We start from the raw sequence: 144,179 nt of genomic DNA on the forward strand, positions 1-144,179 counted from the left end.
CCAACCACTCTGGGAATACTCTTTGGATTGGAGAGAAGGAGTTGCCTAGTGCACTTTGGGGTCTATTATTTTTCGACTTTTTTGAATGTATCCATACTCGAACTGTATGAATTATCCGTTTCAGCAAAAAAAAATTATTACAATTTTTTTATTTGTTTATAGTTGGCATTTTTGTTTTATTCTTATATGTTTATAATAGATTTTTTTTTTCTTATTTCATTGAAGATTTTAAATTTTTTATTTATTTACTACTACCATCGTAATTATTAGATGAAATTTCTTTATTTGGATAAAAAAAGAAAGTTTAATTTTATTTCCTTATTTGTATATAGCCAGAAGTGTTTAGGGAATTCAGAAAAAATGGAATGGTATTTTTGGGATCAGAAAATGACAGATGAAATTTGGGATGAACATTCCTAGATTTCAGAACTTATTTATTTATTTTTTAACTAGAGTATATATATAAATTGAGATTAACAAACTAATGCTTGAGATTACCAAGAGGCTGATAACAATACAAACAAGATCTCCATTGAGATAAAAATCTTTTTTCATTTTTTTAGTTTTTGAAATCTTGATTGGCATTCCTCTCCACTTGGCGAGAATCAGAGTCTCATGGTATCTTCATCATTTTTTAAAAAATTAAAAAAAATATATCTCTTCACTTTGTAGAAATCAAACTGGAGCATAGCTTAGCACGTCGGAGGTTTGTGCAATTTATGGATCTTATTAAGCATGCGTGCTTACCTAGATCCGCAGCATAATCATGCTGCCAAGGCAATATTGAATTCACCATCCTAACTAACCAGACTCAATTTAGCGAAAGGAAGAAATTTTATTGCTTAATTGAGAGAAAATCCTATAACTCTATCCTATCTTTTTATATTAACAATGTAATTTCATGAAATATATTTCATGTGTCAAGTGCAGAGGGACAAGTTACACCAAGTAGTTTAGAAGCACATCAAGGAAGATAGAGCTGAAGATGACCATATCTGAGGAAGTGCAATGTCGCATGTTGCATTAAAAAGAAAATCATAATCTGTTTGGAAGGTTAGAGGTGATATAAGAAAGATGGTTGAGTTGAGAGAGGCCAAGAAAAGAGGGGGGGGGAAATGTCTAAGTTGGGACCCATCACAACTCCAAAATAGTGAAGATCACAATGAGACAAATACTTTACAAAAATATACAATCAGGTGGAGAGACAAAATAATTGACAACCTCTCTAATTGCTTGACTTATATTGGTATTCATTTGTATCTAGCGCCACATGTTAATTTGGATGATACAAATAAGAAGCTATCATCAGTCCATAACTTAAGGTAGGCAGGCCCTTGGAAAAATCAGCCTACAGTTTTTGTTTAGTTGCGAGCTCTTGCAGCTATTTTCGAGGGGCCGGACTTTATTTCACCACATCCTTTCACGAATATTTGTAAATTTTGTTTGCATATATTGATGGCATATATTTTTCAATTACGGTACGTCTAGTTCGTGATCAAAATTGAAATCAAATGAAAATCGAAATAGCTATATTTTCTGACACGTTTGGTCATTTTTGGATTTTGGGGATTGAGACATTTCTATTTTCTGAAATCAGCATGGATATGAGATTCTCCCACTCCTCCCTAACTAAACGGCCGAAATAGGAACCACTCATTTCCATTTCTATTCCAGAGCCTAAATCCCCAACCAAACTTGCCCTTAATTAAACATTATTCATATTTCATAGCCTTCCATAATTATATAAACCGCATAATAGGAGATTAGAAATTGCTGGATCTTGAAGACCAATTGAATTAGTTTTCCAATTCATTCTGATTAAACTAAAGAAAATGTTACTTAGATCAAGTAAAGGGATCTATCTGTTGAATTTTTTATGCTGCCATTGTATGTTAAGAGCTATGCTTTCATAATCACATGTGCTAAGGAAAAGGCACCTATATCACATTTCTTGATCTAAGCAAGCTCTTTTATATCATCTGATTTTATTCTAATACATTATTCCTCTCTAATATTTTTATAAAATAAAAATATAGTAATTTCTAGACAATATATTTCTAACACTAACTCCTTTGGGCGGAATTAGGGTTACATCCCGATGCACATAGTTCCACAAATGAAAATATTACAGTAAAGTATTATTTATTTTAAATTTTTTAAATTTATCTAAAAGTCTCAATTGAATATGATTGCACCAACCATCAATGAAGACTAAGATCCATCCATTTAGGTTAGATATCAGTGTCCCACAAACTCCGGTGGGAGTAGTTGCCCTCCAAATCACACCTAGTCCTTTCATCCATGAGATAGTATAGTTTTGTGCTTACAACGTTAAATCATGGGGAACTACGAATAGATTTTATTATCACAGAAATAAAGCAATAAAGAATTTAAGATATACAGCAGCAAAGATGGTGGTGCAGGTGATTTGGGAGACAGGCCATGAGGCTCCCCTGTTTCACTTTTATATAACTTTATACTGATGGCTCACGGGCAACCTAAACTGAGCCCATATGAGATGGAGTAGAAGAATTAGGTGGCCGTGTGTCACATCTTGTGAACTTTTGCCTTGTCCAAAGCTGATGAGGTTAAAAGACCCATCTACTCATCTTCTTGTTAGGTCAAAAGACACTCACATTGGTCATGTAACAATGCACCATTCTTTTATTTCTCAGCCTTAGGTTAAAATATGAACTAAATTATTTGTATTGACATACCTAAATACAACATTAGAGGAAGGATCGACGGTTTTTTCGCATTTTAATGATAATGATGTTTGAATGCATTTTCATCCTATGCGTAAAATATCTTGATGTCGGTTAAAGTATTTAGAATAGATGATTTTTATTATCCTCGAAAGTTTTGGGACCATGGTACCCTGCTATTTGGGCAGGCTTGGACCAAAGGTCTAAGGCCCCGCTGGTAGGGCGAGGCTTGGAAAATAGATCTGTTTAATAAACAGGACATAATCAGGATTGGATATAAAAGCCCGATTCGGCCTCATTTTTTTAATTTTTCTTTTATTGTTTGTTTTTATTTGATGTATTTGTTGGCTTAATTGACAGTTGTTTTTGATACATGAATTTAATCGGATGATAGACATGTTGTAGCTTGTTAGTAATATTTAATTATTTATAATTAGAATTTTAAAATGTTTTCAATATTTTTAGTATTTTAAAAACATTAAAAAAAAAGGATTATGAAGCTCTAGGTCTGGTCTGAAAGCCGAAAGCCCAAGTAAAGGTGGGTTTGGGTTTGCAAGGTAGGCCCAAAGGTCGGGCCAAGTCAATATAATTTATATAGGTCTGACTTGACCCGACCTTTGGGCCAGTGCAACATAGAATAGGTGCATTGTCCGTTAACTCTTTCCCATATGGAAGATACGTAAAACTAACTTGACATTTATATAAAGTTAGTAATTAGTAACTTTTGAAATTTATCTTAAATTCTATTAGGAAAAAACTAAACGAAATATATGGTTAAAGCTTCAGTTGTTAGTTGTGTAGATTCTATCTTTGTCGAGCCAACTAAGGTGCCAGTCAAATTGATGGACCATTTCAACTAGTAAATTTGATTGATAATCACGATTCAATGCATTTGGCATTACTTGGATGTTTCCAATTTCCAAATGATGGAATTTAACCAAAGTCATAGATTGTGGTGGAGAGTAATAACATTGCTAACTTGGATCCGTTCTAATACTATTTGTAACAATCCAGGACTATACCTAACCAGAAAATATTATTTGGACTCCTTGGTCCTATATTAAGTACCTAGAATCTACTTATAGCATTGCCAATGTAGAACTAAATACCCGTCCATTTAGTCCCACATTAACTAGGATAGATTTTGAGAATTTATATTGAGCAGGCTTCCTATTTCGCTATATTTTTTCTAGTGCCCATCTTAAAGAAGAAATCTGAAAATCAGAATCTCCTCTTATAAACAGAGTCGTTAGTTCCATGATTAAAACAAAAAGAAAAATAAATCATGAATAACATTCTCTTTCTTTCTCGTCAAACCTCTCCATCTGTTCGTTTTTTCGTCAAGCCATTTTTCTTATCCATGAAATTTTTCTTCTCCTTTCCGAGTCTCAATCTTCTCCAAATCTTTTTTTCTTTTTCAAAATCTTTACTTCTAAGAGTTCATGAAATTTAAAAAATAGTATATGTATAATTTTTTATGTTAGGCAAAGCTTATAAATTATGTATTGTGTACTAGTACTGGTCAACACCATATTCTGAAAATTATATACCGATTTATGTAGAGGTGTGTACTAGCTTACAAGATGACTAATTTACTTGATATATCATCTCGCTATGTAGTGTATAATAGTATAAAGTATGTTCTGAAAACTGTATTGATTTATCTAGAGGTATGGATTAGATCACTACTAGTGTGTATCAAAAAAACTTGTAATATGTATCAGGAAGTCGACGGGTGTATATTAATTGACAATATAATGTGTATTGGTGAATATTATATTTTGAAAATTGTGCATCAATTTGCCTGGAGATGTGTTTTGGGTCACTAGATAACTAATTTGCTAAGTATATATCACCTAAATATGTATTGTGTATTAGTGAACAACATATTCTGAAAATTATATATCAATTTATCTAGAAATATATATAGGCTTGCTATATGACTAATTTGTTTGGTGTGTATTATCTGACCACATAGTGCGTACCGACAAAAAGTATATTCCAGAATCAGAAAAGAAAAAAATACCAAGTGCAATTTCTTTTTTATTTTATTTTTTAATTATATGATTGATGACTCAATTAATAGGAGTTTTCGATTTTTGTTTTTTTTTTAAATTAACATTAAGAGAAATATGCAAAAATAGGAAGCTTACTCCATATTCTATTCTCTCGTGCGGGTATTCGCTCAACCAGTACCCACCACATGGCATTACCCTATTGGTCGATCTGCCACGTGGCTTTACCCTATTGGTAGATCTGCCACAAGTTTTTGACGGGCCCAAGGGTTCTTGTGACGTGGAGGCGCGTGCGGTATGCCACGTCGCCATGGGCTCGGCCACGTGAGATGGGGGGTATGATCATCACTTGACGGGGAGCGGCTTTTGGAATGGGCAAGGAATGCTCCAGGATTCCGACCCGTTTAAACCCGAACCAGCTTGAAACGAACCGGACCGCTTTTGCCAAACCCAGATCCATCAGACGGCAGAAGTATCACCAGGGATTTAAAGCGAGCGAGTCCCATTTTACCGTTAGGAGGAGAAAATTTAAAAAAGCGATGGAACCGTTGTGGAGCCTCCACCCAGGGGGAGAAAGAAACTAGCCGTTACCACGCCACGCTTCCCATTTATTTCCATCCTTTGTTTCTTTCCCTTCAGATCCCTCTCTATTCTCTTTCCTTTCTCTTCTCTTTCCCCAGTATCTCTATTTCTTTCTCATCTGCTATCGATACCGAGGAAACGACGACGCCGTCTAATCTTCTCTCGTTCAGATAAGAAAGGAAGAGCAGGATGGCTTCAAGAACCGCCTCGAAGGACATCATCACTCTCCGGGGCTCCGCAGCCATCGTCAGCGAGTTCTTTGGTACTTCCGTCGCCCATGCCCCCCTTTTCTTCTTCTCCATTTCCTTTCATATCTTGCAATTTATCTCTCATTTCTTGGAACTTTTACTGATTTATGCTTGTTCTTGGGTCTTTATCCCCAGGTTATGCAGCAAATAGGTAAGAAACTGAAATACCGAAAGAAAGTTTTGATCTTTTTTGCTTTTCTTGGATTGGTTTCCATGGGTTTTCTTTTATATTGGACCTTGAAGACACTTTTCTTGACCTGGGAGAGAGATTTAATGCAGCATTCTTTACAATCGAGGTGTCTACCCAGAGGAAAGTTTCACCAAGGTGAAGAAATATGGCCTGTCGATGCTATTGACTCAGGATGAAAGTGTGAAATCGTTTATTGGTAGCCTAACTTCCCAATTATCAGGTAGGTTCTTTCCTCTTCTTCTTTTTTTTTTAAAAAAAAGATTCGATGTTCTCTCTTCTTTAGACTATGAGATTTGCCTTCTTTTGTTTCTTCTTTTGGGGTATTCAATCTGATATTGATGAATTTTTTCTTTTTAATTGAGAAGAATGGTTGGAAGCTGGGAAACTACAGAGGATTGTACTTGTAATCATGAGTATGGCCACCTCGGAGGTTCTTGAGAGATGGAATTTCAACATAGAGACTGATGCCGAGGTTGTTGAAAAGGGGTAATTTTTTTCCTCTCCATATGAAGCCTATGTTCCTTTTGAGCAAAATAAAGAGCACAAAATGGAGTTCTCTTTCTCTCTCTCTCTCTCTGTCCAAAATTTTTATGCCTAATACTCCACAAATAGTTCGAATTGTATAGGAACAATGATCAATTTTAGCACGAATTATTTGTAGGGGAACCCTACCTTCTCTGATCCATTCGACACGTGAAATTTCTATCTTTTATAAATTTACATCCTACTGATTATTTGGCTTGCAATGATCTATTTCAGGGTGAGCAGGGAAAAGAGTGACAAAGAAATAATGAGGGAGATTCAAGCGATCATGCGTCAGATTGCCTCCTGCATTACTTATTTGCCGTGTCTCGATGAACCCTGTAATTATTATTTCTTATTTTTACCTTACATGCTTTTTGGACATTGTATATCTCTTTTGAGATTTATATTTTAATTAAATGCAATCAGATTTAGTCAAAAATTATAATTTGTTAACTTCTTACCTTTTCTATGTCTAAGTATGCATTTTGATCCTGGTTAGTCCTGATTGTGCCCTTCATTTAGGTGTATTTGATGTGTTAGCCTACACCGATAAAGATGTCGCCATCCCGTTCGCTTGGATTGAGAGTGATGCCAAGCTGATCCAGAATCCCCAAATGGTGAAGTTGCATTCTTTTGATACCAAGGTAGGATTTTTACTTGCCTCTGAAATTTTAAAGATGGTCTTTGTGCTAGATGTGATCTGATTGTGTGATCATTACTTTTAATTAATTTCTTTGGTTAATGCAGATACATAAAGTGGATACATTGGTTTCGTACAAGAACGATGACTGGGACGAGAAGTAGAAGCTTTGTTTTAGATGTTGCTGTGTGAATCGTTCATTCACATTGAGGCATAGGATTGTTGCATACGTTTTCCGTTGTTGAAGGCGTAGCATTTTGTGCTGAAATGTGAAGATGGTGTCTTGTTAAATTTAAACTTAAATGTCATGGACTGAAATTACATAGCTAGGTTAATGATTGAAAAAAAAACTTCATTACTCAGATATATGAATACTCCGAACATATACTGCATTTGATGAACTTTTAAAAAGATCAATACAAAATGATTGTTAGATCCAAACTAGTTTGCCAAGGTGGATCCAAACCTCCATTAACACTCAAAATAACAGTTCTGACTTATTTGAGTGTCGCAGAAGGAAAAGAATGGCGTTTCGTCACATATCCTGCTCTTACTGATCAATAATTTGGAGGTTATCATGGATTCTTAGTTAACTAATTATATATATCAATGAGAAGCATTTCAGCTCCTGGGTTTAGATCAGGCACGGACCGACCGTAAGTGCCTCGATCATAATTTTGGTGAATTTGTTAAGTTGATGCAGGGATATATGGCATATTAGGAAGACAACATGATCAAGATTGCGAACTAGTTGTATCTCATGATTCTTGAATTTCATGACCCATAAGAATGTTCAAGATTGTGAACTAGTTGTGTGTATCTGCATAGCTCATTATACAATGGTTATCTGCCACCACCTGATAGCTGAGCCAACCGTTGTTGGTTGCTCATTCTTTATTCAAGGCAAGAAAAGTAGGATCATGTAATACATTGGGTGCATCAGTCTCTTTCAGGTCTTCTACATTCATAAAATCTATTCCCATTTCTTCTTCAGGAGTCCAGATACCCCTCACCCAAACAATTGATTCTCTTTCAGGTCTTCTACATTCATAAAATCTATTCCCATTTCTTCTTCTTGATCTAAAGCAGCAAAGGCAGATCCATTTTGATCATCCAAACCACCAGGATGGGGTGATATCGAACCGAGGTGATACCAAACTGAAGCAATGTGGAACAAGAACGGTTCTAATTTTGGTTCGGGGCGAGCCCGGAACTTGTCTGAATTGAGCAAAACCGCCCAGTTCCTCATGATTCAGACCCATCTCAGACCTGTCATTGGTTAAAACAAGGAAAAAGGTGAACTTGCTTCTCATTGACCTGACCTGACTGGTACAGCACCTTGGACAGATAAAGGACATGGCAAGATATATTAAGCAGCTGCATGAGTGAAAAGGTCAACTTAACCTTTTAACTGACAAAATGGAGAAGTGTAATTACCAACTGCACACCCACTAAAACAGCAGCTGTCCAGACATGTTTGAAACCTTTTCAGCGAAAATCATTTCGTGTAGATTTATCAACAAGGTTAATAACAGAGTCCAGCTACATCATCTCAGATGTGGAAATGGTTCATCGGACATCAAACTGCAACAGAAATTTTCTAGTCTACATTTTTAATCCGATGGTGTACAAGAATGGATAATGATGGTGTTGCTTCACTAGGAACTTGAAGGATGTTTGATTTAAAACTCCTACTTAGATATTCTCAGTAAGTTAGTGCAACCCCATAATGGTCACACAGCATGAACATTTTGTCGATCCCTGAAGTATATAGTTGTCTGGTGCTTTGAGTCGTCATATTTTTGGCGCTCCCTCATAGACCAAGTAGTCTGATACCCAGATACACAGCTTCAGAGCTATTCTCCATAATCCAGTGCACAACCCCATACTGGCCAAACAGCATGAACATTTTGTGAATCGCTGAAGTATATAGTTTAGTCCTTCGAGTTCATAATATATTTTTGGTGCTTCCTAATCACCCAGTAGTCTGATACCCTGATACACAGCTCCAGGATGAAGGTCATCCATGGTATCAAGGACTCTAAAGCCACTTAACTCTCTTAGGCCAGTCCAGCCATTGCGATTAAGGAAATCACGGAAATCCTCTTGAGTGTAGATTGTCTTTTCCTCAGTTCGAACTGGTATGCGGTCGGTCTCATCATATATGCAAATTTTTATTGTTATCCCTGAATCAATCAGAAAAAACAGGATATAAACATCAGAAAACTACCAATTTATGTTGAAACAAGATAAATTGTCGTTCCAAAAATTTGAATATGAAGAAATTAATCGGAGAAACAGTAATTTTTCAAAAGACCATGTAAAAAACATAGATGTAAAAAACATAGAAGAGTTTACAAAGTCATCCAGACAAAATGCTCCGTATTGAAACTTTCACATGCAATCATCCCCATAATTTGGACAAATGTACCTTTGCCATTGCATTAAATAGCCAAAAGCAAGTTTGAGAACGTGCAGCTGACTGACAGCTCTGCATTAATAAGATGCAAGCATCTCCAGGTGATCATGACTGCAGGATACATGAGTAAAGATACTGCCCAAAAATAACCATTTTGACACTATTGTACTGACATGAATTTGAATAGATGAGGGCGCATTGCCATTTCTCAATTGACCTTGCAGAGATAAATGCATTGCATTTGTGGCATTTAATGCATTGGTAAGAAAACCAGGGTGCCCCTACACATTCATAATACCACTGCAGCTAACACCTTTGATTGTATAGAATTATAAATGCAAGCATACGTGCATGCATGCACATGCCCATGAACACAAACGCGCCCGCCCACACGTGTGTATGTTTTGCTTGTTCCACGCAGCTGGTTACTTAAAACAGAAGTAGAAACAAATTGGTAAGCAGCAATAATACCCTCATGTCATCTGTTGAACAGGTGGAACTATGAGTATGTTCGTCGAACTAGATGATTTGAGTTCAAACCCTCTGCCATGCAACTTTCATCATCTTGCCCTTCCATTCATGTCCCCTCCAAATCTGCCCACATCTATTTATTACCTGAGTGTGGAAGTCCTTAACATCTTCATCGTAATCCTTGGAAGTCTGCCCCTCAGTCCTCCCCCACCACCTTTATCAACCATGATACTCAGCCATCTAATCACTTCACTGATCACTTCACCACTTTCTTCCACTGTAAGCAATCAAATTTAGGTACAAGGGACAAAGGCATGAAGTAAGCGATGAGAATAAATAAAAGCTAGCAGTAGATGGAAATAGCTAAGAGGAAGTCAATCACAAGCTCAGCACTAACCCAAGAATAGTGTGGCTGAGAGAAGGTGGGAATAGAGTAGATGAATTGAGTACTGGTCAGTGATTAACAAGAGATTAAGTGATAAGGTTAATACAGCTTGTCACTCGTACAGTTTAAGTAGGGTACACAATGAATATGGAGTGAAGATGATTAGCAGTTACATCAACAAAGGGAGGACGGAGGGAAGGGACTAGTAGCAGGTGCAAGATTTAAAGTGGGTTCTCAATCAAATTTCTATATTTCATGCTAATCATTGTAGATGTAGATGAACTCGAATAAAAAACTGACAGATCTGATTATGTTTGTAAAAAGAGCTGCCCTAGATTATTTCTAGCAGCAGGAATTGAGTGTGCATCTCATTAGTTCAAGCCACATGATGTGCCATTCACATTGAGAATCCATCCATACAATTGATCATGATCTATAACAGATAAGATACTCTGAAATCAAAAATCCAATGATTTGTAGATTTCTTACATATATCTGGAAGCCACAAAGCTATAAAAGGAACTTCTTAAAGGGCTAGATATGACTATTTGCTTCCATTTTTACTTTAGGAGATCAAGATCAAAGATATTGAATTCTTGGATTACAGGATCAACAATGCAATTTAAAAAACAAATTCTAAGTTGTCGCCATCAATGTTATGACCATGCTATTATTCAACAAGATACCTCCAAAACAAATGCTTATCGTCTTTTTAGGCATTAAATGTTCAGATCATGATCAACATTTTAGATTCTCCATATGGATGACCTACCTGCTAAATTGCATTGATAAGGTTTGGGCTTTGGTGTAGGGTAATAAATGGAGAGGAGTACTATGGGAGGAGAATGAGGAAGGACCAAGGAGAGAGGACATCTAGAGAAGTGGAAGGAAATGAAGGAAATTCAGTGCTGGGTAAGTAAATATCTTGTGATATTAATGTAACTCTCACAATATCATGTGCAAACACTCCTAAAAGCTTTTAAGCCCAAAAAGCATAATTAACTCAGGTACGCCCTCTAGCCAACATGCACGATGGGATGTCCAAATCGATGATCCACACCATTCATCATGATCTATAATAGCTCAAATACCTAGAAAGGCATAAATGAGCTGAGATTGAGTAAGCAGATCATGCTTAAGCTCAGCTTGCAATCCAAGCTTCAGCTCGGTGCAGGTCAAGCCAAAATCGAGTTGAACAGCTTATTTAAGTGATTTGTGAGAACCTAAGGCCCGCTTAGGCTTTACATGTACATACATACATACATACATACACATGCTTTGAGCTAATTCCACCATTATATGTCACACTAACAGCTTAAATACATTCTTCTTTATATATTATTTGTTAAATAAAATAGATAGTAAATTATATATTTTGTTTTTTTATTCATAGAATTTTGACCTTGATTAATCAAACACAACAAATGTAAGTATCAAGCTCAAATCCTTTACTATTTGAGTGAACTTCTACTAAGCCGATCTCGAGCCAACAAAATATGCTTACAAATTGCTTGCTTGTGTTACCAACTTAAATGTCTAGAAAATAAAATTCAGACTTTCTGAGGTGTATTACTCATTTTTCAAGTGATATTTAAATGAACAATTTTGTAGTAATACAACAAATGACTCCTTTTGATAAAAGTTTAGGACTGCCCAAGCTATTGAATATCATGGACGAACTTCATGACCTGCCATGCACTCAGGTCCATGTCATGACAAATAACTGTGTTTTTGGAACATTAGAGATTCCGTGTATATATGCATGCACACACATACGGGCACATATCACGAGCATATAGGCTTGTGCAAAGCTTCTCAGAACAAAAAATATACATAAAAACTTATCGATATAAAATAAAAAATAGGGGAATATATGAAAGCAATTTAAATATCATGATCTTGAAAATAATGAAGAGAATATATGGAGTGATTAGTTTCAGAAAATAATAAGTATCCATAGTTTTCCATGTTTGACAAAATGACTATTCTTTTCTCAAGGAAATGGTGTCCTTTATGTTAATGTATTTAAATAATATATATTATTTACTACTTATGGGAGTACCAAAAATGACTGCAGTCATATACTTCAATAAGGTAGGTGCCTTTTTTCTTATAAAACTTACCAACTTTAGCAAGGAGAGGAAGAGATGGTATGACCTGCTATCTGATAATATAATGCACCTGCTTGTGTGCATGTTCGTAGAAAATATTAATATATGTAATGTAATTATATCCATAAATAATAATTTCTAGTTTGACCTACATGTCATAGGTGTGACTAAAAGGAGATGATCTCTTTTATTTATTTAAACTTTATTAGAAGAAAATGCATTTACTTGTGTTGCATGGACACTCACATTCAGCTTGACGATTTTGTCGGATATGTATTGGAATCAAGAACACCTCATAACTAATAAACTTATCAAATTCACTGATTTCAGCTTTAATGATGGTTAGAGCAGGGGGTTTTCCAACAATGAATTTGACCCACCATAATGATGCTAGAGGTAAACTTTTGTTCTTTAAGAGATTGACCACGAATGAAGAAATGAAAATAACTTTGTGAAATGTTAGTTTTTTCATACCCTTGACTGCAGGAAATTTTGGATAAGAAATATATATACTAATGATCTTAAAAAATAATATCTTCTAAAGCTTTCTTTTATATGATATCTTAAAAATAAACATATAATTTATTTACTTTCCTACATGTACCTGTATCTTCTTTTCTTTTTCTTCTGGCTAAGTCAAATGCCTATCTATGTGCCAGAATCCGATTTTCATGTCAGTATCCTTAGAATGCTGCTTTGTTTTTATTTTTTCCAAAAACCAGTTTGCTTATTTTCCTAGTCCATATGATAAATTTACATTATTATTCAGTGCAGATTTCAACATAACCCTTTACTTTCCAATCCCATGACTGTCAAGGGGTCAGGGTACACTCTTCTACAAATTTTCTCCTCAGTATTTGTTTCAGTGTCTAAATGCACTCACTTTTTTGATATCTTTTTTCTCTCTCTTAAAGCCTGCCTAAAATTGATATTCATGTGGCCTGCATTTGATCAACAATAACAATAAACCCTCATTTAGTAATGACCAACAATAGAGAAATCTAATAGGTTTGGGTACATAATTTCCACCATGGACAAACTAATCAAAACATTATATGCATTTGCATGTTTCAAGCGTTAGTAATATAACAATTAGAATTCAAAGCCTGTAAAGGCCATTTCAGGAGGTTTTGTAGATTGGCATGGTTTAGATATCAAGACCTGATTTTTCTTTTTCTTTTTTGGTGGATCAATAATGCTCCATGTTCACCTAGCTAGTTCACCCATCATGATAAATCTTGAAGTTGGTTGCAAAAGTTTCCCATAGAAACTATTTCCCATCAGTACGTAATTCATGCAATTTTCACCCTATGAAAAAGTGAAACAAGGAGAAGACTATTAACTATTAAGGAACTTAATAAGAAATAATATAAAGGAAATGCTGAGATTTGCCATGAAGTTTTTCCTCATACAAAATGGTAGAGGCGTGAGCAAAGTTGTAAAGTTGGGCTTATTGGGGTTGGGGGCGAGGGCATATGAAGGTAGAAAACAAAAACTAATAAAAAGGTCATGATTGACCTAATAAGATTTTTATCAACCTTCCTTTCTCCTCATCCACTTCCTCCAGCCAATGTAGCAATATATGTTGAACAACATATTCCATTCAAGGGACTAGAAAACAACCGAGACTCCTAAATTTCTTATGCTTATTATTTAAGTTTAATTTTTTTTGTTTCATGGGCATCACAATGCCAAACCCTAAAATTCATGCTCACTTTATGCGTCCTCTTCTGCCCTTCTTATTATCAAGGACCACATAATTATTTTTTTTAAAAAAAAATTCCATAAATCTTTCCCGATACCTCCTATTCTCTTATGCATGGTTGTACCATTTCAGTTAGTCTCCATAAAATCCTAAAATTTCTCCTACAAAGTTATTGATAAACCTATAATTAGAAGTATTAGATTTATAATTCATGTAAAATTGTGGGTTCTACTCTCATCTTGGAAAATCTTCCCATAGGCCATGTTGGCATGCATCAATGATGCATCTCAAAGTGATTTTACACCCTATCTGCCCAATGCTAATCATATAACGAAATAATATTATATGCCTCTTATACCCAATATTGCAAATTAAATGCTGAAAAGATAATAGTGCCATCTACAAACACCCTTGAACTATTCTGAAAGCAATATTCAAATATTTGTAGGGAGATAAAAAATGAATTTTCTGAAACACATAGAAAAATATGTTTAACTGTTAAATTTGGATAACCATTACACAAAATCTTAAAGGAATTTATAGCAGACCGTCAAAAAAGATGTAAACATTTTATCATTACCATCGTCAAGATGAAGAGTATAGGTTCCCAGCGGCATGTCCCTATCAAGGCTGCGAACCACCTCATCTTCATCCTCCAGCCAAAATGCCCTTTTAGTCCTTATTCCAAATGCTGATTTGATTGCATCCTTTATTGCCTCTGTGCTGCCATCAATACCTATCTTTCTAGTGTAGTCTCCCCACTTGATTGAAATAACCCTTCCACCATATGAGGTACGATTATCACCACCTACCAAAAAAAAGTAGTCAAAACCAATGGAAGGAAAGCATTACTTTTGCAAAACTGCCAGTACATCTACCTGTGCTATTTTATTAAGTTATATCAAGATAGGCAGAAGATATTGTATCAACAACAGATAGTGATATCCACTTTGGAATATCACTTTTGGCATAAAGCTTAAACATCTCCTGAAACTTGCATCTGGTCTTAGAAGATTCATTTTCCCAGAAACCAAGAAAATTTTCATGCTTCTGAGGCACATAAGAACCAATAAACAACACAATGCAATAATTTATCTAGACTGCAACTAAAGGTGCGCTACCATTAGCAGGGGTGTCTCTCCAACTCCAAGGGGGAACACCATTAGTTGCCACTTCATCAGCTGCTGTTATGGCAAGAGGATTTCTCTCATGATCCAAACGCCTGTCCACATTGAGTGTTGACCTACCATTCCCTGATATTCACAAAAATAGTTCTCTTAACAGATTCAGAAGGTTAAATATGGATTTGTATGGTTGAACATATTTATTTCCCAGCAAGAGCAATATACAAAGTTCACAAGTTTACCCATGTAAAACTTATGAAGCAAAGATCATAAGAAACTATGGCCTTCATATTCATGAGATGAACAGGCCAAAGGCATATCAAATGCATATGAGGCAAAAATGCATATTTTATGCGTGCAAATGAGAACCATAAATGACCAGAAATATTATTAAAGAGCCAGTACTAAAAAATAGATTGACTTAATCAAGGTTCCAACCACTTATTGTACAATAGTTTCAGGGTTTATTGTTATGTAACTCTTCTTAACACAATTTTCTTGAAATGCAACCCCAATACATCTAACATATAACTAGATCTACATAAAAATTTTGTATCTACCTTCACACAACTATACATGGCAGTGCCATGTTTCAGGACAAAATTATATCTAATCTCTTGGAGCTCATTTTGACTCTGCCATTTATTCGGATAATATACCACCTCTTCTCAAAGAAAAGCATAGTCTATGTATATATGTAACCCCATCACATCTAACATATAGCTAGATCTTCATAAAACATTGGGGTGGCAATGCTTAACCCGTTTAACTTAATTCAACCTGTTGTAGTTAGGTTACTTGTTGAATAAAATGGTCAGGTTCGAATCTGGATTTATAACATGTTTAATAAGCAAGTTGGGTTAGGGTTGACAGATTTTAACCTATCCTACATCTTGCCCGACGCATACATGGTCCAGCCCAATCCATTTGCCACCCATATATGTATGTATGCATGTATATGCATATGTATATGTATATACATATACATATATACATATATAGACATATATACATGTATGTACGTATACATGCATGTACGTATGTAAGGGGTGGCAATGCTCAACCCATTTAATCAAAATTCCTAGGTCAAACAACTTGATTATCAAGGGGTGATCAAAAGTTTAGGATCGTAGAAAAGATCCAGACTCACAAAATTATGAGATATTAAATATAGTTTAAGTTTGCTAACTAAAACAAGAATGGTTAGGCAGATAGTGATTGATTAACTCTCCATGCGAAAATGCCTTGAACACTCGATAAAAGCTAGGCAAATCGATATTTTAAATGGGTAACTAAGAGGATAATTAGAAAAAGCCATAAGTTTTGTTGATATATGAAAGGAAGATTATCATTTGTGTAGTGATGAGTGCAAAATATAATCAAAGTATGCGTTAGAACACATTTGTGGGTGTAAAAGGTCCTTATTAAGTCCAATCATATACATAACTAGTAGTTTCATAACCTAGTAAACAAAACTAAAAATATAGAACAATTATCACAAGTTAGAAAATACGTATTATTTTATATTTGATATTTATCATTAGTAATTTAACAAATAAGTTAATAGGATTAAAACACACACACGCATGCACACATACACACTCTCAATTCTTGAGTTCTATTTCTTCTCACATTTGCTCTATAGCACTTTTAAAATCTGATTATTGTGCTCGTGCCCATGCAATCATATGCAAGAATGGTAGTGCAATATGGCACAAGTAAGAATGCAACGGAGGTAGAGGTGGCATCACATCCACAAATACAACATATAATCAAAGTATGCGTTAGAGCATATTTATGGGTGTAAATGTGTCAACATCATATAGGTCTTTATTAAGTCCAATCGTATACATAACTAGTAGTTTCATAACCTATTAAACAAGACGAAAAACACAGAAAAATAGTCACAAGTTAGGAAATATGTATTATTTTATATTTGATATTTATCATCAGTAATTTAACAAATAAATTAATAGCATTAAAACATACACGCACGCACGCACATACACACTCTCAATTTTTGACTTCTATTTCTTCTCACATTTGCTCTATAGCACTTTTAAAATCTGATTACTGTGCTTGTGCCCATGCAATCATATGCAAAAATGGTAGCGCAATATGGTACAAGTAAGAATGCGGCCGAGGTGGAACCGTGGAAGTGGCATCACATCCACTAATAGTGGTACAAGCGAGAATGCAGCAGAGGTACAGGTGGCATCACATCCATATGACCATATTCAATGCTGAATTTAAGTATCTAGTTAGGGCTAGAATCAAGCAAGGTCAATCAGACTACCCTCTTGCTCGAGCCTGGCCTGAAAAATTGTTGGGGGCTTCTAGTCAAGCCTAAGTCTGCAAAATCTCTATAAGCTTTGACCCAAGCCTGATTTTGACTTGAACATGAGCCCTGCCCTAAGTCCAAACAGGGCCCAACCTCAATCAAGCCAACTAGCTCAAAAATGTTGGGTCCAAATCAAACCCGCCTCCTTTTTTCCATCTGCTGCCACCCTCTCTGTATCTCTCTCTCAGCCAACGAAGGTAGGCTAGAGCCCTTCGATGGTCAGCGGAGGAGAAGAATAGAAAGGTGGTGCCCCCCTGGTGGGACAAATTGACGAAGGCGGAGTAGAAGGGTAGGCGGAGTAATAGAAAGGGAGGTGGAGGAGCAAAAAAGGAGAGAGAAAAGGAGGGAGAGAAGGGGCGGTGGAAGAGAGAAAAGGAGAGTTGGTGGCCCCGCCAGTGGGAGAGTTCGAAGGAGTAGAAGGGAAGTAATAGATGGAGGGGTGGAGTAGGGGATCCGGAGTAGTAGAAAGGGAGAGCACGAGTGGATAAAAGGAAATTAGGGTTCTGTTTTAGGATATTCAATCCCATCCATCCATTTCAAATAGATGATCAAGATCTAAACATATCAAATAAAGTAAAATATAATTTTATAAATTAATTAAATATTATTTAGGCTTCATGCTAGGCTTGGACCAGGCCAAGGACCTATCCAACCAGCCTCAAATTGTTTCGAGCTTTAACTCTTAGTCTCGAGCTCGGGCCAAATCTACAAATGTCTGCACCCACAAGCCAAATCCATGTCGGTCCAACCCGACGTGCCTCTGGCTCGAACGACATTTCCATCCATATATCTAGTCCACTAAAGTATCCCAATTATATCCAATTAAAATAAAATCCAGTTATAGATCACATGAAAAAGAACAGTCGATGTAATATTCTATGAAACGGTTCCGACCCCTTAGGGTTCACAACTTGATTGGATGTGGCCCAACCGACCGGAATCGGCTAGAATTGGCCAGAACCGGACAATTCCGTCCGGTTCGAACCGGTACTGAACTGTACCGGTCACTGACCGATACATGTCTTGGTACCGGTTCGACGAACCTCGATTTGTATAGAATTGTTTCATATTCAAAGTGATTGAGATTTAGCCAAGTGGCAAATATCTAGCAATCGCAAAAAACCTAGAAGTTCTGCAATAAATTTTAAAGTACTTCTCCACTATACAGATATACAATAACTTTACTGGGCAACCTAAGACCTCCTTTGTAATTGTAACATCCTCTCATATCCAAATGATTTTTATAGCACAGTAAACAATCTTAATTTTTTTGGGGATTGCATAGACTCTTGCTCCTCTTCCAACTGAGAAATCCCCCTCTAGGTATCAATCTCCTTCCATCCAGTCGCATGAACACCTTTATTGTGTGCATGCCTTCTTGCATGATGGAGTCTCTTGTGTTAACCCTGTTCTTTCAAATTCAGGTCTCTACATACTGACCATTTATTGCATGCACTTAGACCAAGGTTCAATGTCTCCTGCTCTTCAACCATCCAAAGCATAACCAAATAGCAATTATTGTTGCGTATTATTCTCACTTGCCTTCAACCCAACCAGTCATAAAATTGTCAACCTTTAGGTCAATAATAAAGCCTTAAATTTCCCCTTAACTAATCTTCTGACATTAGGAACCATACATGGCATGTCTTCGTTCATAATGCATGGCATTCCAAATAAAAGAAACATGATAAGCTTGGCCTCCCAGGAGAAATCAATAAAAAGGATAACCTTATATTCATCTATGAAACCATAATCGCCAAGTTCCTCTTCTATGATTTGACATGCACATGGACTACTTCTTTAATGCCCTCAACCTACTAGACCGTAAGCTAACTACCTTCATCTTGTTCTAATCCAAAGAACAAGGCCAAACATTTTGACCTTCATCAACACAATTGTTTGTCACTCATGCATCCAACCATGTCTCAAAACATGTCCTGATAGAGTGCATCCTAAGTTCTTGTAAGAGCCTTTATGATCTTAATCTCACCAAAACTATTAAAGCTCCTAGCACTATGCCATACTTATTATACTCCTTTTCATTTTTATTTTCTTGAGAGCACTTGTAGCCTTACAATACATGTATCGATTGAAAAGATGTGGTCTTCTGTGAGACCTTGATCTTAAAAGTCCTTGCCTTAGTCATATCCGTTGCCCTTTTTGTGATGACTCCTAGTACAAATATTGCCCTCAACCTTGCATGCATTTCCATGTCTAGTTCCAGAAGTAGGAGCAAGTGCGGCATCAGATGCGGGTGCGCGTGTTGGGAAGCAAATACTTTAGAAAACATTTTTAGAAAGGAAGCGCTTAGGAAGCGGGTGCTGCATCAAAATTTGGAAGATTCTAAAGCAGGTGTATTACCTTGGGTAGAAGATTCCGAAACTTAAATTCAATCTCATGTCTAAAGTTCAACTTTGAGTCCTACAACAACTTAAGTTGTTGCATCTTTTGAACCAGTATTTGAATCCCCCGCAACTGAAGCACTTGTTCCACTTACTGTCAGAGCCCAAGCAAGAAGAAGATGAGCTTGACCACCATTGACATCCACCTGATGATAAGCATGAGAGGATGAACGTATCAACATATTTTTCAACAAGAACTTGTCCAGCTTCAAGACTCCTAAATAGAATTTCCTTATTCTGAGGAAGGTGTTGCATCTCCAACTCTTTCTTGAGCTCTAACCATGTAGTTGAGCCAAGAACCCTATTTATGTTGTCAGTTTCTTCACCTCTTCAGAAGGTATGATGTAATTCATGAATACATGTTTGTAGTCTACTTAGATCCCCTTTGAGGTGGGTAAGATGGTTATTATTGACCTGCCAATATATTAAAATAAACTTTGGTATTACTGAATTTTAAGCTCATCATAACATCTCAACTACAAAGTTTGATCCTTTTTCCTCATCAGTGCCAAAAACCCTAGCATCATAACACATGATATAGCCCACTATTATAGCCTAATCTTAGTCTTAAGTCATCATAGCTTGCAGAAGAGTACCAAACTTAGATTTAGTTCAAACCAATGTGAAAGTTGAGGAGCATGAAGCAAACTCATCACAAGCAAATATCTAGTTCAAAGCATTGTGAATAGACCATTTCAAGACAATGGCAGTTCTCCACTAGGCCCTTCAACTCATCAAGTTGCAACTTTTCTGCAGTAACAACTCCAGTTGCCCTAAGCAATAGCGTTGTCAAGTAGCTCACTTTGAGATATTATTGCTCCATAGCTCCTTAGACTTGGCCATCCTCACCACATTGTAAGGTTCTCAAAAGAACAGACTACGTGCAAGTAGCTCATGTTTGGCTCGAAATTGAGCTAGATATTGATTCATTCAAATAGTAAATGAGTTGAGCATGAATTGAAATCTTTTAGTTCAAAAGATAAATAAATTGAACACAAACAAGGCTTGCTTCAATTGTGGACAGCTCGATATAGGTCAAAACATAAATACATAAATATTACTTTTAGTTTTAATTAATAAGAATTAATTGATATGCTATAGTTAAAATTAAGTATTACAAATATTTATGTAGAATCAAGATATGCCTAAGCCATTAGATCTTAAGTCTAACAATTGCATTTTTGAGTTGAAGGTGAAGCATTGTAGCCATTAGATCATAGATTTGATGATTTAGGATCATTGGATAAATGGGCTGAAATAAAAGAGGTCAAGCCCAACATCTCTTCAGCCTCTCACTCTTTCAAACACCATCCCATCCCTCTATTTCCTGTCTCCAATTCTCTATCTCCTTCTGCCTCCTTCTTTCTCTTTCTCTCTTCCTCTTTGAGTTGTCTCTTAAAGGCTCAACGGCATTATCCTTGGAACTCCCATTTTGCTCGATGCCATCCCTTGAGTTCTCATGGCTTCCATGGCTCTCTTCAAGCAACTACAACATCAACTAACTCCCTCTCCCTCCTCTCCCCCTCCCCTTTGGCTCCCAATTTGGATCTCTCCATCCATCTCCTACTCTTCCTCCAATCAAACCCATTCCAATTATCAAGTTGAATCGAGCTCTATTTAGCCGGCTCAACATGAAACAAGCCAAGCATGATCTGTGTATTCCCAACTGAACTCAAACTTGAGCCAAGCTCAAGCTGACCATTTACAGTATCAAACCGAGCTTGAGTTGGCTCATTTACACCCTACATAGTATGCCTATTACTCTTCCAACTTGGTTCCATGATAACCATTGCTCCTCTAATCTGTCCTCTCCTATTTTCTAACTTAGGTTTAATAATGGTTATAGAAAAATAGTTACTTCAACATACAAGACTATGCAAGAATTCTAGTTTTATGCCCCTACTAGTAATTAGCACTAGAGCACATGCCATATGCTAACCATTAAAGCACAGTATTTAGACTTTGGATTCACTCTCATTATAAGGCACTAAGAGACAAGCAAGTATGACATAGGTGAGTATGCTCAAGTTTTTACAAACATTATGTAACTTGCCTCCAACTTCATCCCAACTGAAGGAAATATCCTACTTTATGGGCATGTTACTCAGCATAGAGCAGCTAGAATGTGCTAATTGGCATAAATTGGATAGCCGACAGTCCCTTTACTATATTCAACACCTTACCAATCTATGATTTATTCGAAAAGTACACGAACTGTTTTAAAGACTAGGTTTTCCCAATCATACCACCAATTACTAGTACCAACATACTACAGTAATATTCATCTGAAGATTTTCACTGATATTACTACGACAGGAAAAAAACATTGGCTCCTTTTTCAAGTTTTGGGGGGAAAACATGTCTTATTTTATCTCAATTATACCTATAGTTGAGAATTTTTTTTTCAGTAATATGTTACTTCTAGTTTCCCCTTCTATATTTTCATGATATCTTCCAAAGTTTTGTTTAAATTACAATCGGTTGCCATCTAGAGCCTCTCAAAAATCTCAACCATATGATTACGAGCTACATAAGTAATCTGTTGTGTGCAATGACATGTGGCCGAGAAAGCAGAAATTAAACCAACCCTGAAGAATAACATTCACAAAAGTACTGTGAAAACTAAACTACACAAAAGGAAAACAATCAAAAATTGATTATGTATATGCAAAACCAACTAATTAACCATGTAAAGAGGGAATTATCATGAATTCTAAAGTTACAGTCGAATACCTTCCACAGACCCATATGAAATGTTAGCATCATCGAGACCTACAAAAACAGAAGAAATAAATAAATAATTAAATAATCAAATAAATAATCAAGCAGTCACAAGAAGTAACTGCCAGTACATAGAGGGTGTGGTTGATTGGATGTAGTCATGCAGCTAACTTGATTAAATGCAAACGATGAAACAACAAACATGCAGCCTATTACAATTTATTAACATCTCAAAAGAGGTGAAAGACAGGAACAAAAAACAGTAACATTACCATCTAATTTTGCTGGAGCAAAGATCAATCATTTTGTGCAACACCATAGTCTAAAGACAACAAATTGGTAAGCTTAATCTGAAAATAGAACCCAAATGCTCATAGTGGCAACAATTCACAGGTCAAGAAATATCCTATAGACTTCAATTTTTTTTGATAAATTTGTTAGGAAAATGATATAGTCATAAACCCATGAGTTCTGTTAGCTTACTTTTCACATTGAATCTTATGTCATGCTCCATTCAGCAAAATTTAGAGTCCACATATTCATATATCAACACTTCAAGTTTAGACAATTCATCGAATACTTTATGAGGAAGAGCTCTCTCCACCGTTCACTTCTAATGCTTGGCAACAAAACCCAAAAGCCTAGGTCAATGATCCACTGTACAGAAATAAACAAAGAGCACTCTCCCAAAAAATGATCAAGCAAAGGCCTTATCCTATGGTCTATAGTCACCCTACACTTCACTCCTGCTCTAATGTTTTAGAACACTCTCAGAAAGGGTAATTGTATTAGAGCGGGAGATCCATGAATTTTCCAAGCAAGAAAGAGCATTCCAATAATGCAAATTTATGATATAGTAGTATTGTGGATGAAGGTACCTAAAGTTAAATCAAATTACTGCTCATCAAGCAAATTAGATAAGCTGGTGCTAGAAGCAGCGCAGAATGATGTAGCATGGGTTTTGATATCACTTTGATGATTTCTATGTCATAGTACATCAAAATCTATGAGGAAAAATACGGAAGGTCCATGGAAAAGAAAATAGATACAACCCACAGAGGCCAAAAACTCATCACCACTGAAAAGAATTCATATTTGTTGAAGGAATACAATTATTATTTTTATTTTCCAAAAAAATTATGGAGTTAAACTTATTTGAGTTACAACTCTCTGTAGGCAGTTACAGTGTAAGACTTGAGTAATTAGAATTCTATTTTGAATCAAAACGCAGGTAGGAAAACCTAGGCATATAATAAGTAAAATTTGGGGTCTCCAGGCTGTCCAAAAGATTTTAGTCTCAGAAGTATTCGCATACATGTTTCAAGGGAGATATTATATGGAGTCATGAAAAAGCAAGGTACATGCACGAAACTGGCTTTGGTGTCTTAGGGAATACACTGCCAGCATACTACAGACATGGTGATAGATACACTAAAATGTCCAGATTTTGCTAAAGAAAGTATTTTGTAACATAAACATCCCATGAAAGAGTAAACAGTTTGTGAAACATGCATGCGATCCACAATTGTTTGCAAAGTCAGGAAATGGATTCAAGCAGAATCACCCTCATATCCTACTCTCAAGCCCATGCATTAATTCCTGGGCAAGGGAGGACCATGTCTCCAAATGGCCAAAATGACAATCAATGCAAAATGTCAAAAGACCTCTTTTCATCCGTCGATCAATCAACAAAAACTTTCCATCAAATCAGAATCCAAATTTAATAACTCGAAAGAGGATCAAATGAATAATACCTTTATCGGAAAACTGCAGGTAAGAATCAACCTTGGAGGCCGGGGGGCTCTTATAAGCTGCGTTCTTGCTCCTCTCCTTGAGCATCTCATCAAGCTCCTTATAGTACGACATCTTCGCGGCCCCGCTCCCCTTCGCTTGGTGCTTCGCCTTCTTGAATTCCTTCAGCAGGTTTCGCCACTTGTCCGTGCACATGGTCGGCGACCGGTCGAATCCCTTGTCCCTCATCTTCGCCGAGATCTGCTCCCACAAGTGCTTGTTCGACTTGGAGGTATTGAACAGCGCATCCATCTCCCGCCGGAGGCTTATAAGGCTCCGCGTCTCCTCCTGGACCCAGGTCTCAGCCCGCTTCTTGGGCGCCTTCACCTCGTGGTCCTCCCCGCTGCTGTCGGCCAAAATCATCTGCTGCTGCGGCTGCTGCTGAGGCGGCGGCAGGCCGCCATTGCCAGCGACCTGGATCATCATGCCGCGGCCGTCTTCTTTGTAGTAATCAACCGATCGAGGCTTGTCAGACAAGTACATGCTCTTCCTTCTTCCCTGCTCCTCCTCGTCGCCGTCGTCCTCTCGACTCCGGAAGCAAGGGAGGACGGACTGGGAGAGGTATTGGTCTAGAGTGAGTAGAGACATCGGACCAAGATGAGAAATTTGGTATCAAAATGGACTTCCAGAAAACCAAAACCCATGTCTCAGATCACTCCAGAACAAGGGCTAGTAGATACCGACAGAATCTTAGGAAAGGGAAGAAAAAGAGATCAAGACAAAAGGAAAATTTGGGTTTCAGGGACAGGGGACAAGGAATTTCTAGTTGGGTTTTAGATGGGGTTTAGACAAGGGGAGAAGGGGAAGAGAGACCATTTCTTGGGATTAAGGATGGGTTTCAAGATCGAAGGAGGGAGAGAGAGTGAGGAGGGATTGGGGAGGGTTTTGGGGTTGGAAAGGTGCGACCTTTTCTCTCCCTTAGGAGTGGGAGATTGGCGTGGGAGAGGGAAAGGGAGGAAGCGTAGGAAGTTTGCGGAGAGTTTGGGCCTTGAGAAGTGTACTTTGTGTCCGGCTCTTACGAAAAGAGGTCGGCCGCAATCTCTCTCTCTCTCTCTCACTCACTCTCAAGAGGGAGTAGAAAGATTTTACGGCAAGGCCTCATAATTTTGTAGAAAGATTGCTTTCCCAATACTACTTGATGGTATAATATATGGTATATGCTAAATATACCATATTAGTACCGATAGATATCGGTACCAGTATGTTAGTATCGGTACGCTTGACGTACTGCTTACTATGCCATACTGATACTCGGTACGCCTATCTAGTGCGGCACCGATATAGAGTCCGGTACCGGTACGACGAATCTTGGTATAATGAATAATTGACCATTGGATTCACCTCATAACTTTGAGATGCTATGGCAAGAGAAGAAGAAGACTGAAAGATGCATTTCTCTGAGGAAGTAGAAAGTTTCTAATGTATCACTACATCAGAGCGGACCCAATTCGTAACCTATGTGAACTAGGAGATACTGCAGCACGGATTCATTAGAGCTGACTATAGGCCAATCCTGGTGCTTGTGATTAGATTTGAACTCTTAGTCTGACGAAGGCGTCAAGACTTAAATTAAGTCTCATATCGGTTATTTGCTGGATAGATTTTAGGTACTTATACATGATTAAGAAATCCAAATAATCCCTTCCGGATAGCCATTTTGGATGAGGTCCTCGGTTGTTATACTTTGGATGTACATTAGTTTCTAAGCCTAAGCAACCTCAACATAAATGGGGAATGGCTTATGTAAAGAAACTGTTTTAACTTTAATACCACTTCCATCACATTGCCCAACTCGTCCTCAATATTGAAGACAAGTATTGCCTTGGACGGGATCTGATGCGGGATTTGCACCCCGACACCAGCCCGCACACCGGCCGAGCAGGGAAAGCATCCGCGTCCCTTCCAGAGGTATTGTCCGCTTTGGGGATCGGGTGAACCGGCCCAGCGGCTGCCGCCCCCCCGCACGGTTTTGTCCCCATCAGGGCCCGCTCCAGGGATCGGGTGAACCGGCCCAGCGGCTGCCGCCCCCCCTCACGGTTTTGCCCCACAAAAGGGCCCTCTGGAGGAAAGGTTTGCACCTCCTCATTATAAGGCACAGACCTTTCCGTTGATTAGCCGATGTGGGACTAAACTGGGAACCCCATCCCATAACACAGCCCCCCTAGCGAGAAGGTCTGTGCGTGGCCGGGTCCCTTCCTCTAGCGCCATCTGATGCGGGATTTGCACCCCGACACCAGCCCGCACACCGGCCGAGCAGGGAAAGCATCCGCGTCCCTTCCAGAGGTATTTTCCGCTTTGGGGATCGGGTGAACCGGCCCAGCGGCTGCTGCCCCCCCCGCACGGTTTTGTCCCCATCAGGGCCCGCTCCAGGGATCGGGTGAACCGGCCCAGCGGCTGCTGCCCCCCCGCACGGTTTTGTCCCCATCAGGGCCCGCTCCAGGGATCGGGTGAACCGGCCCAGCGGCTGCCGCCCCCCTTCACGGTTTTGCCCCACAAAAGGGCCCTCTGGAGGAAAGGTTTGCACCTCCTCATTATAAGGCACAGACCTTTCCGCTGATTAGCCGATGTGGGACTAAACTGGGAACCCCATCCCACAACAGGATCTATTTTGTAAATCCTTACAAAATATTGAGTAACAAGCTATAAGCATTAAGAAGATCAGCAACTTTGAGATTTGTTGGAGTGTCAATGTTGATCATAGTTGGACTATTAAAAGTTCATGGATCATTTCAAATATCAATCTTTGTACCATCATGAATCATCCATGAAAATTTGAGAGGACAATTGAAGGAAACTTGTAGAGCTCCCTTCAGATTCTTGAAGATCTACTGTCAGCAATGGGATAACAAGCATATAGGACCAATAGACAATTAGCATGAACTAGAGAACTCAATAAGTTGTTCGATTCTAAACAATTTTAGCAGCCAATTTGGTCAATAGAGCATAATGCCGGGCACTGAGAGAAGGGACTCCGAAACCACGATTACTTAACGAAATGAATCCAACAACAGAGTACTCCTTAGCCAAAATAATTTCTCATTGAATGTTCAATTTCAGCCACAATCAACTTTGGAATCACCATATCTGCCATCAAATAGATTGAAATAGAAGCTATCAATAAGGACCAATTTCTCCATCATAGAAAGCCATCTCCGATCGATCATTCTGGAGGGCGACTTGGCCACAGCCGTCGGATGGATTCGAAGGGGGTCGAGGGATGAGAGCACAGACCATCCCCTGATCCGAGACATAGAGTTGATGATGAGAGATGGGGGGGCCTTTCAGGCCAAGCATGTATTCAGATAAGCCAACGGGGCAGCTGACTAGGTGGCTGCCTACATGGCCCACCACTCAGGGTTTACCCTTTGGTCTGGGGAGGGGGAGTTGCCATTGGCACTCCGCGAGTTGTTGTATTTTGACTTTATTGGGTGTATTCGTACACGTCTTGTATGAAGCACCCGTTTTAAGCAAAAAAAAAAAAAATGAAGCCATCTCCATTTCTATCCTTTTGGTCTATCCATCACCTTTTGACTTAATGGACTGAAGTCGGAAGTTGGTAGCTTTTTATCAGTCAATGGAGCAATAGATACTTCTAAGGAGTATCACATTCAGAAATGCAAAGGATTGCGATTCTTGGGCTGAACGTAGCAATAGATTTAGGTCCTGTTTGGGGGAGCTTTTGGAGGGCCACAAAGCACTTTTTGGCCCTCCAAAGTACTTTTAGATAAAAAATAGTGTTTGGTAAAATTTTCGGAAAACTGTTTTAGCTTTTGCGGGAAGCTGAAAGCAGCTTTTGGGGAGAAGCTCCAAGTTGGAGCTTTCCGAAAATGTTGTTTTCAGCTTTGTCAGGTAGCTGTTTTTTGGACCAAAATACCTCCATTTAAATCTCACTTTTTTTCCCCAAAACCCTCATCCCGCCTCTTCCTCTCTCACCCATCCTCTCCCTCTCCCTCTCCCTCTCCCTCTATTCCTTCTTCCTCTTCTTTTTTTTTTTCTTTTTTTTTTTTGATTTGGGAGTTTGTGGCTACCCACGGTGGCAGGCTGGCAGCCATCATGCCGGCCGCCACCCATGGTCGGCGACCCCTTTATATTTCAATGAAAAAAATAATAAATAAATAAATAAATAAAATAAAATAAATAAAAAAGAAAATAATAAGTGAGTGGCAAATAATTTGATCTAAATAAATAAAAAAATATATTAGTAATTATTTAACCAATTTTATCACCTAGCTAGAAAATTTGTTAGATAGATAAATGGTCATTAGAAGGATGAAAAATTAATTTACACTAATAATTATAATATTATATATATTTATTATTGTATTATACTATAAATATTATATTATATTATATTATATCATAATACATTGATATGTTATGTTAAATAATTTAATATTATATTAAATTATTATTCTATAATACATGATATTATAGTACAATATTATAATAATATTATAGTACAATATTATAATAATATTATATTACATTACATTAATATTATACTATATCATATATTTATATATTAATATATATTATATTTTATTATACTCTGTTCTATAATACTGGTAATGTCCTTTATGGTCATTTTGTCACACAAAAGTATTTTATCAGTTTATTTACCAAACACTTGTTAAAGTGCCACTTTAGAAATGTAGTTATCAAACAGCAAACAACTTTTTATAAATGCTATGTTTCAGACAGCTCTACTTCCAAAAACTCTACTACTAACAGTTTTCCCAAATAGGGCCTTATTAAGATTCACTCTTTGGCTTGAGGGTGACAATATTTGCTCTACAATACTCCTTAGTTTGCAAGCATTGCTCATAATAGACTTTGCAACCAAGATACAGTCACCTGCAAATAATATATGTATACAATGTATCCAAGGTTGTAAAAAAGTAAAGAGGTGATATGAAAATACAAGAAAATTGAAGTCCATGCTCAGGTATTGGGATAGAGTCACAACCTTTGAGTGTTTGTATAAACTTGTAGAGATAGTATGTGCATTGCATATGTTGAATACTAGATAAACTTATATATTGAATACTAGCCAATCTTTTATATGTATATAAAGCAAGGGATGGGGAAACCATCCAGTCTCATTAAGATAGGAAAGAAATAAAACAAGAAAAATGACAAAAACAAATAGAATACAAAAATAGGGACGAGAGAAGGAAAAATGAATTAAAAAAGAGAAGATAGAGAAGAGGTTAGTTCTCTTTTTCTTTTTCTTTTTCTTTTTTTTTTTTTTTTGGGGGGGGGGGGGAGTAGGGGAGATAGTATATGCACATGTGTAATATATAGCTGCAAATGAGTTGGGTTGACCCGTGACCCGACCCAATTTAAAGGACCCGCAGGGCCAGATCAGGTTCTAAAATTGGACCCGTTCAATTTTTTGAGTCAAGACTGGGTTTACTAAATTTTTACCTGACCTGACCTGACCCGTTTGATTTTTGAAACAATTTTGGATTTTCTACCCTGTGACCCAACCCAACCAAACTAGAACTTGGTACACCGTTAGGGCCTATAGCGGTCCTTAAGGATCTCTAACTTTATTTCTCTAATCTCTTCTTGTGTTTGAGAATGAGAGGAATGGAAAAGACCGTCTTTTGTATACTATCGAATGGCATAAATTTTACATTAAGACTTATGTTGGCATATTAAATGAGAACACCCATTCCCTTAAGAAAGAAGTTCAGACTAATGAAAGGCAAAATAGAGTATAATTTTTCTACGTGGAAGAAGATGGATACATGATGAGTCCTTTGTAACTATTGAACTTTGTCATGTGTCATTATCAAAACTATATTCCTCATCTTGGCCCATACATGCTTTTCTAGTAGTATATTTAGAAAAAATAATAGTAGATGCATTATAAAGAATTTAGGAGATATCACTATTGAATAAAGATGATTAGCATAGATGTAATACTTTTCTACTAAAAAAAATTTGCATATATGAACAAAAAGTTTTTCTTGTAGTTAACAAGGTGGAGTCTATCATTATTAGGTTAGTTTGTAATGGCATCAATCCTTGATGCTCATGCACTTTTACTTGTATGGTTCTACATAACATAGTTTTCACTCGTTACAAAAGAAACCAAGTACAGAGATCTAACCCGGATCTGACTTGGATCTGACCCGAACCCGACCCAAATCCAATCCAGATCTGAATTTTTTGGATTGAGACCGAGTTATACATGAACCCGACCCAACCAGAATGATCCGTTAGGTCCGAAATTTTAGCCATGGATCCAATTTGTACAGATTCGACCTTCTTTTGGGTTGGGTCGAGTCTAACATGAGGACCCGAGTAAGAAACATGGTTGGGTCGAGGTCACTCGTAACCCGGTCCAACTTAACCTATTTGCACCCCTAATTAATAGTAATGTTCTCCGTAAGAATCCTAGAGTTAAAGATTCCTTGTTGAAATACAATTGTTCTTTTCAATTTTGATTTTCCAGCATAATATAGTGGTAAACAATTCCCATACTATTTTAATTTTCTAATTTTTCTAGGAAATCTTAGAGAGGGTGCCATATTAGCAATTCATATTTACCGAGCCTTAAAATAACATAATCTCAAATTTATTATGACCAGAAGCAAATTGAGAGCAGGCATTAAGCGGTTTAATCTACAAGTTGACAAGGAGGTAAGATGATGGTCTTAGCTACTTAAGTCTGCTCAATTTATCAATTATGAGGATACTATTGTCGACAACAAACCACAAAAGATTCTTGCTTTGGCATAAAGCAAGCTCATCAATTGAGAAAAGTATACAAGACTTGATGTTGAAGAGAACTATTTCATTTCCATTATGATACCCATTATGTTCATGTAATTCAATGGGAGAAAGCCAAAAGCAGCAAGTTGTTGATCTCTTTAGTGAGGTCCGAATAGGGTTGGCAATTTATGCCCCGGCTCATAACTAACCTGGTTCAAGTGGATTCACATTTCGCACAAATAGGTCCAAGTTATAAATAAGTCACTCTAACCTAACCTATTTAGTATTTTGGGGTGGGGGGGATCAAGTCATAACCCAACTAGTTTAAGATCCGTTTAACTTGTTTAAGACCCGTTTAATCTATTTAAGATTTGTTTAATTCGTTTGACCCATTTAATCTAATTCAACCTATTTATTTACATGTTATGTGGGAGTTAGTTATCTGTTTAATATATAGGTGAAGTTCATATTTGTATTTTTGATCAATTAATAAATAGGTCAATTTTAGATTGATAGATATTTGACTCAACATGTATTTGACTGCACTCACTCGATTGTCACACCTAGATCCAAAAAAGAACTATTCCATTTAAGAATTGAAGCTACAAAACATTTATCATCTTCGCAAATATTGAATAAGTTATAAAAAAAAATTTTATAAGTCAAAGAATGGATCCACTACTCTTCCCCCAATTGAACAATTTATGAGCAACTTCACCATTGCCTACCCCAAGTACAGGGTCATGTAGCAATCTATCTTTGCAATGGGTAACTAACTCACAAAAGGGTGATGTTGTACTCATTAGACTTTTACTTCATTCCAATAATCTTCATCATCGATAATATTTCAAGAGTATCAAGGATCTCCATGGCTTGTCTACATCGTCAAGTGTCTTCTAGGGTCATCTTCCAAGCAAGGCCAAGTTTATATTGCATTCAAATTGACTTAAGTTGTAATATGCATTTCAATTACTAAGCACAGATCTATAATTTTTTTTCCCTTACCTTTTCAAAGCATTTTTAAGAAATCCCTCCTTATTTTGCTTCGGAAAATATAGCTTTTAGCCGTACGAGAGTATTACATACTTGTCTTCACCCCTTCCAAATACCAAGCTTGCCATGAACAAACCTCCCATGGTCAAGCTTGCAGTATAAGATATTAATTAACATTAAAACGACAATCTATAAGTTTGTGTTCTTTGTCATGCATGATTGTCTCCATTCCACCTGATTCTTTTTTATAAAGTATAGTTTTATTCTTGAGAATCACAAAGGAATGCCCTCTTCTAAGGGTATTTTTAGTCCCCTATAGTTTATAATATCATGTTCATTTGCACGTGACCGAGTTAATCTTTGTTAATTGTGGATACTTATCCCCTAATCGTTCTAAACCATCCCCATAACAAATATAAACTTAGCATCCAACAAGAATCTCATACTCCTCCAAGACATCCTTTGCGTTGGTTTTTTTCCTTCCAAGATCCTTTACTTTTTCTTTTTTTTTTTTTCAACGGTAGCTCACGTCAATCTGGCATGAATGCTATCCGCAATATTAAAAGAAATAAAATGACATAAAGTTAAGAGAGCCAAAACAATCTCAGTCTACAAAATCTCTTTTGAGTGACGAACGGTAAAAGAGATGACCCAGTATTTACCTCTCAGAATATATGGACAACCTAAATCGAACGGCAATCTGGCACTAATACCTCAATGAGTAGAGGATTCCTTTGAAAGAATAAGAATCCATACCCACCAAGGTAGCGTGACCAAGAGCAGCCTTGGAGCGATGGGCTATCCCAAGGAAGTTGCACCCAATCGACGCCTTCCACGTCCCCCTCCCCTATCTCGGCATTCCCCAATATCGTTATCCCCGCGAGTCCAAACTTAGGTACCAAGAAAACTCTATCAACCACTACCTTCATGACACGTGGCCTGCACCTTTCTGGGTCCCCGACTACGTATTCGCTGGTGGGCCGGTGGCCACAGAATACTAAAAGTCCACGTTAATGGTTCTAGACAGGGAGACACATAATGCGTAGTTTTAAGGAAAAGAGGAGTATATTTAACAGCTTGGACGATCGGACGGTGGAGATCGCGGAGAGGGTGGACGATCCGATAAGGTGGTCTCGCGGGAGATCAAGGAGCGCGTGGCGATGGGGAGGGAGCTCCCGCGCGCGGAGAAGCCGCCACGCGTCCGCCCCCGACCGCGAAGAGATCCGTGAAAGCCTCCCAATTTTAGTAAATTATCGTTTGCTCCCTCCCGGCCTCCGTCCCTCTTACTCTTTGGTCCCTTCCCTGCTCCAAAGAGGAAGAGATCTCTCCGGGTCTTCGTTTCCGTTGCCTGGCGTTTCTCCCTGCCCCTCTTCAATTCCGTCTCTCGTCGTCGGGTTCTTCTCCTCTCTTCTTGCTCGAATCCTAATTCGTCGGTTTTCGCGAGAAAGGTCAGTTTTGGGTGGGATTTGTGATCGGGATTTGGGGAGTTTGGTTGGATCGGGTTGGTATTGGGGGACGTGGAGTTTGGAGGGGATTAGAGTCAGGAGATCTTTAGATTTCTTTTTTTTTCGTTCTTTTCGTTTTTTTTGTTGTTTTTGGTTGATCTGGCTAGGTGTGTAGATTGGAAAAACGAACAAGAGGCTCCGTGATATTTTTGGTGCTGTATTTTTGTTCGCTATCGAAAATTGAGGGCTTGTCATATAGGGTTTCTATTCTGTTAGATAGAGAAGCGAGGGAAAAAAAAACCAGCACGATTTACATTAGGTTAAACCATTGAACGCAAAAAAGAGGAAAAACTAGGTGTTGATTCGGAAAATTTGATTTTTTTTGGTTTCTCCGTTTTTGTTGGAAAATATAGATCCGGTTGTCTTCCCGTTTTAAAAGATTAGAAGATTTGGTACAAAAGAAATCAGAAGGGAGAAAAGCTAGGGTTTCTGTTTGGGTTCGATAGGAGTATAGGATGACCTTAAATTTCTCATCTTATTCTGTATTCCCTGCTTCAATCCGTGCGGATGAGGATTTTGGATCCGCCAGATGTGATAGGAGTGCCGAGGGATTTGATAAGCCCCCCTTGTCGAGCCGGGGGATCGAGAATCCTTATGGCAATGGAGGGGATGGAGGGAGGGCGGACAGGAATGGTTCTTGTGATCCTGTTGATCTTTTGCCGTCTGACCCCTTCGGGATGGAACTGAGCACCACTTTGAGCAATACTTTCACTGCGATCGCCGGCTGGATCGAAGATTTCAGCCTAAATTCTGGTGATCGCAAGCTGGGAAGTGGTGCTTTTTTTGAAGGTCTGAGTTACCATTGGGTGTCCCAGCTGAACTATGGAGGTGCCTATGATGGTTGGGTAGGGCAAAGATCCTCGGGATCATTGGGATATGAAGCTAAAAATGGAGTTTTTAAGCATGCTGTAGATGTGGAGGAGTTTTCAGACTCCGGGGATGCTGAAATAGCTCATTCTAGTGGAGGAGATGAGGGTGCTCCACATGAGGGTTTGCTTTTTGCGCTCGGCTATCTGGGTGTTCAGGATCTCCTCTCTGTCGAAAGGGTCTGCAGGTCACTGCATTCGGCAGTTCAGAATGATCCACTCTTGTGGAGATGCATCGAGATAGATTCTTTCTTAAGTGAGAAGATAACTGATGATGATCTTCTGCAGCTATCAGAGAGAGCTCAGGGGAACTTGCAGTGCCTGATCCTCGTGGGTTGCTCGAGGATCACGGACGATGGTCTGAAGCATGTGCTTGAGAATAACCCAAGGCTAAGAAAGGTTTGTACCAGATGGACTTCTAGTTTGAGTTTGACTGTTATTACGAGATTGTCTTGGCTGTGTTTTTATTTGGTTATCGAGGATTGCTGTTCTCTAGAAGTGGTGATTAAATTCCTTTTGCATGCATTATCTTGCAATTGTACAAATACTCTTTCTATATTGATGCCATTCCCTGTTCTGTATTGTTCACCCTTTGGTGGAGGCCATTCAGTGTAGTAACTTTGGTTCCATGTATTGTTTCTTCAATGAGTACTAGTTAGTTGCTATTTCTTATTTTCTTTCCAATCACTGTAATAACTGGTGTCAATATTTGCTTGCATTTAGACAATTGTGAACTCTGGATTTCTTTGCCGGAGAGCAACTTGACTCTCTATTTTTTCTCACTTCATTTACATGCAATAAAATGGGGCTATTCACTAAGGGAACTTGTACAAAACTTCCCATGCTGTTGTTTAGGACCAGGAAACTTCTACCTAGGGTGGCCTATGTGATTCGGAAACTCCCAAAAAACTCGAAAGCACACACCCACTTCCTAGGCAATTTGGCACTTCCTCACTCAAAGTGTTTTTGTACATTTCTCTGTAAAATGTACACCTTTTGCACCCACAAAGTACCTACGCCCATATATGTTTCTGGCTCTGGCTGTTGCCCTTTCACCCATTGTCTATATCTGCATCAGATGAGACATATATCAATTTGTACTTGTTAGTGATGAAACAATCTCACTTTCAAAATACTTTGTCATCAATTTTTTTATAACGGTGGCTGTTACCACTCCTGCAGCATTCCTGACCTTCAATTTTTGTAGGGCCACTAGATTATTAGGATTGCTTTGCTTTTCCAAGTACTTTATTTGCTTTTCTTTTATGATAGATTGCATCTTCTGTTCTTCCTTTCATGCCCATGATTTTGATTCCAAGGATACTACTTTGCAATCAAATACCTAAGGTTGTGCTTTGCCATTGTGCACATATATAATATGTACTCAATTCGTACTTGTTAATGATGAACCTCATTAGACATGCTCACTTCTAAACACTTTGTCAACAATATATTGCAACCATGACTATGACCATAATTAGCAAGTCTCAATAGACATTGAATTGTTTTTTGAAGCTATGCAATTGATGCTCGTTAAAGAGCCCTAGAAAAAGGCATTCACCATAATTAGCAATATTTTACCCCATCTGTGAATGAAGCAACTTTTATGGTGGCTCCTTTCTGGTTTCTGTTTTTTCAATTGCTATATCGTACTCCTATACCACCTCTGACCTTTAAATTCTTTCGGCATTGGACCTTGTGTTATTTTTTTCCTCCTTCGAATGAAAGCTTGCATTACCTATTCTGCTTGCCTTGTACATGGTTTTGATTCCAAATTTGCAATTTTATAATGAAATTCCTAATGATGTGCATTGGCATGGCATTTCTCATCATTGCACAGACACTTGGTTATCCAATTATTGAAAATTTCAAAAATATCTTGATGATTTCTATTTTTTTCTTTAGTATATTATGGTTGTTAGACTGGAATATCTTTCTTCTATTAGAATGTCATCCCCCTGTCGATGTGCTACTCATAATAGCTTTTTTCAATTTCTGTTTATAATAACTATATGCTAGAGGTGGGAGCACATTTGAAAGTCTTGATACCAACATTGCTACCCGTATCTGTTCTGGTATAGTCCTAGTATATCATATTTTGCAGGCATGCAGTATGGTAGTTAGTGCTAGTATAGCAAAGTTGAGATCAACAAGGTTTTTCAAATTGGAGATCTGGGCCACCTCCATTGGTGATGAGACTGATATTGACCAAGATCTCAATTTATATTAGCCGAGATGGAAAATGGGGAAAAAAACAAAGTATTGAGAGATTCCAGGATATCGGCCAAGTTTTTCAGAATCAAGATATCAAAATCTCAGTAAATATAGTTAGTCTAAAATTACATATCATTTTAAGTTGTTAATTTGAATATTTAATTAGCAAATAATTTATAACACTCAGCAGGTGATTAGGAGATAGTGGCCAATATTTTTCGTATCATATCAGCTTTTTATGGGGGGATAAATTGATTTATATCAATGGAGATAATGTGGGCCAAAATGTTGATTATACATCGTATTAGTTAGTGTCTGTACCTCAGCCAAGATGAAAACCCTTTGACGTGATGGTAAATATGGTAACAAGAGGAGTATTGAGTACCATTCCATCATTGGTATTGTACGGTATGGCCAGTACTGGTCAGTATGGCATGATACTTAAATCCTTGATGGGAGTTTAATCAGACTAAACGTTAAACTGATGCTTCAACTACATATTCAGTGGGTGTTCGGTCAGACTTGGTCAGCTGATATTTTAGCTAGCTTTATGGGGGTGATCTTGTTAAGAAGTCAGGCTCCAGAAGTTCAAGTTATATTTAAACAAGACTTTCAAGAGGGCTGCTGCTTGGGTATTTTGCAAAAAAATGCCTTTATTCTGATCCCAATTCTGTTGGAAACCATTCTTTCAACAAATTTTCCAATATGCTTCTTCCAATTGTGCTTTCTAAAGTATTAATAATTGTAGTCTGAGAGTGGTGGTAGACAAAGTCCAGAACTCACTGTATTTAATGAATCTGTGAGGTTGAAATAATCTGCTTTAGAAGTTACCAGGGAAAAAATGGTTTTATAGTAATAACTTTTGGATCAGTATAAAATCAAAGCAACTCACTCCTCAACTGGCTTTCTTTGAAATCACTAGGTCTTTAGTTTTAGATTTTGTAGATTTCTGTTCTTTCAACATGTTTCTTCTGATCATATTTTATTATCTACTTCCAAAAATTTAGCTCTAATATGTGAGGCTGTACTAACCAGGGGCCCCAATGTTTCACTTATTCTTAAAATCACTACCTTTTTCTTAATTTTGGTTGATGATGGTGGTGGTCAGGTAGAGGATGGGGGGAGGGGATTGTGTAAATTGTTAAAAAGAAAGAGAAAAATCTCTGACTATGCCTTTGGTTTAAAATTGTTTGATGATGGATGAAGATTAATTGATTGAAGTAGCAGGACTATTTTATCGCAAAGAGAACAGGCCCTTAGATTATGCACCAAGCTATGATGAAAATTGAACTATGGGCATATCCTTTGGCTTAGCGCTTTTACAATATTTCAATGTTTCTCCACTTGCTATACCTTTGGCTTAGCGCTTTTGCAATATTTCTTTTTCTTATCTATTGGACTATGGGCATATCCTGTTGGATGGACTTTTTTATTGTGGTCTATCCTTTGTCTTTAATTCTATACCTGCCAAGGCAACTCCATGGGGGTGCAATGTAGTGAAGTTTATCAGTAACAAAAGACAGGCAGGTGCCTCCGCTCCTGCCCTGCTGTCTAATATTTTCTCTACCTGTATCATATGACATACATATATAACATGTACTCAATTCCTGGAACTGAATTATAATTAGATTAATTTGTCAGATTTGCTCGCTTTTAAAGATTCTCTGGTTGACATATTAGAACTATAACCATGACCATGTTGAGCAAGACTCAGTAATCAATGAATTTTTGTTGAATGAGTAATGCTTTAGACTCTCATAAACGAACCCAAAAAGGCAACCAGCTCACTGGAAACCACGGAAATCCAGCTGGGATCGACATTTTTTTCCCAGGGCTGAGTTCAGTGCTTTTATTGGCCCTCTCTTTTGGGTCTCTGTGATTTCCATTTTTCTAGCTAGCAGTCACATGGGTGATGCACATGGGCAGAAATCCTAGGTCTTCAATTGGAGAGTAGCAGTAAAGATTGTTTCATGCATGAGAAAACACATGGATGGCTGTGGTTAAATAGATTAGAGAGAGTACGTTTAGTTGGGATTTTTGAGTTGGGTTGCAGGATTCGACGAGATTTTTTATTTTATGAGACAGTTGGCTGAGAATTCAGGATTTGAAAATCCGGATTCTTATTTTATTCCTCTATCCCACCTGATAAATGGGGTACTCCCCCTAATCAAGGGAGTTCTTGTGCAACAGTCTGTTGAACATCTGATGGACTTCTCGAATGTCTTGGAAATGTCTTATGGGAGTTCTCATTATACAGTAGTATGTAGAGTGCTGTTTATCACTGCCATACTACATCAAAGTCTTTTTACATTGGAATCATTAAAGTGCTCTGACAAGTATATTATAATGACATTCCATATTTTTAGTGAAATGTTATTCCATTCTGTATTCTTCCTGAGTGGCATGTGATATTTCCATGCCAAATATAGAATTTTGTAATATAACACCTAAAGGTGTGCACTGGCATGATGCATCATATAGTTGCATAACTATCTAGAACTATTGAAAGTTTTAAAAAGATTCTGATTTCATTTTTTGTCATCTCATATTATGCTAGTTGAACAGTAGTATGTTTTTGAAATTAGAATTTTCCCTGTCTGTCAATATGCTTTTCATAATTGATTCACTTTTCCTTATTAAGAACTAGATGTTTGAGAAGGTGAAAGGGTCGCAGTCAGGCTCCAGAAGTTACATTAATGCATAAACTGTTCATGTGAAGCATGTTTACTTAGACCCCAGAGTCTGCTGATATTGAAGGTAGACTTCTTGTGGTGGCTTTTTCAGACTCCAGAAGTCGAAGTAGTACTTTAACTAGATTGTTAAGAGGGGTGTTGGTTATGCTGCAGAATTTCTCTGGTTAGAAGTGGGGGGAGATCCACATACCATGCATTACTGTTATCGATAAACAACTACTCTACGGATGTAACATGAATATTTTTACTTTACTGGCTCTGGCTTTCTGTGAAGCATGGGTTCCTTTGTTTCCATAATTATTGAAAACGCCCTCCTGTAGATATGCCTTGCAGTATATATCTCTGTGTTACTATTCTAAATATCAGTAATTTAAACAAGACAGACTTGCTAGAGAAGTCAGTGGGATTTAACAATATATTCGAAGATGATATTCATTGGTCTAGAAGTTGTCCTGACAAGAAAAACGGTGTTGTTCTGCACCAATGTAATAAAGTAATAATTTTTTTGAGATATTTATTTTGACTTATCACCACTTAACTGGATCTAGAAGGACAATATACTATTGAGGTCCATCTTGCAATTACATGATTTGCTGATATTTTTATTGTCGTTTCAATTTTCCTTTTCAGATTATTCATTGAAATCATTTATGTGATTATGAAAAACATGCTCTTTGTCTTGCAGTTGAGTGTTCCTGGATGTGTGAGGCTTAGTGTAGAAGGCCTCATTAATGCCCTAAAGGTTGTTAAGTCTTCAGGTATGCTGGGGATAAAACACCTCGAACTCGGTAGGCTTTTTAGTGTATCACAAGAACAGTTTGAAGAGCTGAAGTTCTTATTAGGCACTGACCAACTTCAGCAGCCGAAATCTCGCAAGCCTCGGTTTTATCACCTTGGCCGTTCTTCTCTAGCCTGTGATGATGAGCGTGCTATTGATATTGAGATGTGCCCAGGATGTCAGAAGTTTAAGCTTGTCTATGACTGCCCTTCAGAACGCTGTCATGGTGAAGTATCCAAGTGTAGGGCTTGTGATGTTTGCATTGCAAGGTGTATCCAGTGTGGGAAGTGCATCAAAGACTGCAAATATTTTGAGACGTTTTGTCTTGAATATCTTTGTTCAGGTTGTTGGAAGCAGCCAGCCATGATTCAAGAAAGCATGGAGAAGTAAATTGGCTCCAACACGCATCTCGTCAAGTAAAGCATGATATCATTCACTGTGTTCTTCACCTGGAAGCTGAACTTGTTATTTGGTTGCATAATACACCACTAGGAAGTTCTAAGTTGAGGGCCATGTTAGCTTTTGTTCTTTCTTGGTCTACCAGTTTGGGAGCTGGCAGCTTTGCATTGGCAAGAATTTGAATTTGCTCGTGCTCGACTTTGTGATATCTGCCTCCTGATCCTGGTCGTCATGGCTTTTACCTTTTTTTTAAATATGGAAAAAAAAGAAAAAAAGAACAAAAAAGGGAAAAAATTAAAAGGAATAGATAGATGGGAAGAGGAGAGGAAAAAAAGGCCAAAAAAAGGAAAATAGAGGAAGATGAGAGGGAGATAATCAGATATCTACTCATAATTGTCAACTGGATTTGGCTGGCAGAATGTATGGCTAGAGCTTGTAGCTGATTGCCAGGGTAACCCAGCTTCAGTATTGGGTCGGATTGCAGTTGAGGCTGGTATGTTGCTTACTGAAAACTTTTTCTTGAATATTTCTCTATGCAGAAGTCTCCATGCTCATCCCATATTCCCTTCTCCTACCAGGCACAGTGCTGAAGATATTTTATGTTCATGCCACAGCTATCCTTTTCTTCTTAAAGATGTTTGATCCATGTCTATGGATCTGCTATATCCAGTGAACATGAAGTGCTTATGCAAAACTGGCTGTGTGGAGTTAAGACCTTATTGGTTCTCCTAGGAGGCCCGACCATTCCCTCTGCCGGGTGGATTTTAATAGTTTACATGTGGTATGCCTTGGTCGCAGAGAGGAGAACAAGAGTTATGTTTGGATGCACAGAATCCTTCGTCAGAAATTTCTGCAGAGATCTAAGCAATGGTTTGGAGTACATAACAAGAGGAATAGCAGAACCATCTCATCTGCTTTGATTACAGGATTAAAGATCCACGACTCATATGGAGGCCATGCTACTTTGTCCTCATGCTTTGTAACAAACAGGGGTTTTTGATTATTCTTGTGGTGTTTGTTTCTGATATAATGCCGAAAAATATGAGGACTACTAATATCAACAGTCACATACTGTTTTATTTTAGTAATATGCAGTTGAATAAAATGTTTCTAATGACTATGTTCCAAGTTTTAACTAACAGGGACCTGCATTCTTTTGCATTATTTGTGAGAATGCCCATCGCTGTATAAAAGCTTGTTTGCGAATTTTGGCTCTCAATGCAGTCTTATTGTTGCATCTGATTGGTTTTCTGAAAGATAGGTAGGCAACTTCTGATTCAACTACCTGTGATCATGTAATTGGTGTATTTTAAGTCAGATTTGGACCAAGTGCTGTGGCTCATACAATGACCTAAAATAAGTTATACTGACATGATTCGGTGGGTTATTGTGACAAACTTAGGGTAACATTTTGGGTGTGGTGGCATTGTATCTTGAAATTCCTGGAAGTTTATTTTGCCCTGATATTATGGCATGGAAACTAGATCATATCATTGCATGTTAACGGCATGTCTTAACATATTTGTCACAATAGAAGTATCAATTACAATGCTATATATGAACATCTAGTAGAAAATTGTATCTACAAATACAGGTTGCTGAGCCGAGTTTATGGTCTGCTGGTGAAGTAGCTGGAGGTTGGGTGTAAGTAACCCAAGTTCAAATCTCTCTCAATTTTGGCTGGGCATCTTTCTGTCCTTGTTCTTGGAGAAAAAGAGCATGTAGTTCCCACTTGCCTGATTGGAAAATCATGCATGTGTTACCAACCATTATGCTATGCATTTATCAGCATATGTGATCTCATGTGATGGATATTAGCTTAGCTCTCTATCTGAAGAGCATGATGGTCATCCACCTCCCATGGCTATGTATATGAACATCCATGGCTTTATTTTTTTCAGAAAAATGGACTGTATATATACATATCATTGCTAATAAATCATATAAGAGCCCTGCCCATTTAGAATGATCATAGAAAATCTTTTCTTCTTCTACCTCTAACATTATTAAAATCTAGTATCATGATCTATCCAACAAAAAAGCTTTTAATGCCAGCATGCTGTCAAGAAGTTTTCGGTCTCAAACATTTTATCTCAGCGTATTCAAATGTTGGCATATCACTGGCCTTTGGAGGAGGCTTTGGGTTTTGAATCGCATCAAAAAGGATGCATCTTGATCCTATTACACCCACTAAGAAGCAACCTTACTCCATGGTTCTTCACAAGATACCACGAGAGGTGCATTTTTGCACAAGGAATAATTGGACAAACAAGTTTACTTTTAAGTATCAAAAGCGACAATTTCTCATCCACTGGCAATAAGTATCAGCCACAATTTAATGAAAATATGTTGCATGAAAGCAATATTAATGATGTTAATAATATGTCACTAGAACAAATAATAGGACGAGAAAAGGTGCGGAAACAAAGCATTTGCCAACTATTTGTTAGACTTTCTTCTGTAGTAAGGAGGGTTGTTCCAATAGTCAATTTTGCTTTTGAAGAATGAAGTGTGTTTTGTTTTTGAGATCTGATCTACTGAAAGATGGCATGCAGCCAATAAGAGTGAGGAGCCCTACAAGTTTGACACCTACATTAATTTCAAGATGAGGCTGGCCAGAATCTAGTTTAGAGATGTGTAGTGTAGGCCATTTGCATTGTTGAACCCTTGAATAAAACTAGGCTAGAAATTTTGGGCTAACTGTTGCTTAATTCCATTGTTCAGGTATAAAAAAAGCAAGCTTGTTCCACTAGTGGGTCAGGTTAAACTTGGTATTGCCTATTTAGTTCTGATAGTAGAGTTTAACCCAACCTGACTCTACCCATCACTTAAATCAGTCCCACCTGCTAGGGGTTTTAGTGGGTCAGTTTGGGGTTGGATTCAAGTAAAATCTAGCCCAAATTTCATAAGAGGAGTGGGTCTGCATTCAAGTTTCCTTCTAACTTGGGTTCAGATCAAGGACTTAACAACCAGATAATATTTATTTTAATTAATATCAGTATATATTTTAGTACTATAAGTATATACTTTAAAGATCATTTCTCTCAATGTATGATAATTTTTAATAAACGACTGCTATTTTAGTACTATAAGTATATACTTTAAAGATCATTTCTCTCAATGTATGATAATTTTTAATAAATGACTGCTATTATATTTTCATAATGAAATTATACTGTTCTCATGTGCATGCTGTATTTTTTTCCTTTTATCATATTAAGTAGCTGCCACCACCTATTCAAACCAAGAGTCAGGGTTTTTTTTGTATGAATTGTAGACTCTATCTTAACTTGGGATTTTTTCTATCTAAATTGAAAAGATGGCATTTATATAGTACATACTTCGGTATATGCACAACTTCTGTTGATAGATTAAATACATTCAGATATTTACAAATCTTCATATATACGGTTCTGAATAAATGTCTTGATTTTTATATAGTGCTGTAAATATTTCTCATCTATGGAAGCTTTTTTAAAAAATTAAGTTTATATCTTTTTTTAATAGTTTATATACAGAACTTTAAAAAAAATAATAATAGAGCCTGAGCATATGGTATGTGGACAAGTCAATTTGCAGTCTGTGTTGTCCATCAAAACATTTCTTGATTTGGTCATGCATAATGCCACATTTCTTCCTTAATCAACCTTTGGAAGCATGCATGAGCAAATGGAATGGTCTTGCCAGGAAATTTGACGACATATAGCACCTACGACGATATTAGTGCATGATCAGCATGCAACCAAGCCTTGATTCATGCTTCTTAAACATGAGATCCAACTCTTACTTAAAGCTTAATGAATCTAAATATGAACTTAAAGTTTGCTTAGGTTATATGCAACATAAGGTTGAGATAGAGCATAAAATAAAAAGAAAATTAAGATACTGTAGCCTCAAGCAAAGAGAACAGCTTTTGCAGAATTCTAACATGAGAGAGTTTTTTTGGAGGGAGTTGCATTCTGAAGTGAAAATAGAAATACGTGATTCCTGTTTCACCATTTGGTTGGGAGGAGTTCTATTCTCATAGAGGAAATGGGGATGCCTCAATCCTCCCAAAACCAATCCTTACCTCTCCTCTAGTATTCAAATCCTATTCCGATTCCAAGTCAAGAAATATAGCCATTCTAATTTCTATTTTTCGATTTCGACTCCCGTCGCCAACCAAACACGCCTTAACCTAGGCCCAATTCAATGGTTGATTGAATTAGACCAAATGAAAAAAAAATGAGACCAAATGGACCCTTTTTTAAACCTAATCGCTGTCCCCCCTCTCAAACGAGCAAAATGCGTTCAACAAGGACCAAATCCTACTAAATGAAGGTTGCCATTTCTTCAAATACCAAATATAAAGTGGGTGCTATTCATACTGTTAAAGGAGAAAACTTTAAACAGTACACAAATCAAACCACTAGGAACGAACAAAATCAACTCGGAAAAGGGCACAAATTGCCCAAATAAAGAAAGAAATTAGCACAAAAGAGAGCAAAGGTTTTTTAATCCATTTGTGAACTCCAAAGAGCCCGAAAAAAGGACTCAATCAAGACGGGGAGAAGCTGCCGCCTTTGTAAATACCTGAGAGACGTCATGGAGTGCCCGAGCGCTGCATCCTAAACCCAGAGTCGCCCTTTGCCGCAACCCGAGCGGAAGCAACAAGGGACCATTGTCGAAGGGGAATATTAACGAACAAATGGGCGGGGTTCGATTGAAATGGGAACGAGAGGATGAGAGCTTCGAGGAGGGCGAGTCCACCCAGTAGGAAAATAACGGTGCAGTACCAGAGTACGTCAGCCGTCTGATTCAGATCAGATGGCTCAGCGCTCCAAATAAACAATGGGTATATCTGGTAATCTACATGCATATATCTATACATATGTATACCTGTTTATTTTTCAAGACGAGGGAGGGAGGGAGGGATAGAGGGAGAGCGATGGAGAACGGAAACCATGGAATCCCTGAGAATGCCAACGATCGTAAGATTTTTGTTTTTTTGATCGGAAAAAATAGTCTTTGTGCTCTTCTGGCGTTTTTTCTGATGGTTTTGGGGTTTCCCTGATGGATTTTTGGGGCGTTTTACAGATTGCCCGGGGCCGCAGTCGGACTCGGCGGGGAAGGCGGATGCTTGCGCGGGATGCCCTAATCAGCAAATCTGCGCTACGGCTCCAAAAGGCCCTGACCCTGGTATATATGCTTGCTGTCAACTTTAATTTTCCATGTTCTGTTAAAAAGTTTCAAACTTTATTCTTATTTCTGTAGGAAGAGATAGCACTTGATAGGTTTTCTTGGTGTATAATTTTAAGTTTTGGTAGTTAAAGTTGTCTGAATTGTCTTGAATTTTTTTGATTTGTTTCCTTGAGCCCTTGACTGCCTTTCGCCTCCCCCCTTGACCCCCCTAGGCACCTTTGCCTGTTGGAATCCCGCCTCGCCCTCCACCTCTAATGTCTTCTGCTCCCCTTCCCTCACCGCCCTCCTTGCATTGCGAGTGCCACCCTCGCCTTTGCCTATTGTGCCATCTCCAACCACCTCCAGTTGCCTTCAAATGGGCCAATTTGCCTTTTTTCTGTTGCTTTGCTCTAGCCTTATCTCTAGGTTAGCAGACTCTCTCTTGCCCTCACCCCTCCCTGTTTTTGCCACTCGACCCACGATTTGAGATACTTCTCCTTTGAACTTCAATTCTGGATTGTCCGACTTGTGATTCCTAGTAGATACAGTTCGAAAGTGCAGAATCGTGGTTCCAGGTCAGGTGTAGCAAATATATGAGGTGATTTCAGCTTCTACTCTCCAAGTAATATGATATACTGGTCAAGTTTGGCTGAAGAGCTACAATGATCTCTAGTTGCATACCCCTGACAACTTCAAATTATAAAGCTGAAAACAAATTTGTGCGATAAGACTTCATATTGTTCCTTATGTCTTAATTAAGATATCACCATTTAGAATTTACTATATGATATTCTAAATAATTTTTGACAAAATCTGTATATGCATGAAGGCTATGCTTTGAAGGATCTCATAGTGGTACTGTAGCCTGGATGGTGTGGTAGAAAATTCCATTGTTTCGTTTTTTATTATTTAATTTACGAAGTATTTAATTATTAATGCATTTGTTGTTTTCAGTGTGTTTTTCTGAATCATCATTTTCCTGTTTAGAGGTTCAGTTCATTGTAGCATACCAATCACAGATGCTATTTATGCTGCAGTGCCACGACAGTGATCATGGCTTATTAGAGTGATTTAGTTGCTCTTTTATTTCTGTTTATGTTTAAATTAGGGAGTCCTAATGTAAGTTAATAATGACCTGCTAGTCAATTAAAATCAATGCTTTAGTTTGATGTTTAGTTTAGGTTATATCCAGATTTAAGAGTCGTAATTGCAGTAGGATTAGTGATTGGTTAGGTTTATCAAAAGGGAGAAGTGGCCAGCTGTGGTGGTGGTGATTTTGGAGATATTACGTGAGATACATTGGAAAATAAGAGGCCACAGCCCATCTTTCTCTTCTTCTCTTCTCTCTTCAACATCCTTCCTTATTCTACTTCTTTTTGATGATGAAAGGGAAGGCAGCATGCCACCCTTCTTTTATTAAAAGCAAAGATTATGTACAATAAATAGTGTTCAAGGAGTTTCTTGTAGGAAACTCCTAAAAAAGCCAGTTTACAGAGAGAGATTAAGATGAGGAGCTAAGAAGGTCGAAGAACCAGCTGCGGCAGAGAGCCATGTACAGCAGGCTCACAGCAAAAAAACGGAGGTCTTCTCTAATGTCTTCTACTGGGAGATTGCTGCAGTGATAGCTGGATCAGAAGCAAAAATTAATGAACCAACGAGAGAGTCTGATATGCAAGCAATGGGATCTTCTAACCAATTTTCAAGGTGACAAATAAGTTCAGTGCTCGGAATTCAACCGAAGTTGATGATATTTTCTTAATCTTCATCCAGATTGCAGTGTATGCTGGGAGCTGCTTGCTGCTACAAAGAAGAGACCAATCTTTGAAATAGTTGAAGGCATTCTGGATGATAATTTCATTGTCTCATTCACGAAAGAAAGGGGTAGCTTGAACTGCCAGCAGGAAGAAGTGTCATTTCGAGCTGAAGCAACTACTTTTGAAGTAACAGAAAGAAAAGCAACGATTGGAGTGGGAGAGTCAAAGTTGAAAAGAGGATTCCTCACTTCTTTCTCTCATTCAAAACCGTGCATGAGATGTCTGATCGGCCAAACAACGGATTAAGGAGCAAGTTCCCTTCTAGTACTCTTTAAAGCTTGGTCTGGTCAGATGATGCTGATTCGAGCAAAATATCCACAAATTCCTCTCCTTCCAGTAAGGCCAGGTGAAGGCTGCAATGACCATATGTATAATAGGCTGGAGATTTTTAGGAAAAGACTGTGTCACCCAATTGAGGAGGAAGGACTGAAATCTTGAGGGGGGTGGTGGGACATTTAGTGATGAACTGATGATATCCCAAATTCCCAAGTAGTTCAGACAGGACAGAAACTGATGAATGATTCCTCTGAAGCATGGCAGAAAACACATCCACCAAGGGTCTTTCCAAGCTTCATGCTGAGGGTGTTTCTTGTGTTCAGTTTGTTTTTGAGGCAAAGCCAAAGAAAAAACCTGACCCTCAGTGGCACTCAAATGGTCCAAAGAGATTTAGCAAAGTTGCAGTTGATACCTCTTTTAATGGTGAATTGGTACAGAGTGGCTGAAGAGAAATTTCCTTTGGTATCATTTTTCCCAATGAGCTGATCATTTTCCATCTCAAGAGGAGCACCAGCAAAGATTTTGTCAAGTTCTGCATATTCTTGTTGAGCTTGTTGAGAAGATGGGTATGAGGTAGAAGCTTCTACTTTTTTGTTCTTGAATTGAAGGTCTCTCACCAATCCAGATTTTCTCTAGCTGAAACCATATAAGGTGGGAATAGAGACTTCAAAGGCACCTCACGGATCCAATTGTCTTTCCAAAAAAGAGTATTGTGTCCATTTCAACTTCATAAAGGATTTGATTCCAGAATGGATGAAAAGAATGTATCATGTTGTTCTAGAGTTTAGAACAACTCCTCTTGGGTTTACAGCATTGAGAAAGTTTCACTCTTTGATAGTATTTCCAATTAAGCCTTTCTCTACAGGCCTGGGTCATCTTTAAGGTATCTCCAACCCCATTTTGCAAGGAGTGATTGATTCATGAGAGAAATATCTTTTGATCCTGAGACCTTCTTCCTCCTTTTTCTAATAGACTGTTTGCCAGTTGACTTTAGAAGAGAAATCAGATGATGAAGCTTGATTTCTCCAAAGAAACCCTCTTCTACACTCGTCAATTCTTCTGGTTACCCAAGCCGGCAGCCTAAAGAGAGACATGACATAGAGAGGAATTGCAGCGAGGACATAGTTGACCAAAATGAATCTACCTCCGAAGGATAGAAGCTTACATTTCCAAGCAGCAAGTTTTGATTCAATTTTTTGAATGAGCTGCAGCCAATCAGGAGGTTTCCTGGTGTTAAGTGGCAGACCTAGGTACTACAGAGGCAGAGGAGAGAAGCCACAGTTAGGCCATTTGGCCCCCCTATCCCTGCAGCAGACTCTTCTGTGAGGCTAGACACCAAGATTTTCTGATAGTTGATAGAGAGCCTAGAGATAAGTTCAAAACAATATTGGGTGATTTTGAGGACCGTCTATGCTCTTTGATAGCCCATCGAAAAACGAGGGTCTCATCCGCATACTGCAAGATTTTGGTGCCACCAAAGGTCCAAGGAGAGCCTAGTCCTTCAGAAATATGAGAGAGGGCTGTGCGATCATACCAGCACTAATGCACCCATCCTTATTCTACTACTTATCAATATTCTCCACTCCCCTTTCTCCCATGACTGTTTTATTCTTCTTCTAAAATTTATCTCTACTGTTATGCTGCAGAATACTGGTTTATTTTCTTAGATTTGGCAAACAAAACTGATTTATCTACCCCAATTGAGATCTGCACCCTAAATCTTGCAGCAGAATTATTTCTGTAGTCTTTACATCTCAGTAAGGCTACATCAATTGTATATGTATCATCTATAGGTGCATGTGGTGATCAATTGTGAAGTTGCTTGTTTGTATCTTGGTTTGGAAGAGACTTTATTATTTCTATTACCATTATTATTACTATTAGTATTATTACTATTACTGTTTATATATATTGTTATTATTATTATCATTGTTATAGTACTATTTAATTTATCATCATCGTCGTCGTCATCATTTTGATTATTGTTATTTTTTGTTGGAGAGGGTGTGAGAGCGGGGAAGGAGGTTCAATAAGCAAAAATTGTTGTGATATTCTATGTTCAGCAGTGTACTGGATATTAGAAATTATAATGGAAAATGCTTGAATGATTCTAAATACTGTATCGCTTACTATGAGAAAAACCTTATCATTTACAAATTGCAACTTCAGAATTCAAAAGATTGTGCTTCTAAATACTGTATTTTTTACAAGGTGTGCTTCTTTTTACGAATTTAGAACATTAATCTTCTTTGATGCCACCATGTTATGTTTAAGTTATTGATGGGACATCTAATTTTTCTGTCAGACTTGGTTGCCATAATGGAGAGAATGGCCACTGTTAAACACAAAATTCTGGTTTTATCTGGTAAGGGGGTTGGAAAGAGCACGTTCTCAGCCCAGCTTGCTTTTGCATTGGCTGATATGGACTACCAGGCTGGCCTCCTTGACATAGATATATGTGGGCCGAGCATCCCTAAGATGTTGGGCCTTGAAGGGCAGGACATCCACCAAAGCAACCTTGGTTGGTCCCCTATATACCTCGAATCAAACCTTGGGGTCATGTCTATTGGGTTCATGCTCCCCCACCCTGACGAGGCTGTCATATGGAGAGGTCCGCGCAAGAATGGACTCATAAAGCAGTTCCTGAAGGATGTGCATTGGGGAGAGCTGGACTATCTCGTGGTGGATGCTCCACCTGGGACATCAGATGAGCATATTTCAATCATGCAGTTTCTACAAGCCACAGGCATAGATGGTGCAATAATTGTAACCACTCCACAACAAGTGTCTTTGATTGATGTGCGTAAAGAGATTAGTTTCTGTAATAAGGTTGGCATCCAGGTCTTGGGTGTTGTGGAAAACATGAGCGGCTTGAGGCAGTCAATCTCGGACCTCAAGTTTGCAAAGTTCAGTGAAGCTGGAGATGAGAGCGATGCGACGGAGTGGGCACTGAATTATATTAAAACAAATGCTCCAGAGCTACTCTCTGTGGTTGCTTGCAGTGAGGTGTTTGATAGTAGTAGAGGTGGGGCTGCAAAGATGTGCATGGAATTGGGTGTCCCATTTCTTGGAAAGGTGCCATTGGATCCACAGCTTTGCAGGGCAGCTGAGGACGGCCGGTCATGTTTTGCTGACCAGAAATGCAGTGCAAGTGCACCTGCTCTAAGAAGAATCATCGAGAAACTGGTCGCAGCTTAGCTATAGTTGATACGAAATTTTAATATTACATGCTAATATGCAGCTTGCATAGTTTGTGTTTATAAAAATCAAACACTGCAATTCACTTCACGCCATACACAAAGGTTTTGTACTTCACTAGTTGCTATGCTTTGATCTTTGTATGGAATGGAAGAAATATCACCAGATTCTTGTCCATTCTCTCTCCCAAATTGGGTCTCTCCCAAAGGTATTGTGTTACTGCTTCCTTTTTGGTCAGATGGGTCTGCAACTGACCTAGGAAGAAATATCTGGATTGCTTGCATATAATTTGATATCTGCTTAGGTTGAAAGGATTAATTTCAAGCCCTGTGACAGCCTTGTGCCAATTACTGAATTGCTACACTGAACAGTGGCATCAGTGAGGTTAGGATTTGCTAACTAGTGTGTTATCTGTGATTGAAAGGTTCTTGGATCATGATGGCGAGTGAGATGGCAGGTTGCATTATAAATCATTGAATGGGGTCTAGTAATGGCCATCGAAGACTGTTGCATGCCTTCATAGTACATGACATGGAGAAGATTAACGTTTTGAGTAGGGAGGACTCGTCCTGCACCTGGGACAGTGACAAGAAGCTGAGAAGGAAACTAACAATTATGTGCCATGATAATGTTTACAGCATTGCTTGCGTTTTTATTTTACTGATAACAGCAAACAAGTCTGAGTGTCACAATACTTGTTTTATAAGTTTGGCACCCAAGTAAAATTGTGTTAAAAGTGTTGAAGCACCACCCCATGGTCCGAACTTAAATCCCAGAACTTAAATCGTGCTGACTGTGTTGTGAGGTCTGTTTTCAGTATGTTGTTTTATCATAAATATATTGATTGTGAGCCATAGGGAAAATTACCAGTTACACTGATTTAGAGTATATGCCATCAGTCCGTGTGCAAGCATCGAAACTGATTCAGTAACTTAGAAATTGCACTCAGCTGGTACAAATATTTATCATTGCTCTAAGCTCCCTATAAGGAGTCAAGAAGAGAGGTTCCACATTGGCTGAATAATTTTCCTGAGTTAGATTTTTGAGTTGTGCTGTCTTTTTCATAATTCTTCCATCCATTTTGGCTATAATTCTTACTGCAAGTACTGAATTTTGATAAACTAAATTAAATCAGTAGCTGGTTGCATGTGTCGGATCGTCTGAAGTTCTATGCTGGTCACTCTTTTTCTCCTCTGCTTGTGGTTGCATATAGCTACAACTCCAAAAAAGCAGGTGAAAACCACTGAATATTGAGTTGCAGCAAAATGAGGGCATGTAAGACATTGAGTGCTCATTAAAGTTGCACTGGATCATAAATGGAGTTGTCTGTGATTCCAAATTTATGCAATAGTAGTACAAACAATATGCAGCAAACTGAAAAAAAAAATTGTTGAATTTGTACCAGCTAAGACTTTGTGATATGCAAACTTCCTATACCAAATTTATCTTACAGTGACTAATCGATTTGGTTGAGCTGAGTTTGCACATTGCAGTAGTGATGGGTCAAGCTACAGGACCAAATTGCTCCAATCCTGATCACCATTAAACACGGTTGTCGGCCGAAGCTAAGTTTAATCGAGGCCTATGAAGTAGGTATGCCGAAAGAGATTGCTGGTTTTGAAGGCAAACTCGATAATGGATAATTAGCTATGAAGTCCTGAGTTCGGACCACTTTCAGAAGTGCGTAAAAGGATTATGATCCTCAAATTTCCATAATTGACCAATTAATGGTGCCGCAGTCTTAATTAGCTAGATTGTCTCTGCTTTATAACCTGCTCCTTGCTTGTGCACATATAATTTATTGCTTTACATGGACAAATAACCTGGCATTGGAGGTATGTTTTCACAGATTGCACAGAGATATCGAAACTAGAGTCATCAGCCACTTCATGTAACTGCAAGTTAACTTTCATTTAATTGCCACAAACCTTCCTCCTAAGACAGAGAACACAGATACACACACACACACACACAGAGAGAGAAAGAGAGAGAGAGAGAGAGTATTCTAGATTAAATTAAATACACAGATTACATGGTGAAGATCATAGTGTAGATATCAAGGATGGACACACTAGGTTGATAAGGGGAAAAAAGGTAGCTATATGGAGGAAGGAGCACAGACAATACAAGCTAAGAGGAGCATGGCAGAAGAGGCGGCATCATCTTCCTCACTGAAGCAGCTCCTTTTGAACTTGCAAGCCTTCCCCTTGTTGCATTGCAGCCTCATCACCTCTTGCCTTTGGACCTTCCCCTTCACTTCACAATCAGGCTTCTTCTTCATGGATTCTTGCCTTCTAGTCCTCGACTTCTCGAGCTTGTACGCCATCTTCTCTCACGCTTCTCGCTTTTCTCCTCCACCTAGATAACAAAACCTCTCCCAAGACCAAATTTAAAGCAAATTTAGTCATCTGTGCATGGAAAACAAGCACACGTCATGCCCCTTGCATGGGCCAGGAGTAGTTAATATACTTTCAGGTTCTTCATCGAATTGTAGAACTACCCTTTAGCTTTGATGATATTACAAACCTACTAACACAACCTAGTAAAAGGACTTATCAAACTAAAGGTAATAGGATGTTTCATTCTGACCATCTAACTGTTTTTTTTTTCTTTTAATGCCTAAGGGTAAATTTTGTTTCTATTTTAGTCTTAGAACGCTCAGGCAGAGCTAATTGTGCAAATTAAATGGGCATATCAGGTCTAATTGGAACCTCTTCATCTTCTGAAATCATTTTTTCAAAGAAATTCTACCTCTTGAATCTTATATTCATATATTCTCCCATAAAATGTTTAACTCAACCTACCATCAGCCAACCCTCTGATAAATGGAGAGCCAACGGTCCAATTTGAACCATAGATCATAGTAATGCCATACAAGATAAGCTCATATGTCATATCACCAGCTAAATAACAAAAAAAAAAATGATGAGATTACATGATTGGCATGTTATTATGGCTGACATTGCAGCAGAGTCATGTGATCTTGTATTAAGAGTAGCAGTTGAAGAGGGGAAGGCAGAAAACCACTTAATCTGCTATTGAATTTCTCAGGTTCTTACCCTCTCAATCTAAAGTAAAATCCTATATCATGACTGTTTATGGTTCTCAAAGACTCCATTTCTCTAGCCTACTCATGTAGTTATGTGTCATGTTCCAAGGCAGGTGGGGGTGGGGGCAAGTGGCAACCCCTCCCTTGTCCTTGAGCAGGAACACCTCCATGTGCATTGCCATGTGAGCATGTGTTCTCATGGTCCCGTCCTCATCTCTTTTCACATTATTAAGGTTTAATGAAACTATTTTGTGGCTTACACCAGCGAGCGACGACAATAATTATAGACTTATCATTATAGCTGCTAGTAAAATAGACAGAACAAAACAAGCACAAATTATGCTTCATTCATTGAGATCATTTCTCGTATTTTCTTAAACAAATACAAGCATAGGATCTAATAGCCCTTGCGAAAGTGGGGTCTTGAAGTTGATTATTTTGAGTCAACTAGATTTGTCATTCGGGGCAAGGACTTACTAATCCGGATAAAATTTCTCCTATTTTGATTTCTCATAGGATTGCAAACAAATGCTTTCTCCCTCCCATGCTTGAGTTATTATTCTTATGCTCGTAATTCACAGATTTGTTAATATAACATCATCACTTACTATTGCAAATCTGTAATACTAATAAAAGGGTGGAAGATATATATGATATGCCTCATAATCTCTTCTGTTTTAGTCTAAATCAAGATGGAGAAAGAAACAAGAAAAATCATTCTATCAACAGAAATGCAATGCCTCAAGAGTTCCATTGTGTAGATATTGACTTTAGGGGCCAAATGGTTATGTAGCATCTCAAAGGGACATGGAGTGGGGTGACAGATTCATGGGATGCAGTTCGCAGAAGGAAGAATGGCAATGGCTGAAGGGGCTCCGACTATAATAGACCCATTTGCCTGTTCAGAGATTACACTGACCACACTTCATCTGTCAGATGTTACAAGCAATGTCAAATGGAAATCAAGCCACAAGGGAGGAAGGTCTCTCTCTAGTCTCAACCACATAATATGAACTAATTGGCTCAGATATGAAAAATTTTGGAGCATAACCAGGCCCCTCGTCTATTCTTTCTACATGACTTGATAGACTAGGAGATAAGAGCCTGGGGAACCCGGCTCTCTACAGCAAACTTGTACCTACCTACCACTACTCCCCCCCTTGATTAATTTAATTGCTTAGATGTTTAAATATATATAATATCAATGCTTACAAAAATGCAAGAAAGATTATCCAAAGTGATTGTGATATATATATATATATATATATATATATATATATATATCCTAAGAGAGTGCTAAAGTAGCAGATTGGCATTCCTTGTGTGATGAGGACTCTTGATTAATTGGTAAACATGGAGATGGTGGCCGATGCCAATTGGTTGGTATTTGGTAGTCTGGTTGTTTAAAGCCATGGAAGCAATGATGGTTCTGCCCGGCAATTTATGCTTATTCAGTTAGGTCCCAAGAGGAATGTGAATGATAAGAAGCTATTTTTCAGTGTCAGCATGATTGTTAGGTGGTTCCATAATCCTACGAGGTGGGGCTACTCCATCACGAGCTGCTCCTCATGGAGTGACGTTGAGAGATCATGGGGGCTGTGGAGATAGCAAAGACGATTGATCATAATGCATGCCTTGTAAATGTTGTCATGAATGAAGGCAATATGACCAAGAATTTTTTACATGTAAAATTTATTTAAAAGCTAGTTGTACTTTGCAGGGAATATGATGTTTGATTGATTGCATTTGATAAGGTAGATAGATAAAACTTTCAATCTTTGGAGTGCGTTAGTGTAAAATATGAATCTTGCGAATTATAGTAACCCAGCCAGCTTATGATAATAAACTGTTGAATTCCAGGGGTTTCTTGGTAAGGTGGATGAAAATTGATTGAAGATCGTGGATTTCAAATTTTCAATGGTTATATCTTGATAATTTCTTGCCATTTGTTATGCAGCATGTCTTCAATTATCTAATCATTAGCAGTTTCATCTTCTTTACCTCTTATCCAAGATTTAGGTTTTTAAATTCTAGAGATCAAACTCAGCTTAAAGAAGAAAGAAAATCAAATGCTGAGTGCTACCTTATAACATCAAATACGATATCCGTTAATTAAATTTACTCAGTTTCATTTTAAACAGCCAACAAGCCAATGGCCACAAAATTTGAAACTTGGGATATATTCCCATACTTGGGACATGCCTGTTCTGTGAAGAAGTGTAGGTGTTTGGTAATACTTTAGACTAAAGTGGAGAGACATAATAAGATGGAGTTCTTATAACAGCCAAACATTTCAATATTTTAATTTTGATTAATGACATAGTTGAGTTAAAATGGGTTACACTTTTAGCAATATAAATGCATATGACTCATTTGTAAGTGAAATGATTTATGCAACTTATCTTAGGAATTATATAGGAAATATCAAGGAGTAAAAGAAAATTTCTCATGATATCATAAAGATAGGTCAGAAGTTTATGAATTGAATTATAAATTCCTCAAGATTTGAGCCACCTCGCTCTGCAAGAGAGATGCCACCTGATGTTTATTTAGCAAATCACCATCGCATGCTAACAACCACCTCATGCCCGCTATATGATTGCCACCTTATGCTTTCTCCAGTAAGCTGCTAACTCCTACTTGCACCCATCTTATGTTCATGACAAATATTTACCCACTAAACTCATGGCTATTGATGGACAGCTCATGCTTATCCTTATTAAAAACAGCCATCTCAAGCCTATAAGGCAGCACCTAGCTGACACCCAACTACTACTTTTTGGTGGCTGAACATATATTACTTAGAAGTTATCCATAATAAGAAGGTGCTGCCCTCTTCTACTGTTTTGCAACTCTAAGAATGAATCCTGGGCACCTACAGAAACAGCTATTGAAGAAAAGAAGTAAGGTAAAGAATAGCAGCAGGCTAGAAGAAAAGAGAAGTTGTATTGTGAAGCACTGGAACATATTTTGTAGGGTGTCCTCATATAGTTGACACTTGACACCCTATATTCTTTTGCAAATGACTGATGGACTTTATAATGGTTCAGAAAATTTTGTCTTCTACTTCTTACTGCCCATGATTGGATCTTAAACCTTATTTCAAAACTGAAGTTTGAAGCAAATAATAAACTCTAATTTTGGCAATTTGCCTGGTTAATTGAAAACTATATACTACATGTTCTTATTGCATACAAGTGATCATAGTTTTCGTGATTACCGATCTTTTCTATTCAGCACTAAATGAAGTTTGGAAAGGTTGTGTTGTAAACAATGGTGTCTGAGTTTATCAAAGTTAAATTATCATAACTGAAATTTGTATCTTTGCAACAAAGAGATTTTATCTGATCTTAGCCATCGAAATGCTTACTCATTGTCATATTTCCCGCAAATGAAAGATTTCCCATTTTATGATTTAAATAAAATTTTTGGTTAGTCAATGGACTTCTAGCCAATGAATATAATAGTTGGTTTTAATGAACTCTAAGCAAGGGGTATAATAGTTGGTTATCAATAAACCCTAGCTAGCGGGTATAATAGATGGCATCGGTTATCTCTTGACCAGTGGATATAGTAGTTTGTCTAGCAAATCCTTAGCTAGGGGACCTCTTAACCAGTGAACTCATGACCAACATATATCATAACTGGTTACTCACCTTTTGGTGTTAAAATGATTGTCATAAGTATTTTTAAGTTTCAGTATATTTAAGTACACAAATGTGTCTCAGATGTATCCCATTGTTTTCAAAAAACAACTGATTTCAATGATAGTATTCAAGGTACCCATCTTTATTGCAAATTGCTAAATGCATTCTAATGATAGTGTATCATTTTATCTTTTCGTAATTTTATATTGCTCACTGTGCTTGACCCCTTACCGACTCTATACCGATCACCTATCTATTATTACATTTCAGAAAGACCTATTGAATTAGACTACTAAAAGCTTCGAAGTATTTTTAGTGTATATAGTGAGGCCGAAGGGATTTAGAATCATTTTGTATACCTTAAGGAAAGACTTGGAGTCAGAAAAAATTGTTATACTAGTAGTGCAATGAGAATATTGTATAGCATCTATTATAATGAACTAGTTTGTGTACTACATAAGGAGGGAATAAAGTGAATCCTGATTTGGTCTCAAAGTTGTGCCATAAATTATTGGAATCTAATTCAAGCAATTGATTATCCAAAAGGGAAGTCACACCCAGGATTTGGCAAAGCCGAGTCCTAGGTCATGACAATGATTCATCAAAACAATACTATGATCATTCACAAACAATTTTACGATCAACTTACTAAATGATCTGGCAACGATACATTGACATTTTTCAAGTTTGACACATCCATGCAGAGAAAGCCATGCACAGAGAATTGCTTCTGACAAAAATATCCACATAAATAAATAAATAATGTTGGGCAACTGCCCAAATAATCATACACGAAACCTACAATGAAAGAGAGATGGCCGAAAATAAATATGCAAAGATAGTTATTGCTACAATCATTCAACAATGGGGCATGAAAAAATCAGAGCCGTCTTCACACCCAAGAGCCTTCTCGGTAGTTTCACAAATTTATAGTTCAATTTTACACCAATCATTCAACAATGGGGCATGAAAAAGAACAATTTAAGAACTCCATCCCACTCATTTTTTTCATTACGGCATGGTCTACATCTCTACGAAAGGTTTTTGTATTGAAACAAGTAAATATAACAAAATTTGTCGCCAAGCATATTGTGCACAGCACGTAACAGAGAAAAAACTTTATTATTTCTTTAAGCAACTTATTAGATTTGATAAAAAGCAAGGCCACATTTTGCAAACTGAAGTTAGGCTCATTTAGACAAACTGGAGATTGCATTATTCAACACAAACACTGCAGATCCGCCACATATGTGGTGACAAAAGTCACCCAGTTAACTACACTGATATTAGGAAATACCATGCTGTTCTTATAATGTAGGTGGTATCCAAATGTAGCCGTGTGTTTGCACATAACCTGCTTTGGAGAGCAACGCATCTGCCTCTGCTGGACCACGGCTACCTGGCTTATAAGAAAGAGGTTTCAGTTCCCCAGCATCAATACTGTGTAGGAGAGGAGTGAAAATCGCCCATGCTGCCTGAAGGTCATTACATAGAATCAGAACCAGCTCTTGTTCAGATAAATCTATATTTAGCAATTATATACCTTCAGTTCATCTCTGCGCACAAAGTGCTGCTGATCTCCCCGTATTCTGCAAAAAGGATGTCAAATGACTTAGTAGCCAAACTAAAGTCGCTGCATGATATTATAATAAGTGGCTACTATAATCTAAAACATAACAATATATGAAGTGGAGAATGTCTGTGGGCATATAGATATATTACATGGATGAATGGGGATATGAGGCAAAGACAAGACAGGGAAACAAAAGAATACAGTCAGTCAATAAATTTTACAAACCATAAAAGAATAAACAACAGTCAAAACCAACTATATTCTAAACCTCAATAAAATGTGAAAAAAGAAAGAATAAAGAAAACAAAACATTATTTTTCTAGGGAGGTATTTTAAAAGATAACCTTGTGCATGTAAAGATCACAAGGATTATAAAGTCGTGTTGGCACCCTACAGATGGTACAAACTGTATCGGCCAAGAGCTGGTATGGAGGGGGCAGGCACCCATATCAGCCCCCACTGGGCCCTGAAATAGGCAAATCAGGCCAAAACCAACCCATTCCGAGGCCAAATCATGGGCAACTGAGCAGAATTGTGCAATATCAGTCAAGATGACAACTTTGTGATTTCTAAAGCTTGTTCTTTATCATTTCAAGACGAGAATAAGCAAAAATGTGAAGATAGCAGCCATTAGATGCAAATTCTATGGGATTGAATTAAGCATCATGGAGTTTACGGCTAGAAAAGCTTTCTATCTTGGTAAAACTCTCTCCACACCTTTTTCTCGTTTCCTGAAAAATCCAATTAAGTGTTTAATTTGGAAAAAATGTTGAGATTTCATTGTTGATGGATCTAGTAGTCTTTGATCACCAGATTCATACCTTAGAGCATGAATTCGGGATCAAAATCATTGCAGATGCATATATTTGAGAAATATCTCGGATTTGAACCCTTGACTCCTTGAAGAGCATGCTTTTAGGGGAGAGGGTGTTTTAAATCTATCTTTACTTCCAAGTTATATGATGTTATGTTATAAATATGTGTTATAAAAACTTTAGCATACATCATCAAAAACCATGACCAGAAAGAACATTTAAATAAACACTCTTATCATTGTTTTTGCAAAAACATAGCATTAAGATATTAAAGCATAAGGAAAGACAAGAGAATGATTTTAGAGATCATAACAGGTTGTACCAAGTGCCAAGGGCATAATGGCTGTGTCAAAGAATATTGGTTGATACTCTCTCAATATTTGATGCAATATGATGCATACCATATCCAACTACTCACCCTTGGTTGATACAAGTTGGATACTCAATATTTCAAAGTGCCAAGGGTATAATGGTCCAGATATTTTTTTTGTATGGAAATTTGCTATTAATAACAACAACAGTGTGAATGGTGTAGTTAGATGGCAAATGCTTAAAGTTTTATTTGAAGCTATAACTACTTCACACAAATAATTCTTTGGAATATATATGTGTGTTGTTGTCGTTATTGTTGCTTCTGCTAATAACTATTTACCTATTCCAATATATAGAGCTTCAAATTTTCGCATGCGAGACAAATATAACTTTTGTTGCTTACAGGATCCCAGAAAAGACATCTACAAACCTTTTGTTACTATTAAACTTGAACTAACTCCCTTACTACTAGACTTCCTGGATTTATAGGTGAAGAAACTCCATCATCAAGTCCATTCTGATTACTTCCAATATTGCCAAAAGGGTCAGTGCTTGCTTAGTGCCAGGGTTTCACACAACAGTGCTATAAGCATTAAAACTGTTTCGGGGTCCCAAATTATGTTATTATATATAATAATGGGGAAAGATAACAACTATTACAACACGTTACTTATATGGTCCTTTAAAACATAAATAACGGCCATTATTTTTACATGTACCTCTTTCTAAATAAAAAACTATTTTCAAAATTCAAATTTTTAATAAATTTCCCTCCAAAAATGATTGTATGGTCAAAAATTAACATTTTTTTATCCAATGAAAAGGGAAAGACGCAAAAAAAAGGGAAAGACAGCATCATTATTTTCTTTTATTAGCCAATATTTTCCTGTTATTTCCCATTATTTTTTATTTAATACAAAAAATTTGAAATGCTTCTTTTGAAGGCAAATAACATCCATTATAATCATTATAACGGCCAGTAACAGTTTCAAAAGAGATCCATTATAACGGCATAACACTTTATTTGAAATCTTGCTTAATTCTGATGGATTCATTTTTTTATATTAGCTGAAAAAATGCTGTCTGGTTAAAATAAATAGAATCAAATGTATCAGCAATAAGATCCAGTTAAATATATCAAGTGTTTGAAGATATTGACACGAAGCTATGATATGAGAAAGAATGATAAATCAATATCAAATAAGAAGGGAGAACAAAATTATTTAACTTTCAAACTATGACATTAGGCTTCTAAAGAATCTAAACCATATGAGTATCACACTTCATTTTCATTTTACAATCTTACAATTTACAGTTTACTTCTTGCTATTTATTTGAATCGAAGATAGATCAATCACCTTTTGTACTAGCATGTACTTGACATATTGTATAGAAGTAAATATGACTGATCAAAGAATAGCAACATTAGCATTGATTAACTGCCATTGATTTCGAGTCAAGCTAAGCAAAAGAAAGCAAAAGGCATTGTGTATAGCTTCTATGCCGCACATTTCCTCTGGATCTACTGATATATGGACAAGGAAAAGTTTATGCAGGACAAAATAATAATTGCCTTTGCTAGACCCACACTTAATTTTTCATTTTACAATCTTACAATTTACAGTTCAGTTCTTACTATTTATCTGAGTAGAAGCTAGATCAATTAACCTTCTGTATCAACATTTGCTTAACATATTCTACATTTAACTAACCGTCACCAATTAAGAATTAGACCAATAAAAAGAAAGCAAAAGGCATTGTGTATAGATTCTATGGTGCACATTTCCTCTGGGCCTACTGATATATGGACAAGGAAAAGTTTATGCAGAAGGCCAAAATATTAATTGTCTTTGCTAGACCCTTCCTTTTATAACTTATTTAGGATAATCCTCAACAGTCTAACAATCTGGAACCGCTCCTATTTCTGATCCACTAATTCTTTGAAGAAATGGAACAACTTCCAGGACAATGCTACGTGATCAAATTTTACAGTTTCTACACAGACACAAGCATTGACATGCCCATACACATCATACAAAAAGACAAGCATGGGATTGCACACATCCACACACCTACCAACATTGATACACACCTAAACTCACACATGCACACACAAACACATGCTCGGGAGGGATATGGATCCAGACATAAATCATAGTTAAGGAAACATCATAAGATACTGTATCACAAGTATCTCAAGCCCTTCTATAGCCATCTTAAAGCAATGACAATCTCTTCTTAGAATAGAAAACTGCAATATTGTAAAAATAGAAACTTGCAATATTTTAAGACTAGATGCTCAGAGTCATAAGGAGTTAAGCCTTGATACTTTACGGCAAGCTATATGAGTTTCCCATTTTTATAGGACAGCTATAAAGGAGATTAACAAAACCGAGTTAAAGCTTATGAACTAAGGACAGAATACTATCGATAGCATTTCGTCAAATAGTAATTGTAAGAAATGAACTTATAACTAGAAACATACATATAGACAGATATCTGTGTAACCTAGAAAATAAAGCAGTCTACTGAAGATCCAAGTGCTGCTTAATGTCATAATAGATGATGTGTCTTGAAGACTAATGCTTAAGATTCAGCACCTTTCTCACATGACTTTGGGTTTTAGTAATGTTTGGGTATTATTATAAAATCGATGAGATCTTAAGATTTGAGAAATACCTATTCAACCAAAAATTATTTATAGTTCAAAATCAGTAATGGGCAGTTCATTATTTATTTATGATTCTATGGCCATTGCACCAGAATATATGCCTAACCATGTTTTTTGCAACATGACTGAAGGATGAATACTCAACTGATAAACTAGAGTTTTTGCAACTCCAACTAATATTAACATGTAATAAGCTATATTCATGTTACCGATGCAAAAAGAAGCATTAACTATAGACAATGCCAAACAACAAGAAACATAAGCTAGCAAAACTTACGTGTCCAAGATTAACCGTTCATATGCCTCAGGAATTGTGACATTCTGATATCGTAGCCCATAAGATAAATCTAGTTCACTCTGTATGGTTGACATTTCCAGTCCAGGTTTCTTCACCTGCAGGAGAAAGTAAAGGTTTTATGGAAGTCAATTGGTTAGGAGAGGTAAATAATCAAAATCCCCTTAGAAATATGTTTATTTTAATTTTTGACTAGCAGCCCTCAACTAGTAAGACAAAAAAAAAGGAGGAAAAGGAAAGATGTGAAGGTCACTAACATATACTCCTTCATATCCTGCAAAAATTATTTACCAGTGAGGTCTCAAAACATGTGTTGGGAGTCATAAAACTCTCAAAGATATATTATCAAAGTCATTCATGAAATATGATATCAAATATATCCAATGACTCAGTTATCCTATATCACATTAGATGATGGAAGTCTTAAATTATATCTCATATCTTTGTGACAAAGAATTTAAAGATTCAATCCCTTTTAGCCAAGCAATAACCTGATTATTCATACAGCTTTCACTGCCTTAGGAAAACATGATTCCAAGTCACAAAACTCATACAGTAATATCTCCAGTAATCATATACAATATCAAATAAAACTCGATGACTTAATTCCCCATCCATTCCATGAGATGGCATCCTAACACTAAAGTATGTTCCATATCTCTATGAAATTAAATTTAAAAAGATTAACTCCTTTAGCTAAGCAATTCACTAAGACAATAGAGTAATACTCACATATATTTTAGTGCCTATTACAAGATCATTTGTATATGTAAGCTTAGTGTATTTATTGTATTAAGTATTAATATGTGTAAATGAGATCATCATGGAAATGAATCCTTAGTATGGGAATTTCAGTAGTAAAGACTCGAATTTAATAATTGATAAAAGCCCAAGCATGAATTAGAAAGGTTTAGGGATTGAATTGTTAGTAGAGCAATGGCACTGCATGCTCATGACCACCTCATGCTTGTCTACTGGCTGCCACCTCAAGCTTTCTTCAGAGAGCTGCCACCTCATTTTAACTATTATACTGCCACCACCTGCTTGTATGACCTCATTCTTGTACTGCTACCTCATCTTTCTTAGGAACAGAAACCTCGAGCTAATTCCTTTTAAGTATTAATTACACCTCATGGTAAAACGGCCACCTCATGCTAGAAATTCAGCCACTTAGCTGAACCTGGACTTGACACCTAGTTACTAATTTGAGATGACTAAACATCTCATGATTAGAAGCCAGCTATAAATAAGAGGGTGCTGCCCTCTTTCTACTATTTTGCAACCTTAGAAGTCCCAGTCATCTATAGAAAGCAGCTAGTGGATAAAAGAAATACAGTAGAGCATAGCGGCAAGCTAGGGAAAAAAGAGGAGCTGTAGTGTGAAGATTTGGAAATCTTCTAGCGTAAGTGTCCTTAAATAGTATATTTTTCTACTTTGCAAGGAATTTAATAATGTCCATTGATTCTGAATTTTTGCTCCTATTTCTTGTTCAACATCAATTTTATATCCTTGTATGTATAGATGTTTGAATCATCTTAAAGGAATTGAATTTCAAGCAATTGTTTTGTTGTGGGAAAAGCTCAAAAGTTTGGCTTTAATTAGTAATATTTGAATTTATTATACTCCAATTATATTGCCTTAATTATATCTAACATGGTATCGGTAAAGTATGTTATGGAATTACATGTTATTATCAAAAGTGTTTTTTAACAATGATGATTCTTTATATTGAAAATCTCTTATTATATAAGTTGAAATTAACTTTTGAATCAATGACCCCTAACCATTGGGGGTATAATAGCAGTTTCAGAGAACCCCACCCGCAGGTATAATAATTGGTTATTACAGTGAATCCTAGGGAGCAGGTATAATAGCTGGCATTAGTGAATATTGACCAGAGGATACAACAGTTACTTTAAATGAACCCTTAGCTAATGGCCTATTGATCAATGAACCCATGACCAACTGGTATCATAGTTGGTGACTGACCACTTTGTATTGAAATGATTGTAATAAGTGCCGTTAAAGTTTTCAGAATATTCAAGTGTTTTCTAGTATCCTAGTGCATTAAAGTGTTCCTAAGTGTATCAAGACAAAGCTATATTAGTAAATATAGTCAGTTGATACCTATAATAAGATACTGTTATTGACTTCTTGAGTTTTAATTGGTACAGATCTTTAACGTTTCCATTGTTTTTTAATATTATATTCTTTGCTATATTTAGCCACCTACTGAGTCATGTAGCCCTCACACCTATTTATCATATTTCAGAGTAAAGTACTTATTAACATAGCTTACTAGAAGTAAAAAATATTTTGAGCGTGCATATCAAGGCCTACTTCAAAAAGAGACAATGTGATATTGGGGGTTGTATTACAAGGCAAGGTGTGTCAAATATTACCATTGTATTAGGAATAAAGAGAGAGTACCATAGTAAAGGATGTAAAATGTGTGCATAATAAACTAGTTTGTGCATTATGAGACAATAGATTGAAGTAGATCTTGGTTTGGCTTCAGGGTTGTGTTGTAATAAAAAAAATTAATTTGGATGAGATTTAGCTTTGCTCTGTTTGAACAAATGGTCATTTACTATATAATTGCATGTTTTGAGGTTTCAATTGATAATTATGTGCTTTCGCAACACTCATTTAATTGAATTTCGGCCATTGATTCATCGAAATTATTGTCTAACTCAGGACTTGGCGGAGTATGGTTCCAAGTCATGATAGTTGCGGTATCAAAGCAGTGGGTTACGATCTTTGAGAGCTATGATGGTGCTATAGTTGGGCATAATATTATTGTTAGAATATAACAGAATACTAATAGTTACCATTGTTAGATATAGTGTTTAAGACTTGTTACCACTAGATTTCTTTGTGATGGATAATAGGAAAGGAAGGATACCAACGACTGGGACATCTATTCTAATCTCTCTAGAAGAATACAACGTTAATATAGCTGCACTTATGACAAATAGCATCCTCTAGCCTTCTTATATTTTAATATCAATTTTCTTGTAATCAACTTTGGTTAAGGCCCTATTTGGATGCTCAGGGAAAAATTTCGAGGAGGAAAACACTCTAGTAAATAGTAATACAATGATGTATCATGTGAACACAAAAAGCTTACTCCAGAACAAAGTTCGTCGTCTCAATACTGAATCCCGTGCTGGTGCCCCACTAGCACAGTGTCAGTACGACAAGGTATGAGATTTTTTTAGGGTACCAAATGTCAGTACACCACCTGTACTGGATACCGGTACTGAACCGATACGGTACGGTACCCACTGTACCGCTCGGTTCAGGCCGGTACGACATACCTTGCTCTGAAATTTGATGTTTTTAAGTTTTTAACTATTTGGGTATACAGACGAAATTTTCATAGGAAAAAAATTTCTTTGCAAACAACCTCTCATCAAGCATCCTTTGGATTTTTGTAAATTAACATAAAATCTGTAAGTAACTGCATGAAGGCTCAACAGAACAAGATCAAAAACAATTAAAAAAGAAATGTTTGAGTGTTTGACCCAGTAAGAAGAAGAGTAAATGAAGACTCCCATATGAACTATGCTACAATAGATCAAAGGTAGAACTTATTTAACTCCTAAAGGAAAGAATTTGGCTATGATGGAAATAACAAAATGAGAAAGGAAAGATGAAATAACAGATCTTTGGAAAGAAAATGATTATACTAAGTCCTAACAATCAAGAGAAAATCTTTGGATGAAACCCGAAAGCATATTCCCAATGTAGCTTGAATAAGCAAGGCTTTTTTGCTACAAATAGATCCAAATATCAGAGTAATGGAATCTGGAGCTATTTCCAAGGACAATAAGATGGTGGTTCTTTATTCCAAAAATGGAGCAGATTACAGAGCTCAAGACTCAAGTGCAAATTTTAAACCCAAGATTTTCAAAGCTTTAAGGGGAAAATCAGCATCCTGGTAGTGGTGATGGTTGATGTGGTTGTGGTCAAATTCATAATTGCAGAGGTGATGGTGGTCATAGGGGGGGCGATGGTGGTGGTGATGATGGAGGTAATGGTGGACATGATGATGGTGGTCATGGTTTTCAAAATGTGATGGTGCCATGGTGGTGATGAAGGTGATGGTGGTACTGGTTGTGGTTGTGGTTGGGTCCAGCTAGCAGTAAGGGATGAGCCAAGATGAGGTCAAGATTGTAGGAGTTAGGACCGAGATTGAGGCCTAGGTTGGCCACAGAGGAGAGATGAGAGAGAGAGATTATCTATTTGATGAGTAAGAAGCTAAGGGAAGAGAAGATTAAGGCACAAAAGGGGATAGGCCCGACAATTCATTGAATTCCTATCCAAATTCCAGTAATTTTTCACGCCGAAATTCTTATCCAAACACTCGTTTGGCATTTCCTATTCTGAAGTTTTGAAGTACTTTGATTTGGACTAATTCTTTGGAGTTATTGGATATCTAAACACTTCTTGAGTCTAGCAAAACAATGGACATAAGTTTTCAGTATAATTTCTTTTTATGAGCAAGAGTAATAAATCCTTAGAAGACATATATATGATTCCCATATCAAAACACTCTTTTAATAGAACTAGTTTATCTAACTTTAAGCTTTAGATTGCCAGCCTACAAGGATTATCAAGTATATCCAAATATAGTTAACAAATGGTTAAGATTTAACTTGATCATATGTTCAACAATTTCACAAAACATCCATCATCCATGAATTTCCAGCTGTCAGTGTTTTCCTTGGAATCTTCTCCATCGGCATGCTTTGATTTGGACTAATTCTTTGGAGTTATTGGATATCTAAACACTTCTTGAGTGTAGCAAAACAATGGCCATAAGTTTTCAGTATAATTTCCTTTTATGAGCAAGACTAATAAATCCTTAGAAGACATATATATGATTCCCATAACAAAACCCTCTTTTAATAGACCTAGTTTATCTAACTTTAAGCTTTAGCCCGCCAGCCTACAAGGAGTATCAAGTATATCCAAATATAGTTAACATATGGTTAAGACTTAAGAATTAACTTGATCATTTCAACAATTTCACAAAATATCCATGAATTTCCAGCTGTCAGTGTTTTCCTTGGAATCTTCTCCATCGGCATAGTTTTAGTTATCTTATTAAATCTACTATACTTCCAAGTGATTATTCCTATATTGTCAAATGACCATGTTATGCTTTTAGTTACTTGTTATCATATCCAAACTCAGTTTTTGTTACATTATTTTTGGCAGTATTGATTAGAATAAAAGATAAACATACAATAAAACACAACACGCCACAAAGAAAAAGTTTAAAAATAAAGATAGCTAAAGCAAAGCTGGAAAATTTATTGAACATCTTTTTAAATATATTATATTATTTGGGAACTTTGGGTGGACACTTTTGATTGTTCGGGGTTATAGTTGCTAATAATTTCCAATGAAAAATTGACATGTTTCATGTTATTTTAGAGTGTAATATCTTTAATCATGTGATGGAAATCCAATATGCAACCATATGAAGAAATAAGAAAAACTTAATTAATCCATATTTTTCATGATAGATTGTGAGACTTTCTATGATGATCTGAAATTCATGAAAGATCCACAAGATATGCACATAAAGGTGATTAATCTATGAAATCTATAAATGAATTAGCATTTAGGAAGTATATAATTTTTAGGGGTTTTGGATCTTGACACCCTGATAGCAGATCTGGGTTTTAATGTCACAAGTCCGAGATCAAATCTTGCAAATCCATTATATAAGACCCCTAGTCTACTCCATAAATCTCTCCTGCTTGCCTTGAAAAATATCCTAAAATCATCAATGGATATTTTTAAACCTCGATTTCAGCCAATAAAGGATTCAAATCTCTAGGATCAATATGGTATCTACGGGTGGGTGGTACAGTATGATGATCACAGAATGCATAAAGAATATACTGCTATGACGATGACAAAAGAAAAGTAGAAAATATAAAGCAATCAAGCACTTACTGTTAGTTTCATATACATGGCCTCTGATGGCTGTAGGCGTATGACAAATTCATTTCTTCCTTGCCTCTTAGCTTTGTAAAACAAAAACCACATTTAGTAGTCAAGCTCTTAAACAAAAAATTATATTAGCATCAAAAATGATCAACAAGCAAAACAGATTAAGATATTATTCATACTAGAAACAGGTAGGTATCCACTAAAACCTAGTGCTAGCCAATTTCTAAGCTTTCAAAAAATGGGTGAAGAATCAGAATGACTTAAAGGCACATACTTAGCACCATCCTCATTGTGTGCATGTACAATTGGTACACAAGTAACATTAGTAAAATTTACCATCTCTTACATAAAGCATTTTCGTTGAGATACGACATAATTCAGAGGTAATGACTGAAATCTACATGCACCAAACATATATGGAGAGAGAGAGAGAGAGAGAGAGAGAGAGAGAGAGAGAGAGAGAGATGAGTGAATACTATCGACATGATCAAACATGATCTACCACATGTAAACTGCCTAAGAACAAAATTTAAGTTTTGGAAGTAAATTTCTCAAAATAGACAACTTTAATAATATGATACGATATCTTTTATTTGATTTTAAAACTAAAGCATCCTAAATAGTTTAAATTTGGTTTGTATGTATTTCTCAAGGACTGAAGTGCAGCCCATACTCCCATCAAAAAAAGTACAGCCCATACTAGCACCATAACGGGTGTTGACAATACTAGGTACCCCTAATAAGCCCCTAGATTGCATGTCGACTTTTATCACCCCATTATGTGCAGTATTGACTCCATACCACTCAGTATACCTTCTTTTTCTTTTTACTCATTTGTACCATCCTCTTATCAGCCCATGCTGACCCCTTGCATTCCCCCTACTATGGAACATACCAGGACAATGATTGGTGTGGATCCAAACCTTCCTTTTCGAATCCTTGGTTGCATAATTTAAGGAGGGAATAACACTATATAGACAACATGCATAGGTCTGAGCGAGAAATCGAAAAAGACCCTATTAGCTAGAAAACTTTATTATGACTTAAAGAGGCTTTCTGTGAAGGCCTGCCCAGGCCCAATCCACTTGACCAGCCCGACTGGGCTTGGCCCATGGTAGCCCCACGCGTGCTTCGCACGTGATGGTTGGAAGACTCCCATTGGGAGTCTTCCTTCCTCCCTTCTCCCCAACGACTCCAACTAGAGTCGGAGACCTAGGGTCACCGGAGCCCTAGGTCACCTCTATATAAACACCTTTTCCTCCCTCTAGGCCCTCCACCGACGGTCATCAACTCTCCTCTCTCTTCTCCCCTTGAACTCACGGTTGCCCATCTTCGTGTTCGCTGAAAATCGGGGCCATCGGATGCCGCCAAAGCCGAAGTAATGCCCTAACCTTCCTCCCCTTTTCTTTTTCTTCTTCTCATGACTTAGAATCAAGGTCATCGGCCGAGCAATCGACCTCAGCCAAAAATCGACGGAAAATCAGACCTCCAGTTTTTCTCCTATGTGGCCGAAGTTTTTCTTTTATTTTGGTCACCGGCACCACCGTTTCTTGATGTCGAGGCCTTGGATGAGTCACTCGGCCTCCCTACCTTCATCTTTGATCGGAGTCAGACCTCCAGCTGCCGGCAAGTGGGCTGGGACCCGAGAATCACCGAGCCAAGAATCTCTTGTTTGGCCCTGTTTTGGGTTGATTTTTGTCGGGCGGCCGCCACTGCCGACCGCCCTCCACTACCCTCCATCGCCTCCGGCTGCCACCGCATTGAACCACCATGACTATGGCCGCGGTCTGCTGCCTCTTTCCCCTATTCTGCCAGCGAGAAGAGAGAAAAAGAAAAGTTAGAAAAGAAAAAAAGAAGAGAGAATCTCCCTCTCTCGTTTCTCCTCTCTTCTCCCTCTTTCTCTCTCTAGGAGACTTATGAATTGCAATACAGAGTTTTGTTGACCTGATCTACAAACCCAAGTTGACCCCTAGAAAGAGGTCCTAAACTACTTAGGCCGCCTATTGGACTGATCATGCTGGCCATGTTAAGTGTCCCTGGAACCCACTGATGATGAGCCCTGTCGAACTATCTTGATCCTGATCGAGTTGCTTAAACCTGACTCGTCTGGGTCGCCGTACTTTTGTCACTCGAGCACCCATCTCCTTTTTTTATTTTATTTTAATTTTATTAAAATCATCGAACAAAAATTAATCTTGCTTTTAATGTTTTTAAATAAGCTTAGCAAATTTGCCTAGTGAAATTTGACTGTTTAAGGCGGAAGAGGTAAATAAATCTTACACTCATTATTATTCAAATGACTATATTTTTCATGCATAAAATTTGCTTGTGGAAATATCATGCTTTTCTTAAAATTACGGATCGGCATATGTGCTATTAAAATCATGCTTTATTATAAAAAATAGTTTCATGAATATTTTTAAAAAAATAGCTTTATTTATGAGATATGAATATGGTCTTGCCATTTAGTACTTTTTTATCTATTTATGTGTATATTATAAGAAAAAGATATAAATTTTTTTAAAGGCTCTCAGATAGCTATGTATAATCCCTAAATTAAAAAAAATGACAATCGGAGCTAGCATCTATACGAACACAGACCCCGCCAACGGATATAAAGTTAGCATTCGAAACAAGAATCTTTGTTGATTACGAACATGGGCTCAGTCATGGGTATAAAGTGACTGTAGCATGAATATTTGTAAACAATATTTTGAACTATGATATGGCTAAATGGCAGAGGGATGATTTATTAATTTATTTTTGAAACCATGTTTATGAAATATGAATGATTTATGCATGCATGACTGGCTTTATAACTTGTTTTAATATATTGTACTATGAAATGCTTTATTTTGTAATATCTGTTATTTTTTTTAAATGATGCATAGGCATGAAAAAAATTTATGCTTGATTCGGTAAGATAAAGTAAGATTTACTTACTAAGCTGTGTCGCTCATATCTTTATTTTTTATTTTTCTCTCTCCAGACAAATAGGATCAGTAGGGATGATGGATGGTCCAGAATTGGAGTTTATGCTAGCAAGCTTGGCGATCTATATAGCAGAACTTTAATTCTTTAGTGATTAGTGATTATGAATATGTAGCTTATTGAGGATTATAAGTTTGGTATTTTTGTTTGAATTCAGATGCTCTAAATCAGTACTGGTTTCATTTAATGGATAATAAAAGTGAACTTTTATTCATTATACTTCGTTTGAGACGAATTTAGAAGTTAAATAAAATATTTGGATTCATGTTATCTGGGTTGTACCCCTCGGTAGCATAGCCGTATTATGTTCCACATTTGGGGCGTGATATTTTATGATATCAGAGCAATAGGTTTGATTATGGGTTAAGTTTAAAAGTCTAGTAATGGGTAGAACTTAAGCTTAGGTTTATGATTCGTAGAGTTAGGCATAGGATGGGTATAGAAGAGAGATCATATCAGAGTTGCGCAGTGAAAGCATAGTGGAATGTTAGATGAAAGACTAAAGTACCCCCATTTGTTTAAAAATTAAGGAACATTAATTTTTGAGGATGAAACTCTTTTAGGGGGAAGAATGTGAGGGCCCACCCAAGCTCCGTCCAGTTGACTCACCCAACTGGGCTTGGCCAATGCTATAGCCCCGCATGTGCTTCGCATGTGACGAGTGGAAGACTCTCGATGGATGTCTTCCTTCCTCCCTTCTTCCCGATGACCCTGACTAGGAGTTGGAGACCTAGGGCTACTGGAGCCCTAGGTCTCCTCTATATAAACACCTTTTCCTTCCTTTGGGCCCTCCATCGACGGTAATCAGCCCTTCTTCTCTCTTTTTTCCCCTTGAACTCACGATTGCGCGTCTTCATGTTCGCTGAAAATCTAAGCCGTCAGATGCCACCAGAACCAAGGTAATGCCCTAGCCTTCCTCCCCTTTTCTTATTCTTCTTCCATGACCCAAAATTAAGGTCGTTGGCCTAGCAATCGGCCGAAAATCGACCGAAAATCAGACCCCTTTATTTTTTTCCAACTTTTGGCCGAAGTTTTCCTTCTATTTCAGCCACCTGCAGCACCGATTGTTGATGTCGAGACCTTGGTTGAGTCGCCCGGCCTTCCTACCTTCATCCCTGGTCGGAGCCGAACTTCCAACCGCAGGCGAGTGGGTTGGGACCCGAGAATCACCGAGCCAAGAAACTCCCCGTTTGGCCCTATTTTCATCCAGCAGTCAACGACGACTGCCCTCGATCGCCTCTGGCTGCCACCGCATCGAACCACTATGACTATGGTCGCGGTGTGCTGCCTCCTTCCCCTGTTCTGCAAATGAGAAAAGAAAGAAGAAAAAGAAAAGTTAAAAAAAGAAAAGAAGAGAGAGAATCTCTCTCATTTCTTCTCTTTACCTTCTCTCTCTTCTCCCTCTTTCTCTCTCTAGAAGACTTATAGATCCCAATATAGGGTTCTGTTGATCTGATCTATAAACCCAAATTGACCCCCGAAAAGAGGCCCTAAACTACTCGGGCCGCCCATTGGACCGATCAACCCGGCCATGTTAAGTATCCATAGAACCCACTACTGATGAGCCATGTCGAACGACCTTGGTCCTGATCGAATCCATACCCCATAATTCATTGATCGAGTTGCTTAAACCTGACTCATCTGGAGCTGCCGTACTCTATCACTCGATCAATTATCTTCTTTTCTTATTATTTTAATTCGATTAAAATCATCGAACAGAAATTAATCTCGCTTTTAATATTTTTAAATTGGTTTAGCAGATTTACCTAGTAAAATTTGACGGTCTAAGGCAGAAGATGTAAGTAGATTTTATTCATTATTTTCAAATGATCATGTTTTCCGTGCATAAAATTTACTTGTGGAAATATTATGCTTTTCTTAAAATTACGGATCAGTATATATGTTATGAAAATTATGCTTTATTATGAAATATAGTTTCATGAATGTTTTAATAAAAATAGCTTTGTTTATGCGATATGAATCTGATCATGCCATTTAGTATGTTTTTATCTATTTATATGTATGTTTTAAGAAAAAGATATAAGTTTTCTAAAAGCTCTTAGATAGCTATGTATGATTTCTAAAATTAGAAAAATCAACATCTGAAGCTAACATCCATACAAACATAGGCTCCACCAACAGATATAAAGTTGGCATACGAAACAAAAATTTTTGTCGATTACGAACACGAACCCTGTCACGGATTTAAAGTGACCGTAGTACGAATATCTGTGAGCAATGTTTTGAATTATGATACGGCTAAATGGCAAAGAGATGATTTATAAATTTATTCTTGAAACCATGTTTATGAAATATGAATGATTTATGCATGCATGATTGGCTTTATGACATATTTTAATATTTTGTACTATGAAATGCTTTATTTTGTAATATTTATTATTTTTCTTAAATAATGCATTGACATGAAAAAACTTATAGTTAATCTGGTAAGGTAGAGTAAGATTTACTTACTAAGCAGTGTCACTCATATATCTCTATTTTTATTTTTCTCTCTCCAGGCAAATAGGATCAGTAGAGACGAAGGATGGCCCAGGCTTGGAGTTCGTGCTAACAAGCTTGGCGATCTATAAGAACATTAATTCTTTAATGGTCATGAATTTGTAGCTTAGTATATTGAGGATTATGGGTTTGGTATTTGTGTTTGAATTTAGGCACTCTAAATCAGTATTGGTTTCATTTAATGGATGATGAAATTGGACTTTTATTTATTATTTTTGTTTCAAATAAATTTGGAAGTTAAATAAAATGTTTGGCTTCATGTTATCGTGAGTTGTACCCCTTGATAGCATGGTCGTGTTATGTTCCGTATTTGGAGCATGAAACTTTCCTTCTTTGAAACTTGCTAAACATGAAGCTTGATTGTAGGACTAGTGATATGAGTGTTGCACAAGCACATGATTGATCCACTAGCTTCCTCACTCATTATAACAAGTGTGTGGTGAGAGAAGACAAAGTAAAAACTGAAGATGTTGCAAAGAGACCTAAACCATGTGTCTAATATTAAGTCTTAAGAAGGTAACTTTATTATGAAATTTGAAAGAAAACATCCCCAAGAATGAACCTCAAGGCAAAATAGAGTAATAGAAAGAATTTCATATAACGATACGTGAGTGACTACTTGACTGAAGCATTTTGTCAGGTAAAATGACTTCATTTTGGTTCACAACATCATAACGATGTTACAAGAATTTGTCATGCCAAATGGTGCACTTAAACCACTCAACATGAAAAATAAAAAGCAACATTCATGTCTAATAAAGAGAGATTAATCGCAAGATAAGTCAACAACAATATGAAGGCCCGTAGTAGAAATCATCACCATAAAGGTGAAGGTCTGTTTGTAATTAGTACTACAGTCTTGTGAAGACGAGCAATAAGACAAGACTACAACAGTAGATTAGTCTTTGGTTGTTCAACCCACTTGCGGCTGTTAGGGATCTTTTTCCATCAGGGTGGAAAGAATGTCCCTAGAGTTAAAGAGAAACTAAAAGCCCTTACCTTGGTTATCATGCAACTCTAAATGTTGCATAGTGCATGGAAGGATCAATGCTCTTGGTGAGAATGAATAGCCACTTAGAATATGAAGCATCTTCACCATCATCTAGGCTGGAAACGATTAATTGATGCAATATATGAGAAATTGAACTCATACAGGGTGCACGCATAGGAAGTAGCAAGAAAGCAAGTTGCAACAGGAACCATAACAAGAAAAAGAATCACAAGATTGTGGAAAAATGGGGATAAGCAGTTTATCTGGTAAAGCTCAAGAGGTGGTTGAAAGTAAAGCAAGAATTTCAAGGAAGAATAATAAAGAGAAAGATGGATAACTTGATCAAAAACTTGCAAGAAAGCTAGGAAAATGGCTAGACGAAGACCTGGTAAGGAACATCTTCAAAGAAGTAACAACATATGAGATATAAAAGCCATGAATTATTATGATCATAGAGAAAATAACCCTTAATGCACAAGTCATGCCCGATGTCAGCCTATTTAATAGACCTAGGAAAGAGATCAGTGCATTGATCAAGAGGTAGATGGACAAAGAAAGCCAATGAGATGTTATATCATAATGGGCAGCCCAATGCACAAGGCTCCTGCCCTTGCAGGTCTAGGGAGAGTTAGATGTACGTAGCCTTACCCCTGCATGCAAAGAAACTATTTCCATATTTAGAACCTGTGATCTCTAGGTCACAATAGAGCGACCTTACTTTATTGTTGCGTCAAGACTCACCCTTGAATGGGATGTTATATCATAGAGGCAGAAATAAAACTGAATGAATAGTCTTATTTAGAAATAAACATGATCGGCGAAACCATCCCGAACCACTCGGTTCCGGACGTCCCGAGCCGTACCGGCGGCTTACCGGGACGATTCTGGCAATCAAACCGAGACGCCATTGCCGGAGGGGGAGGAGAAGAAAAAAAGAAAAAGACAGGGGAGAGGGAGGGAGAGGGAGAGCTAGAGGAAGGAAGAGAGGCCGGCCTGGAGCTGGTCGGCAGAGGCCGGAGAGCCTCCGCCGAGCCTCCGCGCAGAGGCGGCGGAGGCCAGGGAGAGCAGAGGCGGGGCTCCACCTCCGATCTCCTGTTTTGTTCGAAACAGGAGTCTGAAGGGGCCTCTTTTATTTTTGCACATTTTAAGTTGAAGTCAGCAAACTCATTGCCGACTTTACTTACTTTTTTTAAAATTTTGCAATATTTAAGTGAAGTCGACAAACGATTTGGCGACTTCACTTAAAAATTGCAAAATTTTTTAGCGGCCGAACCCCTATTTCGAATGAAATAGGGATCCGGCAGCAGCCTCCGCCTCCGCCTCCTGCCCGGGCGCCAGCCTCCTCTCTCCTTCCCTCTCTTTCCCTTCTCTCTCTCTTTTCCTCTCTCCCGTTCACTCTCTCATTCACTCTCTCCCCTGCCTCCTCTATTGTGTCGGTATAGGCCTGGCCCGGCACGGCACGACACGACATGTTGTGGGCCTGTACCAACTTGTGCCGTCAGACAACCGGTACGGTGTCCGATACCGGCACAGTAGACCAAGGACATAAAAATATTTTTCAACAAATAGCAGTATCAAGATGCTGAGATTGCAAAATTACTTCTGTTTCAGTAAAAGCACTATAGTGTTGTTCCACATTATAATAACATTGTTAGATATGTTGAGATTGCAAAATTACTTCTGTTTCATTAAAAGTTTTGCTTCCTAGCTTTCTCAGGTTGTCTACTATTGCTGCTAGATGCTGAAAGTAATCAAGAAAAAACTTACAGAAAGATAATGTAACAAAGCTGATAGAAGCCATCTGTATAATCAGTAAATGCAAATAGCTATACATTTAAAGATGTCACCGGGAACATCCTTGAATTGAACACGAATTTCTGCTTTGCTTGAATTCAAACCTTTTCCTGCCTTGAGTATAAAAGGGACACCTGCAGTGCATGGTTTTTATTAGCATTGGTTTAAAATAATGAAAAACACAATATTGACCACTAGGTAATTCAAGACATTTGCCTAGTCATTGATTTCATAAAAATATATACAGCCACAATTATTAGATTCTAGTGATCTATACACAAGATTGAAAACATTACCATGAAAAGATTAGATAATGGATGCACTTAGAGATAATGAGTACTAATAAAGTTTGTTCTAAAATTTCACAAACCTTCCCATCTTTCATTGTGTATTCTTAAAACAACAGTTGAAAAAGTTGGGGTGTTGGACTTGTCAGAAACTGTTGGGTCATCTCTGTATCCCTCATATTGTCCAAGAACAACCTCTTCGTATTTTATGGGTAGGACTGACTGAAGAACCTGATATAAACAATCATACAATTTCCCAATATCATGGTTAGGTGTGGCATGAACAGGAGGTAAAAAAGAAAAACAATATTCTTCATTGTCTAGTTATTATTTGTAATTTTGTACAAAGCAAAATGGTTATATTATCTGGTAAATAGCAGATAGATGCAAGTAGAACAATGTGGTATCTACAATAGCAAATGAACTTCATAACCTTCACTTTCTCATCTCGTATGTGCTCTGGCTTAAGAGATACGGGCTTCTCCATGGCAACTAAACAAAGAACCTGCACCAGTGCAAAATAATTTATTGGCCAATTTTCAAATTTTGGATACAACCAAAAGAGATGTTTCTTAGGAAAATTATGTGCAAAGAAGCAAGCAAGAAGACAGCATATGAAAAGTAAGTTGGTCTATTAAACATAATCAGAATGAGACTATAGTGATGCCCAGTTTTAAAGACATTATGTAGATTAGTATGGCAAAACAACAAAACTTCTTGTTGCAGATCTGACCAAGTATACTACATTCTCGGCAAATTTTGTGCTTTCAAAAGATAACTTTTTGCTTATTTGTAATAAAATCATAAAAAAAGACATAGTTCAGCACAGGATTATGAATTATTATTTATTATTGCAAACATGGACAGATTATTGAGCTGCCCCTACGTGGGCAAATTCTCTGCAATATGACAAATGATTATAATTTACTGAGAATCTGAGATGGTTTAGGAACATAATATGGCTACTCCTTTCCAAGTACAAAAGGAGAGAATATGGAGACAACTGTTTGGAAATGTTAAGTTGAAAAATATTTCACTTTCATTGTGGTTGCATGATCTGTTAAACCTGACATACATTGTTGACCAGTTCCCTAATAGCTTAAGTTTTTGGCATCAAGTGATAAGTTTACAAGGTATCAAATCTGCAATTGTTCAGGATAGCGGTTGTAACCTTCACGCAAACAAAGATACACCTTTCTTCATGCCCAATGACTGTATCCTTCTTTCACGCGAAGGATGAAACCACAATCCAATTTTTAGTGGTTAAGGGTTCAAATCCCCTCCAAAACAATTATTTATATAATTAATTAACGTGGTAGTCATCTTGATACATCTCATATCATAACTCGTTTACCCCTCCATATGCATGGTCTAGACCACACATGAGGAATGTTAAGATTAATGTATGTTGACCCATTTCCTAACAGCTTAAGCTTTTTAGGTCAAGTTTTTAGTTAGCATGATCAAAACACTAAGCCTTAAACCATCTAAACAAACCGACATAGATAATGTGGTTTTCAAATGTACTTAGGAATCCTTGCTTAATTACAAGAAATTAGTTAACGAGAAAGTACATAACAAGATTGAATCTCATATACATGGGACACTCATGGCACATAAGAATAAGTTGAGGCGAGGAAAGGGAAGAAAATCAAAAGCAACGATATAATAAGTTAATAGGGCTTCAGAAGGTTAACAATACATGCAATGGTTGAGCAGGTCAAGCATGAAGCATAACATATCTATAGTACCATCCAGAGCAGAAAGGACATATTGGCAGCAGTGACTAATATGCAGTGATTTTTCTACTCTAGTTAATAATATGCCACATGTATGCCTCCTACAGTTTCAAAATGAAATTATTAAGATTTGACATAAACTTGAACCCTAACCCATAATTGGTCCACTTCAGCATACCACAGGCATTGCCACCAATGTTAAGATCAAGATCAAGTTGTAAATGGATTTGTGGTTAGGATCAGATCAGATGGTGAATCGAATCATAGATCGTAAGATTTTTTTGATATCTTATGAATATTTTTAAAATGTAAAATCAATGTCAAAATTGAAATATGAGTCAAATATAGAACATATGAATTGAAAACAAAAAGGAAAACATATAAGGAATCTAGTTTCCAGCCCATATAGAGCATATCTAATGAGCACACAGTGTGTCTGGTTATCCAAGAGATTTATATAATACCTCTCAATTCAATTATCATTTTAATTAGAATATTTAGGAAAAAATAATAAGATTCAAATCAAGGTATGCTGAACCGGCCGGTTCAGAGCGTACTAAACCGGACCGGTAGCTTACCGGCACGGTTTAGTCCATCGGTTCAAAACGAAGGAAGAGCGAGAAGGCGAGAGAGGCAAATCAAAATGGAGAGTGAGAAGGCGAGAGAGGAAAAGACAGAGAGAGAGAGAGAGAGAGAGAGAGGGAGGAAGGGAGGGAGAGAGAGGGAGAGGGAGGGGGAGAGAGGGCTCGCCAACTTTAGTTCGAAATTTTCAAAAAAAATTACAAAACATCCCCTATTTCAAAACCAAATAAGGGAATCCCCTTGCCGATGAGATGAGGGATTTTGAGCCCTCTCTCTCGGCCTCTCTCTCCCCCTCCCTCTCCCTCCCCCTCCCATCCCTCTCTCTTCTCCCTCTTCCCCCTCTCCCCTCCCTCTTTGGCTCCCCCTGTGTTAGTATGCCCCAGACCAGCACGGTAGGGGTTCGTACCGTGCCTAACCAGTCGCCAGCCAATATCCCTCAAGTACCAATTCTAAGAACTTTGGTTCTAGCATTTGGCTGTAAAAATTTGCCTCAAGACTCATAAATGATTGATAAAATTAAAAAAGTCATATAGTAAAATAAACTATGAAAAATGTAATTACATGTAATTTAATAAATAAATAGCACAAAAATACGAACATTTATAGGTTCAATGGGAAAATTGTTAAGCAAAATTTGTGAAACCGTATCGTGACCGCCAATGGTCCAATATTGGGTTCGTACAATATCGTACCATATTGATACAAGGAATGTACATCAATGTTGATCACGTGCTGCTAAGAGCAAGCGAGCAAGAGACAGAGAGAAAGGATACCAAAGAATAGGCAGATTAGGGGTCGAAGGTCATCCATCGAAGATCAATGGTCACCACTCGGGGTCAAAGGTCTTTGATCAGAGGCTGGAGGCCATCAATCGAGGCAGCAGGTAGTCGGTCAGAGGCCTAAGATCGTTGACTAGGGCCAGAGGTCTCCAATCAGAGGCTAGAGGTCACAAAGGGAGCTGGTGGCAAGCGGAGTGATGGAGAAGATTGAGAGCTTGGAGGTCAAGAAGGGGGCCAATGGCTAGCAAGGCAAAGTCCCTCGTGACCAGCATCCTACTGGTGGCCCAAGCAAAGAGAGAAGAGTTTGAGAGAGAGAGTGAGTGACCGAGAAGGGAGGGCAGAAAGAGAGAGAGAGAGAGAGAGAGAGAGAGTTCGGGGATGGTAGGGGTTTTTTAAAGGAATCAATATGATCGAACCAGCATGCGCTAATTAGAACTGAGCCGATCCGAGTTTCGCTCGGTTCAAACCAATTCTCCGCTTGTTCTAAACCACACAGCAAAATTGACTTGGTTCCGTAGAGGTTTGGGTAGATACGCCCAGACCGAGTGGTTCGAATCGGTTTGGCAAGCCCTGAGATCAGGGTCTGCTGAACCGACCTGTACCGGTCGGTTCAGCCCGAACCGGATCGGTACCGACTGGCACCGGTCCGGTTCCGGGGTATAAAACGGTTCCGACCCATATATTGGGTCGGAACCGTTCGGTTCGATGCTCGCACCGGTACATGCTCGAACCGGTGCGAACCGCTCCGGTATAAGCTCGAACCGGTGCGAACCGCTCCGGTATAAGCTCGAACCGGTGCGAACCGGTACCGGTTCGGTGCTGGATTTTAGTGCCAGCGCTGTGGCACTTTCAAAGTACCACAGCGCGCTGGCCAGAGGCACTTTCAAAGTGCCGCTTTGTGCGGCACTTCGTGCGGCACTTCAAAAGTGCCGCGCTGTGGCTCACAGTGGCACTTTTCAAAGTGCCACAGTGCCTTAACGGTTGGCTATAAAAGCTGACCGAATGCTGAAGCCAAATCCATCAGCTTAGGTGAAGGAAAGGCAGAGAGAAAGGAGGAGGAAAAGAAGAGAAAGGCAAAGACAAAGGCATGAAAAAAATTAGAAAGGTCGGAGAGCGTCGTTTTTCTTGAAGAAAAATCCAGCAAAAACTAAATAAGGTAAAATTTTTTCCCCCTACATTGTTTTTTTAATATTTCATTTAAATTGCTTAAAAAAATTAAGTCAAAAATTGCCAAAAAAATAGGAAATGATTCAATGATTCCATTTCGTCTTGAATTTTTTATATGTTGTCGATATATGGACGATGTTAATGGTGACATTAACTTTTGTTTTTACAGAATTTATATAATTTAAAATTTAATTAAAAAAATTAAACATTAATTTTTAATTACAAAAAAATAGAAATTGAAAAAAATTAATGTGGTTGTAGGAATGGAGCCGTCAAGGAGAGGGCAACCCCAAGAGCGTAATATTGGCTGGGAGCATGGAAAGATGCTCGGTGAACGGCACCAGTTTCAGTGCAATTATTGCCACAAGTGCTTCAAAGGAGGAGGAGTAACCAGATTAAAGCAGCACTTAGCTGGTAATTCTCGTGAGATATCTGCATGCTCGGAGTGTCCACCGAGCACCCGTCAGCTGATGAGAAAAAACCTCGCTGAGATCAAAGTAGCCAAGGAGAGGGCTGCCAAGCAGAAAGCAAAGGTGGAACGCCAAGCTGCAGAAGCACCTTCCTATCACTTGATTGAGTCACAGGAGGTCGAGGGTCTAGATGAGGAGGCACAGATCCAGGCTGCCATGCGGGCGAGTCTGGATGATCGGTGGCAGCAGAAGGTGGCGAGGCATCGGGCTCGATTTGGGCCCTCGTTTTTCGAGTCGAACGCCGGTTCTGGTGGAAGCAGACAAGATCCAGAGTTTCAAATGACAACCTCAGTCAGGGAGGGCGAGGGCAGAGGACGTAGCCGGATTGCATCTATCCTGGGTGGTTTTGGTGGCCGAAAGAAGTCTTCCGGAGGGATTCCACCAGGTGCGTCAATCCATGATGTAGATCTGCATGCCTTCCCCAGGAGAGATTCGAAGCAGCAAAGGGTAGACACAATGTGGAAGAAGGAGAAGAAAAAGGATATGTAGCGAGCTATTGGATTCTGGTTCTACTTCAGCCACATTCCAGCGAATGCTGCAGACAATACATACTACAAGTCTGTCATTTCTGCCATACAGTCTGCCGGTCCCGGTGTCGATCCTCCAGGCCCGAGGGACATCTACGGTGAGCTTCTTGACAACAATAAGGAGGAGCTAGAGAATTGGATTGGCTCATATAAAAGCAAGTGGCCCACATATGGGCTCACTCTGATGTGTGATGGTTGGACCGGTCCGACAAAGCGGGCCATCATCAACTTTCTGACATACTGTGATACGAAGACCTTCTTCCACAAGTCAGTTGATGCTTCGGATAAGGTGCACAACGCCTCATACATCCTCAGACTTATGGAGGAGGTGATTGATCAGATTGGAGAGGAGAATATCGTGCAGGTCGTCACTGATAACGGGCCGCAATATAAGTTGGCCGGGCAGGTCTTGATGGAGCGGCGACCATAAATTTTCTAGACCCCATGTGCTGCACATTGCATCGACCTCATCCTGATGGATATTGGAAAGATCCGTAGGGTGCAACATACGGTGGAGATAGCCCAACGCATCACCAGGTATATTTATAGCCATACTTGGGTTCTTTCATTAATGAGAAAGTATGCAGGAGGAGAAATTCTTAGACCAGGAGTCACACGGTTTGCTACGAATTACATTGCACTTGATAGCTTTATCGAAAAGAAAGGAGCTCTACGTCAGATGTTTGTTAGTCCCGAGTGGCAGAAAAGTAGATATGCCCAGGCCGGCACTGAAGGAAGCAGAATGGAAGACTTGGTAAGCAGGCAGTCATTCTGGCAGCAGGCCAATGCGATAGTCAAGGCTATCAAACCATTATATGAAGTGCTGCGGGCCGTGGATAGCGAGAGGTACCCCCAGATGGGCTTTTTGTATCACATGATGGAGAAGGCAAAGGCTCAGATCATGGAGGCAGATGTAGCCCATGCCCAAGAGTACATCGACATCATTGAGCGGCGGTGGGGAGCCTAAATGGGTAGAGAATTGCATCTAGCAGGTAAGCGATAATATTGATAATTATACAGATTGATATATTTGTATAATTATACTAAGATGGTGTCATCTATGTGCAGCATACTATCTGAATCTCCGGTTTCAGTACGAGAGTGGAATTGGTATGGATGATGAACTTCTTCATGCTCTGCGTAATGTTATTTATAAGATGGAGCCTGATCCAGAAGTCGCCGCGTCATGTATAGAAGAGGTAACTATGATTTAGTAACATATGTAAATATATCGAATCTTATATTATTGACATACTACAACAAACTTCTTTCAACAGACCAAATTATTTAGAGAGAGCAGCCATAGCTTTGGACAGCGACCAGCTGTCGTGAGCAAGACAACTATGAATCTAGGTATAATACAAATTTGCAAGACATTTTTGCATCTGAATTATCTTCAACTATGAGGCCATCATATATGTAAAATGTAATTATCTTAAATATTTTTGCAGCTGAATGGTGGATTCATTTTGGCGGATCCGCAAAAAATCTTAAGCGGATAGCTATCCGGATCCACTCCCAAACGATCTCCTCGAGTGGCTGTGAGCGCAACTGGTCCACCTTCGGCCTCATCCACAGCAAACAGAGGAACCGTTTGACACAAAAGTGCCTCAACAACCTAGTTTATGTGCACTACAATCTGCGGTTGAGGCTAAAATGCATTCAGGAGGAAGTGTAGCTCAAGTATGCAGATCCCATTTATAGGACTTTTACAGATGATGATAATCCTATGCTCGACTGGCTTGCGGCCCAGCAGCAGGAGCCCGAGCTTGATGAGCCAGGATCGCCTCGATGACCAGCCAGCATCATAACCACCGAGGCTATAGTCGATCCACAGCAATGGGCTGAGCGCAACATTCCACGCACTCCTACAGCTGATATGACGTGGCTAGAGGGGAGCCAGTCACCGCATGACTGGTACGACGCTCCCGTTCAGAGAGATGATCCTCTCATGCGAGGACGAGGACGCTCTACTACCCAGTCGACTCGATCAGGAGGGCGTCAATCCCAGCAAACAAGAAAAGGAAAGGAAAGGGCCCCAATAGAGAGTGTCGAGGAGGAGACTTGGACCAGCAGCGATGAAAGTTCTGGTGGTGATGGATCTACTAGCCATGGAGGAAGTGGAGGACAGTATGGTACTACTTATGAGACACAGCCGGAGGAAGGTTTTCGATACACCGGTGAGTCTCAGTTTACACATGCTACACAAGATACGGACTACGGTAGGCCGTCTGATATAGGCCGGTCAGATACCATTGCATATCGAAGAAGAGCTCCTCGAGGTCGTTCAAAAGGCCAGGATGCAGCTGCAGATGACCTCCCATGTGGAGTCGGATCCATTGATGTATCAAGTTCCAAGTCTTCCTATTATCCGCCGCCTCAGCCAGCCTATGGATATGGTGCATCGGAGTCATTTTCCAGAGGGTCTTACGGGTCGGATTTTGGTGCCGGCATATTCGGATGGGCCCCTTATTAAGACACCTCTCAGAGCCAGAGCTTCAGCGAGAGATCCGAGAGTTCTTATGACCCAACACGCATTCCTCGAGGATTGAGCATACAAGACTACAATGCCGCTTGGTTAGAGGGATGGGTTGATCTGCCTCCATATTATGCTGATGATCCAGATATTGACGAGAAGCATCGCCACTCGATCCGATTTTAGATATTCGAGAGTGCTTTAAATGTATGTAATTGATTGTATCTTAATTTAAAAATTTTATGTTCTTCGTCTCATTGTTTGAATCATTTGGAAGTAATAAGTTGCATCATCTAGTTTTAACCTTAAACTTAAATATAAAAACATCCAAAAAATATCCAAAAGTGAAAGAACTCCAAAAAAAAAACGACGATGGGGTCGAAACCAGGCCGAATGTGCCCTATCGGTACGGTATCGGTTCGGCTCGGTTCGGCACCGGTACCGTACCGATACCGGAGCCGACCGGTACGTCGGTACGATCGGTACCGCGAACCTTGCCTAAGATGGTATAATCAAGTTGGTTCTTATGGTGCAAGGAATTGTATAATTCAAAATATGGATCTGGATCCTATGTTTCTAACTGATCCCAAACCACATATAAGATCCATGTCTTTTAAGACCATTTTGATCTGGATCATAAGAATTAGGCCGTGAACCATTAGATTTTGACAACAATGATTACCACGACCTTCAAACATGGAAAAAAGAGTTAACAACAAATAGAAATAGGAAAAGCATTAAACCTAGGGAGCAAAAGGTTTTTGTAAGATTTAGAGGCGCTTGGAGAGATGTGATCTTCAGTTTTCCAGAAGACTTGAACAATATTGTATAAATTCGTGAGAAATTATGCAACAGCTATCTTGATTTATGTTGAATAAAAGGCCCAGGTTTTTTTTGGATTATTGTGATATCTAGGAGATTAGAATCCAAAGTGCCTAGTAATATGCCTCCAATCTCTGAGATGTTTGTACTCAACTATAAATTTAATACTTAGTGCATGACCTGAATTGCTTTTGTAAATATTAATCTCCAGTATAGAATAATAAACATGCGATGATAGAAGAACAGGAAGAAACTGTTTTATCAAACAAATACATAAATAAATAGTAGTGGTGCACAAACTTAGTAAACAAATACTAATCCTTCTGTCACTATATAAAATTTAACCATTCTAATGCCAAATGTTTTAGTGCAAGCAACGAACACAATGTGATATGACTTGTTTACCTGCAATAAATGATTTTGAATAATGTCACGAATGATTCTGCACAGCAAAAAAAAAAATTAAAGGAAGTTAGCTTGTCAAAAGTTTTAATGCAATGATGGAGCAAATCGCCAGCATAAACAAATATTAGTTTTCTGAATTCCCGCATATGATAAAGGATGACTGAGCTATTTCAACAAGTGAACAGATATGGTAACTATACCAAAAAATAAACACATGGAAATAAGCACATCTAAAAGTCAGTGATTCCAAGGAGAAGTGGGACTGGGTTCAAATCAATACAGGGAAGGGGTCTTGTACTATATACAAGCAGTTATTATGCAAAACTATGATTGGACCAAATTTTCTCAACATCGAATTGATGAGTGTAATGATTTGGCTCAGCAACTCTAGGATAAAAGTCAGTGTCCTACTTCAATAAGGAAACATATGCTGAAATCCTCAAGGAGAACAAAATCATACAAAGCATGTGAAACTGAGCTTTGAATAAAATATTGTAAACCAAGGGTCTCACATTTTCCTTAATAGCACCAGCTGCAAGCTTGCACATTTGTGAGATTTTGATACAGAATATCTTAAATGAAGAATATTTATAACTTTAAAGGATATGAAGTTTCAGTACCCATATTGATCAAAATATCCTCCACGCCCTTCAGTTCCAAAATTCTCCCTGAAGACAATCTGGAGAATATAGGTTTATCTCTCAGAAGTGAAAAAAAATCAAAAGATATGCTCACAATTTAATGGATGTTAGATTTCTCTTAAACACAAATTTTTATTTTAGCATCTTGAAAAACTAAAGCTGTGCAGCTTTTAAGCAGTGAGAGCTGAACCTCAACCATGACTTAATGTAAAAAAAAAAGAAAGGGATAATGGCCTGTTCCATTTTTTCAACTCAAATTATAAGTATTCCATTATCATAATCATCATAGCAGCAATTGAATACTTTTATCAGAACTTGCACTTTACAAAATAGAAATTTAATCAATCTCATGGTCACCTACGAATCATGAACTCAGTAACTCATGCCGCAGTATGGGAAAGTACTCTATGGCCCTAGTGAAATATCAATGTTTCATGAGTTCCAGTCAAGGAAAAGGATGTTTCATGATGAGCCTTTGGCGCTAAAGCCAGTAAAAGGAAACAAAGGATCATGATAGCATGGTCTAGGAGAAAATAATGTATTATCACTAAACCATCGGTCTGATGAACCGTATGTAAGTTGCTACTCGCTCTCCACCATATATGTGTGTGCAGAATCTTATTCTAGCAGTTCTCAATTCTGAAATTATTTGTAAAAATCATAGATATGGATATTCCTCTCAACCATCATATTATCAATAAAAATAAGTAGCATAAAAGAATGATCCCTAAATTCATTTAAAAACCACACAATAGTAAATTAAATTTATATGAAAGATTCAACAAAAAATTATTTGACACATTTTGTTGACAAATCCATCAAAAGATCATCGTTAGACAAGACCTTCTCATGAGGTACTTTACAACCTCAAAAAATGGCAAGGTAAAATCGACTATTCCATGAGGCAAAAACAGAGTCATGTATGGATTGAAGATTCATCTGATAGCTCAGGTTGGCAGTGGCTGCTGTACCACCACACTGAGAAGTGAGAACCATAACTGCATCATAACTTCAGGTTGGCTCAGTAATTTCTAGATCACTTCCATCCATCTAGGGTACATATCTAGTTTTACTATTAATTTTTTTTTTTAAAAAAAAAAAGAAGAGTTGACATAAGCTATATTCAATTATCCAATGACGTCATCTCCATCTGTTTTGTTGACCAGAACCTACCTGACTCAACCAGCTAAGATGTCGGCTTTGGGTAGATAATTAAAGGCCTATTTAGGAAATCCAGCAGGATTGGGCTGCATTTCACATGGGATTCATAGAGTGGGCTGTCTATTTAAGTAGGCCCATATCAATCCAATACCTCCCCAGACCAAATCCCATGGGAGGAGAAAAAAGACCTCCATGGATCTTTTTTTTTTTTCCCCTTGTAGGCCAACAAGCCCACAGATGAGATTTAGGCTAAAATTAGGATGGGCCTTTAGAAGAATATGGGTTGGGCAGAGCAACGTGCCTGATTCTTGTAGGAAATCTAGTCCAATCCTGCTGGATTTCCCAGATAGGCCCTAAGTGTGTTTCATTTAGTGGTCAGGTATCGATCAAGCCCTACTGACCAACAAGCTAGTAAAGTTGAGTATCATATAGGCCATAGAAATCCTACTTTATTATATCCGATGAGGAAAATTTCCCTTTTCCCCTTTTCTTTTTTTTTCATTGAATTTTGTTTTACAATAATAAATTAACACTTTAACTTTTCCAATGGAGATAATGATGTCACTCCAAGTTAGGGAATCATATCCAAAATCCCCTTAAACTAAATTTTACAAATCTAAAGGATAAAAAAAAAAATTCATGAAGTCGGGGTAATCACCTATGTTGCAAGACATTCTACTAAAACAAACTAAGGTGTTGTATTTGAGCAATCAACAACCATAAGAACGAAGGACAGAAATGAAATCAGATTCTCTAAAATCACATTTAGGATTTGACAAGGAAGACAGTGCAAGTGTTTTTGCCGGTTTCCAATCCCTAATCTGTAAATAGCAAAGTGGACAGAGCCACAGGGCAACATTAGGGAATTAAGATTTGGAAAAACTAGGGTTTAGAAAGAGAAATAAGTTCAATGAAAGGCATGGAAGATAACATGCGGAATATATGGATGGGTCCTTTACAACTTTTAATTTTATTTTTACAAAGCATCAAAATTAAAAATCAGTAAATGGAGATGAGAAAAAAATAGACACAAAAATAGATTGGCTAAGGACAAAATTCCCAAGAGGATGCTAAAATCACCATACCTGTAGTTCTCCAACTATGTTGATTACAGCCAGACCATACATCTTGGAATGAAACCTTAAACTTTGTTGTAAATTTTAGTCTTCAGTCTAATCTAATTGTCGTGGACATGGCACTCAAGGAAAGGATGTGTTCTCACTACTCAATATAAACAGAATTGTAAATTGTGATTCTTAACTTTAAAAAAAAAAATTGAAAATATTTGAAAAAATGAAAATGAAATGTACAATACCCAGCACTAGAGGCAAAAAGAAAGGAAAAGGTTAGAGCTTACTAATTTGACTAACAAATAAGAAAATAGATTCTTTCTGTGTAAAATGGTATATATCAGATTGTTTTGGAATAACTTATTAGAGCTATAGATCTGCAACAATCTTCAGCAACCACAGAGAAATTATTACCTGAACATTGGCAATATTATCACGATTCCATAGAGGCACAAAGAAGCGGTTGGCGAAACGAAGCACAAGCTGCCAATTCAAATGCACACAGAACAAAATGATCAATAGAGAATAGCAAGTAGAATATTTAAATTCACCAGAGATTGGGAGGCAGAGGCATCTGGGAAAGGGCTACCCCATGGCCTATGAGAATTTCCATCGAAAGCTAAAAAAGGACATATTTCAGTTATAGTTCGAATGGTACCAAGTTCTGGACCAATTCCTTCCCCAAATAGTGATCAATTCGGTAAATCTGTTGTTCATCAAATAGCTCTCCAAGCTGCATGCTAAGTTCTTCTGCAGAGTCTAAGTCTTTTCCAAAAGGCTTCTCGACAACAATACGAGTCCACCCACTAAGATCAGCTGAAAAAGAAAATATAAATAAATGGCAATTCATGGTTTCAAAGAAGATCCATAAAACTTAATTGCTGAAACAACTGAACAATGTTATGCGAGGAATGAGAAAATGCATTGGGAGTTACATTAGTGAATAATAGTATAGAGCAAGATAAGATTTTATATTTATATTATTCATGTAACGAATGACATGCAAGTAGTTCTATATGCAAGTAAATAGTAAATTTTTCATTCGGTAAACTCTCTTCTAGAACAGTTTGTTCTTTCAGTTAACAATGAGTTATCATCAAAATAAGTAATCTAACAAAAAAAAAAGAATTTGACCTAAGTGCCAAAATGGTTTAATTGTGTTTGGCAAAATTTAATTTCCAGCTGCAAAGTATATGAGATAATGAGCTTCAGCATTTTATATGTATAATTCTCATATAAACCTGCAGAATAACTTTGCATTATCCTGCCTTTGAATTATGTAGTTCATGAAGTCAAAACTCCTAGTCTAATAAAAACATGACCGGCACTCTCATAGTTTTTTATTTCTACTTTATCATCTCATGACACTTTCTAAATACCTTAAATAAAAATATCTGAAAATGATGAAGCACAATAGTACCCAACAGCACACTCACAGTTTTTTATTTCTAGTTTATCATCTCATGACCCTTTCTAAATACCTTAAATAAAAATATCTGAAAATGATGAAGTGCAATGGTACCCAAATATATAAGCTAATTGTCATGATAGCATCATAGAAGAATTTTCAACAACATTTTTCAAAATATTGGCTACATTCCCAAAATTCGAGCATCTACTTAAGTATCCAAAGGCATAAAAAACATAGAGTTGATGACTGATGGATATCAGTAATGCAGAATTTGGCTCAAGATTCAATCATTCAGCTAATGTGCTATAACATTAGTAGGAATTCGTTCTATCAAGTAAAAACCAAATGCTGTACTACATCTGAATCCTCATCCAAGAAAACAAAAAAAAAGGGGGCATGCGAGGATCTAATTAAATGCCTATAAGTACCACTTATTCAATAAACCCAGAGGAGATAATTATAACTAGTTGACCAAGATGGAAGGAGGAATAAACTAACTAGCAGGTACATTCACATGCATATGCATCTTCACAAATGCATGTACATACATATTCTTGGTTCATTATCTCAATGAATCAATTCATTATCCTTAAAGAATCAGAATCAAAATCAGCATAAACTTTGTTGAATCTCATGCAAATGCACACACGCATATGCACATATATTTGCTATTTGCTTTTGGACATCAAACCATCATCAAGACCTCCAAAGCTGCTTCAATTTATTTGAATCAAACTTGCAAGGAACCTAAATTTATGGGAAAGGGTGATAATATAAAGACTAAGAAAAATGACAACAATCAAAGAGAACTAATTTAGTTTTTACGCGAGAAGGTTAACAATGGAGGCAATCTTCTTGAGTAGGAAACTGTTAGAAAGCCATTGGAAGTAATGTTCACGACCCTTTCCATCGAGGTGTGCAATATTTCTTTTGCTGAAAGTTATACAAATTAACCATTGCCATAACGTGAACTGTAAATAGTCAATGTTCCATAGAATAGGTGAGGCTGGTTGCTTCTATGTTCAAAACTGGGATTATCCATACTTTGTTACATCTCAATTTTTTGCAAGATTAAAAAAAGAAAAACGGTTAAACATCAAATAGAGATTGAGTTTAATATTCTCCCTAACTCAAGAAGCACTAGCATTTCATGTTCCAAGTAAGTATAGAACATATCAACCGGAAGAATTTACAAAACACTGATTGCATGTATATGATTGGAAGAGCATACCTGACATGAGATTTAGGCCTATAGTGTATGTAGAACGTTGATTTATGCATAACAAATAGTATCTTGGCTTATCGGTTTGCAGGAAACTCTTTTACTGAAGGACTCCTATCAGTGTGTCCTTAGACAGAATGTAACAGTGAAGATAATAATAATAATTTAATGATGACAATGATGATATACTTGCGTTGTTGAATCAATACTAAAAATAAAATAAACAATTTAAGACAACAGACAATACTGCATGAGCTTGAATAAAACTGAATCTTATTGAAAACATGTAGCTCAAAGTAGCTCATTCAGCTACTTCCTCTCTCAACTAAACATGAATGGTCATATCCGTAGCATATTAGCATTTATATTGCAGTAAAATTAGAAAAGAATTGTCCTCTCTTTTGACCCAATCTGCTCTAACCAGACATTCATTCATTAAGCGCATTAAGCTACCTATGTGCAACTCAAAGAAAGTTTTAGGCATTAGAATAAATTACATTCATAAAAACTTCTAATCCAATCACAATAAGATGTGAATGAGCATTTCAAGTCACTTGGAATCCCTAACTCAAAACAACTGAGATTTAATGATGAACCTCGCTGCAAATGTAGAGGGCGCTAGTACAAGTGCAATATTTATGGTACAAAGTTCAAATTAGAAAACTGAAAGTTAAAGAATCCAGGTTCATAATGGGTCTCATCATAATAAGCTTACATTGGTTCATGCAGTATCTTCTGATCATTTTGCAGACCAGAGGGTAAACAGATGGAGGCAATGCAAGATAAAACAGTCTGCGAGAGGTTCCCATTTGACTTCTTTTTGATGACTCATGCGCTGAAATTTCCTTATTCAACAACAAAAATCCATCCTCACTGTCATAAGAACCACTAACATACTTGACCTGCAAAGTACCATTTAATCCTTTTTCAGGTACATCACTTAAGAATCTTCAGAGGGCAGAAAACAGATGGCTACTTACCAACTGTAAAAACTTCAACAGATCATCTGTATGCTCAGTTGAAGCTCCTTTACCATGACTAAGGAATCTGTGCAATAAATATTAGTGTGAGGCAATTGCAATAGAGAAATTACTGCCAAAGCCAGAATTGTAGAGAGACGGTTACTTTTTTCTTTTTTCTTTCTTTTTTGTAAGCGGGACAGTTATTGTTAAATTGAATATATAAGCAAAAAATTCAGGCCTGAAAGGAGCACAATTGTCCTTCAATATTCTTGCTTTCTTTCAACCTGTTAGCAAGGTTTTGTTGCCATCAGTTTATCCATTTGTATGCATTTACTCTCTCTCTCTCTTTCATGCACACTCATGGTAAGGGAGGTGCTCAGTCCAGTTCAATTCAACAATTAAGAGATGTTGCAGGGATTCTAAGATCAGTAAGATCATCATTACCAGGAAGTTCTAGGTGTATCTCTCTCCCAATTTTTCTTACCCTCTCGGCTATTGCCATCAGCTATAGTATTGTCATAATCTCTCCTTTTAAGCACATGAACTATTAACCCATCAAATTATTACTATCTTTTTGTATCCAAATATTGTTGATTGTCAGCCAACTATTGAAATGGTTGGTAATGATGAATTGACCATTGTTTGATAAAATTACTATTCATGGAATTAACTATCAATAGAAAGTTTTGTATGGATCAAGCTCTAAAGGAAGTTAAAGGAACCACTAAAGGGGAGTTTGTTTGTTACTTATGGAGAAAGCCATCAGTTAACACACAAGGGGAGCTAATTTCTGCAACTAACTATCCTTCTCCATTTTGAAACTCTCTCGACAAACACAATGTACCACAACACAAAGCCAATAAACAATGCATATAAGCCTATGATGTATCTTTTTCTTCTTTTACTTTAGAGTGGACATCTGACCTGCTCTAGGGTCTTTTCCCCTCTAGAGTGGAGGTCCAACCCACTTAGAGTTCATCTTTTTCTTTTACCTCTAGAGCGGATGTCCAACCTAATCTAAAGTTTTATGGTATCCGCAATCATTTTGCTGATGAATGTATCTTGTTTCTTTCTATTTATGTCATTTCAAGGTGCATCCTTCTAACCTATTTGAATGGATGAATCCTCTAAGGATGCCATGAATCTTTTTTTGTTTGTGCTGGATGATATGCAAGAGATTCTAAAGAGACAACCATATTAGAGAATCATGGGAGCAATCCAAAAAAGCATGGGTGGATGCAATTAGAGATGGCCTGCACAAATGCATTCACATTTCGTAAAATTAAGAGGAAAAAAAGCATGGGTGGATGCAATTCAAGATGGTCTACACAAATGCATTTACATTTTGCAAAAAGTAATTTAGATCACTCTCCTCATCACATGATAAATGTAAAGGTCAACTTCAATAAGGCTTGGAAAAGAACCCATGAAGGGATCAACAACCCCCTCTCTCTATCAACCACAACATGCTCGACGATCCTCAGTTTAAAAGTGGAAGTGCCTTCATGTCCTTAGTTGCACTTGTTTTTTTCTCATTAGACTATTAGTCATGATCCTCCATAGTCACATAGAATTGATTAATTTAATGTTAATCATATCTTGTGAGACTGCTTTTAAATGCAATTATAACTTACAATTCCTACTAGCAATCTCTACCAAATTTCACAATATTTCTATTAGTTACTTATAACTCTTGCGATTGCGAAGCCTTGCTGCAATTGCACACTCACTCCATGCCAAGTCAAAATATTCATGAAGATGAATCACACATATTGACAATAAATTACAGAAACATGGTAAACACTCCTTATTGGACCCTACAAACTCTTAAGCTTTGTAAAGTGCTTTTCTGGAAAATTTAATGCTACTAGTTAGTTCCTTGTTTTATGTACTACGTGTTGGAGCTAATTTTGTAGGGGCGTTGTTGCCACTTTGATAGCTTGCAGGGATACGTCAATCGCACGTCAACATCACCCACTTCCCTCTTCTCCCCACTATTCATGGGACCAAATTTGAATTCTAAGCCTACTCATTAAATACCACTCCAACCATCCAGACTTTCCTGGGTCATCATTACTCAACACCTGCATATATCATAAATGAACCCACTTGAAAGCAACTTCCCACCACATTACATGACAAGTCAACAACAGACCTTCTGTTTTCTAGGTCCAACCCTTCAAGACTTTTCATGAAATATCCACCAGATCTCCATGAACCACCATTATCTCCATGCCTTCAAGCTAGCATGTGCATGGAAGGTGAAGAAAAAGAAGCACACAACATCCCGACTTGCTCCAAGTTGGATTAATAAAACAAATATATGGAAGAGAAATTTGTTCTTTAGACCAGAAAAAAGAAATTGCAATATAACATCAAAGGGCTAATAAAGTAAAGCACTGAATTTTTTGTTTAATATTTTTCCAAGGCAAAAAGTGATCAGTAAAAAAGACAAATAAGTCATTCTTGTGATAGTTTCTGTAGTTATTCTTGATGCCAATCAGGGCAAAATCACAAGAATGAAATCTCACCGTCGGATACGTTCTCTTAACTCATCATCTGAAATCTTTGTTCGGGCATATCCAAATATGTGAACTTCATTGGGTAGTAAAAACCCCTGTCAATATCTCAACCAATATAAGAAATATATATGGGATACCTTGTACATTAGAAGAAACTAAGTTTACAAGTGAAAGAAGCTACACATGCTTGGACCATAACACATGAGAATTTAGCAATATATGTCAAAAAATCTTTAAATCTTAATCGTGACACTGTCATATAGACAATACCATTCAACAAATTTTCAAATGCCCTTCAGTTGTTAGCTATCATGTTTGAGTAATGCTCAAATTAAATGGACTGATATTACCATGAAAAGCAACAGATCAATAGATTATATGTATAATTTCATCACAAGAAACAAGTAGGTTTTGCAGTCGGTTAAGCCATTGGGCTGTGATATCCAATGACCTGGGTTCGAATCCGACCTAAACCGGGGTGGCTGGATATAAATCTGAATATAAGCTATTAGCGAGTTTTCTCTATGTTAAAGTCTTTCAGAGAATAACTGGATATTCAATTTCCTGATCACCCATTTATCCTCTTATCAAATTTTACATGGTCTGCCGTACCGGTCCGTACAGGCCGGTACGTACCGGTCCGGCCTGGGACCGATACCGGATTAGCATAGAATCCGGTACCGATAGTTTATTGTTGGAGAACCGGTACAGACCGGTAAGGAATCGGTACAGGACCGGTTCGTACCGGTCCGGGCTGCCACCGGTACGGCAGACCTTATACTCAACAAAAGAAGATATTCATGTATGAAATTATAATTGCTTGCCCAATTTCAATCAAAAGGACCATTTTCCAAAGTGCTTGCATTTTCAGTGTGTGCAAGCTTTTTTTTCTGTTTTCCAGATTTCCTTTTTCTTTTTTTTCACGCGGAGGGGTGGTGGCATTATCATTGTTGCATTATATATGAAGCTTTACCTACATGTTTTAACTTTATGTAGTTTGAATCAGCAAAAGCACGTACTGCCTTAGAATCTGATCATCAGAATTATTTCAGGCACTAAGTCTCACTTATTAAACAATTATAAAGATGAATGATGCTACTTTAATTTTATAATGAATCATGTATAGATTCAGTACATATGTGTCACATGACTCACATCATATATCTATTTCTTCTCTAACATACCTATAAGTCTACACTGATGAGAAGCAAATGTTATCATCAGTGTGCACCAATATAAGGATATAAACACTCCATAGTAACCCTCCATAGTTCCACACCCTAAATGACATAGACTTGCATATTTTACAAATGATGTAAAGTGAATATATTTGGGGGTTCAATAAATAGCATGTCAAAAGAGTGAGTATATTTGAGTGAATTGTTGAATGACCAGACCTACAGCCCAAAACTTTCATATGCAGAGGTTCTAAGGCAAGGAATTCCTTCCAGGGCACAGTAGCTATTAAATAAGACTTACGACAATATCTACAGTCAACAATTGCAACAAGTCAAACATTACACTCAGCTTCCAAAATAAGTGCTTAGTAAGTTTCTTAAAAATCCAAACTGTCTAAAGCATTGTATAGTCAACATATATTTGTTTACTTCCCTTGCGAGAATTATTTGCCAATTTCTATACAACAAGTTTTGTCTCAATGAAATCCAAATGTCTGCAGTGTTACTTGGTGACTCCTGAGCTCTTTCTACTAGTGAGCATTTTAAACCAATAAATTTTACACACCTTGCACTATGTCAACATCTATTTATAAGATGTCCCACAGAGGCACATACTATGCATCAACGCTGAAGGTAGACCAGTGTCGTTAACTGGTCACCTGTCAAAAATAAGAATTGATATCTGAGAATTTAGGATATTAACTAATCAGTTAACAGAACCTTTGTGTATCAGAAGTACGTATTTACAAACAAATTAGTGAAAGAAAAATCATAAAGAGCTTTTGATTTCAAATGCTGCCCCACTTTAATTGGTCCAGAGGACCTAGGAATCTAATTAACATCAATTTTCCGCTCTTTTAGTGACATCTGCAATGCAAGCAGTAGTGACAAAAGGTAATAAGATGAACTTAATAACATCTAATTATGTGTTCTACGTTGAGAACCTTAAATGATGTTCTTTTCTAACACAAGCTTTATTTTTACAACAGTCTCTTATTACAATTTTGAAAGCACAAAAGTACATTACCGAACCAGGCACATTATTTTCAGAGTTTTCATTTATCAAAACGAGATAAGAAACTTCACCCACTTATAAAATTACCTTCTTATGGTAACTAAATCTATAGAAAAATTGTCTTTACTCTTCTGCTGCCAGGATTGCCGCTCTATAAAGAGATTAATCAAAAAGAATTGGTTGATAATGTTTTCATCAGTCAATATGCAAGTAATACATTAACTTCTTGTGCCTTTTAGCTCCCAAATGCAACTTTATATTTTAAACTAAGTACCGTAGGATATGGTGATTAAGATATAAGACCTTCATTGACCCTCCTAGCCTGCTAAATCCAACAAACCTGCCGAAAAAGGTTGAAGAGTGCTGGAAAAGTCTTCTTCTTTGCTAGGTCACCTGAAGCACCAAGCACGACAATTGAGAGGACACCAGCCTCTGGTATAACTTCCCTATCTCTGTCCTCTGAGAAAGATTCACTCCTAAAACTGTTTCTTTCAAGGGAGTTATTTCTTGATGTTGAATATAACCCACGTGATTCAATTGACATGGCTGATTGCTGCAATTCTCTTCTGTATCACAGGTCAGTTTTTTTGATTTATACCTGCAGCATGCATATTGAATGATAAAGAGTTTTATTGAAAGTAGAGAATAAGCAGTCTTCAGCACATAAGCGATACTTAAAATACTCCCAAAAGAACCAAGGGAAAAACTTATCAGCATTTTCTGTAAGAATACATATATAGAGCATCTAAATTTCAAATGTTCCAGAATCAAGAAAAACTATGTTCCATATATCTGTTTCTGTCCTTCAACTATAATTATATCAAAAATTCCAATATTATCTATTCCATAATTATCTAAAGGAAATAAAGATTTCTCTTTAAAGATGAAATGTCAAATGTCGGGAACTATAATGTATCCTTTTCAGAAATAGCAACTCCTAGATGATATGATGAGTTTTTTCCCCGAAAAAAAATCAGAAATATGTAATACCAGCAATCATAGATTCTGCATGCAATCATAGACTTTGTAGAATAATCATAGCGCAGTAATGATTACAGTATCAGATATATTGCCCTTCTTAGCATTCAATTGACTGTATTTGCACTAGATATCAAGATGATTAGCACTGTGTGAAAGCATAGTACACCATATGAATACAAACAAGTATAAATAAGCAAAATTACAAAAGCAAGACCATAATTAAACCACTACGATGCTGTAATAACATTTCTAGCAGCAAGAAAGGTTTTGAAAAAAGTAATATGTTAACCCAAAACGAAATATTACGAGTTCCTCAAAACAATAACATCAACTAGAACTAAAACAAAACTAATTGTATTAACGTATGAACCATAAGATGAAACAAAGTTCCATGGCGCTCACGCCAAATAGAAAAATTAACATGAATACTTCAATTCACATAACGTCATGAAATTTAAGCTTGATAGAAGGAACTCAAACATCTGAATATCGGTCTCCAACAGATTAAATACCTCTAATGAAACAAAAATTTCAAAAGAATAAAGAAAAAAGGAGGCTTTTTAATCCTTCTATTCTATCAACTCCAAGCACGCCCACGTAAACACTAAACCCCACCAAAACCCCCAGGTTTTTCCAAAAATAAGCTGCATGCAATAATGGGGCAGAGATCAAACCGATCGATTCCAAGTGAGATCACGACACAACTAGCATAAACGATCAAAGGAGAAGAAAGACAGAGCTCATAGAAGAAGAGCAAACCTTCCAAGATGCGATCTCGGAGCACCGCAGAAGGACGAATTTGGGGTTCTACCGCCTCTTATACTCCAAAGTCGTGGTTTTTAAGATCCCCACCTACCACCTTTCTCTCTCTCCCTTACCAACCACCGTATGCACCGTGCAATGAGAACGAAAACAAAAACAGGAAGGGAAGAGGGAATAAATATTTTGTTCCCAGCTTCCCATCTCTTGGTTCGTTGGAAGCGAATCTAACGGTCAACGTTTCAGAAGAAAAAAAGATTTGGGTCGTCGAATCCAGCGGGTGACGCATGAACATCCGTCACGTGATTCAGTGAAAGAGATATTGCTGGGACCCACATAAATCCTGCGGGCCGATTTGGATACCTTGTGTCGTCCGGAGATTATTACCAAGGTTATACATAGGTCAAAATCGTGTGACTGGTTGTGCTACAACAATTAATACCGGCCGTCACCTGGTTGATGAATTTATTTTATTCAAAATGGTCAGTGGAGTAGAATTATTTACATTAGCTATGGCACTATTTGAATGGTGTATCTCATGTTCTTGATCATCGTGAAATTTGATAATCCAAGTACTTCCACAATTGCACAACAATAAGGATATTCTAGTATGAGACTCCCGCTGCTATAGTCTTGAAAAAAATGGAGAGGAATTATATTTTTGTGTTTTCCAACCTATGGCATTCAAGTCAGAATGAAGCAACTCTATCGTTGCACCAATATCCACCCTTACTAACTACATAGTATCATTTAGGAAAAAAAAATTATATATGTAATTGATTTAACATTAAAATAAAGAATATTATGTGTTTGATGCATATTTACAAAATTATAGATGTACTTGATTAATAACAAGTATTATAATTTTTTGTGATTTATACATTCATTGACTCTCTCTCTCTACGAATAATTTTTTTTTTGGCACAATCTCCATGAATAAGTTTGAAAGACAAAAGTGATAGAATTTTATTTGACATGTTGGGTGTCGTAATCAATTTTTATCATTGTTTTTACGTTGAATACTATTTTAGACTACTCGGGATGGAATATTGACCTAGTAACAAAAGGTTGCATAAAAACCTGTCTCACATTGAGTGTGCTTGGCTATGACTTGTGCATTTTGAAATTTTGATTTCAAATATAAAAATACCTAACATATTTTCTCCTAACATCTTCCGAGATGACAAAAAGGAACAAAAGAAAAGCCACAAGGGCAAAAGATTGAACTAAAGAATGTTGAATTTTTATTTCACCGATAAATATATTTCTAAATTTTAAATATTATTCATTCCATAGGTTATTAATCATGCTTAGATAACATGGTGAGATTTAAGGTCCTTTTGGATCCTTCTATTATTTTGATATTCCTGCTTTGATTCATTATTTATCATCCTAAATTTAGAAGCATTTTGCCTTTCTTTTAGTTCTATTTTTCATGCATTGTCCAAGAGAAATTTATCATCTAATTTTACATTTCATGAAATGAAGCAGGGATCTGCCACCTTTTCCCTTTGAAAAAAAAAAAACGGCACCATGTAGCATGGGAATGCATCATAAATGCTCTAGTTTTCATGTGTTTCCAATTCCAACGAAACCCCTGTGCCTCAGGGCTCGTTTGGTTCGCGGGAAGCATTTTCCTTCCTAGGAATATGATTCCTGGGAAACAAATTCCTAGGAAGAGGATGCCTAGGAAAGTACTTTTGGCATGTTTGGTTGACTATGGAAAAGTGACAAATTTCCAAGGTGCTTATGTTTGGTTGGCCATCCACTTTCCTAGGAAAGTTATATATAATTCCTATTATGCCCTTAATAAAAATTAGGTTTTTAATACCTCTTTAATGCTTCTTTAATGCTGAAGGGACTTTTTGGGAAAAAGTAAAAATGGAGTGATTCCCGCCTCATGGGAAAGTAACTTTCCCATGTTTCTCATGGGAAAGACTTTCCCATGAAATGTGGGAATCACATTCCCATGGGAATACAACTTTTCCTTCTCTCTCCTTTGAAAACTCCAACCAAACAAGAGGCATCTCATTACTTTCCCGTTGACCACACTTTCCCCCCTTCTTTTCCCGCGAACCAAACGAGCCCTCATTATCTCATATAGCTTCACAAGGAATTCCTACGACCTAAACAAATAACATTGTAACTCTAACCATCTAAACATTGAGTCAATTCATATTTATAATAATTTCAGAAAGAAAGGAAATTAAGAAGTGCTTTTTAGAACACATCCTTTTTTTTCTTTCAAATTTTTTATCTCATCAAGGTAAAAGGATTAACGAAAAGAATCATTGTCTTGATTAATGACTACATAGAGCAATTTACTATTAAATTGTACAGCAAGTACTAACATTAAAATCATACATTTCAATAACTAAAAGACCTAACATGGTGAATGCATGAGTAAAAAAATCATTGTAGCAGCTGATGAGTGTCTTTAGAAAATATATCCTATCATGTATGCAGTGTCAGTAGAATCATGCTTCATGGCGGTCCTTTTTTTTTTCCTCCTTTACTCTCTTGGCATCACGCAGGTCTCACTTCCACAGTTCCACGTTCATTTAGGATGGTTGTTATCGGAGGGCACGAGTAGTTGGACGATAAGCTGTCCAAAGCCCATCCCACCTAATTTATTTAAACGTCAGCCTATACCGGTAGCTCAGCCATAACTCTCCTATCCGTTGCGATAAGCATGGAAGAGAAATCCTCTTTACTATAGTCTAAAGGGAAAAAAAAGGTCAATTGGTGTTGATGTAAGCGACACAAAAAAGTCGAATCCTAACCGAAAAATATTATTTAGATATTTTAATTATATATAAGTATCCAACATCTATCCAGCATATATCTGATGTGAAATTAAACATATATTCTCTACTCATTTATATGCCAGCATCCTTGTTAGGCTAAAGATCCAAATCAGCTCATGGTTACGAATCTAGTTTGATACCATTTGTAACAACTCAGAATCTCATCTAAAAGAGCTAATTCAGTACATAGCTGATATGTGATTAAACATAAGAACTCGTACAATCTGCATTGAGTTCCAGAAACTCCTTGTCATCGAAGATGGATTTGGGGGATTCCCATGGATTACATTCATTGTGTGCTGGGGCATGCACACAGACTTGGATTAAACTTGGTGCAAGCCTGGGCCCTCACTCATTATGGACTCTTCTTGAATTTGGCTGTGGATGAGTCCACCTGGTCGGCGAAGGCACGCAATTGCTGCAACCATCCATGGCATCATTGCCTCAAACAACACATTGACAGGAGCGAGAGATGGTGGGCACCATCCGATGGGTCTTGGTTCGGTGGGTGGGTCACGGAAGCTACCAAAACTCAGGCATGGTTGGTGGAGTCTGTTGTTAACTATGTCGATATTTTTAGGAGAGAGGTTAAAAAAAAACTTAATCCAATTCTGGGGGTCATATCAAGCATAAACTACAGGGACCTCGAATCCTTGAAATCAGAGCTCTCTAAAAATGCAAAACTTTGGCCAGCAAGCTGTGGTCAGCTCAAAGTTTAACTCCTGCCCGCTTGACTGACATTCGCTTCTTGCTACCTATAGAGAGATTGCTCTCTTCCTTTAGGCTGCTTGTTTCTGGCGTTCCTATCTAGTTAAGGAAGCTTTTTCCTAAAAATGATTTCAACTCTTTCGCTGGAGTTGGCTCTGGCATATCGAGCACAGTATATTAACAAACCATCCAAACTTCTAGATAAATAAATAACAAATATATTATAATAATTAATTATTGATATAATTGATGATGAAAAGAATGTAATTTATTTAACTATAAGATTAGAGAGTGCCAACTAGTGAACTTGGTGAAGCAATTGGCGGTTCATGCTAGAGCTACAAGTGGATTAATTTGACCGCTTTTTAATATGGTGTTGATCCGAGATTAATCTAGTTTGATCCGAACTAAAATTTAGTGGACTAGGTTTGCGTTTAAAAACATCATCCATTTCGAATATGGATTTGATTTGTATCGCTAAACTCCAGAGCATGTTGGAGGGATGGAGGGTGGCATCCCTATCCATGATGGGGAGATTGACGTTGGCTAGATCGGTGTTGGGGTCCATGCCGGTATATCTCATGGCCAACACTGTGGTGTCGAAGACAACTCAGTTGAGGATCGAGCGACTTTTTCGGAGCTTCTTGTGGGGGTTACACAGTGGAGGCCATGGGGTGCATCTAGTGGCCTAGGAGAAGGTCTGCCTTCCCACCAGTGAGGGTAGTCTAGGGATGCAGTCCCTCCTGGAGAGGCGCGCGAGGCTTTCATTGCTCAACACACAGTTCAGTTCATGTTAGAGCCACATGGGCTTTGGAGTCGGGTGATGGCATCTAAATATGGTCGCGGGGGCTCAGAGGTGGCACGGAGCGGGCGTCGAGTCTTCTTCATGTGGCGTGAGATTGGGAGGTACTTGTCGACTGTGTCGGCAAGCACCAGGTGGCTGATAGGCGATGGACGGAGTATCGATGTGACTGGTGATTCATAGATGGATACCCTTCTCCTGAGGCGCTGGCCGACCATGGTTGACACTGAGGCAGTGGAGGGGCTGCGAGTGTGCGACCTCCTAGTGCCAGGTGGGGCAGAGTGGGATGAGGCTAGTTTACGACGGTTGTTCGGGGTACACCTAGCTGAGAGGATGCGGTCTTTTCCGGTACCAGGATATGCAGAGCCAGATGTCAAGGTTTGGGGTACCTCGTGCAGGATTAGTGTTAGATTAGGAAATCTCTCCCATGTTATCCAGCAGGAGCATAAGCTGGGGCCAGACTGTTCTTGGATCTGGAGGTCCAAGTTGCACCCGAGGGTAGCACTCTTCTTATGGAAAGTGATGTGGGATCGCCTTCCGACGAGAGCAGTGTTGAGTGGGCACAGCTGGGGGATCCCCGCGGAGTGCGGGACATGTGGTGCTGAGGAGTCGGTGGACCATGTGCTATTCCAGTGTATATGGGGGAGGTCGATATGGCAGTGGACAGGGATCCCATAGGAGGCCTGGAGTGAGAGGCTACGGTTTCTACAAGTGATACGCCAGTGGTTAGCCAGTTCGCGGACGTGTCAGGAGACCATTACAGCGACTTGCACAGCGCATCAGATCTGGCTAGCAAGGAACGCTCGTACTTTTGGCGAGCGTAGGGTGTCACCGAGGTTTGTTGCGGAGTTCGCTCGAGTACAAGCGATGGAGATCAAGCCCACCCCCTCTTCAGATAGACCTTTGATAGCTCGGGATACCTGGGGTTCCTTTTCTGCTCAGGCAGCTCCTCAGACGATGTTCTTCACCTGGAAGCCCCCACCCCTGAGCTTCCTCAAGGTCAACTTCAACGGGTCGGTGCTGGATGGAGGTACGCAGAGCGGTGCAAGCTTTGTTATAACGGGCCTGCACTCCAGGATGGTGGCAGCGGACGGCTGCCAGTTGTTTGATACGTCGGTTCCGAGGGCAGAGTTGCGAGCTGCCTGGGCTGGTCTTCGACATGCACGAATGTTGCTGCAGGCCAGATCGGTCATTCTGGAGGACGATTCGGCCACGGTTATCAGGTGGATTCGAAGGGGGCTGAGGGGTGAGAGCACGGACCACCCCCTGATCTGGGACATAGGGATGATGATGAGGGATGGGGTGGCCTTCCAGGCCGAGCATGTACTCAGAGAAGCAAATAGGGCGGCCGATCGGATGGCTGCCATGCAGCCCACCACTCAGGATATACCCTCTGGTCAGGAAAAAAGGAGCTGCCGCTGGCACTTCGTGAGCTAGTGTATTTTGATTTTATTAGGTGTATTCGTACACACACTGTATGAAGAATTCGTTACAGCAAAAAAAAAAAAACTCCAAACTTAATCCAGAACCCTCCTTGAATATAAGAAATTGGTTTTATTTTTGTAACACACACTATCAACAATTTATGATGTTAATCATTTGTGATCATCCATCAAAATCTTATATAGAATAAATTTTTGATAAATGTTTCCACATTGCATACTATTATTTTATTATATATTTATGATATAATTGGATAATCGATTTGTATATATTTATTAGTTTCTGATTGAATTATTTTCAATAGATTTGACCTACAAAATCCAATGGATTGATAAAGATAGTTTTGTATCCATTCCAACCCAAAAGGAATTGGATCAGGTTTGGATTCAATTCCGTTCAAATGCAAATTATCTAGATTGTTTCGATCATGATCGAACTTGACTCACTTACAATCCCTGCTGGTATCAATGACATGGGTTTAAATCCCCCACTCAATTTTACCCAGGTTCTCTCCTGGGGGGGTATGATAGTCTTAGGGACTTAGATTCTTGTGAAATCCCTTAAATGGGCTTTTAGGAAAAGCTTGAAATCAGCTTGAAATTAAAGGAGACGACACAAGTTCAAGCATGTTACACTGATCACCTATAGCTCCTCTTGATACAGTCCATTTAGATCAGACAAGTTACATCAACTGGTGCGAAAATGTCGATAAGTGCTTTGCACTAGTGCGTCAATACTATTGATGCGATCAGATTTAGATCCAAACCAATTACAAATGAAGTCAAGAAACTGAACTAAATCCAAACCACTTTGCAGATCAGTTGAGCCACTCAGAGGATATTCAGAAGAATGAACTGCTACTGATAAGGTAAGAGAATCGTGAGCAATAAGTAGTGTATTAAGCTTGCTATTAAGTAGAGCTTATATCAAATAAGGGGCCATGAAAAAAACTGCTGATGGTATGGTTTAAAGCCAAACTGAGAAAATAAATGGCAGACATATAGGGAAACAAGTTAAACAATGAAGATTCTTAAAAATCATCTCTTTCAAATGCTGAGATGCAATATGTGCACATAATCCATAGTTGTCCTCATTCTCTGACAGGATTTCAAATAATTTGCTTTATTTTTATCTTCTGAGCATCCTTTAGCACCACAATTAGTGAGACATGTTAGATTAAGTATCCTTCTCAATCGAACCTGGACAAAATTAGCATAAATGAAGAGAACAATAAAGAGAAGCATTTCCACCAGGAACAGATTTAGTTCTTGAATGCCTTGTTATAAAATTAGTCCATCCACACAACATTAAATAAATCATGTTATAGCACTAAAGCAAGCATCCTGTGAAGATTCCTTCTGATCTTGTTTAAGTGTAGCACCACTCATAATGGTGAATTAGATGGAAACTCATAGCACACTTTCTTTCTGGTCAGAACTCCTAATATGCATTGTCGTGAAGTTCCAATTCTTTGTTACCTATGAAAAAACAGGGTGTTATGTTATTTTCTGTGGCATATAACCTTGCATGGCAGAAATGCAAGCTTTGTAAACAATGCTTTTGGAATAGGGTCTGCATCAATGACAGTATAATTAATCCCTCATGACAAGTTATATCTAGGATACCTCATTGCATGAATACCCCCACACTATAGCAAACAAATGGTTACAGCAACATCATTGTGAAGAATAGACTATGCGAAAATTCCTCCTGAGCTTTTTCACAACGTAGCTCATTGATACACCTAATTAAATTTCACAATCCATCCCCACAACATTAAACAAAACATGGTTATATTGTTAGTGTGAAGCAACATCCCATGAACATTCCTCATGAGCTCGTCTACAGTTTAGCACAATTCGCAGCGGAGTAATTAGATGGAAACTAGTAATATAAATCCTTTCTCACACCTTTGATATCTAGAATTTGCCCACTGCATCAACCAAACCCGCGATCCAAAAACGAAAAATCTTTCTTCATAAAATTCTTCACATTTTCATAGTCTTTAATTAGCAATCTAGTCTTCTGTTCCTTTCTGTCCTTGTCTTCCAAGATTCATTTCCATCCAACATTGACATCTTTGCTACACTCAGGCTTGTATCTGCTCTCCAATATTCCGAACACACATTTCCAATCTTAAACAATAAGCTTTATCCTATTTATTAATGGGTGCACCATTCATACAAATTCTTCCACATCTTCACAAGTTTGTCTCAGTCCACTCTTCACACTTTCAGGAATCTACACACCTATCATTATTGCACTCCTCATTTGGACTTCATTATCCTTGACCGTACCAACAAATCATTTCCCCACCACTTTACCCTCTACAAGTCTAGAATGTAATATCTCAATGATATCTTTCAGCAGAAGCACAAGGGCTAGGAAGCATCCCTAGATGATTGATATGTCAACAGGGAATTTGATGTCAATCAATGGATGGATCCCATCAAACTCCCCCAACAAGATATGGTTTTTAATTAATTGGACCACGACTTCCAACAGACTCGATAGTGCATTAGTAAATACTCCCTGGAATTAGAAAACATCCTATTAGCAAACCTCATTAATAGGAGAAAAGTAAGGAAGAAGAATATAATTGAATTTTTGATTGCTTGGTCAAACACATTACTTGAACAGGAGCATAGACCCAATACACTAACATTTAATATTCCAGATGTGAAGTATGCATACAAAGAAACAAGGGCTGGAAGTCAACTCCTGTTTGGAAACACTACAAGTGATCTTACCAGTTCAATCTTGCAACAACTACTCAGCCTTGTGGATGCTCCATCATTAGCGCCCTTAATGTTGCCAAGACCAATAATTAGTACTCTTATATGTTTTCTCCTTTTCAATATAAAAAAATGGAAGATTCCTTTTCTTTTCCAGTCATCACATATCTAAATAATTTAAGATCTGTGTCACCTGTCTTAATATTCTCTCCATCTAATTAAAGTAGGTTCAGCAGTGGAGATACCACTCTCCAATAGATCATAAAATTTATTCCACATAATTGGTGCAGTCTTGTGCATGCTCTTTGCTTGTATAAATTGCTAGACAATAATCACATCTTCAAGCAGTCTCTCACTTTAAAACTTAAAGCAGTCTTTGTCATCTTTAGTAACCAATATCCTTTTATTCCCAAAGGAAAACCTAGCTATAGGTCTGCTACATTACAGCAAATTTCATTCCATTAGAATAACAAACAAAAAGGTGAAATCAGAAAATTACCTTTTCTATGGTTTTACAATTTAAGCCACTTTGGCTTAGCCGGCTTCTTCACAGCTGGCTTAGGATCAGGAACAGCAGCGGGTCTCTCCACTGCTGGAGGTTCTTGTCCAGAAGAGATGGGATCCACCTTTTCAGGAGTAAGATCCAATCCATTCAAAGATAAGATATCATCACGAAGGTAAGGCCCCATCTTTGCAACTGCACTATGAAACTCTTTATCTGCCACAACAACACATCAAGTTATTTAATGAATATTTGATTACTACACATAAGATTCATGGTGCAATAATATATCAAATAAGTTATAAATGGGCAGTACCAGACCCTGTGTTAACTCCATAGCTACCATTAAAATTTGCATTTACATTAAAATGTGAATAGCCTGTTATAAGGAATTATTTACAAAGAGTAACAGGACAAAGTTAACGTATCTTTTTATTTTAGTTACAGGTAATAAAATTAAGAGTAGCAACAACAGCATGAAACTTCTTATAATCAGAATAGCTAGTAGAACAGAAGTCATGGTGTCTAGTCAACAACCTGAAACAACATGAAGTTTGGACTTCCTATATTTCAGTGTTAAACAGCTTACTTCAGACAAAGTAACTAAACATATATTACATGGATGAGTGTGATCATATTGGTAATAACACTCACCTACAAAATTTGGATTATCAGATTTTAAGAAATGATATATTAGGCATTCGGGAATAAAAAATGGTGAATAGCATAGAGGTAGGTAACACAAATAGCTACTGGAGTTAAATGGTTGAAACATGAGTTCCCGTTATTGAGAGAGAGAGAGAGAGAGAGTTTATTCTTTATGGGCAAACGTTTATAAAAGATTAGATTCAAGTACCTGTATTTTATACTACAGAGCATGATTTAAAAGGCTAAAAGTGGAGACAAGGCAGCTCAGCCTAAAAATACGAGGCGTAAGCCTCAAGGCCATTTAAAGCATGAACAGCAGATTAAAGCATAAGCCTCAAATTAAAATCAATAAATTATAGATAACACAATGACAATAGAAACATCACTCATAAGGTGTCAAGCATAGGCTAAAATCCTAAAATGTCACATAGAATAGGGATGAAAAAATGAAGTAAAAGAGTTTACAGCTTTCCTGAGGCCACCAATCATCATGTTGACCATCAATTAAATTATAAGCTAAGTTTTACATTTGTAATCTTAAGAGGATAGTATATGAGGAAATAAAGGAGTTGTATCCCTCTTTCTTGCCTTAAAAGTCATTGTAAAGTGTAAGTTCTAATTCATAAGTGTAAGACTTAGTAAGTGACCCCAAGGCAGAAGTCTTGGGCTGTTTTTTCATCGTCTCTCCTTGAAGCTTAAGCTTTTTTAAGCCCCAAGGCTAGCTTATAAAACCATGTATATAATATATAAAATATCAGAAAAGGAGCTTAGTTGTATACACAAACCACATGTTATTCTAATATAGCCAGAGTTCCCTAGGTGATACACTATAAAAGTATCACGGATACATCATGGTGCAAGGTTATAAGCTATGCAGCTTCCTGAACTGCCGCAGGCATTGTGCTCACAGACCAGCCTGAGGATACCCAGCTATGCCTGCTACACCTAGAGGCTAGTCCTATATGGCGGATATGCAAACCGCTTAGGCAACAAAGTTTGACAACATCAGTTGTAGTAACATGTAATGGACTATTCTTAACTGATTTGCCATTTGAGTAGAAAGAGTAAACCTTTTGGTAGATCATAAGAAAAGTAAACTATAGCTCCAGGAACAAAGCCAGCTGAATAGAAATCCTCTGAAATGTCTTTGATTCGCTCCTTTGGAGGAGTGGTATCTGAAGCACAGAAAAATAAAGTCAGTGTCTCAGTGACTTTCCGCATGCATAGGCTGGAATAGCTATTATCTAGGTGAACATATAAACATGATCTGAGGAGATAATAAAAATGTTCAAGACATCTTTGATTTCAAGCTACTGATGTAGATGCTGTTATAGTCAAAACTTTTGCAAAATAGCATGCAAGAGTATTTAATTTGAATCAAGATCTACTAATTTTATATGATTTTGCAAGGTTCACACACGATACGGCTTATAGTTGAACCCCAAAGATAACATGACAACTCAGTGGCAACCATTGAACAGTACATCACTATTTATCTTCAACTTCGATAAAATTAGTTGCCTTTGTTATTTACAGGTTGTGTCAAACATGACTAGACATTGTATCAAACAGGCAACTCGGGATTAGACTTTAGCTGCAGCAGGCCTAAATTGGTTATGGGCTTGTCTTGGCCAGCTCAAGCTGTTCATGGATTAGGGATGGTCTACTCCAAACTCATCCAGTTAACAGCCCTAGTAAAATCAGTAGCATTTCTAGGATTTTGGTGGCTGTCAATCAAATTGTTTGAAAGATGGGGCGATAGTAGTATCAGAAAAAGAGAAGACAGAGAGGATTATAAAAAGAGTATACCGAAAGGTCAGGCAGGAAAAAGAGTTTTTAGTGAAACAAAAGAGATCTAAAATAATGTGCTAAAAAATGGAGATAAGATAGCTTCTATTATACATGATAAAAGGGAGGAAGATAAGCTACATTAAGAAGTTGGTGATAGAGGGAATAAAAATTGATAAAAAGGAAAAAGTTTTCCTTTAGTTACATTTATCTAGCTTTTCCTAATATTTTTTAAAGACCATAACTTGAGAATTTGCATTTTAGGTGAATGATTAGAGATGTGTTAAATAAATATAAAGATGCTGAGATGTGCATTTAAAAGGAAAGTTTAACAATCCCCATAAAGACCTTCAAAACTAACTTTAACATTAAAGCTCGTATTGATATTGCTCAACAATCTTTAGTAAGTCAATAACTAATAATCAGATGTAATAAGAGTTCATAAGCAGGATTTAATATATTATAAATAATTTCTCAACATTAACTGCTGCACTTTTTTTTTAAAGAAAGAGACAAAAGAAATAACCATAAGGCCCACCATAGGGTCATGGTTCCAGATTAAGGCTTTGTAGTTTTTTCTTTAATTATTTTCAGTGGATAATATGAGGAAATTTAAGTACATCATACTTGCATAGTTTAGTAATCTTTTCAAGGCAAATCACCTAAAATTTTACAAGTACAAATGAAGTACACCTAAATATTAAAAAGTATTAAATATCATACAGAAAAATTTTAGTGATTATTTACAAATGAAAAAAATGATTCCACCAAAATTTAATATCTCCATATAATGAAACAATTTTATGTGAGTTCTTCCATACAGCCGAATCATATAGTACTTACATAAATAGAATGGTAGGTCCGGTCGAGTCACTACTTTCATGAGAAGATCCATCAAACTTTGAATTTTCTCTGATGGATGAAACTTTACCTCAAGAATGTAATTATCAGGGAAGCAGACCCTAATCACAACCTGCACAAACATAAAGAGAAAATTTTAATTTTAAAAGTCATACACTACAAATCAAGTCCACATTGTAGAAGGAGATCAAAGAGTAGCCATAAAAGGAAAGGGTATTTTGCATATATATACCCTTATCCTTGCAAAATGGTCCAAATTTGCAAATCTGCCCATCCTATTAGCATATGCCTATTTAGTTACTTGGGCTAAAACACAACTATAGGTGCAAAAGGACTCTTATACCTTCGATGCAACTAGATAAGCAGGAAAAAACCTATAATTAGGCTAATTGTGGTTAGGTCCAACACAATAATTCAGCTCCCCAAACCGCCATCCTCCCAAGTGTTGAATTAACTCAAATTAGTGGCTAGGTTAGCTACTTGAGCAATGGGTGCTCCAACGCTAATGCCAAGACCATCCCATAATGCCTTCGATGCAACTAGATAAGCAGGAAAAAACCTATAATTAGGCTAATTGTGGTTAGGTCCAACACAATAATTCAGCTTCCCAAACCGCCATCCTCCCAAGTGTTGAATTAACTCAAATTAGTGGCTAGGTTAGCTACTTGAGCAATGGGTGCTCCAACGCTAATGCCAAGACCATCCCATAATGCCCGTTGTGGCGGAAATCCATCACCTAGAGCATCTTCGGTGTTACCACCATCACTAGCCGGTTGCTTTAGAGAGAGATCATCACTGGTGTGGGCAACTTCCTATCGAGAAACTGCAGGAGAAGTTCCTGTAGGGAAACTGCAGGAGAAGTTCCTGTTCCTGGCATCGTAGAAGTAGAGATCTAGATGGGACTAGGTCTAGGAACTCACTAGTAAAGTTGTTCATATGGAGCTCCAACTAGAGGGTAAAGAGTGCCACTAGACCTGGTTGGCTCGAGTCAAAGAGGAGGTTGTTGTCAAGGTAGAGCTCATCGATGGTGAAGGCGGACCGATGGCAAGGATCTCACTAAAGAAGGCATAACGAGAGAGGGTGAGGTAGCAAAGGTGTGGGGAGAGTGATGGGTGTGGTGGGGGTACAAGGCCATCAAAACAATTATTGCAAAGGAAGAGGGACATAAGGCATGCGAAGGCCCAATAGGAGGAGGAGAGGGTGCCAGAGTAGCCGGTCAGGTCGAGAGCAATCTTGGTCGCATAGAGGTGGCCGCTTATGTTGCAGGTGTCGCAATGGAGGCCACACATGAAGCGCAAGCTAAAGGCAATGCCACATTTTCTTATAGACTATAATGACTAGAGAAGTTAGGAAAAACTATACCTATTAAAGAGTAATCAAATAACTACTAAATGTTAAGCTTCAAATGATCATCGTATGGAAGTTAATTGGAAGGGCAGATCAGTCCGCAAATTTTTCACCATTTTGCAAGGAAATATATGAAATTTCAAGTTTGCAAAATATGCATTTTGGAGGATATATAGAAAAAATACAATTACAAAAAGTGTACAACCTTACTTGTAAAAAAATTATCTAGAAAATACAAAGCTTATACACTTCCATCCTAATCAAGTAGAACAAATATATTAGCATAGGTCATAATGCATCATGTATTATAATGCTTGCCAAGCCGACCCAAACCGTCCGGTTTGGCCTATGCCAGCACCGGCCTGGGACAGTTTGGCCGCTCAACTCAGTTCAGCCCTCCATTTATAAAATCTTTTCAAAAACCTCTCGGTTCAATTCCAAAGGTATCGTTTCTTGCTTCTCATTTGCTCGCGCTCATCACACCCTTGCCAACTAACCCGTCGCTCCTAGGTACACAACACCCCACCCACCCACCCAACGTTCCCTCCTTCTCCCTCTGCCCCCTCTCTGTGAGTCTTCTCACCGGACACCTCTCCATTGCTCCAAAGAATACAAATCCATAGATCAAAAACCTCACTGGGCATTCAAGTGTAGACCTCGGGCTCCTAGACGAAGAGCTCGACGAACTTAGCCTTGATTGTCTGGAATTAGAGTTGCACCTCCTCCAGCAACGATCCCTCACCATATACCACCTCCAAGGAGGAGTAGACCAGGATTGGAAGCTCCTTATGCGCCATGGATCCAAGAGAACACCTCCAAAGGTTTGAGTTAGGGTTTTTCTCTCTCTTCTCCTCTCCTTCTTCCTCCCCCACCTTCCTGTTTTTGGTACACCCCAGAACGGCATTGTATGGACTCATACCATACTGAACCATTCTCCAGCCAATACAACCTCCAATATTGATTTGGTGAACTTTGTTGTATTATGCTACTTCTTTCATTCATCCCATGTAATCATAAAACTAATCTATAAAGAATTGTTTGTCAAGGAGAGCTAGAAATAGCACACCTCAATTCTGATGCCTTTTTAATGTGAATCATGTGCTGGGATGAATCCAAACATAGGGATTGATTTCGATATCTTTGCTCTATGCTTCAAAATCATTCAAAAGCTCGAGAGGTCCACAGGGTGGGGTTTGATGGTTACAGTATCTATTGGTGTTCAAGACATTGGTCTTCCATTAAAGACTACCTCTTTAATGGTCCTTCACCTCAAATTCTGTTTTTGACAATTACGATGAGTATGAAAATGAAATGGAAAAAAGGTACCTCCATAAATGTATGATATAAGGTCAAGATTTTTAATTCAAGTGAATTTTCCTCACACTTGGCAACTCTTCCGTGATTATCTTCTAGCAAATCATTCATCTTCTTTTGTTATGTTCTTTTAACTCATTTGTCTATTCAGCTTCTCCAATAAGTAGGATCCAAGCAACTTCACAATATTCACTTTCCCTTAGGAGACAACAACTCATTCCTTTTCTTTTGTTATGTTCTTTTAACTCATCTGTTCAGCTTATCCCACTAAGTAGGATCCAAAGTAACTTCACAATATTCACTTTCCTTTGGCATTGTATCCAAAGGTTTCAAAGTTTTTACAAAAACTTGGTACTCCATCTCCATATTTCAGTCCTCCACAAACACTTTTTTTAATGAGATTATTTTAAGGCTAAATATATGAATAATCTTTGAATTCAAATTCTTGGTTTCCTGATTATTTTAAGGTTGTATTTATCTTTCAATTAACCAGATTTTAGAAAAAGTGTCAGGAAACAAAAGGCACATGAAGAAACAAGCTAGAGAGACTACATAAATTTCAGGAAAATTCAAAACCTTTAGGCAGTATGAAGTAGTGCTAGTTAACAAAGAAAGAAGGAAGAAAGATAATTGGGACACTCTTAGTTTAGAAGTCCTTGTATGTACAAGTACCTTGGTGATCTTTGCTCTACGGGCTGCTGCCTCTGCTTCCCGCATTTTACGGGTCTTCAGAATTTGGGATTGGGCTGTTCAAAGTTTATTTACATCAATACCATGTACTGAAGATGGTAGAACTAAGAGTAAAATTGGATTCCAAGAAGTAAAGAAGTTGAGAAGTAGTGCTAGAGAGTTATGACAAATTTTATGGATTGCAACAACATATTCTAATACATAAAGACAAACCAACTTCAACAAATTCTAAGAGCTTCAGAAGTACTACTAGTACAGAAATTTTGGGCCAAATTACAGACAAAGTAACATGTCATATCAACATTACCTCCTATTCTGTCAGACATGATTCGATAATAATCCTCAGGAGTCAAATCATAGAAATCATCAGGTTCCTCTGTGCATACAACCAGCAGTTAATATCACATGTACAATGTCCAGATACTATTTGTTAATAGTTTGGTGATCCCTTATAGTTAAATAAAATACAGTTAAAAGCATAGTCCTACATAAAAAGGGTAAATATCATACATAGTGCAAAAACAATTCAGCAGCTCTGAAATTCACAAGATTCTTGTGATTCTTTCAAATAAGATATTACTTTATTTGGGGAAAAGTAAAACACTAAACAAGCTTGAGTATCATACTAGAAAAGGCAGATACCTTTGGAAGAAGCAGACATTTCATTGGATGCTTCAGAATTTGCTGCGTTTGTAAATACATGTATCTCGTGGCCAAGTTCTTCTGCCACAGCCAAAAGCTTGGCCTGAAAGTAATCCAATCGCAAGTTACAATCATTAAATTCACAAACAAAACAAAGAACCATGAGTATTTACACCAATGCACAGCCATCGCAATCAACAGTCACTAAAGAGATGCATATCTGACAGATGTTTACCAATGAAAGTTGAAACTCGAAAGTGACCTATAAGCCATACTGTTCGCATTCAAAAATTAGCAAACAACACTCCTGAATGCAACACATAATTTAAAACTTTAACTGATGCTGAGGTTCAAATGTATATGGAAGTAAAGAATGATTCTATTGACTGGGAAAGAAAAACTGGACAGGATAATATATGCCAAATGGAAATGAATAGATTTCCTTGCTTACATCCAATAAGATATCATCTAGTTCTCGATGCAGGGGTTATTTGTTATCACAAACGAACAACAACAGCAGGGGCTTAACTTGGAAAGAGATCTTTGCTCATTCACCTTCCTTCTAGCATGAATAAGTTGGACCTTTCTGAGAAATCCCAAGATATTAAGTGCACTTACCATGCCTGTTTTAAACTCCCTGTGTCAACTGTCAACAAGCAATAAACTTCTCCTTATGAAAATTGATGATCTCTATATGGAAATACTTTATACTGGAAATCTAGCAGCACAAGGTTGAAATGCACAAAGATCATAACTTAATTACATAGAAACCTAGCTGCAATAGAACTGAAGGGGAACTCTGAACATATCCCATCGTACATTTATCCTTTTCCTTTACCTATATCATTGCTTCTTTGCATGTCCACGTTGAAACTATAAGTATGTCGGCCATATTACAAATATTCTTCCCTAATGGCAATGACTAGCTTCAATTCTCAAGGCAAATAAAGTAGGAATTTGACTCTGATAAAGATTTGAGCCACTAATGCCAATCCTATCAACAATTTGTGTTCAAATCTTACACAAATGCCAGAGAATCTCCAATTCTTCCGAACTATCAGGTTATCAGAAGGCCAAATCACTTGAACCTCACATAAGCGACTGAAGGAAAAGAGGTAGGAGCAAACTTTTACAAACAAATGTTCCTTAATTTTCCTATTGTCCCATCTCAGCATCCAGATATATTGTAGATTCAACATATAACAAGGTTTTTTAACTTGATTATTCCAGCCAGGCATAGCCTAAGCATTCCAAAGGGAGGGAAAAAATTGATCTGTCTGGCTGTACATCGAAATGTCTGTCAATGGAAAGCCAAGTTCACATCTCCATGCATTATTTCTTTCAACAAATCAACAGAGGAAATTTTATCTCCATTGTTTAGATTCTTTTTTCTTTTCCCTTTCACCGATGTTAAGCAAAAAATTCCAAGCTCACCCTTCGCAACATTTCCCTAGTGAACAGCACTCATCTTGGAATTTGGCTCTATTCTCACACCTACTTCCTTAGCACATGCAAGCAGCTCTTTAGTTAATAACCTTTCAATTGCTAACACATTCTACCCATGTAGCCATGGATTCAATTAGAGTCCAATTTCTTGCTTTAGCATTGTTTTAGTACAAAGATTTTTCAAATACAGTCACCAAAATCACTGAAAAGTGGCTCTCATATTTTAAAATATTTCTGTACTACTTCATATAGAGAAACTTCCTAGGCACATCCAAATATATTTTTTTTCAAGAGCTTTTTTCTCACAATTTACGAGCCGCAAGGCATGAATGAATTTGGGTTCAATCTGTTTAAGGACTATTTTGCCTTCATCACATCCATTATCTCCACCACTCCACCTCAATCTTGTCTGCCATCTAGCTTCAATATTGAGAAATACACAATATGTACAAATTTAGAAAAAAATGCAAACTTGCATGCATTAATTTTATAATACATGCACAAAAATGTTCTGGTCATAATGCTAGACAGACTAGGAATTGTAATAGAGTAAGAATACATGAGTCTTCATTTAGAAACATTAGATCTCCCTTGTGAGAAATCACTCAATTTTCATTCAGAAATAATGTAGTTCCATACAAGCAAATGGTAATTATCTTATTCATAATGTACAAATTTATAGACAGTACTTGTACTTTTTTAAAAAAAAAAAAGGCTCCAGGGATAAACATTGAATTGTCTCCTGCTAAAGCAATGCCCTAATGGAGTGTCACCTTTGGGAGATGTTTTCTACAATTTAGAAAGAGAGAACCATCAATTCCTGAGCCTTCATTAATGATGCATCTTCATGTTTCTTAATGAGCTAGGTAGGTATACCAGTAAGTCCTTGCATGCTGTTAATGTTCTTCATTGGAAAAAAAAATCTGCAAGTTCTCTGATGAGTCAAGGAGCCAGATATGTATATAGGCCATTAGCAATGATTGTAGAGAACAGATGAAATATGGTTCTAAGTGCATTTCAGTACGCCTAATATTGGAAGAACTGCAACATTTTCCCAAGGAGCTCCCAAAATGGTGTAAACTGGTTTAGCACCATATATAGGATGTATGGTGGTTAATTAAAGGTCAAAATACCAACTTTGCCCCTGCTAGTTAGGAAGAAAAACCATGAGTTGAATGTGTTTCAGGGAGGTTTCTGGCGAGATGAGGCATTTTCCATGTCCAAATATATCAATTAATTTCAAAGGCTAGAAGTTCTTAGGATGGAACTGGGAATAAGAAATGAGAATTAACAAAACAAAATAAAACTTAACAATTGAACATGAAGAATTGACTACTTAAAAAAGTTTTCTTCACATAAACCGTATCAGTTGAATATTCTATATCTTATTTAATATTTTAAGAATTGGCCGATTAAAGTTCTTTATGTTATGGTTTTTGCATTTAATTCCAATAGCTCCATGACTAAGAGTCTGACAGTTTATACAAATATTAAGAAAGACAGCTTTAATTTTAGACAGGCAAGAAGTCCGATCTAGTGAGGCTTGTAAGGAGGAAGAGGTATTCACTAGAATGTCAATGTCTTACAAAGCTCACTTTCTTGAGTGGTGGAGAGGCTGGCTATCGCAAGAGTATCTAAAAACTCCCAGCTTAGGAGTACAAATGCTGATTGCCATGCAAAAAATTGTGGCCTTCAAGTAACTCAATGAGTCAGGTCAAGTCAACTTGTTGAGAACCATCTCAGGATATGTTATCATTCACTGAGATACGTTATCATTCACTGACTTATTTTTAAAAAGCTAAGACTTTTAAAGCAAAAAATAAACTTTTATATGAAAAATTCCACAGGTGAGAAATTACTTCTAAAATAAGAAAAGGTCTACAGAAGTTTATTCGGCGAGGCAAGAAAAGTGGATTTCACCTTATGCTTATATGAAGCAGCTTCTTCATCTTTTCATAATGATGAGTTCAACTTGTGTAAGATCAAATTCTTCCAAATGCAAGAGGACCAGGCAAAAATCAAATCCAATTCAGCTCATCACAGACCCAAGCCAGCTCAATTTTAATTCAGAACTTAAAACCAAATTAACTTAAGACTTGCAAGACCATATCCAACCCCTTGGAATTAAACAGAGTTGACTTGATATTGCCTTAAATTCTATCTTAAAATTACTAAACTCAAAGCTGAAGCAAGCATAAGCCAGACTCACCCTTATTCGAGTTACATAAATAGGTAATTTCATGTCTAAATCCAAAATCTTCGTCCAATATAGGTGAGGTCTAGTTCATGTCAATTCCAAACATGAATAGACCCATTTACACCAATATTTCTGCCTATACATTTTATCTGACCCTCTTTATTCTTCTCCCTGCTATCAGTTGATTTTGTGTCATGTATTTACCAAACATCATATACCAAACAAAGTGGTTCTATTGATCGCAGCTTCATGCAAGCACTTTCTTACCATGTCCACTGAAAAAATGTAGTAGCAACGTCAAACATGTATATTTACAGCGAAAGAGACTAGCAGAGCCCACCATCGTTTTTGCAGTGAAGAAACAACACTAATTTTATCTATGAGACTTCAAACAGAACCCTCATGTCCTTATGACAGCAAGAAACAAAGCTAAGTTAAAATCAGATAATGTTTTTTAAAAAAAACAACTAAAAACTCCCTGAAAAATCACATCAAGCTGCCAATTCCTATAGATTTTGGAAGCAATACAATCATAGCCTACTTCTCCACCCTATGATCCATCAAATACAACTCAAGACCACCTTACTTAAAAGCCAAACTCAGAGAACGGCCAAACTTTCCAAATATTCTGATGAGCGGTTTCGTTTGCCTGACCCAATCATATCTATCGTACTCAATACTGAGAGCATATTGAGCAACAAATCTATCGATCTATTTTCCTTTCGAGCAAAACCGGGTTTTCATCACAAATCTAAGCACAATTGATTGGATCACTCGATCACCACCCAGAATTTCACATAACACCCAAGAAAACAAACCCTATCGCTGTAGAGACCAGGGATTGGATCCGGCACGTACAGAAGAACAAGCATCCAGAATGGATACAGGAAGCGAATAGATCATAAGAAGAACCACTAACTAACGCGAGAGAGAAGGAGAGGGGGAGAGAAGACCTTGGCTTGCTGCGCCTCCATGGATCTCAGTCTCAGCAGTTTCTTCTCGGTTTGGGAATCGAAGGGGTAGCGGAGGTTTACCAGTTTAAAAGAAGGCAGAAGGGTTTCGTGCCATCATCGGTGACGGAGTCGACTCTTAGGTAAGGTTTCATTTGCTGGAAACCAGCGGCGAACATTCCAGGGGAGCCTCTTCCCTTACGGTTATTTACCATTACTAGCTATAATACAAATGCTTATATCCACTAATATCAAGTAATAATAATTATATCTTTACCAAAAAAATAATTATATATAAATTTATAATATTAATATAAAAATATATTTATAATAATAAAATAAATATAAAATAATAATTTTACTAAGAAATTTATATTCTTAAATGCACTCGTTGGTTTATTATATTATAGAATATGGAGCAGGTAAATAATTAAAAAAGGCGGCTAAATTCCATATTTTAAACCCAGAATTTTTAGGTTGGAGTGAAGCAAGTTTATCATTACACCAAAACTTATCTTTATAAAATTAATTTTATATATATATATATATATATATATATATAGTTAGTGTGTGTGTGTGTGTGTGTGTGTGTGTGGATGAAAGAGGGTTTTTCTTTTTGTTTGGTGCTTTTTTTTTTCTTGGTATTAGCTACAAGTTTCCTTTTTTTTCTAATAGCTACAACTTTCTTTGAAAAAGTTTAAGCATTAGGTAAAATTGCATCATAATTTAATTTAGATGAGGATGATAGGGAGAAAAAATACCTAAGTTAGCATAAATGGAGAGAGAGAGATAGAGCACCCTTGCACAAGGATCCTACTTATTTTTCTTCTTTTTCATGTCTTGTTCTTAAGACTGTTTATTACTCGACTCCGTAGCCACTTAGTGAGTTCACCTTAGGCCCCCAAATGCATTGAGCCGCTCCGGCTCCCCATTCCTCTTTCCTTCTTTCCGCTGGCTAGGAGTCGTCCAATGGGAGGCGACGGATCCGGTGCTTTGTTGGGTGGTTCTTCTTCTTGAATATGGATCCTCCTCGTTCTTTATTTCTTGCTTCTTTTTTTCTGTTATTTTTTATGATAAAGTGGGTCAGAAGATAGGAGGTTCACTCTTTTCTTCTTTTTTTTCCGAGCTTCAAACATACTTCTATTTTATCTTTATTTGTATAGCTTCAAAACTTACTTGTTTGCACTTACTCCTTCCACGTTTTCAAGTTGAATGAGACCCAAATCCATTCTAAGATCACTCGATATGATTGCTACTTCGTCACCTTGGTTTCTTTGTTTTTTTATTCTTAGGAGATAGGAGGTGCGAACACCATCCGACTTTTATTAAAAAGATGACAACAGAGTTACAGAAACTAAAACAGACTTGTTGCTAGGAAAGTTAGTCAGCACCCTTGAAAAAAAGAACCGGACCACCACATAGTAATAGAAAAACAAAGACAGAGAGCACCGAGAAGAGGGCATATGAGATCACTTAAAGGCTCGTTTGGTTTGTGAGAAGCATTTTTTCTTCTAGAATTATGATTTCTGGAAAGCATATTCCTAAAAAGATGATGTCTGAAAAAGTACTTTTGGCATATTTGGTTGACCATGGAAAAGTGATAGATTTTCAGAATACTTATATTTGGTTGACCATCCACTTTTCTAGAAAAGTTATGTATAATTTCTATTATACCCTTAATAAAAATTAGGCCTTTAATAACTCTTTAATGCTGAAGGGCTTTTTTGGAAAAAAATAAAAATAAAGTGATTCATGTCTCATGAAAAAGTAACTTTTCCATGTTTCTCATGGAAAAGACTTTTCCATGTTTCTCATGAAAAAACTTTTTCATAAAATATGAAAATCATATTTTCATGGGAATACAACTTTTTCGTCTCTCTACTTTGAAAACTCCAACCAAACAAGAGGCATCTCATTACTTTTCCATTGACCACACTTTTTTTTCTTCTTTTTCTCCGAACCAAACGAGCTCGAAGATGAATTCTCCATCTTGACTGACAGTAGGAGACAACGGCAAAGAGAGCATAGTTCTGAACACTACTTCCACTGCCACCATAAGTTCACCTGCAGCTTCCAAACTCTGAGCATTAGATCAAACTTTGAAGCAAAGATCTCATAAGAGACAATGGGATCAGATGTAGCATTGAGGGGCTTAACCTATCCATGATAGGCATCATGAATCAGGAAAGAGCTTGTAGTTGCAAAGGACAGACCATTCACTGAAAGGATATATGTAGACCTTCAAAAGCAATTGAAGACAGAAGATTGTTTGCATATGAAGGTCCTCCTATTACATTCCTTCCAGGTCACCCTGGCCATTGCTACAATCAGCATAAGGACTGCTGGCTAGGTGGATTTTGGGAAGTTTCTCCTTCGCCAATTGATGCACAAGCTATCAAAGGTGGAGTGGCTTTGCAGAACTCCAAGTAATAGAGAGATCTCCTTCCAAATGGCAGTGAATAACTGGGCAAAACTCCAAGTAATCCTCAGTCACCTTGGTTTCATGATGAAGCAGTTGGTATCAAGCTTCATCATGCCTGCAGAACTGGGCAGTGGCCTCCTTCCGGGTTGTCTCCTCCTTGGGGAGACTTGTCTAAATCTTATGCTTCACTGGGCAAAGTGTTTCATAAGAAGAATTGCAGCTGCTCCAACTATTCCTGCTTCATTGGGCAGAGGGTTTCACAAGAGGAATTACAACCACTTCAGCTATTCCCATTGCTGTTGCTTTACTTCGAAGAATGCCTTGGATTTTTTTTTGGGGAAATTAATGGCTGGTCCATCTTTGGGCCAGATTTTAACTTTTAGTCCCTCTTGCCTGGTTTTATAACAACCGATCCAGTGACATTTCGTTATTTAGCTATTTTCTATCATGAAACGAAAATACCCCTCATTCTATCGGCGGAGGGCTCAGGGTTTGTGGGTGTCTAGTCTCTCCTCCTTTTTTTTTTTCTTTTTTTTTTTTTTTTTTTTTTTTTTGCTTAAACAGGCATTTCATACATCACGGGTACGAATACACCCTAAAGAGTCAGAATACAAAATGTCCCGAAGTGCTCCGGGCATCTCTCTCTCCCCAGCCCATAGGGTGCCTCCAAAGTGGCTCGCAACAAACGCGGCCACCCAATCGGCCACCCCATTGGCCTCACGATATACATGCATAGCCTGTAGCGTAACACCCTCTCTCACCATCATCCAAATGTCACGAAGCAGAGGATGGGCATCTCCGTGACCAACCGGGCCCCTGCGAATCCAGCTAATCACCGTAGCCGAGTCGCCCTCCAGAAGAACCGAACTCGCTCGAAGTACACGCCGCACATAGGACAAGCCCATCCAGACCGCTCGCAACTCTGCCCCTGGGACCGAAGTATCAAAAATCTGACGGCCCCCTAGTCTCCTCTCTCCGACTCTCCCAAAAGCCAAGAACAAACAAAAAAAAAAAATTTCTTACGTGGGAGGCTTTTGCTTCACGTGGGGGCTCAACCGCTCAAGGGGATTTTTTTTTTTTTGGTAAAATAAGGGGGTTTTGTGGGTGTTCTCTCTCCCAAGCTGAGAACGCAAACAAAAAAAAACAACTCACCTCCTTTCCCCTTCCTGAGCGAGTTTCTCTGTTTGCGGCGGCTCCCGTGGAGGAAAGGAAAGGGAGAGGAGCCCCGTCGCGCCGCCGCTTGCGTCCCCGTCGCCGATCGTGCCGGACTCGGAGGAGAAGAGGCCCTCGTTGTGCTGCCGCCGTGCCGAATCCGGAGGAGAAGAAGCCTCGTCGCGCTCGGCTCCGCCCGCGTCCACCGCCCTGCGCGCCGCCGCCTGTGCCACCGCTGCGCGATCGGATCAGGAGAAGAGGAGGAGCTTCGCCATTGCCGCGGCCTGTATGAAATAGCTGCTTTAGCAAAAAAAAAAAAAAGCACTCCCGCTTTGCGGGGTACGAAGAGTTTTGTGTTATTTTGCTTAAGTGACGAGAGGAAGAAGAGGAACACTGCACCGTCTGATAGTCGCGTGGAGCTTATGGACTCTTACGGGTTGCCCCCTCTTTCCCTCGCTTTTCTTTTCTTAATATTTATCTCTCTCTCTTTTTTAAGATAAATACGGCAATTCATATAGCCTTAAAAAAAAAGCAAAAAGTACAAAGGTTGGGATATGTCTCCTGTTCATGTCCAAAAATACTCCCCAGAGTATCGGACGACTAAGGAGGCGACCTAGTCTGCTGTACTGTTCGCCTCCCTAAACACATATGCTACCTGAATATCTCTCAACTCCTAGGCCAGTTTACGAAACTCTCGGATGAGAGAATGACCGTCACCATATCTGTCCACTCCCTGGATCCAGTCTATCACAATGGAGAAATCCCCCCCAAGGCATACACACTTGGCTCCCAAGACCCGCCTTGCATAGAGAAGCCCCTCCCGAGCTGTCCGGAGCTCTACCCCTAGTATAATGAGACGAGGTGTGCGGCGGCCACCCGCTGCTATCAAACTGTCGAGGTGGTCTCGGATAACAAAACCAACACCACCAAATACTCCATCCGTCGACATATTACCATCAAAGTTCACTTTGATATGACTAAGGGGTAAGCGCACCTAAGAAACAAAGACGAATCTAGGGCTGAGAGAGCAAATGGGGTACCCCAGATGTCTCTGGTCATTCCGAAAGAGAACAAAGTGGTAGTGGTAGAGACCTTCCCTGCCTGACACATAGCTCCGTCCACCACCAACCACGGAGATGATGACAACCTGCAAGCGCAGAGTGAGGATTTTAGATAGAAATGATTTTGACCTCCTGCCCTCAAACAAACTGTCATTCTTGTCCAAGCATATATGGTAGGCCAGGTATGCCCTCCAAGTCCCGGCCTCATGAGTGGTAGGGCTCCGCATGGAAGCCCTCAACAAAAGGATCAAATTCTATGCCGATTCCACTGAATGAGGTAGTAGCCCAGAGGCCCTCCACCAAATTGCCCTAGCCCGGGGCATCGCAGGAGGACATAATCGATAGTTTCCTTAATATTTGCACACACTTCACAGCACTGAGTGATTTGCATGCCCCGACAGGCCAATAAATTTTTGGTCGGTAAGCAACCCCATACCACCTTTCAGACAAAGAGAGCAACACATGGATGTATTGTCATCCTCCAAATCCATCCTCCCTCAATCTGTCGATCCGACTCCCTACTAATTAGAGCATGAAGATCCCTGGCTCGCACCTGTGATCGCCCTGTAGGCACCCCATGATCTTAATATTTATCTTGAGTCATCAAAGCCTTAACTAATACAGAGATGCTCGAGTGGCCCGATTGCCTTACGCTACTAGTGCTTCCAAAGACGAAGCTTTTGTCTTTGATGACCAAGAAATCAATACAGGGAAGCACTTAGACGAGAGAGAGAGAGAAAAAAAATTTCTCACTTAGAAAGGCCTGTACCATGCCGGAGAAAGTTGGCACTTTACAACTAGTTCTTCTTGCTTTATAACGGGCTGGACTCGAACCAACACTGCCAGAAAGAGTCAGGGTTCAACCTATTGTACGTGCCAATTGTTATATAACTAATAAGCCCATAGATTCTGCAAACTGTGCTTTCTATTTGAAGCAGTTGTTCGAATCTTTTATGATGTACAATTGAAATAAGTTATTGCTAATGGTAAAATAAGAGTTTTAAATATCTCATCATGAGCAGCGAGGGCGGCGACACCACCATATTGGAAGAGGAAACATAGCTGCCTCTCTTTTTTTATGTACCCCATTTTCGAAAGAATGTGTTGATAAATTAAAAAAATAAATTAGGATTTTTCTAGAATAATTAAATTATTTCATATATATTGTTAATAGTGTTAAAGCTCGTATCAACAGTTGGACTATATTACAATGAAAATCTAAGTATTGGGGTTTAATTAAACAAATTAGAAGTTTTGGGATGTAGACGTAAATTGCTAAAATGTTATGGGGATCTTGCTAAAACTTCTTTCTAATATTTTTTAATTGCCAAAAAAAATACACCCTGCCGGCCTACGGCAACGAGATCGCACCCTCCTCCCAGCCCTTCCACCCAGTCTACTCCGCCTACCTAATTAACCCAACCAGGACAACACCTCGCACCGGGATCCGGTAAGCCTACGAAGCGGTGACCACAATCCTCCTCCGTTCGACTCCTTTCTTTCGAATTCAAACGGGCCAATCCGCTCCCCTCTCCCAGACGTGGGTCCCACCGCCCCCGTGGAAACCAAGTTGCAAAACCCCAGCCTATAAAGCTTCCACCAAAAGAAAAGAAAAGAAAAGAAAATAAAAAAAAAGAGCGACAAAATAAAAAAAGCCAGATCCTTCCTTCCCCCCGAGATATAGAGGGAGGCCGGTCCGTCGTTCGATCGATCGATCGATCGAGAGGGAGAGAGGGCTCGGCAATGGCGACGGAGCGCGAGAAGGAGCGGGAGGCGGAGCTGGAGAGCGCCATGTACACCAACTGCCTTCTCCTAGGGCTGGATCCGGCGATCCTCGGCATGGGCGCCGCCGGTGGCGGCGGAGGCAGCCCCCGCGTCGGCCACTTCCGCCACTCCAACCCCCGGATGGGCGAGCAGCTCCTCTATTTCCTCCTCTCCGCTCTCCGCGGCCCCGTCCAATCCGCCAAGGCATGACCCGACCCAATCGCCCCGTTCTTTCCTTTTCTTGTCCCATCTCTTCGTTTTCGAATTTGATCTGGATCGGCATTTCTCGCTGTGGGTTCTTCCGATTCTCTTTATTTGTTTTTAATTGACTAGGATCTGTTGATCTGGCAGGATTTCGACAAGGTGTGGCCGATCTTCGATTCGGCCCAATCCCGGGACTTTCGAAAGGTTGATCCCGTTTCTCTCTTTTTGTGCGAATTTTTGGTTTTTGGAGTGTTGTTTTTGTTGAAATTTGCGTTTCCTTTCCCTGGGAAGATTGTGCAAGGGATCATAAGTGAGCTGGAGTCTCAAGGGGCATTGCCGAGGAGTAATTCTAGGGTTTCGTCGCTTGCAACTTGTTGTGGGCCGAGGTTAGTTCTCATTTTCCACATTTTCCTTTAAGCATTCTTCTGTTTTGCTTCAGATCACAAGCTTTTGTTCGTTTCCTGTTATGAGAATGTTGGAACTCATATCACGTGTTTTCCAAAGTGATGTTCGGATGTAATTTCAATTCTGGACTGGTATTGCTGGACGGGTTGGAATAGTTTCTAGTTGGACATGATTAAGTTACCAACTTTGCTGGCCATTTTAGTTGAAATTTAGATCTATGTCATGATCTTAGTGTATGCGTTACTTCTAGAATGTTGGGAGATTTCTATTTGCATATCTTTTGGGTGATTTTTATGCTGTTGCTTCTCATGGGGTGTTGGAAATGCCATATATTTGTCCAAATTGAGCAACATGGCTGACAAGTATTCCGCCCTTGACTGGAGGCACGAGGTATGATAACCAATAAAGGGTTTTGAGATGACAAGCAGCATGATGCTGATACTTCAAAAGATATGAAAACTAAAGTTGTGGTGGTTTTTCTGACATCGCATGACTTCTATAAAATATTGGGCTTCAAACTGGGAGGATTTGCATGCCATATATAGATGCATCATTTAGAGTCAGGCAAAATAGAGGTTACATTCAAAAAACTTCTTGTCATAATAATGAAATATTAAACACTGATCCTCACTTTCTTGTTGCTTTCTACCTAAACATCATCCATCTTCCAGTGTGCAATCATATCTCCTACTTCTTCTTTCCTTTCCCTCTGTTTTTTGTTATAGAAATTTATATAAAACATATCCATCAAAAAACCCATAGCATTAATGCTTTTTAAAGTCCTTGAAATGGTTTCCTCTTACGATACATATTGAAATAACCTATCCTAATGTTAGAAGTTAACAAGATATGATTATTATTGGACTTGCCAAGCATATTGGGTCCTATTCTAGGTCTTGATTGCTAGAATGAGAAACGTTTGCGTGTACATGTGTGGCTAGAGGGATATTCTAAAAACACTTTAATTGTGGAAGCTTGTGTAGGGTTGAGATTTAGAGGAGGTTTTGAAGAGGGTGCATTAACCTAGGTAGAAGATTCTACTAAGTTCTGGGTGGATATAAGCCTGAGTTTTCAAGTGCAGTCGATCTCTTTTCTGTGATTACTTGCTTTCCAGGGTATGAATTACATCGTTGACTGCCTTATGTGGGAACCTAAATGGTGCCCAGTTTTGAGCTAGCTCAAACTCATGCTTGAAGGCATTGTTAATATTTCCCATGGAGTTGTTGACTTGTGTAGGAGTTGATTTAGAATGTAAGTTTAAGTGGTAAAAGAGAAAGAGGAGGGAAAAAGCATTGCAGTTGATTACTTTGAATTTAATTTTGTAGTAGGGTCAACCACATTTAATTTTATCAATCACTATGGAAGTCTAATTTTTCCCTTTTGCTTGTTTTCTTTCTTTCAAATTCTTTTTATAAATGATATACAATATTCATGTCTGATGAAGGACTACATCTCATGAAGATAAAATCAAGATGTGATATGCCTAAAGTTTGCCTCAAAATTTGATTTTTGGATATAATGGGCCAAGTGACTTTGACCATTTTGTTGAACTACTGAAAATTTCGAGTTAAAACATTGTGAAGGTGCAAAATAAAGAAAGGAAAGGACACATTGCAGTTGAAGTACTGAATATTTGATATCAGAACATAGCGAGATAGTAATTTGACATAGGTACATCACTATAAAGTGTTGGAAACTGCATAAATATCCATTACATGTAAAAATTTCGAAGATTAATTTCAGATTAATAGTAATTCAAGTTGATCAGGTACATTATGGTTTGACCTGCACCCAGCTTGATTTTATCAGACTTATACATGTCTTTCAGGGATAAACAAAAGTAAGTGTGTGCGAGACAACTCACAATTTTGTGTAAATAGATCAAGAGACTTAAATGAAATATGGCCATACCTTTATCATTAAATGGAAGTTAAATGAGGGCCGCTATTTTTTTCCCATTTCTATTTCTTATAGTTTGTCTCTCCTCTTTACCACGATAGTCTTTACATCATTATTTATCTAGAGATCTTACTTTGAAAGATTTATTATTTGGTTTACTTTCTATTTTATGAATACAATCTCTCTCTCCCCCCATTTAAGATATTCATGCTTTATGCTTTTTGTTGGTCAGTTCCTTGGATCAATCAGTGCAACCATTGCAACATCTAAAGTGTGAATTTCCTTGACTGCAGATTTGTTGAGCTTTTGTGGCAACTTTCCGTGCATGCCTTACGAGAAGTTCATAAGCGAACATTTGCTGCCGATGCAACTTCTAACCCTCTACCTGCTCCACTAACTGATGTTTCATATTTGCATGCAGCTGCATTACTTCCTGTGACCAAGGTAATATAAATGATTTGATCTTCTATTTTATTAGGTAAATCTTTGGGGTTCCATTTGATCGTATATTTTGACTGGTAGTACTTGGATTATGGTATACCATTCATTTCAATATTTTACATGAGAATTTTGTTTTGTCTAGTGATGTTCCCTTGCTTTCTTTTATAGAATAATTATAGCAACCTTGCTTTCTTTTATAGAATAATTATAGCAAGTTGAAAATTCAATTACTTCAAATAGAAAGAGGAAAAAGTGAACTATTTTGGGATGGTTATAGCTTTTTGGTAATGGGTAGCATAGGTTGGCTATAGGCTTGATGGGTCAGACCATAGTCAGGTTTCGTTTGGGCGAATTAAAATCAGGCTTCAGGATGGTCGATCTTAGTTTTTCAGGCACAGAACATGTTTGGATTGAGTGAAAACTGTCATCAGCCTACCCCTTTTGTGAAACTGACTACTTGCCCGATTGTTGCTCCCCCTCCTCTACTCCTATTCTTCCATTTCTGACCATCACGCCCTCTCTTCTCTCTTTTTACTCCTCTTCTTGCCTTCTCTGCTCCTCCCTCTGCCTGCTTCCATTATTGCCCTCCTTGCTCTGACATCTCACCATGTTGCATACATAATCATCTAGCTTTTTGTATGCTCCATGTCTATTGTGGTGTTCATTGCCTTAATGCAGGCTGTGCCTTGTTATGTTGCTGTTCAGGACCTCTTAAATTCTTGCCCTTCTTTCATCTTTCTTTTCTCTGTTCCTCTCTCCAACTCCCTTGAGAGATGATTAATCATTTGTCAAACCCAAGTTTTCTTGGGCCTTGAGAAGCAGTGTGAAATCTGGCCTGAACTCTTCTAATGGGTGTGCACTGCATGCCTCTTGGAAAATTTGAGCTGGCCCTCAGGTAGGTACCAGCTCTCTATCCTTTCTTACCATGTTAAATATTTCTTCCTTGCTTAGTATTTGTTATCAAAAGCATATAGCAATCGGTCGTTACAGATTCACACTGGTGACTTTTTACAGCTTTTATAACCTTTCTTGCTAAACAGGCTAGAATAGCTCTCGAGCGAAGGAGATTTCTGAAAAATGCAAATGTGGCTGTTCATAGGCAAACTATGTGGTCTAACTTAGCCCATGAAATGACTGCCGAGTTTCGTGGTCTTTGTGCTGAAGAGGTAGATGGTAACTTCCATATAGTCTCTTAAATTATTACATATGATGCATTCATTAGTTTCTGCTCCCAAATCCCCCTTTTTGTACATCAGTGTTATTTATATGCCAATTGCTATGTTCAGGCCTATTTGCAGCAAGAGTTAGAAAAGCTACAGGATATGAGAAACAGAGCTAAGTCGGAAGGGGAATTGTGGGATGATCGCATCTCTGGCTCTTCTGGTCAGAATTCCCATCTAGTATCTAAAGCGACTCGCCTTTGGGAATCATTATTAGCTCGCAAGAGTAAGTTTAAACTGTTATCATTTGAATACACATATACATGCTTTTTCTTGAACTGTTTGGACAACTTCCTTGAACTGTCAGACTTCACAGGTCTGACGCTAAAACATCTTCCTTTTATATTGCCTTAAATGCTTCAGGTTGGCTCTAGCTCATTTCCAGTTCTAGTAATACCCACTTATTGAAAAGCTGTAAGCTATGGTTATTAATGTCCTCAGGACCCAATTTATAAAAGACTTGTAGGACATCCTTGATAAGATGAAATTGCTAGAGTTCATTTCCATAGAAGAGGATAAGACTTTCCTGCTTCGTCAATTTTCTTGTGGAGATTTTGGAAATTGGAATATGGCATCCTAACTATGTTTAGAGAGTCAGGGGCAACTTTGATAAATTACTTCCATCATCTGGTGCGAATCTATGATACAGAATAATTTCTATAAAAATTTTAGGATTATAAGTAACTTTTTAGGTGTTGTTTATTATTTCCACATCTCATATCTCCAAATTAAGTACAAAGATATTATTATCAATCAAAATATGCTTTTCAGGAATGGTGAAGTGTCATGCTTTGTTTTATTCTCACACATGAATATATTCTTTGTAGGAGTCATTAGGATATTCCTGGTTTTATTTGCAAAACTCGATGTTTGGGCTCCCAGAGAATTAAGCATGCTTCCATCTTAAATAAAAATACCAATCAAAGGATGCTTTTTTGGAACGGCGAAGTAACGCACTTTGGCTTTCTTGTCACACATGAATGTATCTGCTGTAGGGTTCATGAGAATATTCTTGCTTTAATTTGCAAACTCAAATCTAGGGTCTCGAAGAAAAGGTGCAAGTGGATTTCTCAATCTAAAAATCTTAGTTCCAATTGTTGGTATTTTGATACCACACTCATCACATGTAGTTGTTGACCCCTGTTTGCCTGTAATTGGAAAAATATTCAACAGATTGACGAATAAAGTTAGATACGAGCTTAATTTTGGGTTTCTTTCCTATAGAGGAAAGTCTCTAATCTGTCATTTGAAGTTTTCTGTAGATGATACTTTGGTTTTTTATGCTTCAATGGCACCAGATAAATAGAAAACAATTTTTTGTTCTCGAGTCTACCCAAGTTGCAATTAGTTCTTTATTGCAAATACTCCTTTCAATATCAAAGTTGATAGAAGAGAGAAGCAAAAAGGGTTAAATTAGAGTTGCATCCAGTCCTCTTTCAACCCAGAGGACATCAGCCTTGATCAAGCTCAAACGAAGATCAAATTTGATATAAGAGAACACCAAAAGGGTTATAAGCTTTTGCCCTATCAATTCCTCTGTTGACCAAAGAACTGCAGCCTTTGATCGAGCTCCAATGTGGAAATTGCCTTGCAGTATGCTGAAGCATTTTCACTTCCTTAGGGGGTTGATATATTCTTTCATGTGCTATCCTCTTTATCAGCCTGAATTTCTTTTCCAAACTCTCTACCGAGACATTGTGGCTAGCAAGCTTGGAATGTTTTGACTAGATTTAGTGGGGACATGTGAAAGCTGAATGTCAAATTCTACATCTCGCTACTTAGGCTTGTATATGTTCGCTAAAAGTTGTTGAAGCAATGAGAGCTTATTAGCTGGAATCTTCTTTAGGTTAATGCATCTGCTTCAAAATCTTTCTGGAATCCTAAACCTGCACCTTCTTCTTAATTGCTTTCTTACTAATAGTGTTTCTACAATATCCGGCTTTGACATACCTGCATTCACTCCTAATTTTGGCAAGAATAGGACTTGAAATTTAGAAGTTACTGATATATCTTTTTTGGTAAAATAGATGTGTGTATGCTTTTTTTAAAGGATATAATGCAAAATAATTGTTTTCTACCTGGACTCTACACCCCCTCAACCTCCTACCACCGAAAAAGTGGTAAGGTATCTTCCTAGTTGAAGCAATTTCTTGAAGGCCTCTTTGGCATTTGCAAAGAGATTATCTTTTAGTTTATGAGGGAGGATAAATATTAGATCTTGGTATTAGAATTGGTTGGCTGAGTATTTCAAAATCAATTATTTATGGTAATATATAATTGTCTTATCTCTCCCTAGGTGCATGGGCATCAAATGCAATCAATAAGGTAGGTTTCTATACCTGCTAACTAACCTTCCAGATTTCATGATATCCCACTTTTGACTAAAGTTGCTTTGTCTTCAACACCAATTTTTAGGGGGCGTTTGGTATGGGGTGATCATCCTAAGATCAATGGTGACATGGAAGGAGGTGATGAGATTAGCGCGTTTGTTTGCATCACGGTGATCCTATATGGCAATGATCCCAAATCATCCCCACCCCTCAAATCACCGCCCGCCCCAGTGATGGGATGTCGGTCCTCGAGGTTGGAAATCCAAGATCAACCCAGAATAGTGATCTTGGGTTAAAAGTTGAGGACAAAAATGTCCCTCAGTCTAGTAAAAAAAAAGGTATATCAATATACCGTTAATATATTATATCAATAATATATATATATATATATGATATTATATGTATTATTTATATGATATATTATATTATAATATATTATTGGTGATTAGATTGGCTTTCTCTATCTCATAGTCAGAGGACGAAAGGATCTCGCCGTTGTTTAAGGATAGCTTCGGGAAGAGAGGGAGAACTAGTCACTAGAGTGACCTTAGGCTCGGGCCATGCTATTCAATGATATTGGAAAAATGGCAGCGTAAAATTTTTTTATAATCATCTTGAAAGCTGGGCTCAGAACAAGCATATTCGAAGAAAGATCACTCAAATAGGTCTTCCACCGATCCTTAAGGAACTGTGGACTTTTGCACCTTTCTGTCTAGCTTAAGTTATCTGATAGTTCTTATTATTGTCATATTATTATTCAATGATAATTTTAAATTATAATAAAAATATTATTGTATTTTATACTTATATAATGAAAGTACTTAATATCTTACTTCTATTTGCCTTATTTTCCCAATCAAAATAATTATTAGTATTAAAAAATATATTATGAGTCTAAATAAAAATACTAATTCTATAATAATTAATATATCTTATTGGATTAATTATTTGCAGCACTAACAAATATATTTTTATAGAATATACTAATAATTAATATATAATAAAATATATTAATATTTAATTCTAATATATTTTATATGATTAATAAATATATTTTTATGAAATGTATCTGGGGTAATTTTGGTATTATATGGTGAGTGATCTTGGATTCCTATGGAATACCGGATATGTTACTTGTGGATATCTGAAAATCTTTAATCACTAGAACATAGCATACCAAACACGATGATCTTAAATCATTGGAGATCAGATTATCCTAGAATAAGGATCGCTAGTGATCTATGATCACCTCGGTGATCCCATTTGGGTCACCAAATGCTACCTTAATGTCATGTTGGCAGTTGATTGTAGAAATTTGCTTAATCATCCCACCAAGCCTTCTTACCTTGGAGTTTGCTCCATAGATGATTCTATTGTTGGTGGTTTCACATCGGTATATTATTTTTTTTAATGTGTTAAAAAACTATGTTTGGTTTCCAATACATTACTTTTTTCATTGATGGCAAACTTACATATGATAATGGAGATGCCTATCAGATTCCAAATCAAGAATACCCGAACCTATGTTGGAATTTTGCTTCTCTTTCAATTCACGACAAAATTAATGCCGAGATGTTTCCATATGTTTTTCATAAGTTACAAAAGTTAAGTTTAATCTAGTGAAAATGCTTCCTAACATTTAAAAAGTGAAGAAATGACAAAAGATTTGGATAAACAAAAGTACGGGCTGAAACTCTAAAACTAGCTGTTTATTCATGGCATGTATAGGAACAACCCAACCCAGTCTTGTAGGACTCTGTGGGCTGAGAGAGTTAGTTGGGCCCATCTCAGATCAAGCCAAACTCCCATCTCATGTGGGATAAAAAAAAAAGACCTCTTGAGTTTTTTTTTTAATAAGTCCTGCGATTTTCAGACCCTCTTCCTCTCCTGAACCCCTGCCCACCCCCCCCCTCTCCTCCCTTCCCTTGTCTCTCTCCCTCTCCCTCTTGCACCCTTCCCCTCAGCCCTCTTCTCTCAGGTCCCTACAGGAGTATCCAAACAGGCCCTTAGATTGTTAGTTGGGATAGGTGATGAAGGGAGCTTCGTATATTGATTGGTTAAGAGAAGAATTGCTTCAGAGTTCTTATTGGAAATATTTTAATTCCTATTTAAATTTTGTGAAGTTTAGGGACTACTATGCATGAATGATGTAATGTAAACAAAAAGGCTGATCGATCTCAACTGAAACATCACCTTTTTTGGGAAATAAAAAGTCCAGAATAGATGATCTCTTTTGTTTCTTAGCTTCTTGTTCCTTGTTATCTTGCATGTTGCTGCTTTTATTTCTTATTTATTATGTTTGTTTTTGCCAAATGGGATATGCAAATATGCTATATGCAGTTGCACTATCAAGTCCTTCACAGTGTTGGAAGAAATAATGTTTTATTCCAACATCTGGCAGAAATCTGTTTGCTTGTACATGTTTTGTTAGATATAAAGCTACAAAATGATGTTCTTATGCAATGAGCAAATTACTAATAGTTTTTTTTTTAGTTTAGTAAAATATGACATTGCTACTTGTGTTTCTTCGTTTCCTTTTTTTTTCTTTATCAAATTGTTTTAGTGGGCATTACTGAAAATAAAACCTTATTCTATCATGGGCTTATATGTAATCATGCTTCTAATTTTTCTTGTTTGAAATGGAGTTTCTTCTTTTTTATTTTACCTAGATATGCAGATGGATTGGGAGATTCTCCTGCTTATATTGTGCATGTGCTGCATTTGAATGCAGTTTTTTTTTTTTTTTTTTAATTTGTTTGCATGTTCACTAGCGTGAAACATAGCTATGTTACCAGGCCTTGATATTTTTTTATCATTGTAATCAATTTATTGTTAACACTTTCACAATGTTAAGGAAATTTTAATTTTTTTGACTCCATCAATGATTTATGTTTGCTAGACTTGCTCTAGGAATATTTGATAATTATTTTTGTATGCAGGTCAACATGAAGTTTTAGCTTCGGGCCCTATTGAGGACTTGATAGCCCATCGTGAACATAGGTGAAATATAAAATTTCCTAGAATATATATATGAAAACAAAACTCGATGTTTTCTTACATTCAGGTTGTTTTTATCAGGTACCGCATCTCTGGAACATCTTTGCTTGCAGCCATGGATCTAAGTTCACATGTTCCTTATTCAGATGTGCTATCAGTTGGCATTGGTGAAATGTCTTCACCCATAGATAATCGGGAGCAAATGGATTCGCCTCAATTTCAAGGAAAAAATGAAAATCTTTCTAGGGCAGATGACAGAAGTGGGAGGGTTCACCCAGCTGTTGATGTAGCCGAAATTCTCAGACGTTGGACCCATGCTTTACAACGAATTCATAAACAATCACTTCACTTGGTAAGTTAATCTGTGTTGTAAATTAAGTTGCAAAATGTATCTTCATTTAAAATCAACTGTAATTGTGATTTCTTTTTTAACAAAATAATTACTAAAAATATTCAAATGGTAAGTGTCTTATGGTTGCATGATTGGCTCTTACTGGAGGTCTTATTAGTATCATGTGGTGTGTGTTTGAAGATTAAACAAAATTTGTTAGCATTATGCATGAGTTTACAAAACCTATGTTTCGCCAACAAATCTGGTGCAGATCTCTAAGTGCTGGACATGACATTCTGTCTCTTGTGTTGTTGTTTTTCTGTATATTCTGTTGGAAAACATTCTTTACTCTCTTATGTCAAATGATTAATGTAGATTGAATGTGATGCCTTTGATAGTTTGGTCTGTTTTGTGCAACTGACAGTATATCTGATGTCAAACGTCTAGTTTATCTATTTAAGGCACAACACATCTTCAACAATGTTAGTCAAGTAAAAAGGTGAAAAAATTCAGTTGTGCGAGCCTTGTTTAAGTTCTTAATTCATGTGCTTAGATATCTTTTTTCTTCCTTTCATCATGGTGGTACACCTGTGTAGAACATTTTGAACATCTATCAGCCATAATTTTCCAATAACATCGAGTCCTTTTATGGGGTAAGACTTATTTGTGAAGGTTTAAGATATCTGAGACTTTAGGAACCTACCACATGGATCATCTTAAATTTTACCTTTGCCTGTATTTAACTTGGCTTTATAAAGCACCCATTGATCCTTAAGTATCCAGCTAATTTGTATGGTATCAAATGACATATGATTATATAAATGTTGATATAATAAAGAATAAACATAAGAGCATGTACTTACTTTTCATCCTTAATATGATGTGTGGTTTGTTATTTGTGTAGGATTAACTCTAGTTGTTTTTCCCTTAAGATGTTGTAATGAAGAGAGATGAAATGTGACAATGTTACTTCTCTCAAAACAACAAATATGCAAATAAATAATTACATGATTTTTTTATGCATTATATATACCAGCAGTGCTTGAAGTGTTGTTCTGTATTTAGTTTTTTTTCCCTCTTCTGTTTCAATAATGCTATGTTCACAAGATACTACAGGCTTATAGTATAACAATAAAGCCACAGGATAGTGCTTCTCATCCTTTTTGTGAGGTGGTAAATATAGCCATAAAATGCCACAGGATAGTGCTTCTCATCCTTTTTGTGAGGTGATAAATATAGCCATAAAATGCGGAATGCCTAAATATTAGCTGATTCATTGCAAACTATATGCAACACAATTGCAACAAAAATGATAAAAGGTTGAGGACACAAAAAAACCCTTGACTAATGTTAGTGGATCATATTTTGCTGTCGACCCAAATCGTTTTTTTTAGTAGCCCAAAAGGAGGAAGATTTTAGAGAGGTTTTTAATGCATAGCTGATTTCAAATCTCTCAGATTTGTTGTTCTGACATAAAAAAGAAGCACGTAGCAGCAAATAGGGTAGGATAGGAAGATTGGAAAAGGGGCAATTGATGACAATTTGCTGAAGATTCTAGCAGATGTTGACTCAGATCTGTTATGGTCTGAGTTTTTTATTGTTAATAGCAGTAAACAAGGATAAGTGAGAAACATTTGAAAGAGGATAAATTGTTAATATAGTAAAATAAGAGTTTAAGGGAGAGAGGAGGGGATGCAAAGGGCTGAATCTACCCTTTCTTTTCTTCACGTAAAATTCAACATGTCATGTCTAACATCCTTTTTCCTCAGAATGCATAGTTTGATTGACAGATTGATTTAATTGATCTAGCATTAGGATTTGGATGTTCTGGTCCTATGTATTTTAAATCCCAACTTGTCCCTAATTCTTCTAGTAATAACTTGAATGTTTAAAAATATTAATAAATGCATCAGTATTACTGAGTAATTGATATCTGGTAGGTAAATTTTTTAGCCGATAAATTGTGAAGGGTGTGTTTTAGAATGACTTACTAAGGAAGGTTCATGGAATACAATAACAATGTTAATAAATCAGTTCTTGTTTATCTAACTAATTGTATCAAGACTTGATTTGTCCATTCTGATTTGTTACTTGCCATCCAATAAGCTGGTCACATAATTGTTAATCAGTTCTTTGATATATAGTTTATTACTAACTGCAGTTGTTTTAGATATCAATTTATTTTGTAATTTATTGTGCCATAGGGAATATGTATATCATTGGATGCTGTCACATGTTATTCCATAATCTAGCCTTCTTTGATCTTTTTATTCCATTTTAGATCATGCTCATACTTTTTTTGGAGGCTAACCCAATACATGATTAATTTCTTCTATAATGTTTACTATTTTTTGTGACTCAAGAAATTGCTATACAATTGTCGTTATAGGCTAAGGCTAATGATGGGGAGGGCCCAGAACTACTTCGTAGTACATGTGACACCAGTACGAGTGGTCATGCTGAGTCATTGGCTGCAACCCTTGCAGAACATCGGCAACATTTAGTTAGCATACAGGTTTGGCGATACTTCCACAGCAGTTATCTTATTCATAACTGTTTTTGCTGTTACTGAATGTTTGATTTTATGAATGATTGATTGGGCTAAGCATATGTTCTTTTATCCAAAAAAGGAAACAAAACATAGTCAAGAAATATACAGTATGCAATATACTGAGTTAAAGCAGGAAATATAGCAAGCAGCTTCTTCTGTCTTTTGTGTGGGAGTAGTTTTATCATTCTTGTTCAGGCTGTCATTGTTCATGAAGTAATTTTATCATTCTTGTTCAGGCTATCATTGTTCATGAAGTTCCTCTATATTCGGTTAAGGTTCGTCCTCATAAAAGTCTAAATATGTGAACCACTGAAGTTGAGAATAGAAGAACTAATAGCCAAAAGGTTTCCATGGCATATGGTGAAAATCATTTAGTTAGTTGAAGTTTATCTATTTTTGGAGTTAGTACCGAATCTTGTTACAACGCTAAGGATTGGCATTCCTAGAGTACCTGGCTATTAGTGGAGGATTCCTTAAAAGGAAAGTTGTGTATAGAAAGGATTCTCAGTTATTTGTTTATGCAGATAATTGAGGGTGTGGTTTAATTCCTCTTCTTTCTTTCGTTCTTTCTTTCTTTTTATTGCCTCCAAGATTTAAAGATATATTCTTATATTTTCTTTTTCCTTTTCTCAGTTCTTATTTTGCTCTTATAAGAATATATTTAATTATCAGAGAATATAAACTAATAAAAAAGGGTCAAGGACCTAATGAGTCTGGATGAAGATAATATTACTTCAATTAACATGTTGATGTTGTTTCTATATGGAAAATATATTTGAAAGAGTTTTAATCTTCTAGTGCTTCTAGAACTAAGCATAATAGTATGCTTAACTATATTTGCTATGTTATTGATTACGTACTTAGTTCATAATATGAGTAAAACTGGCTCGTAGGAGTTCATTCTTATGACTTCTTTTTAAGTTACATGAATGTTTGTAGCTTTTTCCCAAAGACACTGCAAATAGGTTTGATTATGAGCTAGGGCAAATCTAGATCTTGTCTACTTCTATTAAACTCTAATCTCAAGCTTACAATCAAGCCTAATTTGACCCGATAAGCTTAAAATCGAACAAAACTAGGGGAGGGGGACTTTAATCTCAAACATAAAATTAAGCCTAGTTTGGTCCCATTTGGCCCCATCAAGAAGGGGCTAAAATCAAGGCTAATGCAATCCCATTATGAAGGGGAACCTCTAATATCAAGATCAAAAGCAAGCCTAATTTGGCCCCATTGGCTCCATTAAGAAGGGGTAGATAGATGAACTGCTTATTTGTCTGTTTTTGATAGAAAACAAATTTGTTTATTAATTTAGTGCTATTTCAATTAAATAATAACTTGGAATTAAGGTGCCCATCCGTACTGTGTTTAATCTACAATCTGTACCATTTATGTTAGTCTATTGACATGGTAATGATTCGTATCTCTATATTTGTATCTTTTGGCCCGAATTGATGCATGTCGTTTTGATACATATTGTTATAGTTAGATACATAGTGGCACAACCTTTGTTCCTTTCTAAATTGCCTGGAACACTTTATCTGTATTTTTATTACTATTATTGCTTTGTTTATAATGAACTTGGAAAACTGATCTACAGATTGAATGATAATGAGACTATAATTATTTGGAAAGTACCACCCTAGTATAATATGGTATCCCATATTATATAATCTTCCAATGGTACTTTAATATATTGACTTTCCATAGTAACAATAGTATTTGTATAATACACACTATACATTGGTAATGTGTAAATTAATTGCACATTTCTGATAGTTCTCAGCGTGATTGTTTGAACTTGTTTGTGTTATTGTGTAATATAGTTTTGTAAAGTTAATCTATGTGATGAATAAATTGAAGCTGAGCTGCATGCATATTGAATAGCAATCAACTAGTTATGTAGAATGGTTTATGATCTTAAATTATTATGAATTAGTTAAAAGCTAAATTTATGTGTTTACAACTTGTCTACATACCAGTATAAAACAGCTGAAGTGGGTTGATTTATAAAATAAGTTGAATAAAGAGAAGTAGCTTAGCATTATAGTTGTGAATTTTACTATATTTAATACATGCCGCATACATAATCATATGCATGTTATGCTGACCCTGATTGGCATGGGCATGATACATGTATCCTTTATCCTTGATGACAAGTTGCTAAATTTCCTAAGAAACATGTAAATCTGCTTATATTAATTTCCTTGTTAATTGTTAGTCATAAATTTATACTACTATACTCACAATAGTAAATTAAATCATGTAGATTTCATTCATTAACAATTATTGTTTTTATAATTTTGTGGTGTTTTTGTCTCTTCGGATTGCTATGGATAAATTAGAACATTCTGATAATCTTGGCTCTGTCCAGAAAATATTCGGATGATGCAATAATATTTTCTCACCATTTGATTGGTGATATTAATACTTTTATAAGCCGTGTGATATAAGGCTTGATTCTTGTGGATTTTTAAAAGTGGATGGTAATATATATGCCGAGACATTTGCTTTCGTCATGGACATAGACATCCATGTCAATGTTAGACATGTGACATGATGTCAAGTTTTGAGGTGTTCGAAAGATCCTAACACAGAAATCTTTAAGATATATGACACAGGGATGAGTTCTATCTTATATGTATTTAGTTGGACCAGTTGCTTTGTGATACTAATAAAAACTTTGATAAATTTAGTATTAGAATTATGAATTTTTTGTAAGTGCCAAGCAGTCACATAACGGTGATGATATCTTGTGTCAATGATTCAATGTGTTGAGTGTTATGAAGCATTCCAAGTGCTTGGCATGTCCAGAAAACCTAAGATGTGGATTGTGAGGGTAACACAGACTGTCATGTGCAATTGGATTACAACAATATCTTGCCTAGTCTGCTACTGCTTGAGCTGAAGATAACTTCGTCGTACAAAGGAACATGTGCGAGTGCTTATTGAGCCGGTAGTTCAGTGCAAATTTTATGATAGGCTATTTAAATAAAGAAATCTATGCTATTGATCAAGATCTAGAGTATTATAATGTTGAAGTGGTAAACCTGGAAATTTCGTACCTATGCATCAAGTGGACAAGATGAATGATTTTATTGGTAAGGCACAATGAATTATTACAAATTATGGCTGAAAACATCAGAATTTGCTGGAATTTGATCTGTTTGTGTTGGAGATTGGATCATGATCAGTGGCTTCGCTATTTTTATGATAACGAAGCATTTTGTTATCCTATTTCTTCTGGTAGATAAGAAAATAACTACCAAAGTATTTGATTTTAAATTTCTAGGTATTTGATATATCATAGCTCATGATTAATGTTGTGAATTTTCAATATAGGTGGTCCATCATATGCATATGTGTGCACACAGTGAATTTTATTTTCAGTTGATTTCATCCTTGGTAGTTGATGATCATAACTAGTTTTTACAATTTGGACCTTGCAGAATGGGATGCGCACTGCCGTTCTAGGTGTATATCTCCTTAATATGTAGTGTCCCCATTCTTGTATATGCATTTATATTATGGAAATTGTCCTAATGGCGTCTAGAAATCATGCATATCATTTCTTCATTTTACATTGTTGTTATCTTTGCATTGGAAATTCAGGTCATGTTATGCCATAAATTTCAATGGTTTTGGCTACGTCTTGATATCAACTGTCTGCAATACAGGGCCTCATCAATCAACTAAAGGAAGCTGTTCCAGCAATGCAGAAGTCAATATCAGAGCTCACTGAAGAAGTAAACAGTATTTCTTCAACTACGATGGATGAATATGATGCCAGATCAAACTCACCCATGCAGTCTAAATGTATTGGAAGACCGCCAGTAAGAATTCATCAATCCTCTTACTATATGTGTTATAACACTTTTGGCTTTGAATGGTAGTAATCCAACATACTTTTTTTAGTTTTGTTTACAAAAGTTATCTTTGTTTATATGTTTATTTGTCCTCCAACTGATCATTTTTCAATTAGAAACAGGAAAATGCCATTGATGAAGTTGCAGAGATGACTTCTACTCTCTCCTTTGTCCAGCTTGAGAAAGTTTCAACTAGCCCAACTTTGAAGCTTCCTCATTTATTTAGTTTAACTCCGAATTCATCTGGGAAAGGCATGCATGCACCAAAACGGCATGCATTAACTACACAATCCAACCAAGAAAGTCTACCAGTAGGGAAATCAATTGCACAACAGCTTACAAAAGTTCAAACTGATGGTGCAGCACAAGGTTAGCACCTTTGATCGTTTGCCTGCTTGAGGCTTTTCCTATAGATATCTACAGAACTTTAAGCCTCTTTGCTTGTTTTTTTTTTAACTCTCTAGGTTTCTGGTGATAAGAGCACAGCCATTCTTCTGCATACTATTATTTATCTACTTAGTTCCTTTCTTTTCCTGGTTTTACAGATGGTGATGGTTATTATGCTCGGAACCTTAGGCGTTCTGTTCGTGAAGCTGCATTGTCAAAGCTGTCAAACAACGCAGAATGGTCCCAAGATAAGAGCAGTGATGATGAGTCTGAACACTTCTTCATACCTCTCTCAGTAGATGTTTCTCGAAAAGAAGTAAATGCTATTCCGAATCGAAGAAAACAGCGATTGGTTTTCTCTCCACCGGAAATCGGTGTCTCCAGGCATACAAAAGATCTCCATTCTAACACTGAGAGCCAGTTAAATTCAGTGCCAGTCGTGTCAGATAAGTTGAATGGACTTGATGATTACGG

The 144,179-nt window shown here is 37.6% G+C and overlaps 7 protein-coding genes and 1 long non-coding RNA gene across 13 annotated transcripts in view; 4 read left to right on the forward strand and 4 right to left on the reverse strand.

The window, feature by feature from the left end:
- The first annotated feature begins 5,313 nt into the window (after nucleotides 1–5,313).
- Nucleotides 5,314–7,269, forward strand: LOC103723308 (mitotic spindle checkpoint protein MAD2). The gene is made up of 7 exons (XM_008814191.3): nucleotides 5,314–5,564; nucleotides 5,686–5,701; nucleotides 5,830–5,960; nucleotides 6,106–6,226; nucleotides 6,500–6,603; nucleotides 6,788–6,909; nucleotides 7,013–7,269. Exons 1-7 carry the CDS (start codon nucleotides 5,492–5,494, stop codon nucleotides 7,067–7,069), a joined length of 624 nt encoding a protein of 207 aa, XP_008812413.1. The 5' UTR covers nucleotides 5,314–5,491; the 3' UTR covers nucleotides 7,070–7,269.
- A 1,102-nt stretch (nucleotides 7,270–8,371) lies between these two features.
- On the reverse strand, nucleotides 8,372–25,402 carry LOC103723309 (trihelix transcription factor GT-1). 2 transcript variants are annotated; one of them, XM_008814192.4, is made up of 5 exons: nucleotides 24,339–25,391; nucleotides 22,597–22,635; nucleotides 15,118–15,249; nucleotides 14,577–14,804; nucleotides 8,372–9,091 (listed from the first exon to the last, which is right to left on the reverse strand). In XM_008814192.4, the coding sequence occupies exons 1-5, from the start codon at nucleotides 24,961–24,963 to the stop codon at nucleotides 8,877–8,879; spliced, it is 1,239 nt and encodes a 412-aa protein (XP_008812414.1). In that variant the 5' UTR covers nucleotides 24,964–25,391; the 3' UTR covers nucleotides 8,372–8,876. The 2 variants fall into 2 exon arrangements, with proteins under 2 accessions (XP_008812414.1, XP_038986821.1); XM_039130893.1 differs by lacking the exon at nucleotides 8,372–9,091 and adding an exon at nucleotides 9,098–13,599 and having other exon boundaries at nucleotides 24,339–25,402.
- A 7,923-nt stretch (nucleotides 25,403–33,325) lies between these two features.
- LOC103723311 (F-box protein SKIP14) lies at nucleotides 33,326–41,684 on the forward strand. Of its 2 annotated transcripts, XR_001880338.3 has the most exons (3): nucleotides 33,326–34,861; nucleotides 40,055–41,039; nucleotides 41,125–41,684. XR_001880338.3 is itself a non-coding variant. In XM_026800035.2 (2 exons), the coding sequence occupies exons 1-2, from the start codon at nucleotides 34,052–34,054 to the stop codon at nucleotides 40,535–40,537; spliced, it is 1,293 nt and encodes a 430-aa protein (XP_026655836.1). In that variant the 5' UTR covers nucleotides 33,326–34,051; the 3' UTR covers nucleotides 40,538–41,684. The 2 variants fall into 2 exon arrangements, 1 of the variants encoding a protein (XP_026655836.1); XM_026800035.2 differs by having other exon boundaries at nucleotides 40,055–41,684.
- Nucleotides 41,294–45,434, reverse strand: LOC113461007. The gene is made up of 2 exons (XR_003382889.2): nucleotides 45,119–45,434; nucleotides 41,294–42,282 (listed from the first exon to the last, which is right to left on the reverse strand). It is a non-coding gene; the product is annotated as an uncharacterized LOC113461007 (long non-coding RNA).
- A 1-nt stretch (nucleotide 45,435) lies between these two features.
- On the forward strand, nucleotides 45,436–51,171 carry LOC103723312 (cytosolic Fe-S cluster assembly factor NBP35-like). Its single transcript, XM_008814196.3, has 3 exons — nucleotides 45,436–45,516; nucleotides 45,623–45,724; nucleotides 50,102–51,171. The coding sequence occupies exons 1-3, from the start codon at nucleotides 45,474–45,476 to the stop codon at nucleotides 50,992–50,994; spliced, it is 1,038 nt and encodes a 345-aa protein (XP_008812418.2). The 5' UTR covers nucleotides 45,436–45,473; the 3' UTR covers nucleotides 50,995–51,171.
- A 7,617-nt stretch (nucleotides 51,172–58,788) lies between these two features.
- LOC103723314 (glucose-6-phosphate 1-dehydrogenase, cytoplasmic isoform) lies at nucleotides 58,789–99,970 on the reverse strand. The gene is made up of 16 exons (XM_008814199.4): nucleotides 99,799–99,970; nucleotides 98,399–98,656; nucleotides 95,875–95,960; nucleotides 93,362–93,428; nucleotides 93,097–93,283; nucleotides 90,407–90,564; nucleotides 90,163–90,231; nucleotides 87,497–87,555; nucleotides 86,877–86,913; nucleotides 78,343–78,414; nucleotides 77,993–78,140; nucleotides 77,661–77,756; nucleotides 69,330–69,400; nucleotides 63,339–63,454; nucleotides 59,234–59,279; nucleotides 58,789–59,165 (listed from the first exon to the last, which is right to left on the reverse strand). The coding sequence occupies exons 2-16, from the start codon at nucleotides 98,600–98,602 to the stop codon at nucleotides 58,998–59,000; spliced, it is 1,584 nt and encodes a 527-aa protein (XP_008812421.1). The 5' UTR covers nucleotides 98,603–98,656; nucleotides 99,799–99,970; the 3' UTR covers nucleotides 58,789–58,997.
- A 6,694-nt stretch (nucleotides 99,971–106,664) lies between these two features.
- Nucleotides 106,665–120,884, reverse strand: LOC103723315 (plant UBX domain-containing protein 1-like). Of its 3 annotated transcripts, none has more exons than XM_008814201.4 (8): nucleotides 120,682–120,884; nucleotides 116,086–116,188; nucleotides 115,751–115,819; nucleotides 115,426–115,499; nucleotides 112,075–112,204; nucleotides 110,514–110,618; nucleotides 108,793–109,011; nucleotides 106,665–107,036 (listed from the first exon to the last, which is right to left on the reverse strand). In XM_008814201.4, exons 1-7 carry the CDS (start codon nucleotides 120,700–120,702, stop codon nucleotides 108,806–108,808), a joined length of 708 nt encoding a protein of 235 aa, XP_008812423.2. In that variant the 5' UTR covers nucleotides 120,703–120,884; the 3' UTR covers nucleotides 106,665–107,036; nucleotides 108,793–108,805. The 3 variants fall into 3 exon arrangements, with proteins under 3 accessions (XP_008812423.2, XP_038986823.1, XP_008812422.2); XM_039130895.1 differs by lacking the exon at nucleotides 106,665–107,036 and adding an exon at nucleotides 108,140–108,362; XM_008814200.3 differs by lacking the exon at nucleotides 106,665–107,036 and having other exon boundaries at nucleotides 108,628–109,011.
- A 6,041-nt stretch (nucleotides 120,885–126,925) lies between these two features.
- Nucleotides 126,926–144,179, forward strand: part of LOC103723316 (AUGMIN subunit 6) — an 18,163-nt gene continuing 909 nt past the window's right edge. The window contains exons 1-12 of one of the 2 annotated variants that reach the window (XM_008814202.2): nucleotides 126,926–127,281; nucleotides 127,429–127,485; nucleotides 127,573–127,667; nucleotides 129,879–130,029; nucleotides 131,067–131,192; nucleotides 131,313–131,472; nucleotides 136,516–136,576; nucleotides 136,655–136,925; nucleotides 139,294–139,419; nucleotides 143,130–143,285; nucleotides 143,435–143,687; nucleotides 143,864–144,179. The exon at nucleotides 143,864–144,179 is cut by the window's right edge and continues 143 nt beyond it. In XM_008814202.2, coding sequence (XP_008812424.2) covers nucleotides 127,057–127,281; nucleotides 127,429–127,485; nucleotides 127,573–127,667; nucleotides 129,879–130,029; nucleotides 131,067–131,192; nucleotides 131,313–131,472; nucleotides 136,516–136,576; nucleotides 136,655–136,925; nucleotides 139,294–139,419; nucleotides 143,130–143,285; nucleotides 143,435–143,687; nucleotides 143,864–144,179 — 1,997 coding nt within the window. In that variant the 5' untranslated portion in view covers nucleotides 126,926–127,056. The remainder of the gene's footprint in view (nucleotides 127,282–127,428; nucleotides 127,486–127,572; nucleotides 127,668–129,878; nucleotides 130,030–131,066; nucleotides 131,193–131,312; nucleotides 131,473–136,515; nucleotides 136,577–136,654; nucleotides 136,926–139,293; nucleotides 139,420–143,129; nucleotides 143,286–143,434; nucleotides 143,688–143,863) is intronic. The other variant, XM_008814203.2, reaches the window with a different exon arrangement.

The sequence above is a fragment of the Phoenix dactylifera genome, chromosome 10 (assembly GCF_009389715.1).
Source record: "Phoenix dactylifera cultivar Barhee BC4 chromosome 10, palm_55x_up_171113_PBpolish2nd_filt_p, whole genome shotgun sequence".
In the NCBI taxonomy this organism is placed as follows: Eukaryota; Viridiplantae; Streptophyta; class Magnoliopsida; order Arecales; family Arecaceae; genus Phoenix; species Phoenix dactylifera.

What these genes read in the sequence shown, in the direction of transcription:
- LOC103723314 (XM_008814199.4), bottom strand. Translation starts at nt 98,602, where the DNA reads ATGTCAATTGAATCACGTGGGTTATATTCAACATCAAGAAATAACTCC. An exon ending in ACACAATGAAAGATGGGAAG is followed by an intron (nt 77,757 to 77,992) that starts GTTTGTGAAATT and finishes CATGCACTGCAG; the next exon opens with GTGTCCCTTTTATACTCAAG. An exon ending in GAACGGTTAATCTTGGACAC is followed by an intron (nt 59,280 to 63,338) that starts GTAAGTTTTGCT and finishes TCCTTTTTGCAG; the next exon opens with AATACGGGGAGATCAGCAGC.
- LOC103723311 (XM_026800035.2), top strand. Translation starts at nt 34,052, where the DNA reads ATGACCTTAAATTTCTCATCTTATTCTGTATTCCCTGCTTCAATCCGT. An exon ending in ATAACCCAAGGCTAAGAAAG is followed by an intron (nt 34,862 to 40,054) that starts GTTTGTACCAGA and finishes TTTGTCTTGCAG; the next exon opens with TTGAGTGTTCCTGGATGTGT.
- LOC103723309 (XM_008814192.4), bottom strand. Translation starts at nt 24,963, where the DNA reads ATGTCTCTACTCACTCTAGACCAATACCTCTCCCAGTCCGTCCTCCCT. An exon ending in CCTGCAGTTTTCCGATAAAG is followed by an intron (nt 22,636 to 24,338) that starts GTATTATTCATT and finishes CTGTTTTTGTAG; the next exon opens with GTCTCGATGATGCTAACATT. An exon ending in TTCATATGGGTCTGTGGAAG is followed by an intron (nt 15,250 to 22,596) that starts GTATTCGACTGT and finishes TGTGAATATCAG; the next exon opens with GGAATGGTAGGTCAACACTC.
- LOC103723315 (XM_008814201.4), bottom strand. Translation starts at nt 120,702, where the DNA reads ATGGAGGCGCAGCAAGCCAAG. An exon ending in AATGTCTGCTTCTTCCAAAG is followed by an intron (nt 115,820 to 116,085) that starts GTATCTGCCTTT and finishes TTGTATGCACAG; the next exon opens with AGGAACCTGATGATTTCTAT. An exon ending in GGACCTACCATTCTATTTAT is followed by an intron (nt 110,619 to 112,074) that starts GTAAGTACTATA and finishes TCTGTGCTTCAG; the next exon opens with ATACCACTCCTCCAAAGGAG.
- LOC103723312 (XM_008814196.3), top strand. Translation starts at nt 45,474, where the DNA reads ATGGAGAACGGAAACCATGGAATCCCTGAGAATGCCAACGATC. An exon ending in CCCTGAGAATGCCAACGATC is followed by an intron (nt 45,517 to 45,622) that starts GTAAGATTTTTG and finishes GGCGTTTTACAG; the next exon opens with ATTGCCCGGGGCCGCAGTCG. An exon ending in TCCAAAAGGCCCTGACCCTG is followed by an intron (nt 45,725 to 50,101) that starts GTATATATGCTT and finishes TTTTTCTGTCAG; the next exon opens with ACTTGGTTGCCATAATGGAG.
- LOC103723308 (XM_008814191.3), top strand. Translation starts at nt 5,492, where the DNA reads ATGGCTTCAAGAACCGCCTCGAAGGACATCATCACTCTCCGGGGCTCC. An exon ending in GCCGTGTCTCGATGAACCCT is followed by an intron (nt 6,604 to 6,787) that starts GTAATTATTATT and finishes CCCTTCATTTAG; the next exon opens with GTGTATTTGATGTGTTAGCC. An exon ending in TGCATTCTTTTGATACCAAG is followed by an intron (nt 6,910 to 7,012) that starts GTAGGATTTTTA and finishes TGGTTAATGCAG; the next exon opens with ATACATAAAGTGGATACATT.